The following is a 142,817-nucleotide window of genomic DNA, read 5'->3' as shown; positions in this document are numbered from 1 at the left end:
CTCTGTCTCCCTCTCTCTCTGCCCCTTCCCCACTCTCTGTCTCTCAAAAATAAAGAATCTTAAAAACAAAAACCCCGAAAAACAAAAAAGCAAAAACCTGTTTTTAAAGGCACTTCCGGCGGTGTGGGTAATGCTGTTACTCGTACGTGTTCCCAACTGATGCAACGGTTAAGTTTCCAAAGGACAGACCTCTGGGCCTCAGCGGACAGCATGTGGCCTCCACAGCTGGCATAACTTTCTGGGCTGCATCCGGGCTCTTCTTCCCCCCTGGAGCGCCTCTCCAGCTCATTCGGGGCCCCCACCTTATTTCATGTTCATTACAGAACAATTTCTGCTCCCTGTAGGTCAAAACCCTACAGGGAGACCCAGTTTAAAATTTTAGAGAACTCCCCCCCAGGCTAAATCAATCACAATGATTAAAATCCTATTTGAAAAGAATATTTAATAGCACAGAGAAAGGTGCATAATAGATTTTAAGGTGGAAAAAAACAGGTTCTGAAATGTTACACACATCTTTATTTCAATTTGTTTCAAACTTTTCAGTCTGGGGAACACACATCAGCTAGATGCCGGCAAAACCATGGTGACAAGGAATGTTGGCCCCGTCTCCAAGGGGAAGCAGTCAAACCTATCAAGAGCTGAGGGCAAAAAGTTTCATTACATGAAAACCACAAATGCTAGGGGCGCCGGAGCGGCTCAGTCGGTCAAGCGCCCGAGTTCAGCTCAGGTCATGATCTCATGGTTCATGGGTTTGAGCCCCGTGTCGGGCTCTGTGCTGACAGCTCGGATCCCGGAGCCTGCTTCGGATTCTGTCTCCCTCACTCTCTGCCCCTCCCCTCCCTGCTTGCTGTCTCTTTCTCTCTCTCTCAAAAATGAACACTAGAAAAAATTTTTTTTTAAAAAAAGAAAGAAAACCACAAATGCTATGTAATCAGAACCAGCAAACACAGAGCCGGGGGAAGCATGCCTCTCCCAGAGACTCTGGTGGTCAGAGCGCTAATCCACGGGGTCCCCTCCAGATAAAGTGCCCCTGCCGGTCTTGAACGTGCTCTTCCCAGTGGGTTCCGGTCTGTCTCCTTCTCCTTCAGCATGCTCCTGGGGAAAAAGAAGAGGCTGGCCCTCTCGCCGGTCCGCATGACAGGTGCTCTTCTCACAGCACTGGACCATCTAGGCATCAAAGCCCACCTTGTGCCTCTGGTCACAGCTGCCTGAACCCAAAGTGGAGCCGGAGGAAATGAAATTCTGTTGACACTACTGGGCGCTCGGAGGCCTCAGTACTGGGATCTGTGGATCTAGCTTCTAGATCCAGCTTGTGTTACCTTGAGCAAATCACCTTTACGGGAAAACAGCTGAAACTGCGGTCTCGGAGCTTCTAATGGTGATCCCCATAGGGCGATTCCTTGTCGATCCCGAGAGACAGCGCAATTGGCAAACCGTGGTGCGTGCCTTGTCGTTCCCCCCACCTCTGCTGGCAGGAGATGGCACCTTTCACCCAGGGGCCCAGTCCCGAGCCCTGGAGTCAGTATGGACCCAACATGGAACTCACTGGCAGGACTCTGAAGCTCTGCCTTCAACATGCATCCCAACTCGTTCCTCAAAAGAGGAACGTGCAAAGACGTCACAGAGCTCACTCTGGTTTAACCAGAGGAAGGATGCCCCAAGCTCTACCTGTTCAGGTAGTTTTTCTCCCCCAAAAGCAACTCCTGGTGGGGGGGGGGGCAGAGAGGGGGATCTTTTGAACCCAAAACCCCCCACAGAACAGTATCAAAAGCCCTGGATTAGGGGCGCCTGGGTGGCTCAGTCGGTTAAGCATCTGACTTTGGCTCAGGTCGTGATCTCACAGTTCGTGGGTCCGAGCCCCACGTCAGTCTCTGTGCTGACAGCTCGGAACCCGGAGCCTGCTTCTGATTCTGTGTCTCCCTCTCTCTCTGCCCCTCCCCTGCTCGAAAGTTCTCTCTCTCTCTCTCTCTCACACACACACAAATAAATAAATAAACATTAAAAAAAAAAAAAAAAAAGAGCCCTGGATTAGATGATTCCCAAAAGTCAAATACAGTGGGGGACGGGCTTAGAAGAAGCAAAAATACCTTCCCTGGGCCTGTGCCTCCCTCAGAGCTGCTACTTCTCTGAAAGCAGCCAGAGAGGTAGAAGGGAACACCTGATGTCACGTGACGTTCTCGTTCTGATAACTAGGGCCCTTGCAAGCGGTGGGGCTGCAGTGACAAATTCTCATTGAGTCCTGCTGTCTCAGGAGTGTAATGTCAAGCAATCCACTAATAGATGAGGAAATTGCATCAAGGAAGCCAGCTCATCCTTGGGGAAATGAGAACACAGGGCCTGACGTCAGCACGACACCAGACTCCTATGTTAGCAGAGGCTACGTCGTTACAGAAACGAGGCTGCTGTCGGCCTCATTACGGAAATGACACAGAAATCCACGGCAGATGTCCCTGTCAGCTGGTGGACTGCGAATCAATGACACCAACGCGTCAGGAGTCAAATTAGAAGGCTAGACAAGGTCATTGAACTTGAGCATTAAGCACGGTAATGGGATGTAATACAGTTTCTGGAACAAGTGTTCAATAAACGCTAGCTGCTGTTAGGGCAATGTGAAATTGATTATTACTAGTTTCCTGGGTGGATTCACTCATTCATTTGCACGCATTTGCTGGGCCCCTACTATGTGCTCGGCAATAAAGAGAGGAAAAGGGCTATGAATGATGACCCTGCCTTTTGTAAGCTAACAACAGAATACAAATGCTAATGGTGACAAAAAGTGCAGCTAACAGGGGCGCCTGGGTGGCTCAGTCGGTTAAGCGTCCAACTTCCGCTCAGGTCATGATCTCACCGTTCGTGGGTTCGGGCTCTATGCTGACAGCTCAGGACCTGGAACCTGCTTCTGATTCTGTGTCTCCCTCCCCTCAGTTCCTCCCCTGCTCACACTCTGTCTCTCTCTCTCAAAAATAAATAAAGATTAAAAAAAAATTTTTTTTTTTAAAGTGCAGCTAACATTTCATGAGCCCTTGCTCTCTGCCCCAGAGACTGCTGGACCCTTCAAGCACAATACCTTGGATCCTTGTTACTATCCTTGTTTCGAAGATGAGGAAACAGAGGCTCAGAGACTTATCTGAGGTCTCAAGGGGCTCAAGTCTCTTCTGACTTTCCAAGCCAATTCCCTCTAATAGCCACAAAACATGGCTCACCATTTAACCTAGTGGGTTCTCACTTAAGGAGGATAAATACAAGCCTGACCTCCTGGTGAGTTTCTGTAAACAAAAGAAGAAAACTATTACCAGATTCTCCTGCTTCAGCTGTGGGAGGAGGTCAGTCCTGGGTCCAAATCTGGGAATACGTAGCCGCAGACAGACTAGACTGGCAAGTTGAAGTGCATTTGGCGGCATCCCTGCCAACTGAGAACAGGAGGGGGACGGGGGGCAGGCGGTGGGAGGGGGGTTCTTCCCAGATTTTTGGTTAGATGGAGGGATGGACCCATCCTCATTTTACCCCCAAACTTCCTGGCATTTCTACCTATTAGAAATACAAAGTAGAAACAGAATCTACTTCTCAGAATCCCCACAGCATCTCATCTGTAACCCTCACAGCACTTGCCACTTTCTTCCTAGAGATTCCCTGACATAGAAGGGGCTAATTTTTACTGAATACACTACCAGGAAAGGCTAAACATATACAAATACATAATACTAGGCACCCTTTGTGGAAAGAGGCCCCGAAGCGGTTGAGGAAACTGTAGATGATCTGCCCAAGGTCACATAAAGAACCAGCAGCATACCAAACAACAAAAGCCAGCTGAATCCCTGCCCAGTGGTCTTTTGAGGACACGATACCGCCTCTCCTAACCACGACAAAGGCGGAAAAACTTTGAGAGGGAAAAGGAGAAATGCAGGCAAACAGATCCCTAATGCAGCCAGAGGCTAACGGTCTTTGTGGCAGAGGGACAAAATCAGTCCTCTCCCATTCCCGAGCAACCACGGGCAAACAGATGATAACAGTGATAACAAATATAATCATGGTAATAACGGGGAGCATTTATATAGCATTTACTATGTGCCTGGCACCGTCCTAGGGACTTTATAAATACTAACTCTTACAATCGCCGCAACTGTTACCACCTCCCTTTTTCAGTGAGGTTAAGGACAGCAAGGGTAAGTCGTCTGCCCAAGTTAGCGAGCATGTATTGCTAATAGGAATTAACATGTATTGAGCACTTGCCACGTGCCAGGAACGGAGCCCGGAAACGGGTACGAGTCCCATTATCTCGTTGAGCACTCAAAGCAACCCTAAGATAAATGCTATCATTATCCCCGCTTTCAGATGAAACCAGGGCGCTCGGGAGGGTAACTTCTCCCAGCCGGTTGAGCTCAGAGGCCCTGCTCTTAGTTCCATCGCCGCGTGCAGGGCCAGATGCTACAGGCCGGGCGCGAGGGGACCGCGCACTGGGCACAGGCCTGTTCGCTCCGGAGCAGGGAGCGTCACGCGGAATCCTCGGCCGGGGCGGCACGGGGGGGGGGGGGGGGGGGGGTCGGATCTGAGAGCGAGGAAGGCCGTCGTCGGCGTCTCAGAGCTCGGCGCCCAGCCCGGGGACGTCCGCGCCCAATCAATCCCTCCTGCACTGCGAGCCGCTGCTGCCCCCTGCTGCCCGCCCACCCGGAGCCCAGGCCCCCGCCCGCCTCGGCCCAACCGGGGAGCCCGGCCGGCGGCCCCCGCCCCCTCGCAGCACGACCACCGCACCCCTGCGGCCACGGTTCCGCCGCCTGAGTCCACTGCTTTTCCCTCCGCCCTTCCTTTCACGCAGCCCGCCCCTCCCCTTCCCGCCCCCCTCCCCAGGACAGCCCCCACCCCTCGGCTCACACCCTGGGTTGCTATGGTGACGCGGGGCCCCAGAGAGGCGCAGGAAGGGGCGGGGTCGCGAGGCCCCGGGCGCGCGCCCGGGTTAGGGCACGCCGGCGGGACGCCCCCGGTTGCCAGGGTGATGCGGGGTCGAGCGGCTGCGGGCGCGCTCCCGGCTCCAGGAAGCGCGCGGGAAAGGCGGCCGCGCGCGTTCTTCCTCGGCCCCCGGCTGGTCTGGCACATTCGGGCTCTGAATTCCACGCCGGATCGGGCCTCGTGTTCCCGCCGTCGGTGCGGGGGAGCCTCAGTTGCCGCGGTGATGTGGCCCGCGGGGGCCGTCTCCCTCTCCCCGCACCCCATCCTCCGGCTCTGGGCAGTAGACAACGACGAAGGAGTTACACCAAGGCCCTACCTAGCCTCTTACGACCGTCGTGGGGTAGTGGTGGGGGCGCTCGCTGTGGCCTTGGACCTGCTTCCTGGGGCTCCTTGTGATGCCACCCTCTTGGCTTCGCGTGGCTGTGGGAGGGTGCGCGAGGGTGGGCTGACCGCTGTCGCTGCAAGACCAGCTGACCTTTGTGAGGCCACCTGATTTTCCTAGCATGGATGTGCCATCATGTGTTTAACCGTTCTCCCACTGGAAAACACCAATTTTTTAGCCAGTCTTTTGTTCCTACACACAGCGCAACGGTCACCTGCTTGTCTATGCCTCTGCGTACATGTGCGGTGTTCTCTGTAGCATAAACTTCCAAAAGTCACATTGCTGTCAAAAGCCAAGTGCAAGTTTAATTTTCACGGATGTGGCCAAATTGCTCTCCAAAGACATTAGCAAATTTACATCCCCACCAAAACTGGAATGCAATCATTTCAATTAGGATTATATCAACAGTGATGAACTGTTGTGAAAGAATTTTTCCAGAGCCAATTCCATTAAGCCAATTTAATTTTTTAAAGTCTTTCTTTCTTTCTTTTTTTTTTTTCTCTTTTTTTAAAGTAATCTCTACACCCAAGCTGGGGCTAGAACTCTCAACAGCCCTCCCACCCCCTTCAAGAGTCACTGTGCTTTACTGACTGAGCCAGCCAGGTGCCCCACAAATTTAATTCTTTGATCCGTTTTTTTTTGTTTTTTTTTTTTTAATATACGATATAGTCAAACAGTATCTAATCCCATTTTTATTTCATGGAAATTATCTTCCTTAAATGACTGTTACATGGAAATGTCATAATAAATTTTGTGACTTAAAGGTTGGGCTCAAGGGGCGCCTGGGTGGCTCAGTCGGGTGAGCGTCTGATTTGGCGCAGGTCACGATCTCATGGTTTGTGAGTTGGAGCCCCATGTCAGGCTCTGTGCTGACAGCTCAAGGCCTGGAGCCTGCTTTGGATTCTGTGTCTCCCTCTCTCTCTGCTCCTCCCCTGCTCCCGTGCTATCTCTCTCTCAAAAATAAATAAAGGTTAAAAAAAAAAAAGTTTGGTTCAAGAGCAAATGGCCAAGAGAGAATTCTTGAGGCCGTTTTGTTGAAAAAAGGTAATTTTATTATAGCATGGGGACAGGACCGTGGGCAGAAAGCTGTACTGGGATTGTGAAGAGTGACTGATTATATACTTTTTAATTAGTGGGGGTTAGAGATAGCATAAGTCTCTAAGAAATTTGGAAGCAAGGCTTTCAGGACCTTGAGGGGCTAGCTGCTGTGAAGATAAGGTTACTCTTAGTCTTTAATAAAACATCAACACCGAGGCAGCCATGAGTTCCTTGAGGAAGGTCACGCTCTGTGAGTTTCAGGTGTCTATCTGTGGGCTGCAAGCTGTAAGGAGATTTAATTGTGGCTACATTTCTCTTGTCTTTGTTTTCCTCATCAATAGACATTTTACTTACTTAATAATCTGTATACCGAGTTTTACTTTCATTATATCAAGGTGAAGTATCTTATGTCAACATCACTTTACTGAAACGAAACAAAACAAAACAAAACAAAAAAACTCCTGAGATCGAGAAGCTGGTCTGACATTCCGACTTGGCCATATTACTCTCCTATTGGACATAAACAAATCACAGAATATCATTCTCAAACAAGCTTACTCTGATAGCGTGATAAAATGAGACAGAGCAAGGCTACTTTACAATTTTGATTAAGCACGGACAAAAACATGGTCACTGTCACAGGTACAAAATACCAAACGTTCCCCTCTCTTGGCTAGAGTGAGTGACTGCCACTTCTTCACCAATTAGAGTCTTCCTCCCAATCTAGAGCAAACCTTGCTTTCGTAGACTCCTTGATCACTCAACCAATGCTCCATTCCTACAGATTTCTAACCCTTTGACTGAAATGCCCCATAGCTCCCCCCACGGCGTGCAACTTGTTCAAGGATGGGTGTGTTCCCAGGTCTTTGGCCAGAGGGCACTGCCGCTAGCAAGTGCAAGTTTTCCTTGGTAAAATTTTGCAAGTCTAAAATTTCCCAATGGCAGTCCTTTATCAATGTTTGATAAAGCACACATTTTACGTGCGCCGTCTAGTCTATTTCAGTTTGACTATTTCAACCTGTTAAAAAAACAAAATGCAAGCGACTGAACTTTAAGATCGCTCTGGCTTTATTAAACGATCCAAGAATCGAGGAGCATCCCGTCTAACGAGTAGAGGAGTTTTTAAATGGAAGGTTTTTTTGTAAGGAAGGAGGGTGGGACCAGCAGTTATTAGCAAGAGAAAAGAAAGGATCATTTCAGGCAAGGTTACCAGCCCTTAGGGGGACAGGCGGGAGCAGGGCAGTGGGGAGGGGGCTGGAAGGGGAGGGGAGGAGGTGGGGGGGTGGAGGAGTCTGATTAGGTGGATTACCTTGTCCTCCTTTGAAGGATGAAGAGTCCCTACAACCGATTACCTCTTTGGTGCTGACCAGAAAATTCCAGATTGATTGGTGTAAAATTCCACTACTGGAAAGGTTGAAACTGCAATTAAGTCTTGGTTTGCTGTCCTGGGGGCAAGTGACTCCACCTTGGCCATGTGGCTTTCTTTTTAACAAACCAGATCTGAGTGTTTCATTTTTTTTTCAGTTTTCAGTGTTACCCTCAAGATAGGAATCTTCTGAGTTGTTTAAAACACACACACACACAATTTTAACAGGTGCATCTTAACTGTTATCAGTTTTATTTTGTATTATTTATTTTTACCAGGCAGAGTCATTATGAATTGGACAGAAGATTGATAATTTGGATCTATTTCCTGAGTCGAGAACCATCAGTAAAGGCAGTGGGATGGGACCCGGCTACAAAGCGAAACAAGCCAAGATGTGCTTCAACTGGCAGGTTTAGCCTCTGCCACCATATCCGTACAGGCGCAGGGAACACAGACCCTGCTGTGAAGGAGCTCGTGTCCTTGTTTTTTAAAGTTTATTTATTTGATTTGACAAATTGACGGCGCGAGTAGGGGAGGGGAGAGAGAGGGAGACAGAGAATCCCAAGCAGGCTCCGCACTGTGAGTACTGGCTCGAACCCACAAAACCGTGAAATCGTGACCTGAGCCAAAACCGAGAGAGTTGGATGCTTCATGGACTGTGCCCCTCGGACGCCCTGGGTAATTCGCATTCTAATCAGAAGAAGTAGGAACTGACTGGCCTCAATTTGTCCATTGGACTCTGGAGAAAGGCCTTCCAGACAGAGGGAACAGCCAAATACAAGATGTTTATTCAGTCAGCACGTGGTCCTGGAGTGCGCCTCTATGCCAGGAATTGCGCTTGGCATCGGGATACGGGGATGGATAAGTTCCACGAGGCCCCTGCCCTCACAGAGCAATCAGTCCGGTGGGAGGGATGCACGTTAAATAATCACGCGGATGATGACTGTGTGTCGTAACTGTTGCAAAGAAACCCCAGGATTCCTTGGGAGCTGGGATAATGGCAACCTCACCAATCAGGTCAAGGAAGTGGGGGTTGGTTCGTGGAAGGCTTCTTTGAGATAGTGACTTTAAAAAAAATTTTTTTTTAATGTTTATCTATATCTGAGAGGAAGAGAGAGACAGTGTGTGAGCAGAGAAAGGGGCAAAGAGAGAAGGAGACCGAATCCAAAGCAGGTTCCAGGCTCTGAGCTGTCAACACAGAGTCGGACGCGGGGCTCGAACTCATGAGCCCTGAGGTCATGACCTGAGCCGACCTCAGATGCTCAAGTGGCTGAGCCACCCAGGCTCCCCGAAATAGTGACTTTTAATGTGAGATGTGAAGGATGATTTGGAACGGTGTTCCTGGGAGAGGGAACCACCGACAGCCTCAAGTGAGAGCCGCTTGGCTCTTTTGAAAGCACGAAAACAGCCAGTGGGGTTGGAGTAAAGCGGACTGGGCAGGGGGTCGGGGAAGGAAGCCAGAAGACAGGTGTAGGTCCTGCAAGGCCTTGTCCAGCATATTAAGCCATTTGCATTTTAACTGAAAAGCAACCGCTGGAAAGAGTGTCAAGATGAATGGTATGATTCGATCTGATATATATTTTTACAGTGTCGGTGCGGAGAACGGATGGGGGCAGTTGGGAGGATAATAAATGCGTGAAACCAATGAGAAGGAGACCCCTACACTTGTCCGAGGGAGCAAGGATCGTTGCCTGGCAGTCCTTGGCACAAGGAAGTATTCAGTGGGGTGCTGGGATGGCAGGAGATTGGTTTGGATGGGGGACTGTGTGAGGGGAGGAAACGTCTAGCGAAAAGTACGGAAACACCCCTGTTCATGAAATGCGTTGTTTCCCTCACACTCGTGTGTTGAGGTCCTAGTGGCCGGTCCCTTAGAACGCAGCTGGATTTGGAGAGAGGTAATTAAGGTGAAACAAAGTCATCTGAGTGGGTCCTGAGGGACATGCGACCCGTGTCCTCGTGAGAAGAGGACCAGAGACAAGGCTGTGCGAGGGCGCGGCAGGAAGGCAGCTCTCTGCAAGCCAAAGAGACAGGGGAACCCGGACCTGTCTACACCGCTCTCCGGGCCATCCCCTGCTCCGGGACTTCGAGAAAACACATTTGTCGTGTGTATGTCACTTGGGGGCTGTGCTATTTGGTTATGGCGGCCCTAGCGGATCGCTATAAACCCAAATGTCCAAAATAACAGGGCCGTTGGGAAATAAATTGTGTCCGTGTGGTGAAGAAGAGTGTCATCCCAAGATCGGCCCGTGTAAATCCAAGACTGTGACTTCACGAGGAGTTTCACTTCATACCCTCTCTTCCGGCTGGAGGAATTTCATTGCGTTTCCAAGGACCCATAGTGAGATTTAAGAGCAGCCACTGGCTGTCATTGTGACAGTGGCCTCTTGAGTGCAGGTTGTGATTAAACTGGCTACTTTGGGCAGGGCCGCGGGGGCCTGGGGCAGGAGGGAGGGCTCGGGCCTGACCCCGCCCCCAGGCCACGGCAGCCGGCCAGGGGTCCTTGACAAGTGGCGGATGGGGCTCGTGGACAGCAGGAGATTCAGTCTCAGCAGAAAAATGCCAAAAAGCAAGCTGGACAGAAGAAGTCAAGAAGGACACGACTGACGGCAGAGGTGCCTGCCAAAGCCACCTTCATATACAGCAACGGCAACATAAATGAATGAATGAATGATTTGCTACTTTCTAGAAGTAACAGTTCCAAGCTTCACTTGCATTGTTTCTTTTGCCTTTCTTTGTCTCTATTATTGCTTCTTTTTTTCAGTTTATAAACTCTTGCAGTAATTGGGTGCCATCAGTTTACATAGTCCTTTTCTTTCCCACTTATGAAAATTCACCCTATGAATTTTTTTTTGAATTTTTTTTTTAACGTTTTATTTATTTTTGAGACAGAGAGAGACAGAGCATGAACGGGGGAGGGGCAGCGAGAGGGAGACACAGAATCCGAAACAGGCTCCAGGCTCTGAGCTGTCAGCACAGAACCCGACGCGGGGCTCAAACTCAGACTGTGAGATCATGACCTGAGCCGAAGTCAGACGCTTAACCGACTGAGCCACCCAGGTGCCCCCACCCTATGAATTTTTTAAGGAACGAAGTAACCTTGTAATTGGGGGGGGGAGGGGAGCTATTCTATACAAATATTTAAAAGAGTAAGGCAGGGAAAACATGAGGTAGAGCCCTGTATACTGACATGAAAAGACGTCCAAACCATATGGTTAAGTGGGGGGAAAAATATGTTGATTATGAACCGATTTTTGTTTTTTAATAAAACCATCTATTACTTAGGGGAAAAAAAATCTGGAAACATATGCAGCCAACTTTATTTAATTTTTTTAATGTTTATTTATTTTTGAGAGAGAGACAGAGCATGAACAGGGCAGGGCAGAGAGAGAGAGGGAGACACAGAATCCGAAGCAGGCTCCAGGCTCTGAGCTGTCAGCACAAAGCCCACCGTGGGGCCTGAACTCATGAACTGCAAGATCATGACCTGAAGTCAGATGCTCAACCAACTGAGCCACCCAGACACCCCTATGCAGCCACCTTTAAAATACCTTAGAGGCACCTGGGTGGCTCAGTCCATTAAGTGTCTGACGTTGTCTCAGGTCATGATTTCACCACGTGCTGTGCTGATGGCTCTGTGCTGATGGCTCAGAGCCTGGAGCTTGCTTTGGATTCTGTGTCTCCCTCTCTCTGCCCCTCCCCTGCTCATGCTCTGTCTCTCTCTGTCTCTCTCAAAAAAAAAAATAATAAACATTGAAAAAAAATACCCTACAAATTCTACTATTTAAGGATCTAAGTTCCGTCAAATTGATGGGCTTTTGGGGTGATGGTGGGGTTCAGAGCTGATGGCCAAGAAAGAATTCTTGAAGACGTCTTTGGTGCCAAAAGGTGATTTTATTAAAGCACGGGGACAGGACCCGTGGGCAGGAATAGCCTCACTGGGGTTGTGAAGAGTGACTGGTTATATACCATGGGGCAGGGGGAGGGCAACGTCAAGAGGAAGTTTCTGAAAGGGATTTTCCATCTGCTAAAGACTCACAGATTACCAGAGGCCTAGCTAAGGTTGTTTTTCCCCCAACAAAGCATTACCATTAAGACTGTAGGGAGGCCCTGGAGACAGTTTAACTCTGCCAGCCTCAAGTATTTGTCAATGGCTGCAGGTTCCAAGGAAATTTAATTTTTCCTGCCATTTCCTTCTTGCCTTTGTTCCCCCCATCACCATGGAGGGGTGATGTTGGGGCTCCAGGAAACTGAGTCTACAGGTTTCTGGAGATTAGGCTGTTGATAGGATTGCCTTTTTCTTGTAATTTACTAAGATAGTTGTCAACTAATTGAGACCCCTGTCCTGCATGACTGTGATCTCTATCAGTTAACCATTTGTTTTCTTTCCTTTCCTTTGTCCTTGGGCAGCCAGGGGTGCCTGAGGAATGTCACGCACATCCCGCCTGGGGTCGGGGCTAGCCGGAGCCTTGCCTTCAGCTTGCCTTAATGCTCCCTCATCAGAATGAGCCTTGTTGCTGATTTCCTGTAGCAGGGAAACTGCAACACATAATACGTGAAGACCAAGAAAGGAGTTACTGTCCCTGACATGTAACTGAGGGTTACGAGGGCCTGTCCCGTCAAACCACATATAAATACTAGTAAAGCTTACTAGTCTTATTGTGTCGTGTGTCTTATTGTGTGTGTGTGCGTGTGTGTCTTATTTTTATTTACTTATTTGTTTGTTTCAGGAACATTTTCTTTTTTTTTTAACTTTTCTTTTTTCTTTTTTTTAATTTACATCCAAATTAGTTAGCATCAAGTGCCACAATGATTTCAAGAGTAGATTTCTTAGTGCCCCTTCCCCATGTAGCCCATCCTCCCTCCCACACCCCCTCCCGTAACCCTCAGTTTGTTCTCTTTATGAGTCTCTTCTGTTTTGTCCCCCCTCCGGTTTTATATTGTTTTTGTTTCCCTTCCCTTATGATCATCTGTTTTGTCTCTTAAAATCCTCATATGAGTGAAGTCATATAATTTTTGTCTGTCTCTGACTGACTCGTTTCACTTAGCATAATACCCTCCAGTTCCATCAACGTAGTTGCAAATGGCAAGATTTCACTCTTTTTGATTGCTGAGTAATACTCCACTGTGTGTGTGTGTGTGTGTGTGTGTGTGTGTGTGTGTGTATACACCACATCTTCTTTATCCATTCTTCCATCGATGGACATTTGGGCTCTTTCCTTACTTTAGCTCTTGTTGATCATGCTGCTATCAACATGGGGGTGCATGTGTCCCTTCGAAACACCTGTATCCCGTGATAAACGCCTAATCGTGCAATTGGTGGGTTGTAGGGTAGTTCTATTTTTAGTTTTTTGAGGAACCTCCATACTGTTTTCCAGAGTGGCTGCACCAGCTTGCATTCCCAGTGTGTGTCTTATTTTTAAAATAAGCATATCCATAAATATGGGGCGCCTGGGTGGCTCAGTCAGTTAAGCATCAGACTTCAGCTCAGGTCATGATCTCGTGGTTTGTGGGTTCGAGCCCTGCGTTGGGCTCTGTGCTGACAGCTCAGAGCCTGGAGCCTGCTTTGGTTTCTGTGTCTCCCTCTCTGCTCCTCCCCTGCTTGCACTCTGTCTCTCTCTTTCAAAAATAAGCATTGAAAACATTTGTTTAATAAAATACAACAAGCATATTCGGGAACATAAATCCTAATATTCTCTGCTCCCACCCCGGGGGGATAATCTTATACACCCCGTGTACCCTACTTGGGACAATACCAGTCACTATACAGATAGAGCGTTCTGCAAATGCAGTGAGTGATGCTTCGTTAGAACAGTGTGTTTATGCGATTAGAATACAATCTTGTATATGAAACACCCACTGTGTATGATTCAGAGCACACAGCCGTTCAGAGAAAGGAGTCACCGACACTATCAGGTGTTTTCTTATTGGAGAAAGGAGATGATGGACTTTGATGATCTCTGAGAAGTTTTCCCACTGGTTTTCTGCAAGTCCCGGGTCTCTCCAAGTCATTGATTCCAGCATTTGAAATGGCTGTGCCGGGCTCAAGTGGTGTCCTTAAAGGAAATTGTGCCCAGAGGGACTGTTCAATAGGGTGCTGTGTGGCAATCTTCGAAGTAACGTTATTTAAAGTCATTTAGTGTGATTCGGTGTGGCTTTTGCCACGTTGAAGAGGGTTTGTTTTCTGAAACCTGGATTTAATAAAAGAATTTAATAACCACCACTTCCTAATACATTGAAACATTGGTTTACTGCTGGAGGTGGCTGGGTTATCTGTACAGCTGCCCACAGTGCTACTCTGAGAGCAGCACTAAAATGTCAGCAGGACACATGGGAAACTGGGGCCGGTGACTTGAGAACCTCACACAAGAGTCCTTCAGGGTTGGCCGACTGTTAAGCGGTCTTGCTCCCACTGATGAAGGTCGCCTGGGTTGGGGGAGAGGGAGGGCGTAAAGGGGCTTAGATCAAACTGAGAAGGGGACTTTCAAGTTAGGATAACCCAAAAGTGAAGAAGGGGCCAGCCATGCAGGGAACCCACAGAAGAGTGTTCCACGCAGAGGGACAGTAAATGAAAACGCCCCAGTCCCAAGTGTTCCAGAAAGAGAGGGGAGGCCACCGTGGCTGGAGCACAGAGCCTGGGAGGGAGGCGTCTGGCTGCGGGGGATGAAGAGAAGTGGACAGATCCGGAATGATACTTCTAGTTAGAACCAACAGGGTTTGCTGGACCGAAGATGGGAGAGAAATATGACTTCTGAGATTGTAGTTCATGCATCTGGGTGAACGGCGGATGGTTGGCCGTTTACTGAGATAGGCGGTGGAGCCGGGAAGGCAAGGTTGTGAGTAGAAGGTCAAGAGCTCTGTTTGGAACGTACGTGTGAGCTGTTAGACATCCAGGTGACAAGTGTCAAGCAAGCCGCTGAGTGTCCAAGTCCTCGGTGGAAAACTCCAGGAACAACCGGTTAAATAAACCGTTCTTTTAAATTAATGAACGCTTACTTATTATCCGTTCCACCCACGTAATGAAATACTATGCAGGCATGCCAAGAGCACTGTGATGAGAAGGCCCTACCGGAACGGATACAAATGAGCTGCAAGCCAGGAGACGAAAAAGCCGTGTGTGACTATTTGCAAAAGCACAAGGGGGCAGCGAGAGTAGGCGAGCCTTTGACTGTGTGATATCTCTTGTCAACAAGCACAAGGCACCGGCACCCAGATGACGTCCAGGCGGAGGATCAGGGCAGGTTGGGGATGGTGAGGAGGGAGACGGCTTACCTTTGGTACTTCTGAATCTTGAATCGCATGACCATACCACCTGTCCCACGATAAGTCAGTTGAACTACAATGTTTATGTGAATTAATTAACGGACTCTCTGATCTGACTTTCCATCTCACTTAACAGAAAATCTAGTTTCCTCACCCTGCCGAACAAAGCCTCCCAGTGGGACCCTGCCCCATGTCTGTGCTAGCTTTCCAGCACTTTCTCACCAAGGTCTAGCCACTCTGACCTCCTCTTGAACCTCAACAGGCCAAGCACAGTCGCCACTTTGGGCTTTTGATCCCTGCATCTTGACCTTCCTGATGATGGCCCTCCATGGCTCACTCCTTAAAGTCTCTGCCCGGAAGTCACTTCCTTAGAAATGTCTTCCCTTGGGGCGCCTGGGTGGCTCAGTCGGTTAAGCGTCCGACTTCGGCCCAGGTCATGATCTCACGGTTTGTTGGTTCGAGCCCCGCGTCGGGCTCTGTGCTGACAGCTCGGAGCCTGGAGCCTGTTTCAGACTCCGTGTCTCCCTCTCTCTCTGTCCCTCCCCCACTAGCACTCTGTCTCCCCCTGTCTCAAAAATAAATAAACATTAAAAAAAATTAAAAAAAAAAAAAAGAAATGTCTTCCCTGATCTCAAGTACATGTACTACCCCCCACCTCCCATGTTTTACTTCCCCCATAGCGATTACCGATCTAACATTATTTCGTTTGCTTGTTTACTGTTATGTCTCCCCCACCATGCTCACGTGCCGCCATAATCTCGACGCTTAGAAGGGTGCCTGGTGCACACTCTTCAACACATATTTGCCAATGACTGAATGATGTCATTCGGTTCTTGCTGCAGCCTCCCGGTGGCCCTGGCAGCCACGATATTTGTCATAGCTCTTGCTTTGTTTCTTTACAGTTCCGGAGGCAGCATCTAGACTAGTGTTCCAACGTCGGCTTCTCTTCTTCTCAGCTCCGTGACCGTGGGCAGGTCACAAATGTCACTGGGCTCTGTGGCGACTACATGAAATCCCACGTAAGAAGGGCGCTTCTGGCTTACTCAGTAGATGTTCACCGCAACCCGGGGGGCTGGCTGAATGGGAAAGGCCATTGTCCATTTGAGGGTGAGGAGATGTGCCCAGTCGGGGGCGGGGAGGGCAGTGACCTGCTCAAGGTCAAGTAACCTGCGTGGCAGAGACAGGTTTTTTTCCTCCTGATTGCCTGTGAATCCTGCAAGAAAGAGCGCCTGCCCTCCTCCCCTGGGAGCAGAGTCTATCCTTATAATCAAGCACCACAATAATTTCCCTCTTTACGGGGAATTGGCCGTTTGTCTTTTGGTTTTCTTCTCATAAATGCTTGCTATGCTTTGGCCTGGAAAACAGTACGTAGAGTTTCTAAACACCATCGTCAAATTAAATGCAGTGACACACTGGCTTAGGGAAGTCGTTCGTCTCGCTGTGTCTTAAAAGCGATGAAACAGCTGATCGGTTTTGCTTCTGCATGTTTATCTCTTATAAGTGATGGAAACACCCATGTCGAAAGCCGGAGAACTGAACCTGCCTCATAATGTAAGCGCCAGAACAGAAAGTCGTTTCCCAGACATCGTGGTCGCATTTTATTTTCTCAATTTAGACCGCAGACCGCAGGAACAAGGGCTGGATTTGTAATGACCCGGAGGAAGGTAGTGAATCTCTGAAATCTGACAACAGATGTCACCCGCACCGTGTTGCTCACAGAGACGTCCGTGCCACCTTGCGTTTCGGTGCTCAGACATCTTCTCAGATGTAATAAAATTATTTGTGATGGTGCAGATGCTTATTGTCAAAAACGTCTGCCTCCCCGTGCCACCGCATCCGACCTCCTTTATCCCCGCAGTGACTTTACGAAGTCATGAACACGCTCCCCGTTTGACAGGCAGGGAAACTGAGGCTCAGCGTGGCCCGGTATTGCTCACGGTCACGCCTGTCTGTCTCCAAAGCTGTGGTCTTTCCATGCCGTCCTTGGACAAAGTCCAGGGTCCCTATAACAGTCCCCAATGTGTGCCATCTCTGGAGGGTGTCCACCTTGCATCAGTCCTTCTGAGCCAATGAGAGCTGCTCAGATTAGGAATGTCAGACGGAAGCAGATCCATAGAGGCAGAGGGGGCTGAAATGTAGAATTTAAACGAGCAGAAGGAAGGCACGGAAGCTCCCAGAAGCAGAATCCCCAAAGGCGCCCCCCCCAGCTTACAGCGCCCTGATGCTAAGTCACTGACGTTTGAAAAGCCTTAACAAAACGTGTGTCCTATTTTCCTTTTCTGCCTCTTCTCTGTGAAGCAGCAATCAGCTTTGTCATTCATTCTTCAGGAAACCAGTCAGGGTGTGCAGGGCAACTGCAGCTGAGAACCTCAGATGTCTCTTTCTTGCGCAATCTAGGGAACAAAGAAGCTGTTTTGTGCCCTTTAATTCACAGCCGGCCTCAATTCAGTGCGAGAGAAGGTGTCACCACGCCACCAAAGCCTGCGGGAGGGTAGGGATGGAAGAGTGTGAGGCATGGAGGTCGTCGTCAGCCTTTTTGGGCAGAGGACACGGGGGACAGGGGACGAGGAGAGCGGCCTGCTGAGCAGAACCTCTGGCCGTGGCACCCAGTCACCTGGGGGTCAACACACGCCGCGGGGAAGGCTGATGCTCGCTCAAGTGCGAGAACCACTGAGCTAAACCATCTCAAGGGGACGGGTGGGGGTAAGGCTCCCGCAGCCCCCGGTTCAGGCTCCTCCCGGCCTCGAGGTGTCACGGGCATCCTCTGAGTCTGCCGGTTGACTTCTCCAGTTCATTCCACACACCGAAGGGGAGTGAGGGGGAGGAAAGCTAGATTCAGAAGGTGCTTTGGTTTGGAAAACGATGATTCTGGGGCCAGAGGCACTTCCACAAGGGAGACGTCCTAAAGTGTGACCCATCCGACGGCGTGGGCGAGTGGGCACGAGTGGCCGACACTCTTAAGCCGACTCATTGTCAGCCCCCCAAGTGCAGGCGTCCGTCCGGCGGGTCCTCTACCAGATTAAGGGCGGCCGCCAGCTTGCTTGTCCTCAGGGGTCGGAGTGTAACCCCCATTCCACATATCCTCTTTTCGTTTTCTCCCACCCGACCATGTTCGACATATTTATCTCTTTATTATATGTGAGGAGTAAAGGAGATGATTCATTTGCAGAAATACCAAATAAAAGCTGTGTTGTCTAGTTTAACAGCAGGTTTACAACCTATTGGAAATATATACGAACCCCTCCCCCGCCTTAGACGCTTCACTTCCTGGTTCTTCTTCCCCCCCCTCTCCATTTTGCGGGCTTCTTTTCTTTTTTCTTTTTCTTTTCTTTTTGGATATAATTTATTGTCAAATTGGTTTCCATACAACACCCAGTGCTCATCCCAACAGGTGCCCTCCTCCCTGCCCATCACCCACTTTCCCCTCTCCCCCACCCCCCATCTACCCTCAGTTCGTTCTCAGTATTTAAGAGTCTCTTATGGTTTGCCTCCCTCCCTCTCTGTAACTTTTTTTTCCCCCCTTCCCCTCCCCCATGGGCTTCTGTTAAGTTTCTCAAGATCCACATAGGAGTGAAAACATATGGTATCTGTCTTTCTCTGCCTGGTTTATTTCACTTGGCATGATACCCTCCAGTTCTGTCCACGTTGCTGCAAATGGCCAGATTTCATTCTTTCTCATTGTCAAGTAGTATTCTGTTGCATATACAAACCACAACTTCTTTATCCATTCGTCAGTTGATGGACATTTAGGTTCTTTCCATAATTTGGTTATCGTTGAAAGTGCTGCTATAAACATTGGGGTACAAGAGCCGCTAGGCATCAGCACTCGTGTATCTTTTGGGTAGATTCCTAGCAGTGTTATTGCTGGGTCATAGGGTAGATCTATTTTTAATTTTTTGGGGAACCTCCACACTGTTTTCCAGAGCGGCTGCACCTGTTTGCATTCCCACCAACAGTTCAAGAGGGTTCCCATTTCTCCACATCTTCACCAGCATCTATAGTCTCCTGATTTGTTCATTTTGGCCATTCTGACTGGCATGAGGTGATATCTCATTGAAGTTTTGATTCGTATTTCCCTGATGATGAGTGATGTTGAGCATCTTTTCATGTGTCTGCTGGCCATCTGGATGTCTTCTTTAGAGAAGTGTCTATTCATGTTTTCTTCGCGGGCTTATTTTCATGGGTTTTGCCATGAGCATGCACCAAAGAACAAAGGAGGGACTGAAAGTCTGCGTCATCTCAGGAAATGTACATTTGTTCCAATCAGACTACTTTTCGCCTTCCATGGCCATAGGCGACATCCGGGTAAGGGTGTAACCTCTGTAGCACTCAGCCAATGAGGAACCAGGGGAGGGACTTCACACTCGGAGATAAATTGTCTGCTGTAAGTGCCCCAAGTGTGCCTGTCCATCAGACACTCGCTCTTGCAAGAACTTTGATTAAAGCTTCATTTCATTGCGCCCCGAATCTCCACATCCCTCCTTTGACTGGGTCGGTGGGCTTATTTTTCACATCGTATGCCACACTTCCCACTAAAACCCCAGCTGCTAGAACAAGAACAAGCACAGGATAGGGTCTGGGACTTTATTGAATGAATGAATAAATGAATGAATGAGCGAGGTCCTCATGATATACTTGGCTGAAGTAAACGGCTGTGTTGGCCGGGTACAGACACGACTGTAGTTTTCTTACATGCAAGATGGGGGTAATTATAGTACCTGCCTCATAGGGTTGTGGTGAGGATTAAATCAGCTAATACGTGTAGAAAGTTCAGGACAGTGTCTAACGCACGGCATGCACTCAATAATGTTAGCTATTACTATCGTAAAATGTAATGTTGACTGGTATTGTTGCCCCCAAGGAACAGATGCAAAACTACAGTACCGAGAAGTGAAGCTACATGTCCAAGGTTGTTAGGCAAAGCGATAGCAAGCAATTCAAACCCCGTCTAATCTCTGCATTCTCAGACATGTCAGCCACCAAGATGGGTAGGTCAGTCCTCAGAGCAAAATTCCAAATTCTATTTTACAACAGATCTGGGAAGTTTGTGGGGACAGACCCAAGGGTGAATGGTCCCAGAGTAATTACGTGACCTTATTAATAGCCATTCATTCATGGCTAGTTTTCCGTATCCAGAGTAAGCACCACTCCTAATGCCAGAAAGCAGGAATATTGAAATGTTCAGAACACAGACCCTGACTCAAAGAGATCACATTCTAGTGAAAGAGACAGGCCAATAAACAGAAAAAAATAACATGAAGGTGTACTAGGTGTTGTGATCGGGTGCCTTTTACGCTAGATCTTATGTGATGTCACCTTCCTAGAGGGAGAAAGCTCTGCCAACCTTTGCTTGGGCTTCGATAAGTTTAGGACTAATCTGGATGCTATTGGCTATAGGTAACAGAAACATGCAAACAAGAAGTCAAAGGCGGGGAATCTCGGGTTTAGCACGGTTGGCTAAAGTGAAGATACAAGTTCGTCTTTGCAATAACTTCCAGGGACACTTGGGTGGCTGAGTCAGTTGAGCATCCAACTTTAGCTCAGGTCATGATCTCATGGTTCGTGAGTTCGAGTCCCACACTGGGTGAGCTCAAGCCCCATTTTGGGTGAGCCCCACTTCTCTCTCTCTCTCCCCCACCACTGCCCCTTGTGGGATTCTCTCTCTCTCTCTCTCTCTCTCTCTCTCTCCCTCCCTCTCTGAAAGAAAGAAAGAAAGAAAGAAAGAAAGAAAGAAAGAAAGAAACTTCCAGAATGGTGGCACGAGAAGCTCTGTAGACCATCTTCCCAGTGAAACAACCATAACCGGCAAAAAGTATTTTTTAGAAAGATACTTAAAATTGTCTTATCGACATACAGAAAATGAAGCAACACTTCATGGTACGTAAGAACAGCAAAAGTCAATGACATTTGAGCCATGGCTGGTCCCCTCTCCTGTCTCCCAGCTCAGCACAATGAAGCTCTGACCCAGGTGGGTGCGGATAAGAACACAGGACTCCTTCCTCCCCCAGATCCCTGCTTAGGGCTAGAATACTGCAGGCCACCTGGAGTTCTCATCCCACCTAGTTCCATGTGGCAAGATAGAATGGCTAAGATATCTGGGATGCCCTTCCTCTACCCAGCCCCCATGCAGAGGACAGAAGCTCCACCCCAGGAATGGTAGGTCGAGTATACTGGGACCCCGATTGCCCTTCTCCCTGTTCGATCTTAGGGCAGAGGTTCCATACCAGGAGAGGCAAGTCAAGGAGACCAAGGCTGTGACCCCACCCAGCACCCTACTTTGCAGTAGGGATATTATTGCCAGAGAAGTAGGCTGCTGGAAGAGTGGTGCAGAGGTTTATTTCAGGGGAAGAAGGGAGGCCTGAAACACAGAAAACATGGACGCTTTCCGCAAAAGAACGGACTTTATTGGGAACAGAATGAGGGGAAATTCAGGCCTAAGGGTGCTCTCAAAAACAGTGAAGACTTTGGTGCAAGCACTTACCAGGAGATTGGTACCTCCTTGAAAGCAACAAGCTAAGCCTTAGACCATCTAGTAGGTTAATAGAGAGAGTCAGGGAAAGAGACAGCTAGAATAGCCCTTCTGGGATCAGAACGAGCCTTAGAGACGATCCCTGCGAAGAAGTCCAAATGACATTGGAGCAGACTGTGTAGCAATTTATGCCCCAGAGCATTGTCAAAAACAATAACCAGTCGTCAATTAATGTAGGCTAACAGGCGGGTATGATACCAAAAGAGGAAGACAGTTAAACAGAGATAAGAAAAAAGACAGTCTAAGAGAGTCCTGCTAAATCCGTTGGCATTGAAGAGCGACCATGCTCATGCCCAAGGCTGCGGTTTCTAAGAAGCAACACCACAGGCTGAACCCTATAGGGGAAATAGATTTTCCCAAAATATTCCAGCAAAGCCACCAGCCAAATAAATAAGCAAACAACGAGTCCAGGGGAGGGTAAGGAATCTACGTAGAGTTGCTACAGTATATTATCTAAAACGTTCAGTTTTCCCAAAACATCACGATATACAACGAAGAAATGAAAAGCGTGGCCAATCAAGAACAGAAGCAGGCAACAGAAACCGCCTTTGAGAAGGCCCAGATACCAGACTGCAGACACCAATGCAGACGTAATAAATATATTCAAAGAACTAAAGGAAGCCATTCTTAAAGAAGTCAAGGAATGGGGCCAAGGCACATTGAGGGAGTGAGAAGTGACAGCTGAGAGCCTAACAGAGGAAAAGAAATTCCTAACAGGAGACACAACAATGGGAAGAGGCGGGGCCTCTGAGAGAATGGCCTTCAACTACCTTCAACAGCTACATACCTTCTCCAATTTATAGAGCACATTTCAACAGTTCTCTCTCTCTTTTTTTTTTAAGTCTAAATGTGTTCAACGTTGTCTCATAAGACAGGAAAACATAATATGTTTTAGATGGATTTTCTTCCATGATGAGTAAGACTTAGCTATCTGCCAAGTTCACACAGGCGACAGAGATTACATCTGATAGATCTCTGTGAATGAGTTGTAATGGTTGCACCCCCTCTGCCAATATCAGAGAAAGGCTTGTAGTACAAAAGAAAAATATGAATTTCATTAAACACATCCCTATTCTCGTTACTCTTACCATTTAGTAATGGAGGCAATCATCATTAAAAATACATCAATAAATCCATCAAGAGCATCTTGCAGCTTTGAGCTAAACATTTGCTCCCGTATCTCAAAATGTGGAGGGCATCTCATGTGGCTAAATATTTTGATGATCACGTTTTCTGGGAATTTCCTCATTTGGCTGTTGGGTTGGAAGCAAAATCATCCAAGAAAAACAAGTTCTATTTGAAAACAAGACAACTTTCTGTTGGCCACCTTTCCTTGTATGCAACAAACACTCGTAAGAGGAAAGTCCCCTTCTAATCAATGAAACAAGAGCAGAGACATACTTCACATTAAAAATTAAAAAATGGAGGGGCGCCTGGGTGGCTCCGTCGGTTGAGCGTCCGACTTCGGCTCAGGTCATGATCTCGTGGTCTGTGAGTTCGAGCCCCGCGTCGGGCTCTGTGCTGACAGCTCGGAGCCTGGAGCCTGCTTCGGGTTCTGTGTCTCCCTCTCTCTCTCTGCCCTACCCTGCTCATGCCCTGTCTCTCTCTCTCTGTCAAAAATAAATAAACATTAAAAAAATTTTTTTAATAAAAAATAAATAAAATAAATGAAATAAAAAATGGAGGGGTGCCTGGGTGGCTCAGTCGGTTAAGAATCAGACTTTGGCTTGCGTCACGATCTCACAGTTTGTGGGTTCGAGCCCCGTGTCGGGTTTTGTGCTGATGGCTCGGAGCCTGGAGCCTGCTTCAGATTCTGTATCTCCTCTCCCTCTGCCCTTCCCCTGCTCACGCTTGATCTCTCTCTCTCTCAAAAATAAATAAACATTAAAAAAACATTAAAAAATAATAATAAAAATAAAAAATCGAAAACCTGTTTTTTAAAGTGGTAATTTAATAACAGTTCTAAATAAATATGTTTGGTTCATTAAGAAATAAAGAAAGAGAGAAGGAAAGAAAGAAAGAAAGAAAGAAAGAAAGAAAGAAAGAAAGATGTCTCATCAGATAGAGCATATCAATAGGGAGATAGAAATTATAAAAAAAAAATCACATGGAAACTCTGGAGTTGAAAAGTACAATAAGGGAGATGAAAAAATTCACTAGCAGGATTTGATACATTTGTGACGGCACAAAAAAGAATCAGTGAATTTGAAAGTAGAGTAATAGAGATTATGCAACGAAGAACAGCAAAAAGAAGAAAAATGCACAGATCCTCAGAGACCAATCCTACCAATGTACATATAATGGGAGTCTCAGAACAGGAGGAGAGAAAGAGAAAGGGACAGAAAAGGCAAACAGAATATTTGAAGAAATGGTGGCCAACACCTCTCTGAATTTGTTGGAAACTATTTATCTAAAATACAAGAAGCTCGGGGCGCCTGGGTGGCTCAGTCGGTTAAGTGTCCGACTTCGCCTCAGGTGGCGATCTCGCGATCTCGCGATCTCGCGGTCCGTGGGTTCGAGCCCCGTGTCGGGCTCTGGGCTGATGGCCCAGAGCTTGGAGCCTGCTTCCGATTCTGTGTCTCCCTCTCTCTCTGCCCCTCCCCCGTTCATGCTGTGTCTCTCTCTGTCTCAAAAATAAATAAACGTTAAAAAAAAAATTAAAAAAAAATAACATACAAGAAGCTAAGTGATTTCCTAGTAAAATAAATTCATAAGGATTTACACTGTACACACTGTAATAAAATTGTTGAAGTATGAAAATGAAGACAGTGTTACAAGCAGCAGTGGAGAAGCTGTCATACAGATGGGATCCTCAATAATATTAACAGCTGATTTCTCATCAGCAACTAAGGCCGGTGGGATGACGTACCCAAAATGTTGGAAAACAAATCTGTATCAAGTAAAACCGTGCTTCCGTGAAGAAGTTAAGACATTCCCACATACACAGAAATGGAAAGAATTGTTGCTAACTGAATTTTCTTGAAGTTAAGACATTCCCACATCAACAGAAATGGAGAGAATTGTTGCTAACTGAATTTTCTTACGAGAAATATCAAAGGGAGTTCTCCAGGGTGCAATGAAATGACACCAAAAAGTAACTCAAGCCCACACAACGAAAACAAATTACCAGCACATGGTAAACATAAAAGACAGTGGATATTTTGTTTGTAACTTTTTTCTCCTGTATGATTTAAAAGATGATTGTATAAAGCAATAACTATAAAACTCTTTTGAGGACTTCCGATGTACAAAGATGTGTTTTGCATGATAACAATAGGACAAGCGAGGGAGAAAATAAAGTTATAAAGGAGCATGCATTTATTTACATGCTATTGAAAGTAAATTGGCATTAATTTGAAGTAGATTGTTATAATTTAAGATGTTAATTGAAATCCCCAGGAAAAATCTCTAAGAAAATAACTCAAAAATATAATAGGGGTGCCTGGGTGGCTCAGCTGGTTAAGCGTCCAACTCATGATCTTGGCTCAGGTCATGATCTCACAATTTGTGAGCTCAGGCCCTGCATCGGGCTGTGCACTGATAATATGGAACCTGCTTGGGATCCTGTCTCTCCTTCCCTCTGCTTATCCCCCACTGGTGCTCTCTCTGTCAAAATAAATACATTAATGTAAAAAAATACACACATACACACACACACACATATATGTATGTATGTGTGTGTATATATATATATATATAATAAAAGAAAGAAATTAAAATGTATGCTAGAAAACAGTTCTAACAAAAGAAGGCAGTGTGGAATAATAAAGGAACAAAAAGACATAAGAAATACAGAAAATAACACAATGGCAAAAGTAAAGCCTACTTTTTCGGCGACGGTATTGAATGTGTATGGATTGAACACACCAAATAAAAGGCAGAGATTGGAAGAATGGATGAATAAATATAATGCTGACTCCATGAAACAACTCTATGTTGACTATAAGAGACAAACTTTGGATACAAAGACACAAACAGTTTAAAGTGGAATGCTGGGAAAAGATCTCCCATGCAAACAGCAACCAAAAGGGAATCGAAATGGTCATTAAAATAAGAGACAAATAAGACTATAGATAAAACTTGTTATTAGGGGGAAAGGACATTTATGTGACAAAATGGTCATTCTTTGATGCACATATAACAATTATAAACACATATGCAGCTAATAAAATAGTCACCAAATACACAAAGCAAAACTGACACACTTGAAGGGAGAAGTAAACAATTCAACAATAATAGTCGGATACTTTAGTAGCTCACTTTCAATAGTGGATAGAACAACTCAATTGAAGAGCAATACATAAACCAACAATACCCAACAGGCATTTATAGAACACTGCACCCAACAAGAACAGAATGTACATTCTTCTCAGGTGCACATGAAACATTCTACATTTTACAGGACACGCCATGTATCAGGTCATTTCAATCTTTTTACATTTATTAAATCATACAGAGTATGCTGACAACAATAAAACAAAAGTAGAAATCAATGTCTGGGAATTACATAAATATGTGAAAATAGAACAGTATAGGAATCACAGGGGAAATTGAAAATACTCTGAATAAGGGGCACCTGGGTGGCCCAGTCGGTTGAGTGACCGACTGTTGACTTCAGCTCAGGTCATGGACTCACAGTTCGTGATTTTGAGCCCACTGTCAGTGCAGAGCCTGCTTGGGATTCTCTCTCTCCCAGCTCTCTCTGCCCCTCCCCTGCTCGCTCTTTCTCTCTCTCAAAATAAATAAACTTAAAAAAATTGTTTAAAAAGAATAAACTGAATCATGGATTTAGATTTATGATTTTACATTAAAAAGTGTAAGTGATTTTATGAAGTTTGCGAACGGATTTGAAACATGCAAGAAGCCCATATGCTAAGTGTTACTAAAGTATTTCAAAGTTTTTATTTCGTGGGCAGATGAAACACCTAAAAATAAAATCAACTGTATTAAATTTAATAATGCAGTTTAAAACGTTAAGTTAATTGCAAAGGCCCCCTGAAACTTGATTATTAAAGTTTGCTAGATCTAGAGATAGAATAAAGATGTAGAAGTTGGATTTAAAAGTTTAAGGAACTACATTTTTAATTTATAATTTTAATATATTTAATGTAAAATTTAAAACTTGAAGTAAATAAAAATGGTCTTTTCTGTGTATAAAAGTCATTTTCAGGGGACCCACACTAATACTTCAGGGATGGGCACATGACCCACCAGAGCCATTCAGAAAGTGTTTGCCAGGATTTCTGGAAAGGTGAAGCTGTTTATTCCTCCTTTCTACAAGGGCTCTCAAGGCATACCTTCTCTCTTCTCTTAGTCAATAACGGAGATGATATGAAATCTACAACAATGGGACCACTGTGTACACAAGAGAATCTGGGCCTATTTTAGGATGGGACAAATATGGAGCCAGAGGAAAAAACTAACCCCAGCATTGTCAGATAAAAAGAAATTAGGCCTTTGGTGACATAATTTGGGCTGCTGGATCAAACCTTACCTGAACCTACTGTTAGACTCTTTGGTTAGGTGATCCTGCAAATCTCCTTTTCTGTTTAGGACAGTCTCAGGTAGGGGCGCCTGGGTGGCTCAGTCGGTTGAGCGTCCAACTTCGGCTCAGGTCATGATCTCACACTCCGTGAGTTCGAGCCCCGCGTCAGGCTCTGTGCTGACAGTTCAGAGCCTGGAGCCTGCTTCGGATTCTGTGTCTCCCCCTCTCTCTGCCCCTCCCCTGCTCATGCTCTCTGTCTCTCTCTCTCTTTGTCTCAAAAATAAATAAAAACATTTAAAAAAAATTTTTAAAGACAATCTTAGGTAGATTTTCTGAAGGTATCCTGACAGGTAGAAGGAGTTAGTATAGTGGTAGTGTTGTGGATTGAGTCTGGATTTGGATTCAGATATATCTGGGTTTATATCCTGACTTAGCACTCACGGGTTATGAGGCCATGGACAATACTTCTCCTTTCTGGGACCCAGTCCTCTTCTGAAAAATGGCAGTAAACCCTCTACCCACATACCAAAGGTGCCCAGCATTGTTCCTCTCAAACACTGTGGGTGACTAATAAATATGCTCATTTAACGTCTTCTAGTTGCTGGAGACCAATCAGGAACAGACACCCTGCCTCATGCATGTCTGTTCCTTTCCCTCCTTTTCCTTTTCCTTTTATTTTTTTTAAATTAATTAATCCTTTTTAAGAGAGAGAGAGAAGAGAGAATGGGAAGGGACAGAGAGAGGGGAGAGAGAATCCTAAGCAGGCTCCGCATTCCCAGTGTGGAGCCGACGTGGGGCTCAAACCCACAAAAACCGCGAGATCGTGACCTGAGCCCAAACCAAGAGTCAGCCGCTCAACCGAGTGGACCCCCCCGGGCGTCCCTTTTTATTTTTACATGCTGATGCCACATGTGCCCCAACAGTAACTGAACAACCGAATGGAATCTTCCTCTCGTCCACTGGAATTGCAAAACCAGAGTTGTCTCACTCCCCAAGGCTCCGGCACATTCTGTTTCTCTATCAAGATTCCCGAGATCGCTTTGGTTTATGTCGTAGTTTTTTGTGTCCTTGGTTTGTTGTCCCCACTACACGCAGAGTATCTTACTGATACCCGGCATGAGGCTCAGTACACAGTACGTACTTAAGTGTTTGACGGATGAATCAATTAATTTAAATTCTAACAGGGACACCTGGGTGGCTCAGTTGGTTAAGCGTCTGACTCTTGATTTCAGCTCAGGTCATGGACTCACAGTTGGTGAGATTGAGCCCCACATTGGGCTCCGCACCGACAGCGTGGAGCCTGCTGGGAATTCTCTCTCTCCCTCTCTCTCTGCTCCTCCCCTACTCACATGAGCACAGGCGCGCCCGCTCTCTCTCTCGAAATAAATAAATAAACATTTTTGAAAAATTTAAATCCAAACAAAGCCCTCTAAACTCTCATTCTGTTTTCTCATACATAAAGTAGGGACGAGAGTCACCTCCTCCTGGCTGTTTTTTCCTGCCCATGAACGCCTGCCCCTGCTCCTGCAGACTAGAAGTGGACATCTTTTCTCGGCTCTCCTGTTGGATTGTCCATTTCTCCACTGGGATCTTGAAGCTGTTGATGATTAAGGGACTAAAAGCACAGCAAGCTAACAGCTGATGTGGCAGCATCCATCACTGGCTTCATTTTGCTGCCTTGGCTTTGCCTGTGGATGAGATTGAGATACACTATTAACTTTGATGCTTCACTGGAGGGCTGTTCTGTGCCTTCGATAATGAGATTTGGCAGTTCTTTGCTATTCTCTACTGGGGCTGGAGCTGAGCCTGTTTGGTTCCAGGCATCTGGTTAAATTGTCCTTTGAATTTGTCTTTGATTCTCATAGATGAGTAAAATCAAGTCATTTGGGGAACAGTTTCCTTCATCTACCTCTGCATCACTTAGAAATGTGTTTAGTGCAAGAAACAGAAAACTGGGCTCTGGTGGTTACAATCCAAGAGAGGTTTGTTTTTCTCATGTAACAAGATCAGAGGTAGTTGGCTGCTGATTTTGGTTCAGCAGCTCAACCACCTCAGGATATATACCTCCATGATTCTCTTGACATTTCCCTCATGGTTACAAGATGGCTGCCACCACGCCAATCATCATGTCTGTGTTCAGGGAAGAAGGAGAAGACAAAAGTTTTCAGAACCCTCAACCCCGTCGGCAACCCAGCAGACTTTTGCTTAGGTCTCTTTGGCCAGAACTGGGTCATGAAGCCACCCTTGGCTTGGAAAGTGGGAAATAGGACTGTAGAGATTGGCCTCGACCAATTGTGATCCATGCCATTGGTCTGGACCCAAAGTCTTCCCGGGCAATGTCTACCTCAGCCTTCTTCAGATGCTGCTGCTGTTGCGTTTGGGCGATGATGTTTGGAGTTGTAATCTCTTAGGTTTTTATTCAACTCTTGTGTTCGGCTGGGCCTCTCTGCCTCTTGGGGTCTACATAAGATTGGCTAGAACCCTTCGCCCCAAGCCCCGTCAAAAAGTCCTTTGGAGTATCTGTGGATTTCCAGGGTGGGGCAGGAGGGGTAGGAATATGGCTGACACTCTCAATGTCAGTTCTAGCCCTGGACTCCTATTTCCCCAAGGGTTGTCTCTGCTCCATTCTGGGTCCCTTCACATGTTCCCATACTGTTCTGTCCTATCCATTCTCACCTGAGCCCCTCCAAACAAAAGAAAACCGAACCACACAAAGTGAAAATGGCAGACTTTAGTGATGTGTGAGAGTCACCGGGAGGACCTGCCTTGTAAACCATCCTTCAGGCACCCTGCGTTGCCCACCCTGTTCTTAAAATCCATCTGGTCTCCCGGGGGGCTTCCTTCAGGCGCTTTGCCCCACACAGTGCAGGGCACCACATCTCTGTGGCTAATCCCCTTCCCGTCTCTGCTTTCTTTTCTCTCCTTCCCTTCTCCCTCCCTGGACGAAAGCACGATTCTCAGCAAAACGAACACCTCAGGCAGAGCCGTTCCAGCTTTTCCCCCCTTTGGTGCCCCGACCCTGCCAACACTGGAGCCCCCCTCCCCCCGCCCCGTCTTCTACCCTTTAGTGATTTATCAAGGTGTTTTTTTTCCAAATGATGAACGATCCCCACCCCAACTCCCCACCAGAGAAATGCCAAGGATTAACAGCATTTGACTTTGTCTCATGCCCAACCATAGTGTGGAGTGATAGAGGTCTTAATTAATTCCTGAATTTGAGCATCTGAGGGAGAAGGGGTGAGGCCATTCCAGGATGCATTGGCTCGAAGCTATTTTATTCTGACACCCTGAGACAGGAGGGACTCCTTATGGTTCACGTCACTCACTAGGCTCTCTCCACTGATATCTGGGGCAAAGGCAGCCCCTCATACGGGCTTATCATGCTTCCATTCTGTCTCGATGTTCTCTCCGTAGATACCTACTCAAGGAGAGATTGTAGAGGGTTTCATCTTTTTGCTTATGTGCAAGGAGCATGCATGAATCAACACGCTGATTTGTACATATATCTGTGTGCAAACGCACACACATGAAACTCGACTTCACACAAGGATTTCAGGCCCATCGTCTCCCTGGATTTTCCAGTGACACCAAAGTTCAGAGCTTCCGGGGAAGCATAGCGTTTCTAGACCCGGATATCGGATACACGGGAATTTTGCCAAAATACTGTGAAATTCACTGAGCAGTCTGGTTATGATTCGTGGTCGTACCTTAATTTTTATTTTTTAATTTTTTTAAGTTTATTTATTTATTTTGAGAGAGGGAGGGAGGGAGAGAGAGAGAGAGAGAGAGAGAATCCGAAGCAGGGACCACACTGTCAGTGTGGCCCGAACCCACCAACCCTGAGATCATGACCTGAGCAGAAATCAAGGGAGGGATGGATGCTTAACCCAACTAAGCCACCCAGGCGCCCCAATTTTTATTTTTTAAATTTTTAATTGAAGTATAGTTGACATACAACATCATTTTAGTTCCAGGCGCACAACATAGTGAGTTGACAATTCTGTCCCTTACACTGTGCTCACCACGTTAAGTGTAGTTACCGTGGGCCACCATACACAATTTTTGTGATGTTATTGACTGTATTCCCTATGCTGTACTTTTTCATCCCCTTAACTTCGTGTTTTTCAATCTATGTTATATTGCAACTTAAAAAAAATGTGTTTCAAATGCTTCCCCAAGATCTAATCCCCGCTACAGGGTCCATGGAAGGGTAGACACTGCTTGGCCTGATGGGAAGGCACTGCATTAAAGCTTCAGAAAGCTTCTAGACCAGTCCGCACCTTATCTTAACCTGCCTCAATGTCCAATGCCTTCTTTCTTTCTTTTTTTTTTTTTAATTTGAGAGAGAGAGAGAGAGAGAGAGAGAGAGAGAGTGTGCATATGCAAGTGGCAGAGTGGCAGAGGGGGAGAGAGAAAGAGAGAGAGAGAGAGAGAGAGAGAGAGAGAATCCCAAGCAGTCTCCATGCTCAGCAGGGAGACCAACACGGGGCTCGATCCCATGACCTTGGGATCTTGACCTGAGCTGAAATCAAGAGTCAGATGCTGCACCGAGAGCCACCTAGCTGCCCTCCAATGCCTTATTTCTGTAAGGAGAATGTTAATACTTTTCCTGCTAAATCCATACGATTGTTTTGAGGACAAATGAGATCGTGGATGTGGAAGAATGTTGAAAACAGACGTGTGAGTTTTCTGCTCTCCACTTGAGGTCTCATAATTCTCCTTTTGTGGGGGGCGGGGGCAGTGGGAGGGGGTGAGGCGTTAACTCAAAAGGGACTCAGTGATCCAATCCCTCCCAGGAGCAAACTTCAAAATCCTGTTTCTGATGAGGGCAGCAAGTGAAGGCGACATCGAGACAAAGCCAAGACAAATTATTGGCAGGGGTGGCCCGTCTTGACCCTCCGTGCATGCTCTCTGTGGAAGCTGACCGCTACCCTTGCCGACGTCGCGGGCCTTAGCCGCCTCCCTCTGCCATCTGTCAGGGCTGGGGCACCGCCACCGGGAGATGAGGCCAGGGTCTCTTCCTCTCTCTTCATTAGCAGCTCCTTCCAGAAGAAGCGGGCCAGCAACCTCTGCCCTGGGGCTGCAGGTTGGGGACTGCAGAAGATCAGCAGGGCCAGAAGACGAACTGTCAGGAGCCCAATTAGAAGTTTCTGGCGATCTGGGTCTTCAGTTCTCATGCCATCCGTGCCTCTGACGTTGTAAGATACGGTCCAAGTTCAAGACTGAAAGCAAAACACTGTGGCGTGGGATCAGGCCGGAGAGAGGGAGGCAGAGGGGCTGAGGGTGGGCTGAAGGCGGGGAGGGCTCAGCTCCGGATCCAGTGGATTCTGCAGAGCGCCCCCCCCAAAACACACACACACATCCAGCCCCACCTACTCTGCCCCACATACCGTGTCTCGCCTCAGACACCTGATGCAAATCGGTTGTGGTTGTTGCTGATCGTGCATGGGGGGCGCCAGGCCCCTCAAGGCTCTGTGGCCCTCTCCCTGGAGGAGGAGGCCAGATCCCCCCTTGGAGTTGAGTCCCCGGAGCCCGCAGTGGTAACTGCATTTCACTTCCCTGTATAACCCCCCTCCCTTTCCTGTCTGGATCCACTCAGATCTTACCCTCAGGGCCTGCTTCTGCCGGATCCAGCCTAAGACAGTGTGTCTTCCTTGCTGGAAGGTACATTCTACGAGAGCAAGGGTGTCTGTTTGGCTCGGGGATGCAGATCCCCGGCGCATTGGGGCCCCTGCAGAAACATTTGTTGAACAGAGTGTTGATGCACGGGATGACAACTCCCAGGTGTTGGTGGAGTGCCCGCTGCCAACTCTGTGCCGGGCATCTGGAACATTCCGAGAACAAGACAGGAGTTAAGTCCTGCCCCCTGCTGCTCACAGTCTAGGGGGAGGAGAAAAATAGACTGGATGGGCAGAGGCACGGAAGAGGCCCGGAGTGGAGACACTGGGGTGATGGACAGGAGCGGGCCTGGCTTCATGAATGTGTCACCTGTGCGGTCATACAGGGCCCACGCTTAGGAGGGGCCCAAACTTGGTTTCATGCTTTGCTGTTGCCATCTGGAAACTTTTTTTTTTTTTTTAAGTTTATATATATATTTTCAGAGAGACAGAGAGAGTGCACAAGTGGGGAAGGGGCAGAGAGAGAGAGGGAGAGAGAGAGAGAGAGGGAGAGACAGAGCATGAGTGGGGGAGGGGCAGAGAGCAAGGGACACAGAGTCTGAAGCAGGCTCCAGGCTCTGAGCCATCAGCACAGAGCCCAATGCGGGGCTCAAACTCATGAACTTCGAGATCATGACCTGAGCCGAAGTCAGACGCTTAACTGACTGAGCCACCCAGGCACCCCTGGAAACTCTTAATAAAGTTTCAGCACGGTCCCATGTTTCCATTTTGCACTGTGCCCATCCAGTACTTTCTGGTGTGAGATCCACACTGAGACCTGAGAGGCTGCATGGACGGAGGGGGAATAAGAAGTGCAGTGCTCCATGCAGGGCCCGTGGCACGTGTGAAGGCTCAGAGGTGGGAGAGATCCCAGAACATTCTGGAAACGGTAGTACTCTGGTCCCGCTGGAGTTTCGAGGGCAAAGGGGTACCGGAGAGGGTGGCGGGGGCCAGGCTGTAAAGGGCTGTGCGGGTGTCCAGAGGCCGTATCAGGTGTTGCTTGCAGAGCAGGGGTGGGGAGTGGGGGGTGGGGAGGGTGCAGGGGCAAAACTGGAGGCAGAGAGCCCGGTCAGCTGCTTCCAAGAGTCCCAGGCAGACAGACAGGGAGAAGCTGGCAGATCTGAATGGCATTTAGGAAGTGGAAGCTGGTACTCAGTGGCTGGATATGGAGAGCGAAATCATGCCAAGTCCATGTTTACCCAACACCTTCAAATTGAGAACTCTGGGGAGGGGCTCCCATAGAGGCCTGGGCATCGCGCCCCTCCTGATGCTGGCTTGTGATGCGTCCCAGCTCCAGCCGCGGAGACGAAACCCCTGCAGGAGGGGCTTGGTTCCAGCCTCTCTTCTCCCAGCTCAAACATGCGCTCCAAATGAGCTTTCTGCCCAGAACTTTAATATGTTAAAAATGACCGTGGAGTCTGTGTCTGCCTCCCAGCACCTGATACTGCAGGACCCACCCCCGGCCCCAACCGGGGTGTGAGAGAGGGAGAGAGAGGAGCGGATGGTACAAAGGGGACTGGCTTGACACCACCTGAGTCTTCAAGGTCAGATGGTACCGTTCTGGTGAATCTGGAGTGTCAAAGCCAGAAGAAAAGTTAGCTGTAACCTCACCCAACCTCCTTCCCATGTATGGATGGAGAAGACCCCACAGGGAGGAAAGGAAGTGCTCAAGGCATCCTGGGCTCTTGACTTCCATTCTGCTGCTAGTTCCATCCCCCCAGGCTGCCTCCCTGACCGTGACCCCTGGCCTCCCCTGCCCTAGAGGATTTGGGAGGCACACAGCTCCAGGTCACAGGATGCCTCAAGGTGCTTTGGGCTTCCTAGAATAAAAACATTGACTCAAAATGCTTTCAACAGTAGTTCTCAAAGTGTGGTTCCTCAGACCAGCCAGCATCTGCATCACCTGGGAACTTGTTAGAAATGTAAGTTCTTGGGGGCCCCTGGGTGGCTCAGTGGTTGGGCATCTGGCTCTTGATCTCAGGGGTCTTGAGCTCAAGCCCTGCATGGTGCTGGGCATGGAACCTACTAAGAAGGAAAGAAAGAAAGAAAGAAAGAAAGAAAGAAAGAAAGAAAGAAAGAAAGAAAGAAAGAAAGAAAGAAGGAAAGAAGAAAGAAAGAAAGAAAGAAGAAAGAAAAAAGAAGGAAGGAAAGAAAGAAAGAAAAAAGAAGGAAGGAAGGAAAGAAAGAAAGAAAGAAAGAAAGAAAGAGAAAGAAGGAAGGAAAGAAAGAAAGAGAGAGAGAAAGAAAGAAAAAGGAAGGAAGGAAGGAAAGAAGAAAGAAAAAAGAAGGAAAGAAAGAAAGAAGAAAGAGAGAAAGAAGGAAAGAAAGAAAGAAGAAATAAAGAGAAAAGAAGGAGGGAAAGAAAGAAAGAAGAAAGAAAAAAGAAGGAAGGAAGGAAAGAAAGAGAAAGGAAGAAAGAAAGAAAGAAAAAAGAAGGAAAGAAAGAAAGAAGGAAGAAAGAAGAAAGAAAAAAGAAGGAAAGAAAGAAAGAAAAAAGAAGGAAGGAAGGAAGGAAAGAAAGAAGAAAGAAAAAAGAAGGAAGGAAAGAAAGAGGAAAGAAAAAAGAAGGAAGGAAAGAGAAAGAAAGAAGGAAGGAAGGAAAGAAAGAAGAAAGAAAAAAGAAGGAAGGAAAGAAAGAGGAAAGAAAAAAGAAGGAAGGAAAGAGAAAGAAAGAAGGAAGGAAGGAAAGAAAGAGGAAAGAAAAAAGAAGGAAAGAAATAAAGAAGGAAAAAAGAAGGAAAGAAAGAAAGAAAGAAAGAAAGAAAGAAAGAAAGAAGGAGAGAGAGAGAGAGAGAGAGAGAGAAAGAAATATAAATTTTTGGCTTTGCTTACTGAATCAGAAACTCTGAGAGCGGGGTCCAGCCACCTGTGTTTTAGCAGGTGACGTTAATGCCCACTGCGGTTTGAGAAGCAGTGATGTTTCTCATCTCCCAAGAGGCCTCAGGGCTGCTGACGTCAGTGGCTTGACAGCTTTGTGAGGACCCTTGGACGCTGTCTGTCTTTCCAGGCCTTCATCCGTAGTGCACAGGGCTCTGTCTTCAGGCTCGGCTCTCCCCACGCACTGGGTGGCTGTCTCCATTGACAGCTTCACCGTCACATCAGGAGGCAGAGGAGGATGCCATGCGTCTCTCTTAATCCACGAGGAAATCGGATTACCCCCCCCCCCCTCCATTGCATGGGCCACAGGGGGCCGTGTGCCCTTCCCAAAGCAATCACTGGTGGCGGGGGGGGGGGGGGGGGGGGGGGGAGACAGTGATTATGATCGATGGGGAGTCATCTCCAGCTTCCGACGGGAAAGACAGCAGAGCGACAGAGAGCTCAGGTTTTCCAGCCCCTCCACCCTTCAAGCTTGGCCCTGCCATTCGCTCATTTTGTGACCTTGGTCAAGTTCCTTAACCTCTCTGTGCCTCCGTTTTCTCATCTGCAATACGGACGGAATACTAACACCTATTTTACAGGATTGTTTCGACTAAGTGGATTCATATGTGTACAGCACAATTTATTAAACAAATAACATACGCCCTGCTCTTTATCTTGATTTTTAAATTTCTTTTGCCTTTTTATAATTTCCCTGTAGAGCTTGGGGATCATCCAACAATAGTACAGAGAGCACGCTCTCATTCCCTGTCTATCATCTATCTATCTATTTTGGTTGTAGAATATTCCATCACGTGAGTGTACATAATTTGCTCAGCAGTTCGGTTATTTTAATTTCTTTGCTCGTACAAACAATGCTGCAATGGATAAACTTGTAGATACGCGGTTTCAAGTGTGCGTGAGTACAAATGTAGGATCATATTTTAGAAATAAAAGGAAGGTTGAGGATTTGTGCATCTATGATTTTTTTTTTTAATGTTTAAATATTTATTTATTTATTTTTGAGACAGAGACAAAACATGAGTGGAGAAGGGGGAGAGAGAGAGAGAGACAGACAGACAGACAGAATCTGAAGCAGGTTCCAGGCTCTGAGCTGTCAGCACAGAGGCAGACGCAGGGCTTGAACCCTCGACCGGTGAGATCATGACCTGAGCCGAAGTCGGATGCTTAACCGACTGAGCCGTCCAGGCGCCCCTGGGCATCTACGATTTTGACACATACTGCCACCCGGCCCTCCCTAGCCATGATACGGGGCCTGCTTCCCCACGGGCTCACCACCCAGAGAGTCACCATTGCTCAACCCCTCCCACCCTGTGTCAATCCACGTGCGTAGTCGCTCTCCTTGGCCCCGGAAGAAATAGACCCGGAGAGGCAACATGACTTTCCCTAAGGTCGCCCGTGAGCTGGGAGAGGAGCCCAAACCTGGTAAAGCCCTCCACTGTTTTCAGAGCACTTCCCCTCCGGTAGTAGATGACCCCTTGGGTGCCGGCTCCCACCAGGCTTCCACCCCCAGCAGCCAGCACCTGTCTCTTTCAGAGGAGCGCACCTGGCCCGCATTTATGGAGAGCAGGAAGTGCCTGGAAAAGCACTGGAAGCATCCTCCTGAGGGCAGTGGTCTTCCTCCCATCACCGATGAGCGCAGGGGTACAAATACCCCAGCATCACTGCTCTCCCAATGCGACAACTCTGAGACGCTCCCTATACTCTCTGCCGAGCACTGTTGCAGGATCGACCGGAAGTGAGACTTTAAGATGATGCCCCTGGTGTAGCTTCTGTCCCTCCCCTGCTCGATTTCCCACCGGCTCTCCTGGGGAGAAGGCTCTACAGCAAGGTATATTCTATTCTGTATCATTATAATACATGGGATTGCCGCGAAACCTTGGTTTCGTAATTTTGCGTAATTCGTTCCGGAAACATGCTTGTAATCCAAAGCACTTGTGTTATCAAAGAGGATTCCCCCATAAGAAATAACAGAACCTCAGATGATTCGTTCCACAACCCCAAAATATTCAGGTAGAAATGATTGTAATAGTGTAATATAATACAAAATAATAAAGGAAATACAAAACGAAAAGTAAATTAACCTGCATTTGACTTTTGAAACCTTTGCGGCTGGTGTGAGGGAGAAAAGAGAGAGGAGGGCTATTGGGTAGGACAACTTTCACGATCACTAATGGAATAACTGCTATTTATTGGCTCAATGGAGTCTTTTTCTTTTTGGGCAACTTTAACCAGGAACTTCTCCAATGACCTAGAATGAATCAAAGCATTCCTAGGCTTACTCTCTTGTGGAAAAGCAAAGGTGCTTTGAAGTGGCAAAAAATACATTAGTGCTAGTTGTGGGCACCTTCCGGTGTTTTGAAAATCATTGATTTCTGCCAAACACCGTGGCCTGAGACCAAGCCTGAGCAGGGGAGATGATCACCCACAATTCGGCGGAGAGAGAGAGAGGGAGGGAGGGAGAAAGAGGGAGAAGAATCGTTGGCTCAGTTGTGATCATGTGATACCCGGTATCCATACTGCTCGTTTGGCGAGACATCGCTCGTTTATCAAGTTAGAATCTTCTGGAAACGTTCGCTCGTCTTGTGAAAGTCTCGCAGCACAAGTCACTTGCCCTCCAAGGATCTGCCGTAAATGGAATTCTTTCCTTACTTTCACGGGAATCCTTGTCTCGGGGTCAACTTCTGCGACCCCGAACCTCGGGCACCTTCCGTGGTCTCCTTCATGCTTCCCTGTCATTGTACCCATTACACAGAAGAGAAAACAGGTTGGGGAAGTGAACAGAGCTGTCAAGCAGGGCCGGTGGGACTAGAACCCAGGACTCCTAGCTCCTCATCCGTGGTCCTTCAAAAGGACTGAAGGCCAGCCCTGCCTGAGAGTGAGATTTGTTCCTTCCTCTCTTCTTACCTCCTGAACACAGCGAATCTTCTCCACGCACCTGAGCCTTACAGGCGCCTCTCTCCATACGGCGTGTCTGGGTCTCTGGGCCTCTGCCTCCTCTGGTCTCCGAAGCGATTATGCTGTCTGACGCGAAAATCAGTTCCATATTTCATGTTGGTCACATCCTAAATGCTGAGTTTGACTATGACCGCAGCGAGCAGACCACAATATATTTATTTAACAGACCCTGAGTTAGGACCTCTCGCATACATTTGCATGCTATTTGCATCTATTTGATTAAACTAGAGAAAAAAAAATCAACAGATGCAGCCCTGAAGTCAGGCCAGCGGGAAAGGACGGGAAGAGCACCAAGCTTCATCCTGCCCCAGGATCTGCACTCAATCAGTGGCTGAGAAAACCCTCCCCTGTGTTCTTCCGCAGGGCTGCCCTGGGCCAGAGCTGAGGCTCCTACGTGAGTCTCGCTTTGCCCCAGGACTCACCATACCCAGGACTGGGGGGATGTCCTTCTGGGGCCAAATCCCCCCCTCCCACATGGACCAGACCATGCTTCATGAAGGCCACTCTCACCTCTGGTCACTGCTGGAATCCCAGAGGCTGTTATATGAATGAATGAATGAATGAATGAATGAATAAGTGAATGCACATGGTCTGGTTTATCTTTCTGAAGGACAGATCTGCTGCGATCCCTCTCTTGTTGAGAAACTCTCGGAGGCCCCTTATGAACTGCAGGATGAAGTCCAGAGCTTCCTCCCAGCATTCAAAGCTGGTTGCGTCTTATTCCAAACCTTCAAGAGAGTAGAGACACGTACCATAGAAAGCCTGTGATAATGATCCTGAAACTTGGCCTGGAGCGGTAATAGAGGTGAGTGAGCTCTCCCCGCACCCTTGGTTAGAACACCCTGAAGTCCAGGCCTGGGCAAATGCCAGGGTAGGGAGAGAAGGCTCAGAAATGACACAGAGACCCACCTGGCAGGGGACAAGCGGGCAGGAGGGCCCTGGTTGGTATCCGCAAGGATGTAGACTCAGGGTTAGGCTCAGGTCGGCAGCAAGACTCTGCCTGCACTCCCCCGATATGCCCAGGAGGGGGCGGCAGCGTCTCTGGTTACAGGCACCTGAGCATCTCCAAGTTTCTGGGGCAGGATGAGTCTGGGAGTGTCTGAATGCGTGAGCCAGGTGTGGATGGGCGTGTGTGTTTGTTAAGAGCGGGAGAGGGTCTGGGCGTGTGACTGAGTGCCCGGAGTGAGAATGTGTGTGTCTTATATAGTGCATTTATTCATTTGCCTCTCTCACTCCTTCACAAGTATCTGTGTCAACCCTGCGCCCAGCCCCACTCTAGATGCTGAGGACACAGCAGTGAGCCGGCCGGATATGGTCCCTGCTCCCATGAGAGGCTGGGTAGAGGGGAGACACATCAAAAAAGCAGGCAAATAACTAGAGTGACGTCAGAGGATGCGTTTGGACCAGGAAGTCAGAGGGCGCCCCTCCAAGGAGGTGGCGTTGGAGCTGAGACCAGAAGGACGAGGAGGAATCGGGTCGAGCAAAGCTGTGAGAGATGGTTCCCAGCAGAGGGAGCCAAGAGGGCCCAAGGGCTGGCTGGTACGAGTTTGAGTTTGAAGAGTTTGGATTGTAGTCTAACATAGAAAGTCCTCGGAGTTCAAATACAGGAGTGATATGATGTTTGGGTTACAGTTTTTAAAACTCTCTGGCCAGTGAGTGGAAGATGATTTGGAACTGAGCAGGGTAGACAGTAAAGAGGCTACTGCAATGGTCCAGGCAAGAGCTACAGCGGCTGGGCCCCTGGACCGCGGTGGAGATGACCAGAAGGACACAGACTCACGCACTTTGGACGGGGCGCTCGCTGACTGTGGGGCAAGAGGAGGAAGCAGGGGCACCCCTGGGATCTCAGCCTGGACCCCTGAGTGGGGGGCAGCTGTGGCAGGGGCAGCTTTGCATTTTATTTTATTTATTTTATTTTATTTTATTTTATTTTATTATTTTATTTTATTTTATTTATTTTATTTTATTTTATTTTATTTTATTTATTTTATTTTATTTATTTTATTTTATTTTATTTTATTTTATTTTATTTATTTTATTTTATTTTATTTATTTTATTTTATTTTATTTATTTTATTTATTTTATTTTATTTTATTTATTTTATTTTATTTTATTTATTTTATTTTATTTATTTTATTTTATTTTATTTTATTTTATTTTATTTTATTTATTTTATTTTATTTTTAAATATAATTTACTGTCACATTGGTTTCCATACAGCAGCTTTGCATTTTAAAGGCTTGCTTCTGGGGCGCCTGGGTGGCTCAGTCGGTTAAGTGTCTGACTCCGGCTCAGGTCATGATCTCACGGTTCGTGAGTTCGAGCCCCGCGTCGGGCTCTGTGCTGACAGCTCAGAGCCTGGAGCCTGCTTCAGATTCTGTATCTCCTCTCTCTCTGTCTCTCCACCGTGCTCTCTCTCTCTCTCTCTCTCAAAAATAAATACACATTTAAAAATTAAAAATAAGTAAATAAAGGCCTGTTTCTGCCTGGGGTCTCGCTCCCTGGCTCCTCTGACCAGCGCTGGCCTCCAGGAGCTGGTCCCTCCTCCAGGCCCTCCTCCCGCCTCTGCCTCTGCGAGAGGGACTTCCCGGGGCTGCAGGTTCGGGGCTGGAACATTCTGCTTGGATCCTGCTGGGGGTCATCAGCTCCAGGCAGCTCCCCCCTCCCAGTATTTCCGGCTCCTTCAGTCCTTCCTGGGCGGGGGGGGGGGGGGGGGGGGGGGACAACACGGGCCTTGGAGACAGACTCACAAGACTTGACTCTCGGAACCCCCAGCCCCGTGTCATGGGGAAGCCAGGGCCCCACGGCGGGCTGCTCGGCCCAAGTCACCGCTAACACCCCACGCGCGGGTGGAGAAGGCAGATTCCAGCCCCAGCCCCCAAGCTCCCCCAGCTAACACCGACAGGAGGGGGGACGCTGGTCTCCACCACGTCCTGGCCACCTCCCACACGCCTGCACGCAGTGAGCGTTGCTGTTTTAAGTCACCACGGTCGCACGGCAACAGAGAGCTGAAACGAGTAACCTTGTGTCCCGGCTCAGCCCACCTCTGCCACCAAAGCTGCGCTGAAACCCCGTCTTGGCCTCTGGCCCTTCTGCCCCTTCCCCTCCTCGGGCCACAGTCTAGGGGCTGTCTGCTGACCTGCTCCCGGGCAAGACACGTGGCCGGGCTGGGTCTAGCTTTCCTTGCCTGTACAGAAGGGATGACAGTCCCTTATTTGCCGAGGGTCTTGGCAGGATGAAAGGTAGTAAGGACTCTACAGTCATACCTGGGTGCTTCTAGGAGATGCTAGAAGGCTGGGGGCGGGGAGGACCACATGGAAATACCCCTGCAGGGGGCAAGCCTGGCTTCGGAGCCTCCGAGGACACGCTGCCGGCCTCGTCCTGCACCCCGGGGGCCGAGCTGGTCTGGGCTGGTGACGTGGGCCACAGCCAGAACCCCTTGCCACCCACGGTGTGTGAACGGTGCCTGTTGCCAGGCAACAAGCCTCAGTTCCGGCCCTGAGTCCCGAGGTCAGCCGCCCACCAGCTGGCCTGCTATTTCTGGGCCGTGGGGGCTGCCAGGGGCCTTCCAGATTTCTCTCCTCCATCGGGCCGGGAGGGAGGAGGGGGCAGGCTGTGCTTTGGGGACTCCATAAAGCCGTCATGCCCCTGGAGAGGCAGACCCTGGAGAGGCGGGAATGAGGACTCCCAGTCTGCCATCGGGTTTGGGGACCAGTGAAAGGAGGGGGCTGGGGGCTTGCCAAGGCACAGAGCGAGGCAGCAAGGGGGCCCAGGCCCTAGAAACCCAGGTCTACCCTCTACTTCCCATCCTTACTGCAGAGATGATACAGATGGGACAGAGAGGTCAGAGGACTGACCCAAGACCACACCGCAAACAAGGGGCAAAGTGAGAATTCCAGTCCCATGTTTTTCTTCCTAGGCATCCTTTCTGCTGCTTCTGTTTTGCAGGCGGGTCTCCTTGGAGCCTCAGGTGTCTGCACGGCAGCGTCTCCGGGGCCTCGGAGGGGAGGCCGCAGAGCAGCTGGGCTCACCAGTGGGACTCTGATACTCCCCCTGCCCCTTTCATCCATTTTATTTGGCTCTCGCGTGGAACAAAGGGAGCCTAAACCGTTTCGGAAAAATCCCTGACCCCTTCCAGCACCTCAATCACATCAGCAAGAAAGCCGAGGCCCAGAGAGGGGAAGAGGCTTACTCCGGGAGCCCAGCAAGGGCCCGGTTCCTGCCCCCCAGCCAGAAGGCCGGCCCGGGGGGCGGAGACTAGGTCCACCTTGCCGCTGTCTCTGTCCCCACACACAGCGCGGGGCGACAGCATCAGGAATGATGATGTTGGGTCCTCACAACATCCCCAAAGGGAGCATCTATCGGTTTTGGCCCAGTACCTGTCCCCCTCTCCTTAACAGTGCCCCGATCCCCTCTGGGGGATTACCTTTCCCACATCGCATGGAGTCTTAGTCATGTGACAGATCCCTCAGGATGACGTCTGCATTTCTCGTCTCCCGCTGCAGCACGCAGAATATAATGATGATGATGATAATAATAATAATAATAATGATATGAATTAACTTATCAAGGGCCTTCTGAATGCCAGGTGCTGTCCTCAGGGCTTGACATGCATCAGGTCATTGCATCTTTGCAGTTAATCCAGCTCGTTTCCGGAGGGCCAAAGCAAGCTCAAAGATTAACGTGCTCCTAGGGAGCAGACTGGGATTTGAGCGGAGGGAGGCTGGCTCCGGGGGCCTCATGCTTTATCTCTGCCCTGTGGCTGTCTTTTCCTTGGGCTTCTCACTGTGATGCTACAGCCCAGGCCTGACACGTGACCTCCTTCCGCCCTATGGGATTGTGACTCCGAGGATGGGGGGGGGGGATGCAGGGGTGGAGGGACGGTGGACCTGCTCATGCGGTACTCAGGGCCCTGACAAATCTTCTAGAAACCGTTCCGGTTCCTGCTCAGACCAAGCCTGGTTCTCCGGGCTTCCCCTCAATTCTGTGATCCTCAGTAATCTCCCAGTGAATTCTCCTTCTACCCCTGAACCAAAGGACCTACCAGATACGGGACCAACAGCTGATGTAGCAGTGAGCTGCTGCTGTGGAACAAAACAGCCCCTGAAAAATCAGTGGATGCAACAGCCGGCAATTATTTCTCACAATCCTATAGGTTATTGGGAAGTTCTTCCGGTCTGGACCAGCTCATCTGGGACTGGATGGTTCGCCTGGTCCCCTGCACCTGCCTGGCAGTTGACGGGCTGGTTGGTCTGGGGGCTCGAGGCTGGGACGGCTCATGTGTCTCGTGCGGCCTCCCATCCTCCAGCAGGGCTGGCTCAGGCTTGATCACGTGGTGGCCTTGGAGTTCTAAAGAGGAGCACGCGCTCTGCAAGCCTCTGCGTGTGTCACATTTGCTGTTGTTCCATTGGCCAAAGCAAGTGACAAGGCCATGCCCGGAGTCAGGCGAGGGAGGACTGCAAAAGGGCACGGACGGGAGGGCGGGGATATGTGTGTGGCCGTTTGCACCATCTACCAGCGGCGGGAATGCTGCTCAGAGGCGGGTGCTGTGACTGTGACGATCGCTTTTGCACAGACGAGACACTGAGGGCAGAGGGGACCGTGGCTATCCCGGGGGCACACCGTGGGGTAGCGGCAGAGGTGGGATTTTCCAGACCCTCTGGAATCCCTCACCTCAGCCTCCCTGGTGAAGGCAGGGGCCAGGTTTACCTCCCTGATGTGAAACAAGCTGATTTAATCATCCTTCTCGCAGTAAGGAAAAGCTACAGTGAAACATTTGTTGTGTAAAATTAGCGGGTCCCATTTCCCGTGTGGAGTGCTGACCTGGGATAATTGCCTTTTATGCACAGAAAAATAAGAAAGGAACCTGAAAGCGCTTTCCAGAGCCCAGAAAGGTCGCCTTCTTTAAAAAAATCAATTACCTATTCCCACTTCAGAGAAAACACTTCACACACACATTTTACATTCTAAGTAGAATTCAGCGCTCCCGGCTGAAATCTACCTGAAAATTCTTTTCAGGGACCGAGCGGCCAGACAGAGGACCCCAATTACCTTGGCTATCGACATTTCAGGTGGCAAAACGCAGTGGCCGTCTCCATAATGAACTGCTTTTTTCATCCAGAAGAAAACCCCAAAGTGTAAAAGAAGCCTTGGGTTGGGATCCTCCGCCCTCCGCCCGGTCTGTTATCGACCAGGGTTTTGTGTCCCCCTTCCCCCTCCCAGAAACACTCAACCGTCTCCTGTAACAGGCTCGGAAGAAACTGCCTTCTGCGTCTGCACAAGCTCTGACATCGCACAGACCTGCGTTTAAGCCTCGTCTGCTGCTTTCTAATTATGCGAAATTGGCTAATGCCTCCACTGCTCCGGACCTTGGTTTTTCTCATCTGTAAAATGGGCGCAGTCACAGCGCGTCACAGAGTCGGGCACAGCAGTGGGTGTCGTAAGGAGCCATTCCAGGAGGCGGCACTTTGTACAAGGGCAAGGGCAAGGGAGTGGATGCTCGTCAAGCACTTTCCATGTTCATCGAGTCTTAGCCCCTCCCCAGTCCCGGCTGGCCGACAGTGGAGGGTAGGGTTAGGCTCTGGAGTAGGACTGCCCGCTTCAGAGCCCGCTCACCAGCCAGCTGACTTGAGAGGCAAGCCGGCTCACTTATTTGTGCCTTGGTTTTGTCATCTGTATAACGGGGCCATCCAAAAGGTACCTCCTTCCAAGAGTAGATGCAAGGGAGGGGCAGGGTCCTCACCCACCCAGGGATGGGAAGAAGAGTGTGGGTGTGCGTGGGAGAGCAGGTAAGCTCTTTGGAGGTGCCCTTGAGTGGGTGGGTGGGGCTATGGGAACACCAGGGTGCAGGGCGAGGTGCTGGGCAGGTGGCTGTGGCATTGATACACAGAAGGCGCACGGAGGTTTCACTCGCCCTGTAATGAGATGGGGGGAGCTCTCTCAGAGCAAAGGGCCGTGAGTGGCTGGAGGGAGAGTGTGCAAGCCCTGGCCTGGGCCACAGCCTCCCAGGAGAGGAAACCTGTTCCAGGGGGTGGGGAACAGAGACTACTCTGCGCCACCTGCCCCGGGGTTCGTGTCCTCCCGTCTCATGGAGCCCCCGTTTCTCTATCTTTACAATGAGGTCAGCACACAGCTTTCAGGGCACTGTGGCCCTCTGAGACATTTCCGTAGGTAAGGGCATGCCCGGGAGCGGGGACGAGGTGCCAATAGATGTCATTAGTGCACCTTGTCATCATCTCGTCTCGTCCGCTGATCCCGGGGGCCCTGCTTTCAGGATCGCCCCCCGACTCTGACCACTTCTTGGATCTCCTGGGTCCCCCGGCTGCTTCCCTGCCCCCTCCCCGCTGGCCTCTCACCCAAATCTATTACCAGCATGGAAGCTGAGAGACCCTATGAAAATGGAAACCAGGTCCTGTCACCTGGCTCAGAGCCCTCCAGAGTCTCCCCGTACCACTGGGAGGAAAAGCCAAAGACCTTGCAATGACCGACAACACGCCCTGCGTGATCTATCGCGTCCCACCTCCTTCCCACACCCGCTTATTCTGCTGCAGCCCCCACCCCAGCTCCCGCCCCACCTGGACCCGCCACTCAGGGCCTTCGCACTTGCCGCACCCTTCCCCAGCCGTGGCCTGGCTCACCCCTTCCTTCAGGTAGGCCTTGCCCCCCCACCCCCCCCATCCCCTCTGCGGGGAAGCCTGCCCTGCCAGCCCCATGCTTTCTGTCCCGTTGCTTGATTTCTCTCCTCTTTCTTTTTTTTAACTTTTGAAAATCTTTATTTTTGAGAGACAGAGAGAGAGAGCACGAGCAGGGGAGGGGCAGAGGGAGGCCCAGAACCCGAAACAGGCTCCAGGCTCTGAGCTGTCAGCACAGAGGCCGACGTGGGACTTGAACTCACGTGAGATCACGACCTGAGCTGCAGTCGGACGCTTAACCGACTGAGCCCCCAGGCGCCCCTGATTTCTCGCCTTTAAAGCGCTTACCGCTCGCTGCATGCTTTCATTTGTTTGTCTCTGTTTCCTTGCTCTGGGCTGTTAAGTGCCGGGAAAGCAGACGCTGAGGGCATGGAGGGTTCTGGATCCCCAGCACCTGGCCTGGGCCCGGCCGACTGGCCCCTCTGTGACTGGGACCATACCAGTAGCTCTCACTTGCTGACCTCTGAGGGGGACCCACCGCTTCCTGTAACTCTGTGAGGTCCGTTACCCACACAGCTTCCTGGTAAAAGAGGACGCCGAGGCCCGCAGGGCCACCTGACCTGACCTGGGTCACTCTGTGGGGAAGAAGAGGCTGGGGCGCTGGGTTGCGCCCCTTGAGGCAGCTCAGGCCTGAGTCCCAATGCAGGAAACGTCGGCGGGCACTTGGGCTGGGTGCCAAGCGAGCACATGGAAGCCGGGGCGTGTGTGGGCAGGTGGACAGGTGAGCTGGGTCTCACAGGGTCATCAGTGTCCAGGTGGGGCACACCGGGACCCGAGCTCCTCCCGCGCCCCAGGCATCCGTGCAGGCTCCTTTCAGAGCCAGTGGGCAGGCTGAATGGGCGGTGGGTCCTGTCGGGGCGATTAGAGGGCACAAAGCTGAAGGGTTGGCAGCTTGGGACGTGGCCTGGGAAGCTTCTCTGGGCAGACACAGAATAAAGGCCCTGCCTGCCCCCGTCACCCCTGCCCAGTGCCAGATTATGTAATGTGTTGATGCTGCGAGTGGCATCCACCCAACCCTCTGAGAACTCTGCCCACACCCCAGGAAATGAGTCTCAAGAGACTGACCCAGATGGCTCCCGGCTCACCATCCCCCAGCCCGTCCAGCACATGCACACGCACGCACGCACCGCCGTCCGGAGGAGAGGGGAAACCTGGCCTCGGACGCGGTCGCTCGAGAAATCTGTACTGAGCACCTGTCGTGACAGCAGGCCTTCTCCAGGTGCGGGGAGTACAGGAGTGAACACGACAGACCAAAATGGCTCTCCTCGGGCAACGGGCACTCTAGTGGGGAGACGGCATGACAAACCCCCGGCAGGGTGAGGTGGTGACAGGTGCTCAGGAGAAATATAGAAAGAAAGCCAGCAAAAGGGACCAGAGGGGAGGGAGGGAGCTGAGTGGATATCGGCTAAGGGAGGGGGAGAATTTCAGGAGAACGAAGAGGTGCAAAGGCCCTGGGGCAGGGGTGTGTGGCTGGGATGTGTGTTCTCAAAACTGATGCAGAAGTGTGGGGGGACTGGCGCAGCATGAGGGAGGTGAGGAGAACACTTGGGGCAGGATGGGGACGGGAGCCGACCAAAAGCCTGTCAGGGCCTGTGTGCTGTAGAGAGGACTTTGGTTGTCACCTTCCATGAGACGGAAGCCATCTGGATGGGTTTTAGTGAATGGATCTTGGGGTAAACCTAGTCCCGGAAGCAGACGCAATGTCACTCATGTACAAACACAGCTGGTGGCCTGGTACCTCTTGAGGACATCGCAGCCTGCCCTTGTACTGCCCGCCCCCCTCCCCCCCCCCCTCACCCCCCCCCCCCCCCCCCCCCCGCCTCCCAACTCACCCATGCTTTATTCTGAGCTCCAGGGAGCTCTCACAGGGAAGAACCCAGCAGGAGGGGATAACCGTCCTGTCCCGCTATCATGGCCTGATAGGACCCGGCAGGGCTGGGGCTGCTATGAGGAGAAAGAGGCCTCCAGGAGGGTGGTAAGTCGGGAGAGGCCCAGGTATGGCCTGGTGCTCAAAGGTCTGAGCCCTAAGCTGTCTCTCCAGCTGGCAAGACCCTCTGGGCTACCTACCCTCACCGGTTCTCCTCCCGTTTTTTAAAAAAAGTTTATTTATTTTGAGAGAAAGATTTCGCACATGCACGAGCAGGGGAGGAGAAGGGAGAGAGGGAGAGAGAGAATCCCAAGCGGGCTCCGTGCTGTCGGCCGAGAGCCTGACTTGGGGCTTGATCTCACGAACCATGATCTCCTGACCTGAGCTGAAATCAAGAGTCAGACGCTTAACGCACTGAGGCACCCAGGAGCCCCTCTCCTCCCTTTTTTTAAAAAATGTTTATTCATTTTTGAGACCCAGAGAGAGACAGAGAGTGAGCGGGGAGGGACAGAGAGAGAGAGGGAGACACAGAATCCGAAGCAGGCTCCAGGCTCCGAGCAGTCAGCCCAGAGCCCGACGCGGAGCTCGAACCCATGAACCAGGAGATCATGGCCGGAGCCAAAGTCTGACTGAGCCCTCCCAGGCGCCCCCCTTTTATCCCTCCTATTTTAAACTGTAATGTTTTCATACCGACAGAAGAGTTTATTAAAAGGCTCGTACAACGAACACCCACACACCCTTGACCCCAGTTGTTTGCACGTGGCCCCATAGGCTCTCCCTCTCCTTCACCCTCCCTTTCTCTGTCTCTGCAGGGGTCAAAGAGAGAGGTACAGCTATCATAGCATTTCATCCCTAGATGCCTCGGCACGTACCCGTTTACCACCTAAAAATAAGGCCATTCTTCTATACAACGAAAACACCGAAGTAACCAAAACGTTGACCATTGTCCCAATACGATCGTCACACTCAGTATGCAGTCTGTCATCAGACAGCCCGTATCCGGAGTTCTCCAAATGGCTCGACGATGTCCTCTAGAACTGTTTTTCAATCTAGGATTCCATCCAGGAGCAGACCCTTCATTTGCTGGTTACATTCTTTTAGTGTCAGATCAAGAATGAATAGTGCCCACTGTACTGCCCACACCGCCTTTTTTTTTCTTTCGTGACACGGACATTTTTTAAGAGACAGCCCAGTTGTCTTGAATGACCCTCCATTTGGGCGTATCTGATCGTTTCCTCGTGATTAGGTTCGGGCGGAACATTTGGGGCAATAACACAGAGGTGAGGTCACAGCACGCCCCCCGCCCCCGCCCCCCAGGCCAGGGCGTTACATAAGGAGGCATCATGCCAGCTTGTCCTATCTTTAGTGTTGTTAAATGTGATCATTCGATTAAAGTGGTTCCAACAGATCTCTCCATTGTAAAGTTAATCTTTCCCTTTGTAAATAAGAATCCGTCTGTGTAATGAATTATGATGTCTGAGACTGTGTGAATGTCCTGTGCGAATTCCCCCACAAATTTTCACACAGTGATTTTTAGCAGCTACTGAGACCTTGCCTGAATCCATGAGGGCCTTGGGGGGGCTGCAATGTGGAGAATTTTCTAGTTCTATTAACCTTTCTATATTGTTCGGTAAAGGAAAGTCTTCCCCCACCTTCTTGTCGTATTACGATGCACTTAATAGATTCTTTTATCATCGTTACTATTCAATGGGTTTACAAATCTGCGATGATCCCTGTTCTTTTTGATGTCCTGAGTTTGGCCGGTGGAAGTCCCTTCAAGCTGACTCTTTATGTCCCCCAACAATTTTTTTTACGAACGACTTTATTGAGGCATAGCTGACATAGAATAGATTGCATGTATTTAAAGTGTACAATTAATCCGTTTTGACATATGTCTACACCCATGAAATCACGACCGTGTTCAAGGGAGCGAACACTCCAAATGCTTCCTCGTGCATTTCCATCTTCATCTGGTCACCTTCCCCTCCAGCCCTGCACCATCCCCAGGCCACCACTGATCTGCTTTCAGTCATGTCAATGAGCTTGCAGTTTCTAGAGCATTCTAGAAATGGAAGCACCCTTCTGTGCTCCTTCACGTTAGTTCCTTCCACTCAGAGTCATCGCCGGGCTCCTTCCCTGTTCCCGTGGGTCCCCAGACTTCATCCCTTGTGTGGCATCCATTCCGTCGGATGGATATATCGCAATGTGCTCACGTGTCGCTATGGCGATCGACATTCTAGCGGTTTCCAGCTGGCGACTCTTACAAATAAAGCTGCTATGAATATTCGTGTAAATCTTTGCAAAAACATATACTTCTCTTCCTCTTGCATAAACACCTAGGAGTGGGATGGCTTGATCATCTGGGAGGTGTGCATTTAATCTTGAAGAAACCATCAACGTGTTCCCAAGGTGGTCCTACCGTCTCGTATTCCTGCCAAGCAGTGTCTGAGCTCTGGTTCCTGCATATACCCCCCACCCCCCACCCCCCCACCTCCAGACTGTCGTGGTCAGCCTAAAGGAACAGAATTGCAGCCATTCTATTCGGTGTGCAGTGACATCTCACTGCGGAGTTAAGTGTCACGTTCGCATGTTGAAAACTTAAAATACTCCAATTTCCCTTAGCGACCAGGGATGTTGAGCACCTTTTCACACGCTATTCGCCCTATGTTTGCTCTCGCTTGTTACACGCCTACTCAAATCTTTGGCCAGTTTTGTGCTGGGTTGCTTTCTTGTTCTTCGGTTGTGAGAGTTCTTTAAATATCCCGGATGCGAGTCCTTGATGACATGTGGGTAAAGACTTTCTCCCAGTTTGTGTGCTGTCTTCACGTTCTACGAAGCGTCCCTGGAGCTGCGGGAGCGTCACGTTTGGATGTAGTGCTTCTTCTATGGATTGTGTTTTCGGTGGCAGATCTAAGAGATTCCTGCCCAACCACGGACCACAAAGATTTTCTCCTGCGTCGGTTAAGCGTCCGGCTCAGGGCATGATCTTGCTGTTGGTGAGTTCGAGCCCCGCATGGGGCTTTGCACCGACAGCACAGAGCTTGCTTGGGATTCCGTCTCCTTTTCTCTCTCTGCCCCTCGCCCGCTTGTTCTCTCTCTCTCTCAAAACAAATTTAAAAAAGGAAAAAAAAAGGCAGTACTTTCTCCACTGCATTGCCTTTGTAACTGTTGAAAATCAGTTGTCCGAATGTGTGTGAGTCTATTTTTTTTAAGTCTATTTATTTATTTTGAGAGAGAGAGAGAGAGAGCAGGGAGGGGGAGAGAAGGGGGCGGAGAGAGAATCCCAAGCAGGCTCCACACTGTCAGTGCAGAGGCTGACTCTGGGCTCGAACCTACAAACCATGAGATCATGACCTGAACTGAAATCAAGAGTCAGTCGCTTAACCCACAGAGCCACCCAGGCGCTCCTGTGTGGGTCTATTTTTGGACCCTGTTCTGTCTTGTGATCTATATGTCTGTATTTATGTCATACTGTTGTGATTACTATAACTTCATAATAATTCTTAAAAGCCGTCGGTGTTAGTCTTCTAAGCTTTTTTTTTCATATCTGTTTTTTTTTTTTTTCAGTTTATTTATCTAAGTAATCTCTGCACCCCGCATGGGGCTTAAACTCACAACCCTGAGATCAAGAGTCACATGTTCTTCTGACTGAGCCAGCCAGGTGCCCCCTTTCAGATCTGTTTTTGACCATTTTAGGTCCTTTCCATTTCCACATGAATTTTAAAATCAGCTTGTCAATGTTTACAGAGAAGCTTGCTGGCATGTTGGTTGGGATTACACTGAATCAATCCATAGATCGACCTGGGGAGAACTGCCATCTTAACATTGAGTTTTCTCATCCCCGAACAAAGTCCGGTGGACTCTCATTATTCACAGTAGTCACGGTCTAAAAAGTCTCCATGAATGCTGAATTAGTGGATCCCGAACCGTGGCTTCCTGGGGAAATACGACGTTAGCTCCCTGGAGCCTCCGGTCCCATTTTTGCCAATTGATCGATAAACAGCCTTGTTTTATGTGTGTTTCTGTCTCAAGGGAACTTAGGTAACATCTGTGGTTGATTTATGACCATCGAACTCACAGCCAACAGCGCTATTGCTCACGCCCGAGTGAAGTTTAACACGCACATTTTCTCAGTAAGGCACGTCACAGCCTTCTTGCACAAAGGACCCTCAGATAGCACTCGGTGGCCGTTTTCAAATCACGAACAAAAAGTACAAACGTGAAGAGCATACCCCTAAAGAGATTACGGAAAGGACCCTGGCTCACTTGCTTATGGTCTGGGAGCAGGGACGAGAAGGCAGAGAGCATTGCCTTGTCTGACCTCAGCTAGGAATGTGCATCGGGCTCCTCAAATGTTTTGCTGCCCTGCGCGTGTCTGGGAGTTCACTGCGACAGCACCGCCATTATTGATTTGGCGGGCACGAGTACGTCTTCGCGAGCGCGTGAATTCGCAAACGTGGAATCTGCAAATAAAGAGCACTGACTTATGTCCCTCCACTTATTTAGGCTTTCCTTCATTTCCCTTGACAGTGCTTTGTCGTTTTCACTGCCCAAGTCTTTCGTATCCTTTGTCAGATCGATCCCTAAGTAGTTCAGACTTTCTGATGATACCGTAAATGCTATTTTTTTTTTTTTTTTTTTTTTGGTTCCTGTTTCAATCCTCGATTATTCATCGCTGGCATGTACAAATACAGTTGACTGTTGTGTATTGATCTCGTGTCCCGGAACCCCGCCAAACTCGATCAGTTCTAGCGTTTTTTTTTTTTCATGGATTCCCTCGGATGTGCTCCAGAGATGGTGATGTCATGTGCTGATCGTGACACGGTTTTACCTCTTCCTCATCTCGTGCCTCGTCTTGAGTTGTAGTTCTTGTCTGCTGGCACTGGCCGGAAACTCCAGAAAAGGTGGAATGCTAAGAGGGGACGTCCCTTCTTATTCCTGATGTAAGAGGGAAAGGATCCCATCTTTCAACTTGAGGGGTGATGTTGGCTGTAGGTTTTTTTCACAAATGCCCGAGGGAGGATGGCGGGGTTTAGACCTTGTTGGAAAAGGCGTAGGGCCATCACCAGGTAGCGGGAACGTGCGATGCCTCACCAGGCTGGAGCCGGTCTGGGATTTCTGGGGGGAAGCCACAGGCCACGCTCCAGAGGGTATGTGTAGGGGGGAGCAGGCCTTCAGCCAACTGCCGAGGGCAGCGGGAGACTGGGCGCCGGCTGGGCGGGTGACCTCCAGACTCCCTGGGCCGCACATGGGCTTGGAGAGAGAGCACTGTTGTGTCTGTGAGACTCCCCAGGCCACAGGCGACTGTGTGTGGGTCACAGAGGGGCTTTGGTTACAGGAGGGCTGTAGAAAGGTTATCACCGGGCTGAGGCCGCAAGGGCACAGGCGGATCACCTTCTGGGTCTATGCCAGGTAAGAATCCACCGCAGGACCCCCAGCCCCACCTCCCAAGCTGTAATTGCAAGAGGCCTTTCTTTTCCTTCTACAACGACCCCCCGGAGTCCTCTGCTGAGATCTTAAAATCATGCTCACTTTGCAGGAGAAATACTTAAAGGAATTTTGTTGCTCACCGTAGAGTATTTATGGAAGGAGCCATCGGAACCGAGGGGCTATGAATTAACTGATACGGGTTGCTGGGCGGGGGTGCGCCTGGGTGGCTCAGTGAAGCGTCTGACTCTAGGTTTTGGCCCAGGCCACGATCTCATGGTTCGTGAGTTCGAGCCCCAGGGTTGGGCTCTTGTCCTGACAGTGCGGGGCCTGCCTGGGATTCTGTCCCCCTCCGTCTGTCTCTCTGCCCCTCCCCCACTTGCTCTCTTGCTCTCTTTCAAAATAAATGACAAGAAACTTAAAAAAAACAACAACAAAAACCAAACCTGATATGAGTGGGCAGAACTCATGATCTTCACCACTCTCCCAAGCTGGCTGGGGTGGGAGGGTCTCAAGAATAGGCAGGGGTAGGCGAGGGGTCACAGGAACTGTCCCGGGAGGCGAGCTTGGGGCCCTGAGAGCAGAGAACTGGCTGGACTTTGCAGGCATCCAGGGCTAATCACCTTTTGTTCCCTGATTACTGCTCATTCGATGACCCAGGAAAATAAAGGATGACTTTTCTGTGCTGGAATCGGTGGCCTCCTCTCCCAGGCCCTGTCCACAAGGCCCGGCTGGGCTGCCCGTCCAGAGTCATGGGACACAGGCGTCCACAGGCAGCGCCCCACCAACGGAGCCGGGGCCAGACCCCGGGTCTCCTAGGTCCGTGTCTGAGCCAGGGTGCCCACCGTACGCCCTCTGCGGGTCCTGCCCCGACGCCACACCTCTGCCCCGTTCCCTTCGGGACGGTCTGCTTGTGACACGGAGCTTGGCACACAGTAGGGGCTCAGGAAACATCCCTGTGGCAAAGGAATACGGACAGGCCTGGATGCATCTCATCTCTGAATCTCCAGGGAGCAGCCGAGAATGTGCTCGGTGAATGGTCAGTGCGGGCAGGAAGGAAGCGGAGAAGGTATGGACAGGCTTGCTGGGTCCATTGAAGAGATCAGAGGGATTTTTTGGGCAGGGTTCCAAGCCCTTTATTTGTATTCACTCCTTTAGCTCTCCGAATCACCCTGTGATGGTGTTTATCGTCTTCTCCATCTTAAAGGCGAAGACGACAAAGCCCAGAGAGGTTAAGGAAATTGTCCAGCAACACACAGGAAGTGGCAGACGTGGGACTCTAACCCAGGCCCTGGATTTCTGAGCCCGCTCTCCATCGCCGTTAAAAGAAACACTGGCTCTCCGCCCGTCTCCCCTGGGTCCCCAGCCCTAGAGGGTGGCGCTCCATACACACGCACTGAAGAAGTGACAGGCCGGCAGACAAGAACGCAAGGCTACAGCTTTCCGCATCGGGCAGTTGTGCTGGTGGCACCATGTGGCCATCAGCCCAGCTCTGCCTGAGCCTCCCTAGACGTCCACTGGCTAATTTGGTTATCTCTTTTCTTTTGAACCCAGGTCCGCAGAATGGTAATACTTGACCTTCCTTAGCATCAGCCTCCCTCAACCTCAGTAACAAGACAGCAGCCGCCTCTGTTTCCCAGCCTCCTTGGCACCGGAGGTGGCCATGCTAAGCTCCAGCCAGGGCGGTGTAAGCAGAAGGGGGGGTGTGGGACTTCAGGGAAGTTTCCACGGAAGGAGGGGGCAAGCTCTCTTCCTCCCTCCCTCCTTGACGTTGCCCGGGATGAGAACAGGACGCTCCCGCGGCCATCTTGGGCTGGGAAGTGACCTTGAGGGTGAGCCACTTGCTGAAGAGGTCAGGACAGGAAGGCAGGAGGAGAGGGGATCCTCCGTGACTTCCCCGCGTGACCAGCGTGACAGCGCTTGGATTGCCGCCTCACCCTTCCTTCACGGGAGAGAGAGACCCAGCTTCTCTCCTGCTCTCTCCTTCTCACCTGTTCAGGCAGCCACACCGAGTCCTCAAAGCCACGGTGTGGTTAGGACGCCCGCTTTTCATAGGAGGAAACTGAGTCCTGAAGAGGTAAAACAACTTGACCCCAGGCGGTCTCACCGGAGGGCCTGCGGGCGTATCCCCCAAACTGCAGGTGCCTCCCAGCGGAGTGCTAGATCTGTGCTGGGTCAACACTGGCCGCAGAGTGCCTGGGCTCCGGCCAGACGGGCACCAGGAGCGAGAGGGCTTTGGCAGTGGCCCGGTCTGCTGGCTGGGGCAACTGCTCTCTGTGTTCTCACCACATTCGAGCCGTCCGGGCCAGGGCCCTACAGCATTTTGGCAGGGGGCCCGGACCGTGGTTATTAAATTCCTCATACTCCGATCTGCCCTCAAGGAACCAGCAGACCAAGCAGAGGCAATTATTGGAGGCTTTTGCAGAGGGAAGTCACTCCAGCCCCATGGGAAACCGGATGGGGTGGCTAAAGTCCCCTGATGGGGAATTAGGATCTGAGAGCTGCAGAAATGGTCTTGTTTAGCTCTCCAGAACCCTGACGTCAGGAGACGTTAGTAGGTGTTCAATGTGGAGGCATCGGCGAAGCTTGAGAAGCTGGGCTCATACGGACCTTCTCAGGGCCTTTAGTGGGCACTGGGACACGGAGGGGGTATGAAACACACAACATTCCTTAACAATATCTGTACTCTGAGTGCTTTTTTTCTTTGGAGAAACACCTTAAAAAGGATGTTTTTTTGCCCCTCCAAAAAATATTATCAAGGGGCGCCTGGGTGGCTCAGCCGGTTAGGCGTCTGACTTCAGCTCAGGTCACCATCTCGCAGTTCTTGAGTTCGAGCCCACAGGGGGGGCTCTCTGCTGTCATCGCAGAGCCCGCTTCAGATCCTCTGTCTCCCTCTCTCTCGCTCTCTCCCTGCGCCTCCTTCAAGGCTCGTGCACGTTCTCTCAAAAGTAAAGAACAGTAAAAAATAGTATCGATAGACATCATTTATGGATAATTTATTTCACGTCAGGCACCACGCTATGGATGACATACGCATTATCTCATTAATTCTCAGAAACACCTATGAAGTGGGTACAGGTATCGCTGCCATCTTATAGGTAAGAACAGGCTCAGAGAGTAACACGCCAAGGTCACGAGCCTGTACGTGTTAAAGCAGTGATCCAGACCCTTCTGTCCGATTCCTAGCATCTACCGTACAATTCGGCCCCGGAGAGGAGAATTTGCCACACCCCACACAGCCGGCAGGAGACCTTGCTGGGTCTGGATCCGGGTTTCTTGATTGCTGTTCCAGTTGGGTTTTCGTACTTTGCTGCTTCAAGATTCACGAACATAGGTCAGACGGGGAGTGACGTCCGTGTCCCTAACAGGGCACTTCCCTCCCACACACCCAGAGCTGTGGCCAAGGGACCAGCTGGAGATGGAGCAGAAATTCTGGGCCCGGTTCTTGCCCCGTCACCGACACGCTGCATGCATAGCCTCTCTTTCACCTTTACGGATCTGACGCAGGGACACATCCCTGAACTGGCTCCATCGGTTATAGGCCATGCTGCCCACCGTCGGCCCCGCTCACAGACGCTCGCCCCCACCCTGTAGGCGCCCAAGCAGGTTCCTTCCCCTGGGGCTGTGTTCGTACCGATGCAATCTGATCTCATCCATCTACCTACTAAATATGTATTGAAGGCCTACCATGGGCCGTGTCAGACACTGTTTAAGGAGAGATTATTTACATATACACACACACTTGCATGGGTGGTGTATATATGCATGCTATACGAAAGCTTCCTCCTGGTGACAGGGCTACCCAGAAACAGAGAGCATGTTAAAGAGATGGTGACAGTGGTGAGATGTTTCTTTAAATAAGGAGGCCAGGGAAGGTCTCTCAGGTGTGTGAGCAGAGACCGATATGAAGCGAGGAGGTAATAATGTGCTGCAGGCAGAGGGGACAGCAGGTGCAAAGGCCCTGAGGTGGAAACGTCCCATATGTGTGTGTGTGTGTGTGTGTGTGTGTGTGTGTGCGTGTGCGTGCGCTTAAAGGACAGCAATCAAGCCCAGCCCGCCAGAGGGTAGAGCCTGGGGGTGGGAGGTGCTGGGCAGCAAGCAGGTCTGAGGAGTAAGGGGAGGAGGTGGAGAAGCGCCTTATATAGGCCAAGGAGAAGGTCTGGGCAATACTCCACGGGCAAGGGAGGACTACAGAGAGTTTTGCGCATTGGCCCGTTTTGATGCTTTAAAAGGAAATCTGTGATGTTGGGGGCTGGGTTGAGGGCTCCGTCTCAAATGCCATAGACCCTCCTTGGGCTCCTCTGGGTGGGACGTGGTGCAGGGACCTCCCAAGCCAGGGAGGTGCTGCAACCCTTCAAGCGGAAAGACCAGTGAAGGGCGAGGGTGCCGTGCCGCTGCGGTGGGTTTGTCCAGGCCTCGCAGGCTCAGGGCCCAGGCCGGGCAGGTCGGACGAGCGTGGCCTCCCGCCTTCAGTGGGTCTCCGTGGCCTGGCTCCACGGCCCCCGGAGCTCCCCTCTTTCCCGGTCCGGCTTCTCTGCGCCCTGCTTCCTCTGGCCCCGGAGCGCCTTGCCGGCAGGGCCCGTCAGGTTCAGGTCTGGAGGGGAAGGTCAGTGAGGCCCCGCGGGGGAGCCGGGGGGGACACACTTCTCTCTGCTCGTGTGGCCAGTGACGCAGACACACTGGGAGCCCCAGGAGCCTCTTCATTTGTGAGCCCTGCCCTAGTTAGCCCCGGTGCTGGGGACACAGGGCCAAGGAGGCGCCCTGAGGAGTGCCCACCATGTAGCTTGCTGGACAAAACTTTAGTCTTGCCAACTACCCTATGCAGGGGATAGTTACTCCTCTGCAGAAAGGTCATCTGCCACAAGGTCAAGGGAGCCAGTAAATAGAGTCAGCCTGCGTTCTTTGAACTCTGCTAGGCACCTCGTATTCGCTGGGTCGGGACCGAACTACCTATTTGCTCTTCTCCCCTTGTCTGCCATCAACAAATCGCACAAGGGCGTAGACGTCTTTACCACGCTAGGAGAAGCACAATAAAAAAAGGAGGGTTACGAGTGGGGGCCAGGGTATGGGGAGAGCAGAACCCTTGTGCGTCCTTGGCGGGAACGTAAGATAGCACAGCCTCTTTGGAAAACAGTTTGGCAGTTCCTCAACAATTGCACAGGCCCCACAGGCCCCACCAGTTCTGCGAGATACGCATGTGCCCAGGGGAGTTAAAACCTTGGGTCTGCACAAAGCCTTGTCCACGAACTTTCACGGCAGCAGTATTCTTAAGAGCCCCCGGGCGGAAGCAATCCGATGGCCGAGGACGAAGGGATACATTCTAGAACGCGACGTTTCCCCGACCATAGAACACGATTCCACAGTAAGCCGGGACGAAGCCCGGTCGCACGCTAGGACACGGACGGGCCCTGCAAACACTGGGAAGTGACAGGAGCCAGGCACAAAAGGCCACCGGGTGTCTGATTCCACTCACACGGAATGTCCAGAATAGGCAAATTCACCGACGAAAGGTAGATCAGCGGTTGCCCAGGGCTGGGGGTGCGCGTTTGGGACGGGGCATGAGAAGTGATTGCTAACGGGTGTGATGTCTTTCCTGAGGTGATAACAACGTTCCGGAATCGGCCGGTGCGAAAGTTGCGCGGCTCTGGATATATGAGAAGCCACAGGCTCGTGCACTTCAGAAGGGTGAATTATCTCGACCAAGTTATTAGAGAGAACTTGCGGGTCGTCCTTCTCCGAAGCTTGCAGGCTAAGCACGGAAGGATCCTTTGCAGGAAGCTCTGTCCCCCCCGCAGCCTCTCAGACACCAAAGCCTGGGCCTGGAATGCGGCATGCCCACTCTCAGATCAGGCAGGAAGCCTGACTTATCTGTTCCTCTAGCACACATTCCAGAAGACTGACTCAGCCCCCGGCACTTTTAGTATTCCTGGGTCAACAAGGTCCCTCCGTCCACGAACACCACCACCGGCCCGTACGGATTGATAAGCTTTCCGGAGGCCGCGTGGTACCTTATCAGTCGGCAGACTCCGGGAAAATCCCAAACCTGTCTCCCTGGGAAGAGGGAACTATAGAAGCATTTGCTGGGAGCCGAAGTGCCGGGCCCAGTGCGAGGTTCCTATTTAGTCTCGGGTGCCCTGGAGGTAGTGATCATCACCTCCATATTGCTTGCGGACCTCACTTGTGCGGCGAGACGGAATCACCCGCCCCTGCCCGCCAAGTGGCATTAGTTCCCTTCTTCCCCGGTGCGCCAGGCACTCAGCCAGCAGTCTGGATTATTCTGGGCCTCAGTGTCCTCGTCAGCAGAGGGGCACACACCCCGAATCTACCATGCAGGTCGGTGGTGGCGACCGAAGCACCTGCTTTTTTCTTTTTTTTTTAAATGTTTATTTACTTTTGAGAGAGTGCGAGTAGGGGGAGGGGCAGAGAGCGAGGGAGACACAGAATCGGAAGCGGGTTCCAGGTGCTGAGCTGTCAGCGCAGAGCCCGACGCGGGGCTTGAACTCGCGAACCTCGAGATCATGACCGGGGCGGAAGTCGGACGCTCAACCGACTGAGCCACCCAGGCGCCCCGAAGCACCTGGCTTTTATTTTTTTTATTTTTATTTTTTAACGTTTATTTATTTTTGAGACAGAGAGAGACAGAGCATGAACGGGGGAGGGTCAGAGAGAGAGGGAGACACAGAATCGGAAGCAGGCTCCAGGCCCTGAGCCATCAGCGCAGAGCCCGATGCGGGGCTCGAACTCACGGACTGTGAGATCGTGACCCGGGCTGAAGTCGGACGCTTAACCGACTGAGCCACCCAGGCGCCCCAGCACCTGGCTTTTAATTAACGCCAGTCCCGTGGAATTAACTGGCTGCTGTTGGCCAGGCAAAGGGAGAGCGGCTCTATGGCCAACCAGTGCGGCCTAGCTCGGAGAGAGCCCTCTGCTCTCTGGACGCGTGTGGTACCCCCTCAGCTCGCAGAGGTGTTCTGTGCTCCTCCGTCAGCACACTTCCCCCCCACCCCCCCCAGAGCTTCTCAAGGACAGTCCCCGGTCCCCTTTCCCCTGCAAGACCCTCCTTATCTCTACATTAAAAATCCTGAGGGCCGGAGTACCTGGGTGGCTCAGTCGGTTCAGCGTCCGACTTCGGCTCAGGAGTTCGAGCCCCACACCGGGCTCTGTGCTGACAGCTCAGAGCCTGAAGCCTGCTTCGGATTCTGTCTCCCCCTCTCTCTGCCCCTCCCCTGCTCACGCTCAGTCTCTCTCCCGCTCTCTCAAAAAAAAAAAAAAAAAAAAAAAAAACATTAAAAAAAAAAAGGAAATCCCGAGGACAGAACTTTGTAGAAGCAGTGTTGGGGGCTGGAAGGGCGTTTGAGTGCCTGGTAACACTGGCCGAGGCCCTGGAATCCCCTGGAACCCCTGTGGCGGGGTCTTCTTTCTTGTCTGGTGCTGTGCCCCGCCCCCCACACCCACCCCGACCCCGGGCCCGGGGAGCCACCGCACGGGCTGGCCTCTGCACGGGCTGGCCTCTCCCTCTCCCAAACAGGTGGCAACGAAACCACAAAGCACTCGTTTCCAAATCACGTATGGCTTCTTTGACCCCATCAAATAACTTTATTCACACAAACGTCCCTTAATTTACAAAGCCTCAGTCATTCATACACATTAGGGGGATCCACAGTGTTCAAGGAACTTAAATATAATGTATCATACCAACCCGAGTAAACCAAGTACAAAAAATAGTCATATAAAGTTGTTCACACGTAGGTCCTAGATTACCAGCTTCTGTGCAAAACAAGAAAATAAAGAAAAATAGATTTATCAACTAGTATTCGAAGCTAACTTTGTGCCTGGGCTACTTCGTGCCTCCCGCACCCCCAAATGAATGTGAAATCGCCCGCAAATGCTCCCCTGCTCTGCTGAAAGAGGTCCCTGGGGCACGAAGGATTTCTTTACAATGTTCCTGAACATTCCTTTCCTCTTGTGGCCTCTCGCGGAAAGTGGGGACCCCCTCCCCCCCGGGGCAACCAACGGCAGCTGGATTCACTTCTCCACGGGTGGCCGTGGAGGCAACCCTCATGTGGCAGCTGGATTCACTTCTCCACGGGTGGCCGTGGAGGCAACCCTCATGTCTCACCTCCTGCTTTCCCTTCTGAGGGCATCGCTCTAGACAGGAGTCGAGTCCCTGCCCACCAAGCCCGGCAGGCAGGAGCAGAGACCGGCCCAGCGTCCCAAAGGCCTGGCCTCAGCCCCAAGCTTGGCTGTGGTCAGGCTGCCGGTTCCTAGGTGACTCCAGCAGTGCTGTGTCTGTCTGGGGGCCACCGGACAGGCCATAGAAGGGGAGAGGGGTTGGGGGAAAGCAATCGCCCAGGAGCCCCCGGATGTGTTTCGGGGGGAAGGGGTGGGGGGCGCGAGCAGGATCGAAGGTGAGAGGCGCACTTCGGGGGCAGGGCCGGAAGCCCAGGCAGCAAGGGGCAAGCTGAGGGCAGAGAGTTGGGGGGTCCCCTCCTTACGGGGTAGAGGCCCAACTCCTGCGGTCCCAAGTTTCCACAAGAGACTCTGAGGCTGAAACCCAGACATCCGTCCTATTAAGATCCGTCTTCTAAAAAGGTGAACTGCGACAGCATAGAAAGAACGTTCCTACCACGCCAGCTCTACCCTTTCTTAGAAAGACTCAAGCAAAAAATAACCTAACACTGGTTTTCTAGGAGCCAGCTGATATGTCAAGGAGCAGAGAACCTTGGAGGAAGGGAATGGTCGAGGCGGGGAATGTCCAGGGGGCAAGAAGGCTGCGAGGAAGGTGGTGAGTGGGTAGTCTTAGCACCGCGGGGTCAGGGTGCGCGCCCGGCCGTCTCTGCCCTCATTTGCTCTGGGACCACCCCTGGCAGTGCCGTAAAGGAGGCCAGGCCCCGTAGGGAGGCAGATCTCCGCCAGCGTTGGGCACGTTTCTCCTCCAGCTGTAAACAGGGTATTTCTCAAGTAAACATTGAACACACTTCCTCGGGAGGGCAGCCGTCGGGGGCAAGCCACGTCCAGGTGGGAGGAAAGAATTCCCACCCTCCTGTCCTGATGCCTCTGGGAAGAGAAGAGGCTAAGGCCCGGTCCTCAGTCCCCGGTGCCCAGAAACGGGTCAGGCGGAGCCGGTCTTGAGCAAACAGATGGCAGCATCCTCCTGGCTAGAGGTAAGAGGGAGGGGACCTGCTGGGGGGGTGAGAGCCAGAGTCCAGTCGGTGGTTCTTTTGTCCTCAGCTAAAGGACACCCTATGCCGAACACCCTATGCCTGGCCGCAACCCTCGGGGTGGGATGGGGCGAGGGGGCAGGGGGACCCTTCCTTCGTGGCTCTCTGTGGGCAGGAATGAGAGTGTGACAGACGGGCACGACACGGACACGGACAGGGAGAGGGATGCCGCGGGCCTCAGGCGGAGCCAGCAGGTCTGGTCAAGGGAGGGCAGTGGGATAAGGCACTATGATCTGTCTTGCTGAGTCCTCGAGCCGAGGGGGGAACTGAGCCCAACACCCACAGGGCTCAGGCCCAGAAGCTCCGTCCTCCGGGCTAACCTTTTCACAGATCCAAGAAGAGAATGACTGCTATTTTAAGGTCTGGAAACTCCTAGAACTTGGACGGGCCTTCCGAAGGCGGTGGCATGGAGAATGAGGTGCCCCTGAGCTGCTGCGCAGGTGGAGAGGATGAAAAGGCAGGAAGCTGACGGGTGGGGGAGGGGGGAAGGTGGCCGAGGAAGAGGATGGGGCTCCTCGGGTCCAACCCTAAGCTGGTCCACTGGCCGCGGGCAGAGCCGGCGCTCTCTTCGGGGTGGAGAGGCAGGCACTTGGGGCTAAGGAGCGGGCCATCCTGAGCCAGGGAAGGAGGCCCCGCCACCAAGCAAGGATCAGCTGAGTTCTGCGAGGGAAGGGCACGCAGAAGCCGGCTATCCCTACCAGGCCACCTGCCTCGTCCAAGGGCACAGACACCCTGGGACCTATAGGGGCTACTCTGATGCCAAGAGAAGTAACAAAGGGGGACCGCGGCAGCTCCAAGACCTCGCCCAGATGGAGGGAAGGGACCTGGGGAGAGAGGGGGAAAAGTCGAGCAAAAGGTAAATACCTTGTTAGGCCTGAGCCTTCACCAGGGACTTGAGGGCAGGGGCCGCAGGCAGGGAGGGCTGGGGTCGAGTTCAGGGACTGTTATTCCCATCCGTTCACATACAGAGACAGCAGCTCCCCGAGGGGAAGTGGGGGCCAGGCGACAGGCAGAGAAGGGGAGTGTGCTGTAATTAGGGACACTGCGCTGCCCAACCCCGAGGCATCCGAGAGGAGACAGGAGGCAGGTGGGCACAACGGGTCTCACCAGGAAGGGAAGGGCCCGGCTCGCACCTGCAGCCCTGCTCCCAGCTGCCAACCACCTGCTGGGGGGCGGGTGGTGGGGAGCAGTAGGAAATGTGTTGCGGGGTTGCAGTCTGGGGGGTGGTGTCGTGTGGGTCTCTCCCAAACTCCCGGGGCCAAAGGACGGCTGCTTTGGGGTTGGGGGAGGGGGGGGAACCCCCACCTTGGTCACACACCAACCCGAATGCCCTCCAACTACCTCCCCTATCGATCCTATGCTGGTTTAGAGAGAACAGAAAACAAACGTGACACAATTCCTTTCCCCTTCCCCCAACACCCTTTCCTGCTTGGCCATTAGGGGGTGAAAAGCCTCTGAAGTGGCTCCAGCAGCTTCTGGGTGACAGGGACCACACGAGGCCAGTCCCCGTGCCCCTGCCAGGGTTCAGAAGCCCGAGAGGAGGGAGCTGCGAGAGCACTGCCAGAGAGCATGGACGGCCGGACAGACCACAGCCCGAGCAGACACTGGTGGTGAGGTCCACGGGGTGGCACTGGGGAAGCCTTAAGGTGGCAGGTCACAAACGGGTACCTGACAGCTGCAGGGGGTCTACCCCGTCCCCTTCTCTGCTCTCGGCAGGTCCCTTCTTTCCTCACCAGACACGCTTACGCTGAGTGGGGACCTAACAGTAAGTCCCTAGGGGTGAGGAAGATGGCACCTGACCCTGTCTCCAGCCGTGATACCACAGGCCCACACGCGGGGCACACCCTTCACGGGGAGAGGACAGTGGCAGGCAGTTCAGGACACCCTGTTCTTATGGCAATGGTCACAACGGGATCTCAGGGACTCAGGCAGTCTCTGTGACAACGGGGACGTTTGGCGGGCACATGTGGGAAGGGGACGATCCAGGAGGCAGGAGGTGACGGGCGCTGACCTCACAGGAGTGACAGCTGCCTGCGGAAGACCCGGCCGTGTCCCAGGTAGAGGTTTGGCACAATAGTTTTTTCCTGGGGCGGGGGGGGGGGGGTCTTCCTCAGGGAGGGAGACCCGATAACAGAAAGGTAGGCTTGTCGAGCTGGGCGGGGCTGACACTCAACCACTAGGAAGCTGGGGGAGGGAGGAGAGGGGGGGAGTCACCTCCATCCCCCCGCCTGCCCCCGCCGCCCGCGAACTCCCACCACTGCGTGTCCTGGCGTGGCCCAGAGTTTCCAGAAGCCGAAAGAGAACAAACCCGCAGTTTGGACTTTCTTGAGTTCTCCTGCCCAAACCCTGTCTTCCTCTTCCAGGTGGTTCTTCGCCTCTGATCATTTCTAAGGCCCGAGGGTGAGCGAGGAGCAGCACGGCAGTGCCCGCGTCTGGTGGGGGACACGGAAGGACAGCCAGCAGGCTGCCTCCTGTCTTCACGCCCCCGTGGTGGGACCGACCCCCTGCCCCGCTCTGGGGAAGTGAGGTGTTGGAAGCAGAACCGGGGGATGGGTAAAACCAAGAAGGCAGAGGGAAAATAAAGGAACAAAACAAAATAGCTCCCTAACCCCTTATAAAAATTAAAAATGAAATTTACACATATGCTTTGTCCGTGTCGTTTCTCCACAGCATTAGTTTCTTGCTCTTCTGAAGTCTTAATCGTTTAAATTAAAAAAAAAAAGAAAAAAAGAAAAAAAAAAAAAGGACAAAAAATGAAATAAGATTAAAAAAAAAAAAATGAAGCGAAACTAAAAGGAGGGGGGAAATCCCAAACAAAAGCTTCACATTGTCGGAGATCCAGCTGTTGGGAGATCGCCAACCGACCAAGCCGTCACCTGCATGTTCTGCCGTCCTCTGTGTGAGACGTGATGAGACTGTGGGTCCCGAGGATCAACCTGGAGGACAGAAGGCAGGGGATGAGTGGACACAAGGCTGGGGATTTAGGCTCCAGCATCCGACCACAGGACGGCAGGACCTGTCATGTGCTGGGGGCCGGGGAGGTTCCTACATTCTCCCCCTGCTAGGGAGTAAATCTAGTTATGCTATAACCACCCTGCTGTAGGGACACATTATTCTTTCTTTCTTTCTAATTTTTTTTTAAATGTTTATTTATTTTTGAGACCGAGAACGAGTGGGGGAGGGGCAGAGACGGGGAGACACAGAATCCGAAGCAGGCTCCAGGCTCTGAGCTGTCAGCACAGAACCCCCACGCAGGGCTCGAACTCGTCAACCGCGAGATCATGACCTGAGCCCGAGTCAGACGCTCAACCCGCTGAGCCACGCTGGCACCCCGAGACACATTATTCTTTCTCACAGAGGGAAACTGAGGCACAGGTTAAATTACATGAGTGACATCACGCACTGACCAAGGGGCAGGCCCTGGCCGGGAATCCAGGCTTGTGGGCTGCAGCTACAAATCCGATCACGAACTCCTTCCCTATGCTATTAGGAAGAGTTGCCACGGGACCCCAGCTGTCCGTCCCTGCAGGCCCTGGCCCACTGTCCTCCTCGTCCTGATTGTGCCTCGTGGCCATGCTCTCGAGTTGACTTACCCTATCTCACAGACAAGTGAGGTCCTGTATGAGGTCTGAGAACCTGTAGCCGAAGCTCTCAGGTCTCCGGAGGATACAGCATCCCATAGCCACGGACGAACAGGGGTGACTCAGGGCCGTGGTTTAAGAATGAGGTTCTGGAGCCAGAACCTGCAGTGGTGAACAGGTCCTGCCACTTGACCATGGGGTAGATTTACGTCCTCCGCCCTGTGGTCCCATCGCCTGTACCAAATCGCAGGCTATGATGAGGACCAAATGAACGAATACATGTGACGTTAGAAACAGTGCCTGGGGTGCCTGGGTGGCTCAGTCGGTTGAGCGTCCGACTTCGGCTCAGGTCATGATCTTGCGGTTTGTGGGTTCGGGCCCTGCGTCGGGCTCTGTGCTGACAGCTCAGAGCCCGGAGCCTGCTTCGGGTTCTGTCTCTCCCTCTCTCTCTGCGTTCCCCACCCCCCGCCCCACCATCTCTCTCTCCTTCAAAAATAAATAAACATTAAAAAAAAAAAAAAGAAAGAAAGAAACTGTGCCTGGCCCTATTATGATTAGCTGTTGTTTGGGAACGGCCTTGGTGCCAGGTCTCGGGAGCAAAACCAGCCACCAGCCTTTCAGGGACCTGTTTTCTTGGAGGCTGAGAACACAAGAGCCTACGGAGATTAGCCTTGGCCAGCCCCTGGCTCCAGCCTGGCTGTCCCCGTCTGAGCTAAGCAGAACCCCGTCCTAGGCAGGCCGGGCACCCAGGGCAGCAACGCTCCATCTGTGTGGCACACGGCCTCATCTCGGGGTTTTGGAGTGCCTGCTCTCACCCTGAACAACTGAATCACACAAGTCTTCCACGGCACACTTGAAATCCCTCCAAATCCGCCCCGCCCCCCCCAAGGGCCTCACTGTTGGATACGCTCTGTCCGGCCTGAAAGGTCTGCCCTCCCCGCCCAGGGCCCTGCCCACCATCTCTCGCTGCCCGTGCAGCCCGACCACACAGGCCTGTCGTCCTCAGGTCCCAGGGAGATGCCTGGCTAGTCCTCACGAGAGGCCGTGGGGTCCAGCAGTTTTAGACAATTTGCTTCCTGTCAGCCTGTTTCCTCCTGGGCGAAATGGGGGTGGGGGGGGTGCTTCTTTAAGGTCTGACTTGAATAAATGACTGTAAACTACCTTGCCCACGGTGGGAACTGACTTACTCCGCGAACCTGTTCTCCCCTCGTTGCTGGCCAGAAATCGCTAATGTGTGAGATCTGAGCAGGTTGTAGTCCTGTGACCACCAGAACTGCTCCTAGCTATGGGTGAGGGGAGCAGGGGAGTCCCTGCTGGAGAAGTGCACGGGCGCCTTCTGGAAAGCCATCTGGCCATGTGTTCTCAGAGCTTCAGATGGGTGTAAGACCTCTAGACCCCAAAATTCCACTTCTAGACCTAGTTTAACGGATCATCTTAAAACATGAAAAGGGCTTTACGAATAAAGATGTTCACTGGAGTGTTATTTAAATTTTGATGCAACAACCCACAAATCCAAAGATAAAAGATTGAAGCCAATGATCCATCTACTCAGTGATATAATTACAGAGGAAATAAGGCTGTGTGGCGTTTTGAACATACTTCCCAGGGTTAAGAAAGAAGCAGGTTACGAAGTTCCGTGGCAGACGGTACGGCCATCACTGTGCAACAACCAAAAACCTCCAAGTGGATGGAAATTGGCACGAAATACGTCGAAACGTGGTACTCGTCACGGGTGTGTTTTCTTCTACCCTCACTTAGGAGCGAGGACACATCGCGTTTTCATGCTTTACTTTGTGATGGGAAAAATCGCGCACTCTAACAGATACGAAAAGCGGGCAGCCCCCAAGGAAGGTTGGGGAGGAGCAGCCCAAGACGCCAGACCCAGGCTCTTTTCTGGGCTCTTCCACACACAGTGCACGGCGAGAAATTGCCACATCTGTCAGGTGCGGTTAGACCGTGCAATTCCTCCTCTAGTTCAAGGCGAGGGAGGGGGCTCCCGGGGTCTGTAGATGAGTCAAGTGGGGAGTGCATTATAAAGGCACTTTTCGGAAAAGTATTTGATCTGGAAGAAAACACTGGACTTCTCAGCCCCAACCTTTTCCTCTGCTGCCTCTGCTTCCCTGCAGTTAGGTTCCCTCAATCGACAGCAACAAATCCACTGGCGGGTCTGGTATCCCAGTTTCTGACTTGGAAAAATAAAATCATCGTTAGCACACCCTGGGATGATGTAGAAGCCACCTCAAACTCTGGCTTTATTCAGCCGTGCCCGCTGCCTCCCGGCCCCATGCTTTCAAGATGAAGCAGAGCAACCAGCAGCCAGGGGGCGGGAAGGCTTGGGGGGAATCTCACCATCCAGGACATCCTAAGTCTGTGTAAAATAGGACAAGAAAAGCCCGGAAAATTGTAGGCTCGTGTGTGATCTCCTAAGATACTCTTTGGGACCAGTGACGACCAGTTTCAACCCTGCCTTCCTCCCTCCCCTGGCAGGATGCAAGCTGAGGACAACCTGCTCGAAGGGATGCCCATCAGCAGAGAGGTGGCCCATGGCAGCAGCAAAGCAGTGGTGGAGGAGGCGGAGAGATTCAGAACCCGGGACTCCCTTGTACACACTGAACGAGCAGAACCAGAGTGTGCCCATGGAAGGTCAAACCAACAGCACAGCTCTCCGCAAGCGCTCCCGAGACACCAGCGTGTAATGACCGCTGTGATCACCGGGTCCCCTGCCAGGAAGCCAGGCGGACATTTCCCACCGGCTCCTCCCCTCTCCCCCTGCTTTGGCACTGGGTCTGGTCCTCCTGGTAGGAGGTCCCAGGACGGCCTAGAGGTCAGGGTCTGCTTCTTCCCCGGGGCAGCGGTGGGGGGGGGGGGGGGGGGAGGGCAGGGACAATGAAAGTAAGAGGGCTGTCTTCCAGGAAGAGGACCTTGGCTTTGGGTTTCTCTCCCATCTCCCATGACAGAAGGTCCTCCGACCCTCTTATGGAGCCAATGGCAGCGGCCACATCAGAACACAGGATCTGCGGTCACGAGTGGGAATGGCTCAGACCACCCAGTTCTGGGTTAAAGCAGCAGCGGACCCTCCCGGGCACCTGCTGGAACAACGAATGGGCCCCCGGGCTTCATCCTAGCAGACGTCAGACCCAGCTCCCTGACTGCCCCTTCCGTTCTCAGCTTCACCCAGGGGCTGCCTCATCCCTCCCAGTGAAAAGCTTACCTCTGACCACAGAGCCCTCTTGGGAGGAGGCTGGGGCACAACGAAGAGTCGTGTGTGATTAACCTACAGATAACGTCAGCAGCACACTGAGCCATTCGCCTCCCTGGCCATCTCATTCGGTGAGGGTGACTGCCCCATTTTAACAAGGGAACGGGCCCAGAGAGAGGCCACAGTTCACCCCCCCGCCACAGAGCTGCTGAGCAGCAGACGTGGCACCGAATCCAAACTTCCCCAGTGTCCCTGCCCGGTCTTTCCGCTCTGACGGTCCGCACTTGGTGCTCCCAGAGCTGCCTGGCCGGTGGCTTCCGACAGCCCGAGTCTGCGATGGTCCTGGGTCGGGGGGAGAGGGGCCGGTGATCCGGGAAGGCGTGTTGGCAAATCCCGCGCTTTCTTATTTCGGCTCTCGGATGAGGGCCCCTCAGCACATCCAACCTTATTTCTCTGTACTTATCGTAACAGCAATCACTCACGGGGCACTAACATGCACACGCTATGGGTTTTGTAGGGATCAAGGCGGTGTTCAGCTCTCTTACACTGCTACCCGGCGTGTCCCCTCGCGGAGCCCTCAGCCAACCACCCGGTGACGCAGGACCTATCGTCACCCGGTTCCAGGGAAGCTCAGAGAACAAGGACTGCACGGCGAGGGGGGCAGGAGGGGAAAGGGTTTGCGCCTAGGTCGGCCTCCGCCCCCACCCACCCCCCACCCCAGCACCTGCTCATACCATGTCACGGTCACGGGAAATCCCTTCCTGGAGCGACCGGAGCTTACGTGGAGCTTAAAACCCACGTAATCCCTTCATCTACGGACACGGTCACCCAGGAAAGGGTTCACGGACAGCCTGGCTCAGGTACCGCCGCACAGGCCTGGGGTCTAGAGCACATCACGGGATGCGGTGTTCCTCTGCCTGCAAAGCGGTTGTCTGGTCTGATCAAGGAGACCGGGGAGCAAAGTGCTCCCGTTAATGCCACCAGCAGTTTGGACAACGGAAGTGGGGGGGGGGAGCGTGGTGGCTGCGAGGATGACGGTGCAGGATGGATGTGCTCCCACGTCCCCCCTTCCCGCCCCCCAGGACGCAGACGCGGAACACCCGGGTGACGAGGGGCCTGTCCCGTACTCCAAAGGTGCGGCCTTCCTACTCTGTTGATGTCAAAAGGTCATGTTTTGATGGAACCAGTTGGGACTGGTTGGTGATCCCCCAACTCCTATACTCCGCCTCCTCCTTTCAAACTGCACAGGGTCCTTCAAAACGCGCAGGTCTGGGAGCCGCAGGATTTAAAAGCCTCCAGGAGCCACGCCTACGTTTTAACTCCGTGTCTTCACTCAAATGCTCTATCGGGGAAACAGCACAGGCTGAGGTGGGCGGTCCTGGGTTCAAATCCTGCCTCTGCCGCTTACCAGCCATTTTTAATCATCTGAGCCTCCTTTTTCCTTACTGGCCGATGGGGTTTACCCTTTCAGGGTCTGCCGTGAGGATTCAAGGGAACTGCCCGCCCCAGCACTCGCCACCGGGCGGGACACCGTGTTGTTAGCTGTGTTAATGGTCACTGCGGTTCTCAGACCCAACTGTACAGCTTATCCAGAGATGGGGCTTAATTCAGGAACTTTCTGCCCCATAAGTTCCATATGGAGATGTAACATGAAGGCAGCGGACGGAGTAGTGGAGGAGAGGGGGGCTCTCCAAGCACCTTCTCTGAAAGCGAGTCCCTGCCTCAAGGAGTGCCAGCGGGCAAAGGTACCCTTGGCACCCTTCAACCTGCTCAGGCCTCAAGATGGGAGTTTTAATGTTTATTTTTTGAGAGAGAGAGAGACAGACACACAGAGTGCGAGTGGGCGACGGGCAGAGAGAGAGAGGGAGACACAGAACCCGAAGCAGGCTCCGGGCTCTGAGTTGTCAGCACTGAGCCCAAAGTGGGGCTCGAACCCACAGACCGTGAGATTGGACACTTAACCGACTGAGCCACCCAGGCGCCCCTCCTCTCATCTGTTCAACAGAAAAGGAAACCATCTGGTTGGCAGGCCCATACACTAAACACAGCACAAACTCAAATTGCAGTGTTAAGAACTCAACTCTTACCCAAGTTCTCCCCGCAGTCCGGGGTGGTGGTGTCACCATGGAGTTAATGATGCCTCTGACACGCTACACACCATGCAAGGCCTCATCAGTAATGTTTCCTTTGCCCCCAGCGAGGGGCCACGTAGGAACCGTCTCCACTTTACAGATGGGCAAACCAAGGCTCAGGGATTCGTTTTCAACCTATCATATGCCGCGGAGGCACCAGAGGAAAGAGGACGGCAGGGTCACAGAGGGGCAGTCCCCTCCCAAGTAGGATCAGCTTCAAACCAAGTCATTCCTCACTTGTTTAATACACCAGAGCCGCTGGCTTTTCTCCTATTCAGCAATCGACATGCCCGCCCCACTTCAGCGGCCACGGCAACACCGCCTGTCCCCTCACTGGCAGAGGGACCGAGGCCAGGAGCCAAGCTTTCTGACGTACCATTTATCTAAGGCTTTGTTAGCAACCATGGGGCTCGGAGCGGGGCTGTTCCACTAGGGAAAACCTTGCCACGAGCGGCCCATGGCACAGCACACGGGCGGGGTCCTGGCATGCGTTATGGTCTCTGAGCCCCGACCCGGAGGCCCAACGGAGGTGCCAAGTTTAGAAGCAGGTGCCGAACGTGGGGAGAAGATAGATCGTTCGTGGAGCATACTGTTACAGAGTGGCAGAGGGCTGGTGCTGTGTCGAGGGTCTGGGCTTTGAGGGAGAAGATCTAAAATGGACACCCCACCTTTTCCCATTACTAGTCAGGGCCCCGGAGCCTCGGTTTTCTCAACTTACAACGTGGACGTGCCCGCCACGCAGGGTGTGCATCTGGTGGCGGCATGGGTACACGGGCATGGTGGGGGGTGCGGGAGGTCATGGATGTGCGGGGACGGCCGCGTGAGACCACACCCCAAACCAAAACCTCACGGCACCACCAGCTGAGGCAAAAATGCCTGGCAAGGCGACTTGGCTTCAAGTCAGCCCTCTCTCGAGGGGACAGCCTCCTTTCTGCTTGGGGCCTCAGCAAGTGCTGGTCTGGCTGCGTCTTCCCCTGGCCCTCGACCTGCCCCCTCGCTGTCCCGAGACCACACTCACCCTTCCAGGCCTCTTCCACATGCTTCCTCCCGGAGGCCCCAGTCCCTGCGCTCCGGCAAGCAGACCCCCACGAGCCAAGCCGTTGTGCTCCCCTCTTTCCACCGCTAACCCCAAGCTGCCTTAAAGGACAGGACCGTCCTGTGCTTCTCCTGAGCCTCTCGGGCTGCCAAGCCCAGAAGGAGTCCAATCCTGGCTGACGGACAGGAACCGGGAGTTCACACGAGGCAGTAAGAATTAATTTACAAACTTCACAGAATCATTCAGCGTGACAAGATCTTAATGTGAAAATATGGTTATGAAATCCCTGCCTGTAGTTGGGGTCCCATTGGAGGGGACTCTACGTCCCCCACCAAGCTGGGTCAAGAGAGATGCTCGCCCTCACCTTGGAAAACCGGGCCACTTGTCCAGGCTCCAGCAGGTGGCAAGGCAGGAGCTGGGATGCTGCCTGTGCAAGCGGGCCACACCATGCCGCCCCCACATACCTTCCGAGCTGGGTGGAGAGACCAGGCGCACGGGGATTTCCCCGACATGACATCGCCTACCCGTTACAGGACCGGGGGGCTCCCCGGCCGATTTCGGCCCTCTCCCCCATCCCCTCCCTTACTGCCCTTCTGTTCAGTCTAGAGAGGGAAGCCTGAAATCCAGGGGTGGCCACCTGGAAAATGCAACAGTGCTCAACGACGCGCCTTAGCTGGCCAGGGAGGGGGTGGCGGTGAGCCGGCCGGGGTCCTGTCGGGCAGGGCAGACACCCACACTCTACACTCAAAGCACACGGGTTGTTGCAACAGGTGGTGGCAGGGCGGAGAGGGGCAGGGCAGCCTCCCCCCTCCCGAGGAAGCAAACACCAGCTCTCCTGCAGCCAGTGGCCCACCTCTGTCTCAGAGGCCACCTGCCCTGTCTTCGGCATCCTCTTTACCCACTCATGCGTCTCCGGAGGAAGCAGCCCCAGGAATTCTGAAAGGCAAACCGTCACCCAGGCTGTAACGGGCACAAACCCAACTACAGGAATTTACTCTTGTGCTGCAATCCGCTAAGAGACACTAAGGTAAAATGCGGAAAAAATGATACAGGACCTCGCCTGGCCTTGGGAACCCGTTTCCGGTCATCTAGCTTTCCCTGCTCTTTGCCGAGGACCTCATTTCTTCCTGGGCCACCAGGGCGCTTGGGAGCAGGGCAGGGGTTCTAAATCTGGGGTCCTCGGAACTCCAAGGATGCACGGGGTCTGCAAATGCCCTGAAGCCACATGAAGTATCACAGTGCGTGTCAGTCCTGGGCCTTTTTCTGGAGGGACAGCTCCAACACTCAGATTCGGAGAAGGGCCCGCGATGCAAGGAATCTTGAGAGCCATGGGCACCTCTGCGGGCTCCCTATCTATCAGAGCAAAAACTCTAAGCAGAAAGCAATGCTGGAGGGCTTACTGGGGTTCCCCACCGCACAGGTGAGCATGACAAGCCAGGCTGGGGCTCAGGGCTGCAGGGCGCGCTGCTGGGGGGCAGGCTCCAGCTTTACTGTACCAGAGCCCTTCCTCCAGGTGGGCTGGGGAAGATCCCCTCCCTGCAGATGTTCAAGGCAAACCACAGACTCCTCTTTTTTTAATTTTCTTAATGTTTATTTATAATTGAGAGACAGACAGAGACAGAGCACGAGCATGGGAGGGGCAGAGAGAGGAGACACAGAATCCGAAGCCGGCTCCAGGCTCTGAGCTGTCAGCACAGAGCCCGACGCGGGGCTCGAACCCACCAACTGTGAGATCATGACCTGAGCCGAAAAGTCAGTCGCTTACCCGACTGAGCCACCCAGGAGCCCCAAACCTGAGACTCTTAGAGCGGACAAAGGCCGTGGGGAGGAGACAGGCTCTGTGCCGAGTCAGCTGAGCTCGATCGGTGGCCCACTTACCACAGTGAGGACACACACTGTCGCGGCAACAGCTGGCAGGGCCTGGTTTGCTGAGCGAAAGGGGAGCGGGCAGAGCTTGGAGCCAAGATGGCGAGCGGCTGCAAACAGATGGCAGCCTCATCCCCAGGGTGTCAGCCAGGTCGTCCAGGGCAGGGAGCGTTTCCGCATACGACGCAGCCAGCAGGTACCACGGAAGCTTGCAGACTCCGAGCCCGGGACGGATTACAGCAGTGTTCCTGTCGTCACCGCTGTGGACTTGCTGAATAGTGTTTCAAACCTTCCCATTCGTCCAAGTGCGTGGCCCCAAAGCATGCCAGATGCCCAAAAGGAAGTATTTTAATTTTTTAAAAATATTTTATTTATTTTTGAGACAGAGAGAGACAGAGCATGAGCAGGGGAGGGGCAGAGAGAGGGAGACACAGAATCCAAAGAAGGCTCCAGGCTCTTAGCTGTCAGCACAGAACCCGACGCGGGGCTCGGACTCACAAACCACGAGATCATGACCTGAGCCGAAGTCGGACGCTCAACCGACTGAGCCACCCAGGCGCCCCCCTCAAAAGGAAGTACTGGCAAGATCCAAGAGTCGGACATCTGGAAGGTTCTCTGGTGACCAGCAACCACAGGACCGTACCCCGCATCACCCCCACCTGGGTCCAATCTGAGGATGCAGACCCACTTAAAGCCAGTCTTCCTGGCCTTGGGAAGTCACCTCGGGAGACCTCAGGAGCCGGGGAACACCTGACCTGGTAGACAGGTACCAGCTGGCGCTCCAGATGAACTAAGGGGGAACTTTCTGTCTGCAGAAACAGCCCTGGTAATTGGCAGTAGGCTACAGGGACACCCTAACTAATTCCCCTCCTCAACTGATTAAGCGTGGGGATGAAATGATCGCTGCCAAGGGCCTCAATCGGTCCCCGAAGAGACTGAGGTGCAGCTGTGGCTGCTGTGATGAACAGACAAAGGGCTCCGGGGAGAATTCTCCTCGCTGGCCCCCTGCCAGGAGGAGATCTAAGGTGCGGGCACAGCTAAAGGGAAGAGGTGGTTCTTCCATATGGTGATGGGACAGTTGGTGGTTATAAAAGGCAAGACTCCGACGAGGTCATGCCCACAGTGGTCTGGGCAAAAGGAGACCATATGGATTTCTGGCTACAGCCACCAGGCGGAACGAGGCCCGGCGTGCCCAGGGGAACTCACTGGGGCCACTTGCTAAGGGGCCTGGCGCTCTCTCAGCGAAAAGAAGAGCCCTGCGGATCGCTAGCGGAAAGCCACGTGAAAACGAATGATTAGCCCATACGGATTTGGCAAAAACAAACAGGCGGATCGAAGGCCAATGCACCGAGCTGTCGGTTAACCGAGCTCTCCCCGTGTGCTACGACTTGCGTCGGGCCCTTCCTGCTTCTCGTGCATGGAGTCTTTGCAACAGCGGACGGTGAACGGCCGTGTCCAACGGGTACCACTGAGCAGACGGGAAGTGGGGATCCAGAGAAGTTAGGGGGCTTGACCAAAGTCACCCAGCTAGGAAGCGGGAGGGCTGCAATTCAAACCTAGATTTATCAGCATACCAGATCCCCAAGCAGGTGCCTTCCTGGCACGAGCGTGGAAGCACCGGGCTCCCGATGGCTTTCCCGGGTGTGGCCTCATCGCCCTTCATGGGCTCAGAAAAGGGCTGTGCCGTCGTCTCGCACCTTCTGGAGGCTGGCACGGTCGGGTGTGGCATCTCCTCCCTCCCCCTGTGCGGACTGGCTCATCTGCTGAGAGTAATGCAGCCTTGTATACAACCACTGCCACCCACCCCCACCTTTTCTCCAGGGCGAAGGTCACCCTCCTTAGGTTGACATTCAAGGCTCTCGGCAACTTCACGCTATTTCGCTCTCCCACTGCACCGCTGTGTGAACCAACCCAAAGACCCGCTCTTGACACAGATTCTCAATGTTCTCATGCGGTGTCCCTTGCTGAGAACACCCGTCGGCCCTCCTTTCTTCAATGGCTACCTTAAGTCACAGGTCCCACGTGTTGCCATTACCCACTTTCTCAACCAAAAGCCAGTGCTACCTCTGCTGAGCTCCCAGGAGCACTGAGCACCGGGCCGCTAGACTTGCTAACGTGACCTGTCTTCAGAAGCGGGTGGAAAAGAGCAGGGACACCTCTAGCCCTGGAGGTGGCATTTGCTAGCCACGTGGCCAGTGGGGCAAGTCACTTCCTGTCTCTGGAGTGGAAAGGACGCCATACCCAGGACGCACGTGAGGTTTTAACAAGATAATAAACATAGTGGGAGAGTACGAAGTCTGGCCAACGGCATGTGCTCAGTAAGCGAGTGAGTGTGAGAGAGAGAGAGAGAGAGAGAGAGAGAGAGAGAGAGAGCCCCCCACCGCCTGCCCTCACGCCTTACGATAATAATAAAGACTCCAGGCTGTACCAGGCCTGTTCCTATACAGAAACAAATACAGCAAAGGCAAGGCCACCAGCTAGCTGCGAAAGCTCTCAGGAAGCATGTGTAAAGGAGTAAAGAAATGGACGGTTCCAGGGAAGGAGATGTGAACAGGTGGGGCCAGCCTCTACCCTGTGTCCCACGTGTCTTCTACCCTGTGCCCCACATGTCTTGAAAACCAAGGCGTCTGGGGACAGCTGAAGGACTGACTTTGAAGCCCCTTTCCCCGTGGCAAGTTCAGGCCATGGGGCCACCCCGCAGCTCTTGGTTCTTGCACAGACATGCCCGAAGGCGACCGAGAGCAGAGGACTCCCCCGCACCTTCTCCCCCTGTACTCCTGTCCTTAACCCAAAATAGAAAGTAGTTCCCAGTTTACAAATTAAAGTAGCTCTCAAAATCAATTTTATAGCCAGCAATCATGGTCCTGATGTTATATAACCACACACACACACACACACACACACACACACACACACACACACACACCCACCCACAAAGAGCAAGATGCCAGCGCTAGAAAGCTGCTCTCTGGCAGAACCAGCAGCCTGCCCATGTGACAGGACGCTGCACAGGTTTTCAGCTCTGAAAAAGCAAAAGTAAATACAAAAAAACAACAAAACGCTATGTTCTTGGGACATAATTATAGCAGAGTGCATATGCAAATCAAGACAGAAGAGCCAGACACATCAGTCACCTAATGAGAAGCTGATTACAAAAGAACAGATCACAGGAAGGCACGGTGATCAAACGAGGGCTGCGAAGGCAGCCTCGGGTCTCAGGGGGGCTCTCGGGGCTCAAGAAGGTTTCCCGTGTTTAGCCCCAAATTTGGGATCCAATGGCACCCCCAAAAAGACCCAGAAAATCACATACAACTTACCAGATGCCTGTCTAGAGGAGAGAGGATGGGTTTATGGCCACACCTCCAAGATATATCTGTGTATTTTCCACCCCCCAGAGCCCCTCTCCTCCTGCAGGTTCACGGCCTCGTACATGGCTCTGACCCCCAGCCCAGAGATTCACGGAGCCACCCCTACCTTCGTCTCCCTCATTCGGTCCACCTGCAAGCCTCCGGCGATTTCCAAATGCACCTTGAATTCACTCTTCCCCATCCCATGCACCATCCACCCTAACCTGGAAACCCGACTTCCCAGTTGCCCACCCTGTCCCACCTGGGTCTGGACTTGCCCTCTCCAACCCTGGGCACAGAGCCACAGTGCTCCTGTAAACATGGAAACTGATGGTTACCGGTGCAGGGACTTAAAACCACCTCCAGAGCCTCACAGATCAGGCTCCTGTCTCCTTCACCTGCCCCTACCGATTCATTGCCCCCCTGCCTGGTAGACAGCTCATTCCTCAGGTCTCAGTTTCAATGTCACCTCCTCTACAAGACTTTCTCAGACCGCCTCGGGCAGGTCCCCTATCTTCTGCTATTTCCTCTACCCATACATGCTTGAAATCATAGCTCTAGTTTTCCTTTAGGACCTGACCTGTCTCTCAAACCATGGTCCAAGTACCTGGACGGTGGGGACCAGATCTGAGCTGTCCCCGATATACTGCAACACCTACAGGCTATCAAGGAATTTAACGGGGGGGGGGGGGGGAGGGGCGCCTGGGTGGCTCAGTTGGTTGAGCGTCCGACTCTTGACTTCGACTCAGGTCATGATCTCACGGTTCGTGAGATCGAGCCCCCACATTGAGCCCATGCGCTGACAGCACCGGGCCTGCTGGGGATTCTCGCTCTCTCTGCCCGCCCCCCCCCCCCCCACCTCTCTCTCCCTCTCAAAATAAGCAAACTTAAAAGAAATTAAAGAGCCCCTCTGGGGTGTGTGTTTTCTTTTTATTGGTGGGGGCAGGTGGGAAGCACATGAACGCACACACATTCTGAGACTGCTTCTAGCTGTTACCGGTGTGGCCAAGAATTAGTATGGAAAGACAACAGAACGCAACAGCTATGGAGTGGCTAACGCATGCCTAGCATTCCTAGGCTAGCTGTATATTAATTTTCCTTTTAATCTGCATGCAAACCCTATAGGGGACGTGCTAGCAGGCCATCTTATAAATGAGGGCTCCAAGGCTCAGAGAGGTGCCAGAGGTTTAGCCAGACTGAGGTCAGGGATTAGCTTCATCTCCATGGCCCAAGCTGGGCACAGAGCAGGGGCTCCATGCGCGCCTGGGGGACGAACAAGTGAAGGTTTGGAGTCAGGATTCAAAGCCACGTCTGAGACTCCACTTAGACGTCTAAGCCCTCCCTGCATATTGTTGCTCCCCCATTCCCTCGGTCCAGCTGCCTCTCAAATTCCCCCCCTTTCTGGAAGGGCGATCGCCCGTCCTACCACGGAGACCTCACAGGGCGCCGTATTCCCCTGGCGGTACTTGCTGGGGATCCTCCCAAGAGGCCCACTATATTATTATGGCTCAGCAGTCTAGTCTCCCAGGGCCACGGAAGCCCACGGAGAAGTTCAGTTATTTCCTTTCTCCTCCCAGGAGCAGGTGGCTGCAGGAACTCAATCTCATCCTAAGGACACTTGCACAGAGGGAGAAACCGACAAAGAATCGGGAGTCTTGAGTCCTGGAAACTCCTCCACCTTGGAGCCCACGAGTGCGCCAGGGCTGAGGGGGCGGGAGGGAGGGCCGCCAGCGGTCCTTCAGCTGCCCTGGTTTTCTGGATGAGGAAACCACGGCCCACAGAGAAGTGCCTTGCCTGAAGTCCCAATGCTAGGTAATTATGGAAGGCAGAGACAGGATCAGGATCTGGTGGGGTCCCTCCTCCTAGTGCTTAAGCCTAAATCTAAGCTTTTTGAGGGCAAAAGGTTAAGAGGCAAGGTGCAACAGACGGCAAGGTAGGCAGGCTGTGCCGTAGCCCTCTTTTGTGCGGCCCGCTCGCAGTCCTGAGTGGGCATCAACTTCACCCAGAGGGCTTGCCCAATACCGCTCCCTGGCTTCCAGCTCCATGGGACCGAAGTGGGGCCAGAGATCCGCATTCTAACAAGTTCCCAGGGGATCCCGCCAGCCTCGGGACCACACTCTGAGAAGACTGGTCACTAATGCCGTGTGTGCTGGGGCGTGGGAGCTCGTGAGGGGTGGCGGGGAGGAGTGTGGCAACAGCTTGTCAATATCTTCAAGTCCACGGGATAGAATCTCGATCTATCAAGTAGGAGACTTCTTACTTATGTCATTCGCAGTTCCTGCCACTGCTGCAATGGAAGCAACCTTTCGGACCCTGGTTAAAGCCTACCCAAGGCCACGTAATCAGGCTGCAGACCCTGAAGACTCACATCTGGGTCTGCCTACGGCACCACCAGCTTACGCCCAACTCCAGGACACTCTAAGAGTGGGCGGGACGCCAGAGTTCCAGAACAGCTGTCCTACCGCCACAGGGCTTCCAAAACACTGGGCTGGAGCGAGGTGCTCTGCCGAGGTTCCTCGTGCTACACCTGGTTGGTGCCCCTGCCCTGAGCATCTGAGGGGCAGGGGAGAGGGGTGGATGTCTGGATCCCATCAGCGGGGACATCTGGATTTCAGCTTAGGCAACTGGCCTAACCTCCCAAACAATTTTTTTTTTTCTAGAAGGTAAAAGCCACTCTGTTGTTTGTCCGGGGTGTGGTATACTCACCCTCATTTCTGTTGCCCCATGCGAACCAAGGGTTCCTTCCAAACATTCGTCAAACCGAGTATGCAATCTGGTTACTAACAACAAATGAGTCTTTACTTGTGACTTCCAGTTCTCCTTATGTCTGCGCGAGGCTGGGCTGGGCCGCGAAGGCCCACGTACTCTGCCAAGATCTGACTGCATCGTACTTCCAGCCCAGGCCTCAGATGTGCCCTAGACCAGAGCCTTCTGGAAGGACATGTCTGAGACATGTCTGAAAAAAGCAGAAAGGAAAAAACAGCAACAACAACAAAACCAAAAGGGTGCTGCCCATGAGATTTCGGGGTTTCCTTTTTCCAGAAGGATGGACGTAAATGCAGAACGAGTCCACTGGAACGAGTCCATCGCTCTGACTTTCCCGTTGGAGCAGCTGGCCGATGCCAAAATCCCACATCATATACCAAAGCTGACCTGCTCTCCATCACTGCTACAGTACCGACCAGGCCTTGGAATGACGAAGAGCCAAGGTTTACCACGCGGCAGGTTACCTGCCCAGGTGCCTTCCAGGCTCCTTTTTTGCAGCCTAGAAAAATAGAGGCATTTTCATCTTCCTCACTATGCCCTATGGTGTGCCTGGGTGGCTCTAATCCATTCCTCCCGAGTCCCTAGACATCATTTTCTTTTACAAAGAAACAAAACACAGAAATCTGACCTGTGTATGATGCAGGCTGAGTTATAGCTTTCCCCTGGCACCTCTAACTGAAAGTGAAATTCCTTTAAAGTTGGGAAATTCATTGCAGTATTTTATGGTATTGATTTATTTTAAACTTGGCTGGCAGTTTTAAGGCCTGCCATGCCTCTGAATCCCAGAAATGCTGGAGGAGGTCTCCATTTCCTTTGATTCGGTAAGACCACAGAGGACTCACTAGTGGAAATGAAAGGAAGGGCTGCGATACTGTATGTTGCTGCCCTAGTTTATCAAGACAGCACCCTGGGCGTTCTCCCCAGGTCCTGGGTCCACAGCACATCTCTGGTTGGGATTTCGCTACCAGAACCGTATCCTCTCTCCTCGCCAGCTGGGTCCTGTACCCAACAAAGCCTCGGTAAAGCTAAGGCGAGTTTCTGGCAAGCCCTGAGCTGTGACCTGCTCGCTTATCACCTGGTTTACAAGGTGCCTCTGAATTTGCCTTCGGGAACTAGCTCAAGGTACCACCTCCTCCGGGAAGCACCCCCTCCACTCTCTCCAGGCTTCCTATAGCTCTCCGGAGCCACAGTGACCACAACTAAGCACCCGTGTCTCATCCGCGCTGCCACACGGGTCAACCGCCAGGGGGCAACACTGGAGGCCATACGATCGACACCAAATGTGACGTGGCCCCATTGAGAGGCACCAAATGAGGACATCCTCTGCTTTAGTCAAGATTTAATAAATGCACTGGAAGTTTTGTCGGGGAGAAACCCAACAACCACTGCCATTTTGCTTTGGGTCCAGAGCCTCAACTGCCCAGGCTACTTCCACTTTTACTTGGGACGGGTTTCCACCAGGATACCTGGCAGATGGAACGGGCAACAGGTTGCTTCGGGTCATGTCGGAGCCCCTTCCGCACACTGGTGTCAGACGGTTCCGGCACTCCCTCAGCGCAAGCGCCCTCCTGGCGGCCATCAGCGGCAGTGGGCTTCGGGTCTCCCACGGTCCAACCTTTGGCTAATTCTCACTTCTGCCTGCTCATGTGGCCTCTGCCTACCGCTCCCCGACCCCTGGTTAGGTGGGTGCCTCCCGTCTCCCAGCCTCGCCTCCCCTGCCCACGTTGGAGGCCGCGGCGGTGTGACACAGGAGGCATCCACACACAGGTGAGGTCACCCGAAGGGGCGGGTGGCGTCCAAGATCGGCTGTCAGACTGAACGTTGCCCACGGGTGGCACCGTGCACGAATGCCTTAGGGGTCGCCGATGCGGTGCTGCTTGGAGAGGGACCCTGTCATCTGCCTGAAAACGTCAACCCATCGAAGGCCGCTTTTGAAGAGGCTGCAGGAAGCAGAATGGAGCAGTGAAACCTCCGGTCGGACACCCTGCTTTGAATCCTGGCTCTCAACACTTAGTAAAAGTGGTTCTCTGCTTCCTCAACTGCAGAAGGACGGCCGCCCGGGACAGGTACGCAGGTGCTATGGGCTGATTATATACAGCGTCCACTATAGAAAAGATGTGGAAAGTATTTAATTCAGAGGTGAGGACAAAGGACAAAACCTCTGCTCAACACCAGTCAGGGGCCCCTCAGAGCAGGTTTTGATAACCAGGGGCTATGATCGTTGGTAGGAGTGCCTGTGTCCTGGAGTGGGGGGCAGGAAATGGGACTTGGAAGGACCCCAACCATCAGGCAGGCCCGCTTACAGCTGGATGATTACAAAAGCGATTTTGCTGTGCGCTGCCCAAAGGGATGCCGTCTGGGCTCAGAGGAGCCAAGGATGCCAGGGAGGAGCAGAATGTGAGGAACAACAGCCCTGGGGCAGGCCTGTCCCCTCACTGAGGCTTTGATGTCCTGAGGAGCTTCAAGGGACAGATTATCCCTGGGGGCCACCAGCCCCATTACATAACCCACAGCTCAGCTTAGCTTCCTCCCGTTGATACAGCTGGAGCCGGAGCAGGGATGGCGACAGCAGGGGCAGAAGCCAGCCCCTCCCAGGGAACTGTCTGGTCTCACAAACACCAGCCTTTGTGACCCAGGGGAGCCTCCAGAAAACATGAGTGGACGGACCAGGCCCTGCGGCCTCCCTGTAAGCTGGTACCCAGGGCTGCCAGGTCGTCACAGTGAAGGCTGAGCTTTAATTTCCAGGGGAAAGGAGAAGCGAACCTTCTGGATCTTTGCTCCCGACCCCTGCACTCTTACGCAGCCCCACAGTCCCGTGGAGTGCGAGTGGGGAGATTTCCATTTTACAGACGGGGACTCAAGAGAGGCTCAAGACTACAGATCTCCTTGGATCAAAGGATTGATAAACACCCACTCAAATCTATTCCCCTTCCAGTGAGCTCTCAATTTTAATGTTTTTATTTATTTTTGAGACAGAGAGAGACAGAGCATGAGCAGGGGAGAGGCAGAGAGAGAGAGGGAGACACAGACTCTGAAGCAGGCTCCAGGTCCTGAGCTGTCAGCACAGAGCCTGACGCGGGGCTCGAACTCCCAGACCGTGAGATCATGACCTGAGCTGAAGTCGGACGCTTAACCGACTGAGCCACCCAGGCGCCCCTGAGCTCTCAATTTTAAATAAGACCCCCACTCTTTAAGGATCTAGGTCATCTACTTAGGGCAAGGATGGCGTCTCCCTCCTCCCATCCTCTCTTTGGAAGGGTCAAGGTTCCACCAGAGACTAAGTGGGATGAGCCTCTGGGGTGGGAGGAATCAAACGGACTCCAGTCCCCTCAGCAGCTAAGGCTTCACGGACAAAGTGTCCTTCTTATCCCTCTTTGGGCTACCTAGCTGTTCACCAGCACGCAGTGCTTTCCTGGAGAAGAAACTAGCTCCCAACTAGAAACCTACTAGGTGCTCCTGGAGTACCCATATTACTCGTCTCAGCCTTCACTTGGTGCTCAACCGTTTGCCGAACACAATTACAAAGACCCATGATTTCAGGGCGCCTAGGTGGCTCAGCTGGTTAAGCATCCGGCTTCGGCTCAGGTCACGATCTCGCTGTTTGTGAGTTTGAGCCCCGTGTCGGGCTCTGTGCTGACAGCTCAGAGCCTGGAGCCTGCTTCCGATTCTGTGTCTCCCTCTCTCTCTGCCCCTCCCCCACTTGCATTGTCTCTCTCTCTCAAAAATAAACATTAAAATAAAGAAAAATGCAAAGACCCATGATTTCCATAGATGATTCAATGAGGCAATACCCCATATCGGCTGACACCAGGGACTTAGACCTGGGTTTAAGTCTAGACTCAGCTCCAGACCAGCGGTGACCTTTGGGAAGTTACATGAAAAGAAATAAATGAAATAATGGTCAAAAACACTTGGCCCACGGACGGCCAGTGACTACCCCCATCCTGGACACCTTCGGAACTGTCGCCCTCCTTCAAAACCTACCCCCTTAACCTTAACCTCACATGCACAGGGTCTCCAGGTGGGGGTCCCATGGCCCGGAAGCTCAGTTTCATGTGTCTGCTTCCCACAGGGCCTGCAGTCCTGTGAGGGAAGGGCAGGGCAGGGCTTATGTGCTCCTGGATTCACAGCTGGGGCAGGAAGTCACTCTCAACTGAGAGGGGACCCAAATGCCTATTTGTCCCAGGTTCCCAATTTCCCCCTGACAACCTGTGTTTTAATTTACCCTCCAGGGATCCTGTTTTGGAAATTCAGCTGTTTAAAACGAACCACGTTAAGCATTTCTTTCCCATCTTTTAGTCTCCAGCATCACCGCTGATTAACTGGACACTCAGAATGGGACACAATTTGGGGAGGATTCTGCCAAAAGCAAACAAATGATCTGAATAGATTTCTACAGCTCCGATGAGAACGAACATGCTGTTGCCTGTTGGATGATCTGAAAAAGGTTGGGAATCTGCAGAAGACCGTGAGGGGCCCCGCCAGAGGTTGGGGGACCGTCCTCTCAAATCTCACAAAACAAGAAAAATCTGAAGCCCGGGTCAAGGGGTCAACTCAGGTCATCCAGCATGCGAGCCCAGAGCCACGTCTTTGGACCACAGGCCAAGGATAAATATATCCTTTATTACTTCAACAATAACTTAAGCCGGATTCTTTTTTCTCCGATGTTAGGCAGCTACCAAGATCACATATGGAACAAAGAGTATTTTCTATGACCCTTCAGGTCACAGCAACATCTGATTTCCTTCAGCAGGCCTGAGCCACCCGCTCCAAGTAAATGTCACTCAAGGGCCCTGGCTTCGTCCGGCCCTAGTAACCGAGGCTTGTATAGGAGACAGCAAACTTGGACACGAATGTGGATTCCCTCGTCTTACAGCACCCTCCCTGGTAACATGGGCGGTGGCACGCAGAACACCAGTCTGGCTTACCCACTTTGGGTAAGGTTTGTGGCCGGCTGGGAGGAAACATTAGGAATTATTAAACATCTTTAAAAAATGACAAATAAGGGAGCGATAAGACCCACCATTGAGTAATCTTTAAAAATAGAGAAGTTTTCTAGAACAAGCAATTGGACAGAGTTGCCTCTGAGCCCAGCTTTGTTTAAAAAAAAAAAAAAAAAAGCAATCTGGTAATCCTCTGAGGCAAGGCTACTAAAAACCATGGTCTTCGGACAGGAACAGAAGACAATACTTTCGCCTCGAGCCAAAGTGTGTATCTAAAATTTAGCATTGCACTTACATAGTTTACACAGGGCACTTGCACAACCTCTTGTGATTCCAGCCACCTCAACAAGAAATATCTATCTCATTTTACGGACAGTAAAACCTCAATAAGATAATTATGATCTACCCCATTTAATGGAGGATAAAATCCAGAGAGGTAAAATAACTTGCCCGAGGTCCCACAGCCAGGCAACCACGAAAACGGAACCACTTGGTCCCGGACGGTCCACCAGGCTCTTTTCAGAGGAGCCCTGTGTTGTCAACCCCAAGTGCATGCGTTCAGTGCTGCAGAGAGCTAAAGCCAGAGGGACCCTGACTTGGACATTACTCTGAAATCTACAACCCCAGATTACGGAGGCGGTTCTCCATCATGCCGGTACCGGGGACAAGAGTGTTGCCTACACGTGGTGGGAGTTTGAGCCACGACAACAGGTCTAATGGGAAAGCTGGCAAGGACTAAGGACACACGAGTTCCCTGTCTTCATTTGGGACCTTGAATAATTCCTTCTTTCTAGGTCTCCAGCTGCCCTCCACACAAAATTCCTCAGGGAGAGACATCTACACCCCCGGTTCTCCAAAGTGTGGTCTGGAGCGCGGGACTCCATGAAGCCAAACCTTTTCTTTTCATAGTAACACCGAGACACGTTTGCCTTTTTACTTTCCTCCTCTCTTGCATGTACCGTGGAGTTTTCTGGAGGTTATGTGAGGAGGGACGTGGCACCAGGTTAAACATCAGAAGCAGACAGGAGAACCCAGCTGACTGTTAAGGCAGATGGTAAAAAGACTTGCAAGAATAGATAGAAAGCACGGCCACTCTAGTAAATTTTTTTTTGAAAATATTTTTCATAAACTATGATGCTTACATTAAAGTGTAGCTGATTTTTATTCATTTGAAAAGAACATTTAAAACGCTTCTCACTTTTAATTGTTAATTCTGCCAGTATCCACAGATAGAACCCAAACCAGGACCTCTTTGGAGTCCTCAATTTCATGAGTGTAACCGAGCCTTTAAACCAAAAACTTGGAGAATCAATGGTCTCTTCTTTCACTGTCTCCAACTCCTCTCCTTTCATTTCCTCTCAAACCCACCCTCATCAGGGGTTCTCCCCATTATGTGCCACCAAAATTGCTGGTGAGCGCTAATGTCTTTCTTCCTGATCGCTGAAGCCCAAGGTCAATCCTCGGTCCGCCTCTCCCTCAACCCGCCTCTCCCTCAACCCACCGCCACAAGGACCACAGCTGATTACTTCCCCCTCCTGATGGCTCATCTTCATCCGGCTTCCAGGACACCAGACCCAGGTCTCCTCTCTCTCTGGCTCCTTTCCTTCTCCCCAACCTCACTGTGGGATGGCCCAGAGCTCGGTCCCTCTTGGAAATCACTATGCCCGCTGCGGTGCCTTGGCAATCTCTAAATTTGTTATCTCTAGACCAGATCTCACCCCTGAACCCCAGACTCCTCTAGCTACCTGTCCCACCTCTGTGCCTGGATTCCACTTAGGCATTCCAAACTTTCACACGACAGCAAAGCCTAACTTTCTCCAGCCAAACCTCTTCCTCTCGATGCCCCTCCCATCTCATTTGGTGGCAACTCCATCCTTCCAAAGGCTTCCAAGGCCAGAAACCTCTAAGTCATCCTGGATCCCTTTCTCTTGTACCATTTGCTCCAGCAGGAAATTGTTGGCTGACTCCAAAACTCATCCCCAATCCAATCTCCCCTCCCTGGCTCCATGGTTCCAAGAAGGACATACCCAGGACTTCCCATCTTACCCAGGCACAAAACCCCAAATCCTTACAACGGCCTCCAAGGCCTACCCTAGTTGACTCCCAGTCACCTTTCTTGCTTCTTTTCGTACATTCCCTTCCCTGTTCTGTCCAGCTTCTGAGCCTTTATACTGACTGCTCCCTGTCTGGGATGCTTCCTCCCCCCCCCCCCCCCCGAAATCCTCATGACTCACTCCCCCTCCACTCCTAACCTTTACTCAAATGTCACTGTCTCGAGAGACCCACCCCGATCTCTTCCACTGAAAAGTACACCTCTACCCTCCACCTCTCAGTAGTCTGATGTCCCTTGTCCTGCTCTAAGGCCCCCAGAGTACTGAGTATTTTCGAACATATTACTTATAAGTCCATCTCCCCAACAGAATATAAGCTCCACGACTGCCGAGAATATATGTCTAGTTTATCTACTGATGTATCTTTTGTGCCAAAGAGTCCTGGGCAAATAGTTTCCCAACAGTATGTTGAATATGTGGAATTAGCTTCTCCGTCTATAAAACTTAAGTGGGGAGCAGGGGGAGGCTGCACAATAGTTCATCCCAACTCAAGCCTCTGATCCCTGAACTGGCCAGATACAGCTCACAACTATTGTCCTCACTAGCAGTCAGAGCCTGGGGCACTTTGCAGGGCTACACGCCCCATCTTATCTTATGTCAAGGTCATCTATTTCTCCTACCTGAAGGAATCACCCCTATAGGAGCTAAAACTGTGCCCTGCAAAATAGCACAAATCCCAACCGTGGCTGTGCAAATGGAGCCCCGATCTCAATCAGTTGCGACAACCCCACGATTCTAACCCACATTCAGGTCTCTCTTCCAATGACAACCGTCATCTTACTCCAGGGCAAACTTGAATTCTAAGAGGTCTTTTATAAGCGGAAGGGAGGAGATGTGACGGCGTGAAATACGACGAAACCTGGTCTAGCCAACCCTTTCTGGGCTCTGACCCGGCACTGTCTCCTACTGAGCTTTAGGGAGCACTCTTTCTCGGTGGGCAGTGGGGACGAACTGGCCTGGCATCTGGAAAGTGCTCAGGGGTTTTGGAAAGGATTAACCTGGTGACTCAATCCAGAAGTTCACGGAGAACACTACAGATGTGACCAGGCTCAACTCGGCACTCACCGCCACCAACTAGCACTCTGAGGGTGATGAAGGGGAAGGAAGGGACTAAGAACCAAGCCGGGTGACCGACGGCTCTGTGCCCAATGTGACCCCTGGGATTAGCACCACCCCTCATCGCCTCATCTCAAGGATTCAGCGAATTTAAGAGGAGCTCGTTTCCAACCTGCCCTCGTAAGAAAAAGAAGGTAGGAGGGAGGGAGAAACACACCTGCAACTTAAATTAGGACGGTGGAGAAATGACTCAACCCCCTGCGGAGTCGCAAAGGTGAACCAAAATGCTACTGTGTCCCCCTGGCGTATCTGGCGGTCGACGTTCTTTTCCCTTCCCACAAAAGTAGGCTGGACGATGTGAGCTTAATTCACATCTGACCAAAGGAGCCCCTTGTGCTTCCACATCCGGCCAGCTGTCCTGCCAACCGCCTGCCCTGAAGACCCAGGCACCGTTCCATCCTCACGGCTACTCAATTTCAGGTTCACCGACATCCCTCATGGTGGGAATAAACTAATTGGTCCGTCTGGTCTCCCAGGCTCCAGTTCAACTCAACTCGCACGTGCCGGAAGTTCTTAATTGCTGCACTGCTCTGCTCCGCGGGTGGCTCCCAGATGCCTACTAAGTCAAGGTCAAATTCCAGGGTCCCTGGTGCCACCTGATTTCTGATTTCATTTCCCTCGCTCACACCTCAGCCTCTGGTCCAGGTGAACTCCCACTGCCACGGCTGGTACCCTGGGATTTGCCACCTCAGCTCCGTCTGCTCTCCTGGCAGGTCACAGTCTCTCTGGTTACCACCGGTCTGCTGTCTCCGCGACCCCAAACCAGGGGAGGTACTCAAAGGCGCTAGGCTGCCTGTCTTCAGGTCCTCTGCAGAGGCTAGTCCTTTTCCCTGCAATGCTCCCCTGACCCCCAATTCCCCAACTCCCCTAAAAGGCTCATTTCCCTTCCTATCAGTTCTCCTTTGTGGTAAAGCAACTATGGTAAGTACCGATCAATGTTTCTCTCCCCAGCTAAGCTGCAGAATTCATGGGGATGGGGCCATTTTCTGAATTTGCTGACCACTGCTACCCCAGGGCCCAGCACAGCACTCAAACGAAAGCCCAAATCAATCTCCTTAAATAAGCAAAGACTTCCACATAAGACTATTCACTCGCACGTCATTTACAGTTATCTAAAATGGAGAAAACCCATCAGATGCCTAAAGCAGGGGAAAGGTTACGTTATGGCACATGTAACGGAATGCCAATGTTGGAAAACTGTACTTTCAAAGGATCACATGGGGAAATGCTCAGATTAGTGCCGAAAGGGCAGGAAACAAAGCGGTGCCTAAATATAGCACGCTCTAAACCGTGCAGAATTGCACGTGTGACCAGGAGGGATACCATCAGGGGTAGCGTGTATTCTCTGAAAAAAACTGTCCGTACCTCTTTTGCACATTTATTGATCAATGGATGAGGAAAAGGGATTTCTAAAAACCTTGAGACTCCGCTCAAATGCAATGTCCACTCGGAAAACCTCGCTAGACTTTCAGCCTCTTTCTTCCTCCACCCCACAGATCTCCTCCTCGTGACCTGTGGGGGGGTGGGGGCAGTGGGGGGGGGTGTCTCTGATCACAAGCACTTTGTGGTTTTTAACCCTACAATCTGCCCCCCCCCCCCCCCCCCCCCCCAACGCCACAGGGCTCCCTCAAGGGCCCAGGATGAAGGATCCAGTCCAGGAAGTGTGCATGCAGAGCAAAAAGAGTACACTCACCTAGTTTAAAAACACTCAAGATGCTTTGCCCTGAATTTTAAGCAGCACATGTGACCTGGTCCATTCTGGTTTCAAGTTCAAAGGCATCAGGCCGGTCCTGTGGGTTAGCAGCTAACATATCTTTCAAGAGCTGCTTGATCCCCTCAGACATGGAAGTCCTGCGTTTCTGGGGGATGTGCAACTCCATCTTTGGGTTTTCTAGCAGCGCCTCGCCAACAGGGACGATTTCGGTCCCCTGTTTGATATAGGTCCCCAGGAGCTCCTTCTTGGTCTCAGAGTCAATAAAAGTGATTCTTTCTATCATTGCCCAGATGATAATGCCCAGGGCAAAGATGTCGGCCTTGGCTGTGTAGTGTCCCTCCCAGACTTCGGGGGCCATGTAGAAGTCTGAGCCGCAGGCTGAGGACAGCCAGTATTTATTCACATTCACATTTTTGTTGTCTTGATGGCCCTCTTTTCCTCGGGGGGCTAACCCAGCACAGACCTTGCTTAGTCCAAAGTCTGCCACCTTGAGGATGGGGGTGCCAGACCGCTCCGTGATGAGGATGTTGTCTGGCTTTAGGTCCCTGTGCACGATGTGGTTTTTGTGCAGGAAGGCAATGGCGCTCGTGAGCTGTAGCATGAAGCTTTTGTTGGTAGCTGGGTCCGGCCTCCGGGACAGGACGTACTGATTCAGGTCTCCACCTTCACAGAACTCCATGACAAACCAGAGATAGCAGGGCTCCTCAGCGTAACCCAGGATCCTTTCTCCTAAATCAAAGAAGACCGGAAAGAACTTGAGTGCCATAGACACATTCGCGTCACCGGTAAGGCGACAGGCACGCGGCTCGGTAAGGGAAGAGTGACACTGGTGACAACGCTCCGGTCCAAGAGGACCCGCCAAACTGGCACTGAGCCAACACCGCACAAGCAGGCCCATCTCTAAGCACGCAGGAGGAAATCAGGGTCAACAAGGTAGGAGCGGCACGGGCTGCAGGGGCGGGTGTTAGACACCTGGCTCTGGAATCACCCGGCGCCTGGGTACCAAGGGGCTTACTGCTGGCTGGTTGGATGAATAACCAGGAGGCAACTGCCCTCGGTCCACTTGTCCAAGTTTGCTTCCGCTGCTTCACCTGTAAACGGCCACATGTAATCACTCGCAGAATACCTATACCGGCACCTGCCATTCAATTCGGTATTTACCACCGCCCAGGAGGTGGGAGGAAATAGCCCCATCTTACAAGATGAAGCACCTGAGGCTCACAGAGACTTAAGAGTCCAGGGACTCAAATGCGTGATTAGGAAGCCACGGTATCTCATTACCGTGCCTCCAGACAGCGGCACGCCCCCACAGCTTGCGGGGCTGCGGGCCAGACAAGGGCAAGTGTGCACGGAGGCCATCAACGGTCTGCTCATCCACTCCAAGCGAAGGACCTTTCCCCCCACCCCGCTCTCCTATAACCGGTGAGTCTCTTGTCAATGCACTTAGAATGGCACCACGATTTCATTTCAGAGGCATACTCCAACCAGAGTTTCCTGCTCACCCACATCTGCCCAGCACAAGCTAGTTATAGAACAGGCCCCTGTCTCCATAAAGTTTAGCTTCAGGGAGATAACAGGTATCTAGAACGGCAAGCATCTTAAGCATCTGCATCGAGGTCAGCTTTTACGAACAGGGAAGGGTGGGTGGGAGTTGCCAGATCTGGGAGTCAGGAGGGAGGCGGAAGACTGGAGTTACACCTAAAGGACAGGCAGATCAGTGGGGATAAGCAAGAGAATTCTAGGCTGCGAGACGGGATGGATAATGGAACACAGGAACAAACGGACCAGAGGCGTAAACAGGAAGTCTGGAGGAACAGTGGGGTCCAAAGTAGACGTAGGGGTTAGAATCAAACTGTGTCGGCCGGAAACTCCGGCTCTGCCTTTCCAGAAGTCTTTCCTTTGGACCCAAAGAAACTCCAGGAAAGTTGGTGATTGGCATCTACCAACAAATCCCAATGTTCTTTATAAAGCAATAAATGGCACATGGGAGTCCTTTGGTGGAAGTTACTTGAGGACTGGAACTGCCCCCAGAGTCTAAAGAGGCAGACGGCTTATGTTGCTGATGAAAAGGCTGGGCCCACCGGGGGTGGGCATATGGGTCATTCATGATTGAGCCAATGCCCGAAGATAGTCCTCAGATCCCTACCAGTGTCCCCATTCCCCCGGAAAGCAAGAGTCACACCTCTTCATGCAGCCTCCACCAAGGCAGAGTCCTCCAGAAGCTGCCACTCTGGGAGCTCTAGGGTGAGGCAAGACCGATAGATGAACAAGGCAAAAGCTCTAGGTTTTTGACCACGATCTGTCAGACCACACTTCCCCTGTAATTATATAATTTGTTTAGATTACTCACAATCAAAGCAATACAGGTAGAACCAGTTTAGGGCAGATGGGTGTTGTTGTTGTTATTATTTTTTTTAATTAGCTTGTTCCCACCTCCTCATCCTCTTTCTAGGTCACTGGCTCTGGTGGGCTGAGGTTCTTTATCTGAAAACACTGCAAGATGATGCAGTGATCTGAAGCCCAAATCAATCCAGGCTCCAGAGTAAAGACTCATAAAAAGGAGGGCAAGAAAGGTTTACTGGTGGTACAGCCAGAAAGGAAGCGATTAAAAAGCCATCAAATTCCCTCGGCAAGGGCGACCATCAGAAAACAGTGAAACTTTTTCACTGAAAGTGGGGAAATAGAGGGTGGGGAATGGTGATTACTTTATATACAAAGTTGGTAACCACGGAAACTAAAGGCAAAAGAAAACAAGTCGGCAAAACAGACTACACTGTAGGTCCAGGTTGGAAGAACCCGGTGGGGGGGAGAAGGGTACGTAAGTGCCCTAAGCAGGGAATGGGGGGTAGGGGAGGGGGGTAGATGGGCCCCAGGACTGAAGAGCTAGCACTGGGGGAATGATCCAAGCCCAGAAGGTGCTACAGGGGGGCTGCTGGATGAGAGGTCAGGACGAAGCAGTCTCAGAATCAGACACAGACGGCATCAGCGAGCATGACAGAATGGAAAACTGGGGAAGGCGGCTACTTGTCCCAGACGCAAGAAGCCCTTTCCCTGCACAGGCACGGGGCCGTGGGCTCCTTTCGTAAGAAAACCACAGCATGTGTTTTCACGCAGGAATCCCCAGGTACCTACTCATAAACATAAGACAGGCATGTGAGAATTCCAGTCCTTTCCTCCGGGAAGACTGCCTACCTGAGCCCCTACCTACCTCACAGCAAGAGGGAGGAGGGAGGGCACAGGGCACTTGATGCATTTTTGTGGAGATGCAAGGCCGGGCAAAGAAATGGGAAGGGTTAGGAGGGGAGACTTAGAAGATGAGGAGTCTGGTTTAGACACCAGCTCTGCCCACTGGTTAACTAGGTGGTTCATTAGTTCAATGGAAAATAAGGAGGGCCAGAGATACCATGGAAAGATGGCTAGAACCGTGGGCAAAGGTTGGGAGAGATGGCCGAACCCCTCTGAGCCTCTGCCTCGTCTGCCAAACGAGAGGGACACCTACACCACATATTCCTGGGAGTTAAGTCTCAGGCAAAAAATACACTTCGCAGAGCCTAAGATACTTTGGGGAAAGGACATCCTAACCATCAGTAACATCCCTCCTGGGCCTCAGCCAAGTCCGAGGAAGCCACCGATTCCAACAACCCCGGTGCTGTAGGCCAGAGTGAAGCTCCCACATGTTAGGACCCTAGAATCAGAAAATGAAAAGTGGAAGATTCTGTCGTGTTGCTCAGGTTCTTACGAGCCAAACCCATGTTCTAGCCAGACCAGACGGTTTTGAGGTGCTCTCTCCCTATAAGACCTCCCCTCTTCCCAGGTCTCTGCAGGTGCATCTGAATGCGTACCTTTGGGTCCTGCCTGAATGCCAACCGACTGGATGCCTGCCTGATCCCCCAGTAACTTCCTTCTTCCCACCGGCCACCGCCCTAGCCTTGTAATTTACCAGCCCTAGCCTTGTAATTTACCAAGGTGACTGCACACCGGGAAGGAAAAAGGCTCAAACCTCCAGGGATTACCAAGCACGGATTCCCGGAGACACATTGCTGGGGTCCACCAGTCAGCAGGGGGCTCATGAAGGTCAGGTGATCCAAGGGAGCTTCGGCGCCCGTCCATCTCCCGGCGGGCCCAGCGGTCACCAAGGCACCCCATGCTTATCCCCAATTTCAAGATGTATAAGTGGAATACACATGCGCCGTCTAGCAGAAACCCCACGTGAAGCTTACAGCTCTTTGAATGGATAGAAACGAAAGTAAATTTTATAATTCCTTTGGTGCAGCCTGACAGTTCTGTAAGGTGAGGAGTTAAAAATTTAGCTTCCCCAAGGCGGGAGAAAAGACTGGTACCTGGAACTGTTCAGGATTTGGGAGAGGCCACTGGCCTCTGGGTCCCAGGCACCATTTAAACGTCAACGTGGGAGCGGTCTCATCTCTCCGACACTGTTTTATAAGGTGGGGAAACTAAGAGGAAGGTTAAGTAACTTGCCCAAGATCCCCGAAATGACTGGTTGGGTAAGATGTGAACCTCCATTGCCAACTCCTTCCACCACCCAAGGCTGTCGCCTGGGTCCCAAGAAATGCAGCTTGATTAAAGCGAGACAGGCCCACTTTCAGGATAGTTTGATTACCTTCCCCTCAAGGCCAACAGCCAGGAGACCACAACATAAACTCTACGTCAAAACGTATGCTAAGCCACAGCTCACGGGTGAGAAAATGGGAGGGGAAAAAAAAGTCAAGCAGGTGTCTACTATCTCATTACTCAGGGGAATAGGTACTGTTGGCCTCTCCCAACAAAAATGGGGCCTGCTTTGTTCAGAGACTTGAGGCCAGTAGGCTCAGCATAAGGATAAGTCAGCGGGAGCTTTGGGACAGCAGCAACCTTCCAGAAAGGGACACAAAATCCCCAGGGATTTAGAAGCCTCTACCCAAAGCTGCCTCCAGAAGTTGGATCTCCTTGCTCTAGTCCATTCCATTTAAACATTTCCTGGGCACACACTGCTGGTCAGACACCGGCCCTGAGATAACCAGTGGTCTCTGCCCTCGCAAGGGATTCTGGTCTTTCGATGCAGAATGACCAACCGCAGCTAAGAGAGCAAGGAATAGGCCACAGTTGTGCCCGAGGAAGCGGGAAGGGTGGTTAGGAGAGAAGAAAGGCAGGCTGCAATCACTCAAGAGCGACCCCTGAGCTGGGTCTCCAAGGATGCAGAATGAACACACCGCACAGGGCGGGTGTGAGCTTGCAGCGAGGGACCCAAGTAATCTGGGGGTCAACGCAGAAAACGGAGGAGGAGGTGGGCAGCAATGAGGCTGGGAAGGATGCCTGAGTTGGGTCAGAAGAACCGGTGTCTGGCCGACTGAAGGATTTGAACTTTGGCTCTAAGAAACAGGCAGTAAAGGGGGGGCGTCTGGGTGGCTCAGTCGGTCGGGCGACTGACTTTGGCTCAGGTCATGATCTCGCAGTCTGTGAGTTCGAGTCCCGCGTCGGGCTCTGTGCTGACAGCTCGGAGCCCAGAGCCTGCTTCGGATTCTGTGTCTCCCTTTCTCTCTGCCCCTCCCCTGCTCATGCTCTGTCTCAAAAATAAATAAAAACATTAAAAAAAAAAAAAAAAAAAAAAAAAAGAAACGGGCCATAAAAGTTGTTGGCATATTTTAGAAGGATATACTGCTTCCTGAATCTTAAGTCACTGATTTGGAGACATACCGTTTACGTTAAGACGTACAGGCTGCTGACAACCCTACCACACGCGACTGTTGAAGCTGGGTTCTGACCGCCAAGATGGCAGGGGAGGGGAGAGAAGGGCACAGAGGGGGAGAGGGGGAGAGGGGGAGGTCTCGGGAGGTTTAGAATCAACAGAACTTAGGAACATCACCCATCCTCCGTGATGGAAAGGAAGAACTGAGAGAGAGCTCTGGCCAACCCTCTTCTTACTCCGAACCCCTATCTACTTAGACCATAACTGTATCCCCATTTCCGGGTGAGGACACTAAGGCTCACGATTACATTACTTGCCTGTGGTCTCACAGCTAGTAAGAGGCAGGGCCCAGTCTCTACAGCCTGGATTCCTTTTTAAGTTTAGTTTTGAGGGAGAGAGAAAGACAGAGTACGCGTGGGGGAGGGGCAGAGAGAGAAAGAGAGAGAGAGAGGGAGAGACAGACAGACACAGAATCCGAAGCAGGCTCCGGGGCCCGAGCTGAATGGAACCCCTAGACGTTCTACACCCCCTGTGACGCAAGGTCCCTGTTAAGTTCAGGAACGTATGCCCCCAAGGAGTTTAACGTTCACCAAGTCCCCAGTGTTGATAGACCAACCACGCAATTTTCAGCGGAGCACTAATTAGGATTTTGACAAGTCTTCAAGATGCTCCATCCATGCGACATAAAAAAATCTCACTCTAGGAATTTATTCTAAGAATACCAAAAAGACAAAAAAAAAAAAAAAAAAAAATCCTACGGCCGACAGCAACAAGAAGGGCACAGCAAGCGCCCAAAGCACCAGAACTGGTATTTGATACAACAAAGTAAAAGTGAAGGACCGGATGGGGCGCCAGGGGTGGCCCAGCCGGTTGCGCGCGTCCCACTTCGGTTCAGGTCGTGATCTCGCAATCCGTGGGTTCGAGCCCCACTTTGGGCTCTGTGCTGACAGCTCAGAGCCTGGAGCCTGCTTCGGATTCTGTGTCACCCCCGCCCACCCCCCCATCTCTCAAAAAATGAATAAACGTTAAAAAAAAAAAAAAAGTGAAGGACTGGAAACAAGAGCCCAAGAAGGGTTAGTGGATGATTATGGTATTGCCGCTTGGCTGAATGCTTTCAAGGGTCGTGTTATACTTCTAATTCACTTAAATAAGTCAAAAGAGGAGGTCACATACCATGTCGGATGCCAAGTTTAATACAAAATTTTAAAAATAGAAAATTATAATTTTTTCTAAGAAAAAGGGTTAGGAAAAGAAAAAAAAATCGAGGAAGATGAACTCCCAGTCTCAATGACCTTGGGCTGTGTCAGGTTACTATAAGGAGGCTGGGTCCAGTATCAACACACAGGGTGTGTTCCAAGTACTCCACAAGATTAGTCAAATGTCATTGTGCTCTGGACAATCAACCCCTGATGGTGGCTGCCAAGACAAGACACAGCATCCTACAGAGGCCAAGAGGCCAAGAACCCAAGAAGCCGCAGGACTAACAGAAAAGGACAAGGGCTGTGGAGCCAGCCAGGCCCAGGGTCGACGCCCCCACTCTTCCACTTACATGGCTATGTGACCTCTGGGCGAGTGTTGTAAGACCCTATGGGTTGGTTTCATTTCCATCAACTGGGAGACCTCTACCTCCTGAGGCTATTGGAAGGCTTAACTGTGACACAGGAAGCATTCTGCATGGTACCCGGATGCCAGAACAGACAACTACTGGGCGTTAATTATGTTCCTGTGTCTGGACACCACTGGTGGCCCTCTGACAGTCATAAGGCAGCGTGTCAAGGATGCGGAGATTGGAAAGAGCATCTGGATGTAAATCTACAGCTGACCCTTCGCTGGTAGTACTGGACGAGTTACTTGACCTTCACAGATCCGGATTTTTCCACGTAGGAGACCCAGCTACAAACACACACACTTGCAAGGGGGAGGATTAAAGGAGACAAGGAGCATGAAAATACTGAGGCCGGCTCTTAGTTCTAGAACATTAGAGGGGTCTTGTTAGAATGCAGACTCCACCAGCCAGGCAGGGAGTGGGAAATAACCCTTGGCGGCCAACTCCTTCCTCTCTCCACCCGTGAGGGCCTTACCGCTTCCCCACGCCTCACCTCTTGCCAAGATTGCTTCTGTTTACCCTTTCACAGCTCCTCCTTCCCTCCCCTAAACACAGTCCACCTTCCTGGCCGCCACTCAGCTAGAGCACCTCTCACAGGCCATCCTGAGGTAACCTCTGCTGTGCTCTGTTTATCTCCTCCATTAGACTGGGCACTCATGGCGGAAGGAAACCAAGCCTCTGGCCTCCTCACGGTGCGCCTCACACACAGTAGGTGCTCAGTAATTGGGCGAAATGAAGCCAGATGAGAACTGTGAGAGGCTTACAACAACAGCAAGGAAAGTTCCAGTAGGAAGCATGCAGAATATGTACATTAAAGACAACTAGGTAAGGGTCCAGAATTCTGGAGTCACTAAGGACTCTACCAAAGGCCAAATCGGAGTTGAAAGTGAACGGATGTTTTATAGGGGGTTGAGCAATTCTTAGGAATTTCCACTATAAAAAGCCTACCCAGTGCAACTCAGTTAGCCAAAACTCTCGATTAAGCAAGGGCTGTTCCCGTCTCCCGAGGCCGATATCTACAATTCCCAGTGCACACCGAAGGCAGTCAGTAGTGAGGGAAGTCTGCGTGGTTGTCTCCGGACGTTCAAGAGCAGACCAGAAGGGAGGTAACAGGGTCCCCGGCAGCTGAGACACAGGGGCCCAGTAGAAATCAGCAGTGCCAAGTACTGATTAGTACATAATTAAAAACAAACAGTAGCCATTAGTTTCGGAGTAAAATGTGATCATGCCCATTTAACCACCAAGAAAAACAGAAGCGCACCCAGAACTTAAGCCACCTGTCCCAAGAGCGCGGCACAGCTGGTCAGGAGAATGGAGTCGAGCCCTAACGCCCGTGCTTGGTTATTTGCTTGGCTGTTTTTTTTACACTGTGCAAGTTCACAAACTTCAGTCTCCCCACTGGTAAAACAGGGGTAATTGCAGGACTCACTTCTACACTAGAGAATTCAGAGTTGCTTTCTAGGGGTCTGGCCTAAGGTTTTCCTAGGCACTCAACAGGCGGGGGCGGGGGCGGCTAAGACCCTGGTTTCCCATCCCACAGGAACTCTGGCCTCAACTTACTTATCTAGTCTACCTTCTCTGTTTCCCCCGTGTCTCCCCACTCCAGAGGGAACCTCTGCCATTTGCTAGGCTACCCATCACTCATGACTTTGAATTGCGGTCACTTGGGCCTGTGTCTTCTGCACGCCCCATGGAGGGAACTTTGCAAAGCCTCTCCCAATGCAGTGCCTGACTCACCGTCACCACTGGGCATAGATGCACAGCCAAGACTTCCCAAGGACCTGGATTCCCGCCCCTGGGAAGCCACCTAAAGATCTCTTGATATAGTAAACATGAAAGTTGGTGAAGCAGAACTTGTGTCTTACCAAGACGGGATAAGCCAGACCCCCAGCTTTTCCAAACTTATTTGGTTTAACAAGCCTTGGGTTCGTCCTGGAGATTATATATTATATATATAAATATATATATTTATAAATATAAATTTATTTATTTATAAATATAATTTATATTTATAAATATAAAATTTATTTATAAATAAAATTTATATTTATAAATATAAAATTTATTTATAAATATAAATTTATTTATTTATAAATATAAATTTATTTATTTACATATATAAATTTATATGTGTAAATATATATATTTATATATACATCACTTGTTGCTGTTTGTCAGAAGGATCAGCATGTGCTTTAGAGTGTGCCAGAATTTGAGTTTAGGTTGACAGTGAGTCTTAAGTCTTAGACTTGTCTGCCGTCTTCTAAGCGGCAGCCACCTTGAACTTAGTTTTAGGTGCATTTGGGACAGGGTCCTTTGGCAATGGAAACGGGATAAAAGCAAGCTGTTGATGTTTTAACTCCTGTTTTTTGTGAAAAGTACTAAAAAAGCTAAACAAAGACATCAACTCATCAGCCAAATAATTTACAGGATTGTTAATCTGGTTTAAAAAAGCCTAGGAGGCTGGTTTGAATGCTACCACTAACTCTGTAGGGGGGCAAATCCTCATTTCTAGGCTTGTTTCCGTCCACTGACTCTGAAACTTCTGTTCTCTACTTAACACAGAGACTTGTTTGGTCCATGTTCAGAGAGAAGGGAACGACATAAGACACAGAAGCTACCAAAAAAAGTTGGACAGAACCAAGAACTACATTAAGTTTCTCTTTTCGACATTGGATTTATAGGTCAAATGATTAAGACTATAGAGATGGCTACTGTGTATTCACGAGACAGCAAGATACTGAAGAGGGAAAAAACCCAAACTATTCTCTATTTGGCCCAACTGTGAAATAAATCCCCTTTCTTTACCTATCTACACGGTCCTACGCATCCTTCTTTCAAGCCTACCTTCTCTGCCAACTCCTGGCTAACTCTAGATTATCATTCCTGTTAATCCTGTGCAACACTCTGTAGAAAGCCCTCGTTAACCAACTTACCTTTTCCTCAGGTGACCCTGATTAGCACTTAAAGTCTCCTACAGGTCCTCAAACTTTCCCAATTTAGGTTGCTTTGGGGGCAAAGACTGTCCTTCCCCCACCCCCCTAATCCCCAGAAATGCTACTATGGGGACTAAGTAAAATTATGTAGATTTGGTTCAATTGAGGCTTTAAAATCAGATTAACACTTTTTTGGCCTATTTCAAAATTAGTCTAAATTGCAGGAGACTGGGCAAAAGGTGACCGCAGAAGAGTTTGTTTAATGACAGGGTTGAACCAGATTATCTGTAAGATTCCTTCCAGCTCGGACATTTCTGAGTGATAACAGCATACTGCAGCGCCCCAGGGCAGTTTAAGACTGCAAATTTTGGAAGCTGAAGGCAAGGAAAGCTTAACCTAGAGTAAAGTGGGCCTTTTTGTTCTTTACTTTAATACTAATAGCAGAAAACAATGCCTATTTACAGCTTGCTAAATTTACATTTGACATGTAAATATCAATGTTAGTTTCAACAGCTAGGTTGTCTACATTTCCTTTATTGCTCTGAGCCCAGAGGGTTACCCGACCCACAGTAGAGGCTCCCACACTTTATAGAAGACTCCCTACAACTGAAAGGGACAATTAAAGTGTGTGCCCTAAAGCAAAATTAATTTCCTTTCTCTAGACCGGTTTTAATTCACACAAAGAGGTAGAAAATACCAGTTTTTCCCTCCACCTGGTGTTGTGGACAACGCAGACAACAGGATGGGTTCCATGGTCAGACAAGTTTTTCAGAAACTTGAACAAGAACACAGTGAATCTCGGAGCGCCTGGGTGGCTCAGTCGGTTAAGCCTCCGACTTCGGCTCAGGTCACGATCTCGAGGTCTGTGAGTTCGAGCCCCGCGTCGGGCTCTGTGCTGACAGCTCAGAGCCTGGAGCCTGTTTCAGATTCTGTGTCTCCCTCTCTCTGTGACCCTCCCCCATTCATGCTCTGTCTCTCTCTGTCTCAAAAATAAATAAAAAAAAAAAAGTTAAAAAAAAAATTAAAAAAAAAAAAAAAAGAACACAGTGAATCTCAAAAGGGATGATGACAGAGAATTCAAAGTGTGGACTGAACTTGCTGAGGCTGCTGGTTCCTCCTGACCTGAGCACTTAGGGACATTCCCAGAGTGCACCGCAAGCTTCAGGACATAGGCACACGTATCTTACGGATAGAGGAATGCTCCCCACAGGTTTTAAACAACTTGTTGTAGGTCTCATGTAGTCAGTTCAGACAAGCCAGGACTGAAAGTGAGCCTAACGCCAAAGCCTATGGTATTAACCACCAGACTAGGCTGCGGCCGTTTACCATGGAGTTTCGACAAATCCGACACGCGAGAGAATTCGAACCGTATCTGTAGGCAAGGAGAGGAAGTCAAGACTCCACACCCAGGTGGAAACTTCGAGATTGGCGTCGCCGAACTGAGGGTAGAAGGGGACCACTGGCAAAGTGTGAAATCCCACATCCCAAGGCAGTCCTGTATTATGGAAATCCAGACTATCCAGGGGAGAAGACAGCCTCAGAACGGAAGTGAAAAGGGAGCAGAACACAGGTAAGCTCAAATCTCCTGGAAAGTCCGTTCAAAACAAATGTCTTTACCCTGGGGAGACAGGGTGGGCTTTTTAAGGTGGGAGGCAGGGCTGGGCATAAAAAGTAAAAACCTGTTTTGAAAAATAGGACCCCAGGTGATCCGGATCGTGTCCCTCAACCCACTGTCAAACAACTGAAACGGAACAGAGTTCTCTTGGGATGGGCTGTAGGAGATTAAAATCAGGCAAAAGCTTCAAAGAAAATGCCCTCTCCAGCCCCACCCCAAATCCTACCCATTCTTAAAGGTCACTTCCACCTTCTTCTCTGGGGAAGTGAGGGCATCATTACCCATTTCAAAGAATCTAGGCCTTGAATCAAGACACATCTGGGTTCACTGTCACTTAAGCTCTGAAAAACTGTAAAGAAACCTAACTTTCCTGTACAAGCTGATTAACCTCATCAACTTCTATTTGTTCACCTCTAATCCTTAGTTTCTTCATTTATAGAAAGAGGAAAGGGTTTTACCTTTAAAATAACCCAAAGTCTAGGACCTAGCTAGGACTCAGATTGGTGACCTCTCCCTTGAGAAGGTCTCCTAAGACCTTTCTAGCCCAGCTGCCCTCTCCTCTCTGAAGAGATCCTTGGCTACTTGTAGTCTGAACAAAACTGAACACTCAGCATGAACTCACTCCCTAACAGCAGCTAAAACCCAAAATTTTGGATTAGCCCTCCCATGACTGCAAAGTTCCCTTGCCTCCCGGGGGCCCCATCTTCACTATGAAGAAAAATACCCCACACAGCCAGTCTTAGGGAGTTAAGAAAAAGATTAAGTATGTAAAACAGAGAAAAGGAGGAAAAAGGTGTTATAAGTTAGGTGACAGCTCTAGGCCCTCCTGGGGGGTTATTATTCTGCAGGCCCCAGAGGATTTAGCCAGGGAAACCCACCAGTGTGTTTGACTGTCCTGGGATGGGCTGTGGGGTCCCCAAGGAAAATGGAACACTAGAAAGTTAAGATTTTGGGGGTGGAGCTGGAGGGTGTCAGGACATTTGGAACCAGACAGGGAGGAGGTGTGGGTGGGTCCAGTAAAGTTCTTTTTGTTTGCTTTGGGAGGGAAAGAGAAGAGGCCCTAGAGAGGGGGCTGTGAAGTTCTTGCACCAACTCTGAACCCAATCCCCTTCTGGCCCTGTGGAACTTCCAAGTGCTAGAAGTTTAATAACAGTTCGCCTTTACTGAGCACTAAGATAATAGTTAGCACTTAAGGGGCCCTTTTTACGAAAATACCAGCTAACGTGTGCACCAGGGGCTGATCCTGGGTCCTGAGAGGAGAAGAGGGCCCAAATGCCTGGGCCCTGGGAAGGAGGGTGTGTCTGGGCCCAGGGTGACAGGACCAGGACCAGGGCCTACGGTCCTAGGGGTCAGCCGGGGCCGAGCCATCCAGGGGAGCGGGTTCAGGCCCCATGGGGGCGGGACAGCCGGCGGCGCTCCTACCTTTGAGCGAGGTCTCCACCAGGCGCAGGTAAAGCTGCGAGCTCTTGTTGCCGTGGCTCATGCGCTGGGCTAGCCCGTTGCGCTGCAGGACGCACTCCTCAAACTGCACGACGTTCTGGTGGCGCCGTTTGAGGCTGGTCAGGGCCCAGAATTCGGCCAGCGCCAGCTCCACGTTCTCGGGGGCGTCGCAGCGGATCTTCTTGACCGCCACCCGGGCCCCGCTGCGCCCGGCCACTGCCTCGTAAACCACGCCGTAGCTGCCGCGCCCGATCTCTGCCAACAGGCTGTACCGCGGCCGCGCCGACCCGCCGCCGCCCTCTGGCCGCCGCCGCGCCAGGTAGGCCTCACCCGGGGCCTCCGCTGCCACCGGATCCATGGCCTGGGCCGCTGCCGGCCTCAGCTTCGCGCTGGGCGCCCGCGGCACAGGGCTTCGCCTTTTCCGCTCGGGGCTTTGTGTACCTCTGCGGGCGCCGTCCTCCTCCCCCGTTTCCATGGCTGCGGGCGGCGGGGGGAGCAGCAACGGCGCTGCCCGGGTCCCCCCTGCCTCATCCCTCCGTCCGGCCCCGGGACGTGGAGGAGCGGGACCTTGGATTGTGACCTACGGACGAAAGGATTGGTTAACCAACTAGGCCGAAGCAGGGAGGCTAGGAGCGCAGGCCGCAGGGCGTCCCACCTCCTCCTTCTCCTCCTCCGGCCGCCACGGCCCCTTTAAGACGGAAGCGGCCGCTGATGACTGAACAGGGGAGGGGAGGGGAAAGCGGGAAAGACGAAACCAATAGACTGTGGCTCAGAGGGGGAACCGGAAAGAAAAGCAAAACATCCCCGTCTTCTCAGCTAAACTGTCGCCTAAAAACAGAAAAAACAAGGACCAGCAGTCTTTACAATTTAAGAAAATTGCCTTAAGAAGCAATTCTGACTGTGGAAATCTTCTTCCCTGCCTGGTCTCCTCTGGGATACCCCTCCCCGCATCCCGCTTTAGGTTCTCCCGGGTGTAAACAGTCCATTGAATTAAGCCAGAGCTGAGCCCGGCGGACCGACCCAAGTCCCCGAAGGCGGCGGGTTGGGTTAAGAATTCCGCGTCCCTGAGCCCGCCAAACTGGGCCCGATTGCCCTCCCCAAGCGCCCGAGGTGATGGGGATGGCTCCAGCCTCGGCGCCTGCTGTGACTCCGCAGACTGCGCCCTTACCTGGCCGGCGCCCCTCCACTTCCGGGCGGCCCGTTTCCCCCCTGGCGTCCCGGGCTGGGGATGGTCCGCTCCCGGCCAGGGCTGCCTCCTGTACAGAGCGGCGCCAGAGGCGGCGGTCCGGGCCGGGTGTGCTCCGAATTCTGCTGCCGCGCGGGGGGTGGCAGCGGCGCTGGCGGGGGAGAACCGAGTGTCCGGGCTCCCGCGGCTCTCCACGTGTTCGCGCCAGCTGAGCCCTTTACATAACCTGTTTATATAAGCCGCACCTCCCGCCCGTACTCGGGCCAGCGGGGGCTCTTGGTGGCCCATCCCCCGGGAGGCCGGTCGAGTACCGCGCCGCCTGGGTCTTGCCAAGGTCGACAGAGCAGCCGCAGCCAGGCGCACCGGGCACGCCGCGCCGGGGCCCAATCACAGGCGAGAACACCCAGCCGACAAAAAATAGGCGCCAAATTCCGCGATCCGCTGCGTCCTCCTGGCCTCCGCGGCAGACTGCGCGCCGCAGCCCCCTCCCTCCTCGCCCTCGCTTGGTGAAGTGGGGCTGCGCGCAGTAGGCGCCTAATAAATACTGATTGGTTGATTGGATTGGTCGGTTTGATTGATTCATAGGTAGTGCCTGGGAACCGCCCGGCCTGGGTTGGAATCCACACCCTGCCCCCCATAGCCCCTTGACTCTGGGTGAATCATCCGCCCATTCCGTGCCTCAGTTTTCTGTTCTGCAAAATGGGTGATTGGACCTTACCTTGCCAGTGTTGATAGCGCCAAATGAAATATATATAATTTAAATGCATATATTAAGAGTAGCAAAATATATATAAGGTGGCTAATAGGATGCAAGGCGGAAAGTGCTAGTTTGTTCACTGCTTTGTACTCCAGTGCCTAGTAGGTGCTCGTTATTTTTAAGCTGAACCTGTACTAATTGGAACTCCTGTAATGTGCTAGGCACTGTTGTAAGTCGCTGCGGAAAGAGCAGTGAACAAGTCAATCTCTACCTTAGTTGAGGTTCTAGGCCCCTGGAGGAGACAAACGATATGGGTGACCTTGTGCAAGTTAATTAACTTTCTTGTGTCTTTAGTTCTCATCTGTAAGATGGGAGGAACCGTAGTTGGAGGAATCACTGTAGTTATACAGTTAAAACAACAGGACAGGGCCTTACACGCAGTAAATGTTAGATATTATTAACTAAACAATGGAATAATTTTTGACATTGGTAAGTATGATGGGGAATGTGAAAGAGTGCCTTGGGTTTGGGAATAGGCCACTTCTGATAATGTGGGCATCCATCGAAAAGACTAATTGTGTGTGTGGGGGGGGGGGGATTTCAAATTTACATGTAAATTGCAAGAATAGTAAAGAATTCTCATATACTTTTAACCAGAATAACAAATTGTTATATTTTGCTACATTTGCATTACCATATTCTCTCCTGTGTATGTGTGTATAATATGCACATACACTTTTTTTCCCCACAAATCATTTTAGAGTGGGTTTCAGACATTATGCCTCTTTCTCCCACATACTTCTGTGTATATTTCCTAGAAACATGGACATTCTCTTGCATAATCTCTGTATAATTATCAAAATCGGGAATTTCAACAATGGTATGATTCTTTTAACACCCCTTTAATATTTAAATTTTGCCAATTGGCCCAATAATGTAGCCATTCCCCCGGATCCAGTTCAGGATCACAGGTTTCCTTTAGTTGTCCCCTCTTTTTAGTTTCCTTTAATCTGGAGAAGCAGTCAATTACTCAGCCTTTCTTTGTCTTTCATGACTTTGACATTTTTGAAGAGTACTGTGGGGTTATTTTGTAGATGTCCTTAATTTGTATTTGTCTGATATGTTCTCATGATTAGATTCAGATTATGCATTTTTGGCAGGAATGCCACTGAAAGAAAGTTGTGTCCTGAGTGTATCACATCAGAAGGCACAGGACATTGGTTTGTCCCAATATTAGTGATATTAGTATCAACTAATATCAAAGTTCAACGTATGAATTTAGGGGGCAGACCTGAAGTCAGCCATGCTAAAAACTAGTGGTAAGGCATTTAAGGAAGAAGGAAAAAGTATAGAAGCCAAAAGACAGGAAGGAACAAGCTTGATGTTCAACTTTAGCTGGTTGGTGAGTGTGTAAAGTGGTACAACCACTTTGGGGGGAAAAAAAAGTTCGGCAATTTCTTATGAAGTTGAATACAGATCTACCCGATGGCCCAGCAACTTCATGCCTAGGCATTTACCCAAGATACACGAGAATTTATGTTCACAAATGCACTTTCATAAAAATGTTTATAGTGGCTTTTGCCATAAGAGTCCCAAACTAGAAAACACTCTAATGTTCATCAGTAAGTGAATGGATAACTAGACTGTGGTCTTCCTATACCATGAGATGCTGCTGGGGGTGGGGGTGGGGCGATGGGGAGGCCTGAAGTATTGATATAAGAACATGCATGAATTAGAGTAATTATGCTGAATGAAAGATGCCAGGCACAAAAGAATACATACTGCATGATTCTGTATACGGTTCTTGAAAATGCAAACTAATATACAGTGACAGCAGATTAGTAGTTGGGGTGGGGAGGGAGGTACACGAGGAAACTTTTGGGGGTGATGGATATGTTTATTATCTTGAAATTATCTTGTGGTAGAGGCACCTGGGTGGCTCAGTTGGTTAAGTTTTCCACTTCAGCTCGGGTCATGATCTCGCTGTCTGTGAGTTCGAGCCCCGCGTCAGGCTCTGGGCTGACAGCTCAGAGTCTGGAGCCTGCTTCAGATTCTGTGTCTCCCTCTCTCTCTCTCTCCCTGGCTCAACGCTCTGTCTCACTCTCAAAAAAGAAATAAACATTAGGGGCACCTGGGCGGCTCAGTCTGTTGGGCGTCCGACTTCGGCTCAGGTCATGATCTCACGGTTTGTGAGTTCGAGCCCCACGTCGGGCTCTGTATTGTCAGTTCAGAGCCTGTAGCCTACTTCGGATTCTGTGTGTCCCTCTCTCTCTGCCCCTCACCCACTCACGCTCTGTCTCTATCAAAAAATGAATAAATGGGGGCGCCTGGGTAGCTCAGTCGGTTAAGCATCCAACCTCAGCTCAGGTCATGATCTCGCGGTTTGTGAGTTTGAGCCCCCCCGTCGGGCTCTGTGCTGACAGCTCAGAGCCTGGAGCCTGCTTCAGATTCTGTGTCTCCCTGTCTCTCAGCCCCTCCCCTGCTCATGCTCTATTTCTGTCTCTCAATAATAAATAAACGTTAAAAAAAAAAGTTAAGAAAATTTTAAAAAATGAATAAACGTTTTAAAAAATAAATAAACATTTAAAAAAAAAGTTATCTTGTGGTAGTTTCAGGGGAGGGATATGTTAACATCACTTCAAATTGTACACTTTGAATAAGTGCGGTTTTTTGTGCATCAGTTTTACAGCTTAACCTCATTAAAGCTGTAAAAAAAAATGAATTAAAAAGAGCACACTAGATGATCCCATTAATATACAGGCAAGCAGCACTGATCCATGGCAGCAGAAAACCTATCGGTGGTTATCCTTGGGGTGGGAGTGGGACTGCTGAAGGGCGCAAGGGAATTTTCTGGGTGATGGACTTTTATGGGATGTAAATTATATGGCAATGAAGTTGGTTTAAAATGTGAATACACAAACCCAAATCCCACCAGGCCATGAACACCGGTGTCCTTACTTAGCACTTCTCAGGACGGAAGGCTATGTAGTGCTGAGGCAGGGCTGGCCCTGTTCGTGCTGTTCCTGGCCCCAGAAGCTGAACAAGGCCAATGGAGTCTTTCTTCCAGCTAGTTTCCCAACTGAGCCTTTTTATTTTTGTTTGTTTGTTTATTTGAATGTTTTATTTATTTTTGAGAGCGAAAGAGAGAGAGTGCAAGCAGGGGAGGGACAGAGAAAGAGGGAGACAACCCAAGGCAGGCTCCAGGCTCCGAGCTGTCAGCACAGAGCCCGATGCGGGGCTCGAACCCATGAACCAGGAGATCATGGCCTAAGCCGAAGTCAGAGGCTCAACCGGCTGAGCTACCCAGGTGCCCCAAGCAGGTGCTATATTCGAATGGCGGCTTGGGAAACCCTCTCTAAGGAGGTGCCCGTTGAGCAGAGACCTGATAGAATCCACCAAATGCATATCTATTGGAAGAGCATTTGTGTCCGAGGGAAACAGCAGGTGCAAAGGAGGCCAGCGTGGCTGGAACGCAGGGAACGGGGCAGGAGAAGCCGGAAATGGAGAGAGAGAGATGTGGTAGGTGGGTCGTGAGGCAGGGATGCATGGGCCCTATGAGGACTTGGGATTTATTGAGTCTTTGTGACATACGGAACCTCAAGGAAAGAGAGGGAGCGGGAGGGGAGAGGTGGGGCTCTCACAGATGGTTACTCTGAGTACTGCCCAGGGGGAGGAGGCAGAGTGGTGATGCTCCCGCCCATCCTGCAGTATTTCAGGGGGAGGAGAACACCCCAGGGGCCACCCTAGGGGTGACTCCCTGGGACAGTGGTGAGCTCTAGCCCTGGAGGGGAGAGTTGGGTGGAGTGGAGGGGTGTGGAAGGAATGGTGGGGAAGGGGGAGAGCTGGCTCTGGTGGGCTAGGAGGGAAGGGGGAAGCGGAGGGAGGGTAGGGCCAGGCAGCAGAGGCAGAGAACGGTATGAAATGGTGGCTGTCATAGGGGGAGGGGAGGATGGGAGGCGTTAAAAAGAGGAGAGGCTCCTACAGGGGTGCCGGAGGGGGCTTCACTTTGGAGGTGCTGACAGACAGAGGCTTGAGGTGTGTGCTCAGAGGAGGGCTGGTTCTGAGCAGGAGACCCTGGAAGACTGGGGGAGGCTTTGCAGCTGGCTTGCACTCCCCTCCCATAATGGAACTGGTTCTACTGGGCTCCAGGAGGGGTGTCTACAAGAAAAGCTAGAGCCTGTGGCACCTACCTGCCTCAGTGGGTTAAGCCTCCAACCCTTGATTTAGGCTCAGGTCATGATCTCACAGTTCGTGAGTTCAAGCCCCACATGGGGTTCTGTGCTGACAAAAGCATGGAGCCTGTTTGGGATTCTCTCTCTCTCTCTCTCTCTCTCTCTCTCTCTCTCTCTCTCTGCCCCTCCCTGCTTGCACTCCATCTCAAAAGGAAAAAAGCAATGCTGAAGCCGGTTATGCTGCCCAGCTATGTGGGAGGGACGCTTTGGCCCCATTTTATGGATGGGAAGATTGGGCCCTGGAAGCTGTTCCATCACAAACGGGTGCAGTAGTTGGGATCCGAACCCCAGTGGCTTTGGGTTTGGGTATCCAAACTCGTAACCATTGTCCTGGTGCTCTCGAGCGTGAGTGCGCGTCGTCATCCCTTGGAGGTGGAGGGCTGGTCAAAAAACCAGATTGCTGGGGCCCAGCCCCAGAGTTGTGGCTCATCAGTAAGTCTTTGGGTAGGGCTTGGTAATTTGCATCTCTAGCTAGGTCCCAGGTGATGCTGTTCCTGTTGCTGGTCCAGGGACCACACGTGAAGAACCACATTACATTACGCTGCCCCTAGACTGAGCACAAAGTTGAGACAATTATAAAGGATTGGAGTTCTGGCAAAGAAGTTGGAGATAGATTGGAGCTATTATAGAGAAAACTAAGCAAATAAGACACACAGTGATTATTAAAGCCAAGAAAACAAAAGCGATTCATAAGAAAAACGTTGTAATTATCATAAGCATCAACACTTAGCTGGAGATAATATTACATTGTCATTATAATGTGAAAACAGCACATTGATTTAACCAAAAATTATGATGTAATTATTTGGGGAAAATTGGAGAGGGTGTGTGTGTGTGTGTGTGTGTGTGTGTAGAGAAAGAGAGAGTGAGAGAGAGCGAGAGAGAGGAAAACGAAATTCTTTTTCTCCGTAGCCGCAGATCAATACAAAAAGCCTAAAATGAAAAGATCTTGGAAGTGACCCCATAATCAGGTTTGAAGAGATAACTACAGAATGAGTTATTGCTTCATGGCTGTGACTGGGGGTAGCACGGGAAGTTCTTCTTATAAGCCTTGTAGTAGGGTCCAGTCTGCAGTAGTAACTAACTCTTCAACATTATGTATATTTACTACTTGGATTAAAATGAAATTAAAAATAAACATGGGCATGGGATTTAGCTACCACTGAAGCAGCCTGTCAGCTTGGTGGCGCTGTTCAGCTTCTGGCTCTGACATCCACCTGTTGTCCTGGTATTACCTAAAAGCATCAGAAGACCTACAAGTAAGTTAGGTACTCAAATCACACCCTGGGGACGCTGCACTGGAGACATCGCACCTCCAGTAAGACTCGACAAAGAGGGCCTCTGGTCTCTCCAAAGAGGGTCCGAGTCACGGAAAATAAAGATGGAAGCAGTTAGAGGCACCTGTTTCCCAAACTTAATGGATTGTTGTAATTTCGAATGGTCTTCCTATTGGCCGCAGAAGAGGCTCAGAAATTCCAACCTTTTCTCTTCTCCCATCTGAGAATAGCGTAAACATTCTTTGTCAGGCTATGTGTCCGCAGAACACTGGTTGCTAGATTCTTAGGAGTTGTTTATGATTTTTGGAAAGATGAGGGAATATAACGCAGAAGTAACAGGGCGAAGTCCCTGATTCTGGTTAACTACTGGGACGGTCCAAATAAATGGTTGGGGGAACCCGGTTAAAACATCCACAGGCACAAGGCAACAAAGTACACTCGTTGATCAAAGTGTAAAGGATACAGCCTTTGGGGGAGGCAATTTGATAACTCATTGTTTATTAATATAGTTAAAAATTCATACACTTGGATCCAGCGATCCCATTTCTAGAACTTATCCTATAGAAATACCCAAGGATAAAGCAATATATAGACAACGAGGATTTTTATTGTGGTTGTTTGTAATGGTAAAATATTAGAAATACTCAGGTGGCAGAGACAGGAGATTACTTATATACACATTTGAATATAATGTAGGCATCAGAAAGAAGGAATTGGCTCCCGTATGTACTGCCACAGAACGAGTGTTTGCAACATATTGTTACATTAAAAAAAGCAAATGCAAACTAGGATCTATAGTGTGACTTCAAATTTTGTTTAAATATATGTACGTACATAATCGCTAACCTTCACCGAGTTGTTTCTCTGTATTTGTTGCTATCCTAAGTGCTCTATTTAGACTTATAGCCTATAAGCCCATAGGGTAGGTTTCATTATCTTCATTTTCCATAGAACATGAGGCACGGGGAGGTTATGTGACTTTCTCAAGACCATGCCACTAAAAAGGTGGAGCTTGATTTTTAAAAAAAATTTTTTTTAATGTTTATTTATTTTTTGAGAGAGAGAGAGAGAGTGAGCAGAGGAGGGGCAGAGAGAGAGAGGGAGACACAGACTCCGAAGCAGTCTCCAGTCTCCGAGCTGTCAGCATAGAGCCCGATGCTGGGCTTGAACTCACAAGCTGTGAGATCATGACCTGAGCTGTAGTCAGACGCTTAACTGACTGAACCACCCAGGTGCCCCAAGGTAAAGCCTGATTTTAAACCCCAGCATATCTGATTCCAAAGCTCGTGGTCTTAAACCAGTACATGATATAGCCTTGGTACTTACATGTTAGATTATGCATACATAAAGGAAACATTTTGATAAAGAATACTCTAGATGCCGAGAAGCATTCTCTCCAGGTGGTCCTTCTACTCTCAACATTTTTGTATGATTTGAACTTTTAATGTATGCCTTTTTGGGATTAATTTTTAAGTACTTTTTTATAGATGTGAAAAAAAACAATACAATTCAGTGAAAAATAATGTGCAGTAACGTAGACTGCACCTCATTCTCACTTGCTCAATGAATACTGATTAAGCACCTACTGTTTGTCATTTGGGGACTGAGATGAATAAAATTCAGTTCCTGTTGTGAAGAACTCACTGTAGGGATGTAAAGAAATATCCAGTCTAGGCTTTTTTTTTTTTTTTTTTTCTTCTTTAATGGAGGTGTAACTGACACATAACATATTAGTTTCAGGGGTAAAACATAAGGATTCACTATTTGCATGTATTATGAAATGATCACCTCAGTAAGTCTAGTTAGTATCTATCACCACGCATGGTTACACAATTATTTTTCTTGTCATGAGAACTTCTTAAAATTGTTTTTTTAACATTTATTTATTTTTGAGACAGAGAGACAGAGCATGAACAGGGGAGGGTCAGAGAAAGAGGGAGACACAGAATCTGAAACAGGATCCAGGCTCTGAGCTGTCGGCACGGAGCCCAACGTGGGGCTCGAACCCACGGACCGCGAGATCATGACCTGAGCCGAAGTCGGCCACTTAACCGACTGAGCCACCCAGGCACCCCGATGAGAACTTTTTTTAAATAACTGTTTTAAGTTTACTTGTTTATTTTGAGAGAGAGAGAGAGAGAGAGAGAGAGAGAGAGAGAGAGAGAGAGAGAGATGCAGTGGGGAAAGAGAGAATCCCAAGCAGTCTCTGCACTGTCAGTGAGGAGGAGGAACCCCACTCAGGGCTGGAACTCACGAACCACGAGATCAAATCAAGAGTTGATCGCTCAGCTGAAATCAAGAGTGGGTCACTTAACCAACTGAGCCACTCAGGCGCCCCTGTGATGAGAACTTTGAAGATCTCCTTTCTTACCGACTTTCAAATATGCAACAGACTATCATTAACTATAGTCACCATCCTGTATATTACATCCCCATGTTATTTTCTAACTTCAGATTGTACCTTCGACCCCCTTTACCCGTTTCCCCCACCCCCTGCTTCTGAAAGTGACCACTAATTTGTCCTCTGTATCTGAGAGCTTGGGTTGTTGGAATATTTTTTGGTTTTGTTTTTGTTTTGTTTTGTTTCTTTTCGTAGGGTCTGCATATAAGTGAGATTATACAGTATTTGTCTTAGTCTGGCCTCTTTCACTTCCCATAACGCCCTCAAAGTCCATCCCCGTTGTCACAAATGGCAAGATCTCCTTCCTTTTTACGACTGAGTGATATTCCTATACATGTATCACATTTTCTTTATCAGTTTATCCACTGACGGACGCTTAGGTTGTTTCTATCTTGTGGCTGTTGTAAATAATGGTGCCATGAACTTAGGGGTGCACGGATCTTTTCCGGTTAGTGTTTCCATTTTCTTCAGATCAACACACAGAAATGGAATTGCTGGATCCTATGGTAGGTCTATATTGAATTTTTTGAGGAATCTTTGTCCTGTTTTCCAGAGTGGTTCCACCAATTCCGGTCTACAGCTCTGCCTGTGTGTGAGTTGGGAATCCTGATGAGCAAGACGGGTTCCCTGTTGATGATGAAATCTCGCTGCATTGTGAAGAAAGCTGCCATGTTCATCAATAGAGTTCTCCGTTGCTGAATGTCATGGTAATAACTAACAATGAAGAAACACTTACCAGGTACTGGTTCAAACACTTCTTACATATACCGATCTGTTGAAGTTCTAACCACGGGAGATACTCTTATGATCTCTAGTTTACGGATGAGGCACAGAGAGGTTAGGCAACTTGCCCAAGATCACACAGCTAGGAAGTAGCTTGGGGAATTTCAGTCCAGGTGAGTGCTTTGAGGAGCACCGCCAAAGATCCCAGCTGGTGGTGGAACATTCAGAATAAAAATAGTATTAACCGTAATAGTTCTTGTTACAGATCACACAGGGCTATGTTGAGTTTTAAGTGCTTGCACATTCTTATCTCAGTATTTGGTAGTTGTAAATATAAGGCGACCCTCCCATTTTTCACAACGAGAAGATTGCAAAAAAGAAACCATTTGGGGGGTCAACTTGAATATACAAATTCCTTTTTTTAAAGTTTATTTATTTATTTTGAGAGAGAGCGAGTGTGCACGTGGGCATGGGTGGGGGAGGGGCAGAAAGGGAGGGAGAGAGACAATTCCAAGCAGGCTCTGTGCTGTCAGCACAGAGCCTAACACGGGGCTTGATCCCACGAACTGTGAGCTCATGACCTGAGCTGAAATCAGGAGCCGGACGCTAAATAACCCCACTGAACCACCCAGGTGCTCCTTGAATACATAAATTCTTAAGGCCGTAGATGAAATAATCAAATGTCCATGTGCAATATTTAATTTATTATTTTAGGTATGCACGTACTTTCAAGTTTATTAATATATTATTTAAATAATATTTAAATATATATTAAGAAATAATATGTTAATTGAGATGTACTGGGTTTTTTTCCACTCTCACATTTTACACAATGATTTTTTAAAAAAAAAATTTTTTTTAAACGTTTATTTATTTTTGAGACAGAGAAAGACAGACAGAGCATGAACAGGGGAGGGGCAGAGAGAGAGGGAGACACAGAATCTGAAACGGGCTCCAGGCTCTGAGCTGTCAGAACAGAGCCTGACGTGGGGCTTGAACTCACGGATCGTGAGATCATGACCTGAGCCGAAGTCAGACACTTAACCAACTGAGCCACCCAGGCGCCCCCAAAATGATTTTTTTTAATATAATTTACTCTCAAGTTGGCTAACATACAGTGTATACAGTGTGCTCTTGATTTTGGGGCTAGTTCCCCCCAAAGTGAATCATTCATCACTTACAGGCAACACCCAGTGCTCATCCCAATAAGTGCCCTCCTCAATGCCCATCACCCATTTTCCCCTCTCCCCTATGCCCCCATCAACCCTCAGTTTGTTCTCTGTATTTAAGAGTATATTATGGCTTGCCTCCCTCTCTCTCCGTTTGTAATTATTTTTTCCCCTTCCCTTCCCCCATGGTCTTCTGTTAGGTTTCTCAAGTTCCACATATGAGTGAAAACATATGATATCTATCTTTCTCTGCCCGGTTTCTTTCACTTAGCATAGACCCTCCAGTTCCATCCACATTGCTGTAAATGGCCAGATTTCATTCTTTCTCATTGCCAACTAGTATTCTGTTGTATATATAAACCACAACTTCTTTATCCATTCGTTAGTTGATGGACATTTAGGCTCTTTCCATAATTTGGTTATTGTTGAAAGCGCTGCTATAAACACTCGGGTACATGTGCCCCTATGCATCAGCACTCCTGTATCCCTTGGGTAAATTCCTAGCAGTGCTACTGCTGGATCATAGGGTAGATCTATTTTTAATTTTTTGAGGAACCTCCATACTGTTTTCCAGAGCGGCTGCACCAGTTTGCATTCCCACCAACAGTGCAGGAGGGTTCCCATTTCTCCACATCCTCCCCAGCATCTGTTGTTTCCTGAGTTGTTAACTTTAGCCGTTCTGACAAGTGTGAGGTGGTATCTCAGTGTGTTTTGATTTGTATTTCCCTGATGAGGGGTGACGTTGAGCATCTTTTCATGTGTCTGCTGGCCACCTGGATGTCTTCTTTGGAGAAGTGTCTATTCATGTCTTTTGGCCATTTCTTCACTGGATTATTTGTTTTTCGGGTGTTGAGTTTGATAAATTCTTTATTGATTTTGGATACTAACCCTTTATCTGATATGTCATTTGCAAATATCTTCTCCCATTCTGTCGGTTGCCTTTTAGTTTTGTTGATTGTTTCCTTTGCAGTGTAGAAGCTTTTTATCTTGATGAGGTCCCAATAGTTCATTTTTGCTTTTAATTCCCTTGCCTTTGGAGACGTGTTGAGCAAGAAATTGCTGGGGCTGAGGTCAAAGAGGTTGTTTCCTGTTTTCTCCTCTTGGGTTTTGATGGTTTCCTGTCTCACATTTAGGTCTCCCATCCATTTTGAGGTTATTTTTGTGTATGGTATAAGAAAGTGGTCTAGTTTCATTCTACATGTTGCTGTCCAGTTCTCCCAGCACCATTTGCTAAAGAGGCTTTTTTCCATTGGATCCTCTTTCCTGCTTTGTCAAAGATTAGTTGGCCATACATTTGTGGGTCCAATTCTGGGGTCTCTATTCTATTCCATCAGTCTATGTGTCTGTTTTTGTGCCAGTGCCACACCCCGCCTTGGTGATTACAGCTACAAAATGATTTTATTCCATCTTTTTCTGTGCGTCTTATATTTCAGGATCTTTATTATTGCTGGGGATGGTTTCTGAATCGCCTGGATTGCTTCCTGGATCGCATAAATTTCCCTCCTATTTAAATTGTGTGTGATGCAGCACTTTTTTGAGCCTTTATTGATTCTCTTGCCGAAAGATTTTAATCTCAAAGTCCTGACTCACTTAATCTTAGGACACTATTGTTTTTCTGTTTGTTCTATTGGTTTCTGTTTGCAATCACAGCATCTTAACATTTAATTTATTGCTTTCAAAGTCATTTTATAAGGCTTGCTTCATTATAGGGGGTATGAGGCCAACCGCAGTATAATGTATCAAAAATTGTTTTTAATTTTTTTTAATGTTTATTCATTTTTGAGAGAGCGTGAGTGAGGGGAGGGGCAGAGAGAGAAGGAGACACAGAATCCAAAGCAGGCTCTAGGCTCTGAGCTGTCAGCACAGAGCACGATCCTGGGCTTGAACCCACAGACCGTGAGATCGTGACCTGAGCCAAAGTCACTTAACAGACTGAGGCACCCATGCGCCCCTGTTTGCTTTTTTTTTTTTTTTTAAAAAACTTCTTTCATCAGGTGACTTCTATAAATGGGTCTTCCTGGAAGAATACTTTGTTGTTTAAAAGCAAGTAATTGAGAGTCTAGGGAACATGGAACATTCTATGAGCCTTCATAAGATCCTAAATATAAGACAGCTCTCACTTTATGCTGTGGGGTGATTTTTTAGGGAGGAACACCCTGCCTCATCTCTAAGTATACACCACGTGTTAACCTCATCTATTAAATGTGGTGAACGTGTCTGCTCAAATCTGTGATGCCACTGTCCTCACGTAGCCCATGTGCAAACTGGGAGTCAGAAGGTAAGGTGACTTACTCAAGGTGCCTAGCAGACGACAAAGCCGGGACACCACGCAAATCCAAGTCTGTCTGGTCCTCTCGCCACCACCTCTGCCATTAAAGCCCTGGGAAAGTTTCTACGCCAACTTCCTAATGTAGATTGCTGGCCCTGGTAAGTCTGTGGGGCTGTGTTGACAGAATGCTAACACTGATTAATTTATTATTCTTTTATTGCCTTCTGCTGGTATGGCTGTGGCAGTATTTCATAAAGAGAATGGCAGAGCAATTTGCAACTATAAAACCCAGATGCTTAATTTTAATTTCGGGGTGTCTGTTTCAAATCCGTTGCAGAACAAGCCAGGCTATTTACACTACAAATAAATGCTCCAGCATCTATGTCTAAAGATCCCCGGAAGCTGCCCTTAGGTCCTGAAGTGGTGTATTTTACTTACATTTGTTTTGCTCTTGAAAAGCAGCCCTTTCAGGTGTGAAGCGGGAAGCCACGGGTGCCTTCCTTGGCAAGATCCCCGACAGACGTGTGCTGGAACTGGTTCCGCCAGGCCCATTAGAGCTGATCATGTGCGTGTCTTCCCAGCTCTGCTCGGTGGTGTCCCATTGGCAGCTTGAAATTAGCCACGGTGGGAGAAGTTACCTCATGGGAACTGGCAAACCCTACCGATCAAGGCTCCTTCCGCCGCCTCCCCACCCCCATCCTTCCCCCAAATGAGTGAACGTCCTTGTGCCTTGGAAATAGTAAGAGTACTTCCCTTCTAGGTTATTCAGTTCGATAAAGTATGTAAAGCATATGGCATTGTTTGTATGTTTATTTATTTAAATAAATAATGCATACCGAGGGTTGAAAAAAAAAAACAGACAAAAAAATGTTGCAGTGAAAAGTAAGTTTCTTTCTCACCCTGGACCTCCGTTCCAATTCCTGTCTTGAACAGGCAAGCTGTTTCTCCAAATCCTTCCAGAGATAGGTAAGCATATATATATATATATATATATATATATATATATATATATATATATATGTATATGTGTGTGTGTATATAGATGTGCTCTTTTCTTCTTTACACATTTATATTTTTTTTAAAAAAATTTTTTTTTTCAATGTTTTTTATTTATTTTTGGGACAGAGAGAGACAGAGCATGAAAGGGGGAGGGGCAGAGAGAGAGGGAGACACAGAATCGGAAACAGGCTCCAGGCTCTGAGCCATCAGCCCAGAGCCCGACGCGGGGCTCGAACTCACGGACTGCGAGATCGTGACCTGGCTGAAGTCGGAGGCTTAACCGACTGCGCCACCCAGGCGCCCCTACACATTTATATTTTTTAAATGCAGGATATCATGGCAGTATTTTGCCTCTTCCTGTATCTGTGTGTGTGTATCTCCCTTTCTCATATATATATATATATATATATATATATATTACATATAGCCTCTTCCTGTATCTGTGTGTGTGTACATGTGTGTACATGTGTGTGTGTGTATCTCCCTTTCTCTCATATATATATATATTACATATAGCCTCTTCCTGTATCTGTGTGTGTGTGTGTGTGCGTGTGTGTATCTCCCTTTCTCTCATATATATATATGTATATGTGTGTGTGTATATAGATGTGCTCTTTTCTTCTTTACACGTGTATATTTTTTAAATGCAGGATGTCATGGCAGTATTTTGCCTCTTCCTATATCTGTGTGTGTGTGTGTGTATGTGTGCGTGTATCTCCCTTTCTCTCATATATATATATATATATATGTATATATATATATTACATATAGCCTCTTCCTGTATCTGTGTGTGTGTGTGTGCGTGTGTGCATGTATCTCCCTTTCTCTCTATGTATATATACATATATATATATATATATATATGTATATATACATTACATATAGCCTCTTCCTGTATCTGTGTGTGTGTGTGCGTGTGTGTATCTCCCTTTCTCTCATATATATATATATATATGTGTGTGTGTGTGTGTGTGTGTGTGTGTGTGTATATATATTACATATAGCCTCTTCCTGTATCTGTGTGTGTGTGTGTGTGTGCGCGTATCTCCCTTTCTCTCATATACATATATATGTATATATATATTACATATAGCCTCTTCCTTTATCTGTATGTATGAGTGCGTGTATCTCCCTTTCTCTCATATATATATATATATATTACATATAACCTCTTCCTGTATCTGTGTGTGTGTGTGTGTGCGTGTATCTCCCTTTCTCTCATATGTGTGTATATATATATATATATGAAATATACATATATATTGAGAGATACACACACATACCTATATATATTTATCCATGATCATCATCATCACCATCATCAATCTCTGACAGGTAAACTGGCTTGTATAGACCTAACTTATTATTTTGAAGGGCTGTCCATTATTCCATTTGTGAATGCACCATGGTTTATTTAACCAGCCCTCTCTGGATGACATCTAGGTTGTTTCCCGCCTCTGGCCAGTACAAACAATGGGTGTTGAACAACCTGTCTTTTGCACATAAACGTGAGCATATCTATGGGCTTATTTGCTGGAAATGTAGCTCTCGGATCAAAGGGCATGGACATCTTACATTCTGGTTTGATTGTCAAGTTGCCTTCGGGGGGCATGCCATTTTACTCTCCAAGCTACGGTGCCATGGGTCTGTGAGTCCCCACAGCCTCAGGACATTGGCCAACTTTTTGATCTGTGCCACCTGACAGTCATCGGCACCCCAGATAGGTAAATGCTCCTCATGAGTATTATTGGTGAAGAAACCCAGGGCCAGGGAGGAAAGGCACTTGCCTACCCTCACCCCTATCCAGGCTCCTGCACTCAATGCCAAGAGCGGGTCGGTCCGGGTTGGTACCGATGCAATCAGCCCTGCCAGGAAGTAGGGAGTGACCCGTGAGCACTGGCGTTCTGTGAACTCTGCTTTGTAGGCTCTTTATCATCCCGGTTTTTCTTGAGTGAAATTTCTCAGGAACACACAGGAACAAGAGGGTGAGAAGTCCTAGTGCTCTGGGGAGGCTCCAGTACAGCTCGTTCTCTATCCCTGGACAGAAACAGCCTTCTGAAAAACAGATCTTGTCGTCTCGTTCTTCTCTTTAAAACTTTCTGCGACCCCACATTTCTCAGTTCCTGTAGCACCGGGGGAAGTGATTAGCAATGTGCATTTGTGCCCCCCCCCCCCCCCCCGGCAGATTTGCTGAATCAGACACTCTGGGGTAGGGGGGCGGCTCAGGATTTGGGCTTCAACAGGCAGTCTGGTGATGCTGATGGGTGTGCTCAAGTTTGGGCCTCACCGACTTCCAGAATGAAGTGGCCCTTCTTCACTGGAGGCCCCCAACCCATCTCTCGTTTTTCCTTCCTGCAACTTCGAAACACACCTAGCTACTGGCTCCTCGAACCTCCCTGCACTTTCTCCCCTCTATGCCTGGGGCAGAGACCTCCAGTTGTCCCCTGGTCTCTATAGAGCAATGGGAGGTGGCGTTTTGCAATCGCATTTCCCAGCCTCCCTTGCAACTGTGCTCTGGCCCATCGGGAGGTGAGCAGAGGTGAAGCGGGAGTTGAGCGACTTCCTACGCGTGCCCTTGTTAGGAAAGAACTTGTCTTCCCTTCCGCTTCCCCTTGGAAATCCACTGGCTGGAGTTCCTGGCCCCCTGATACTGTGGGGGTCACCATCGGGGGCCCTGGACCATCTAAGCCCCGACTGTGACAAAAGAAAGAAAGAAACTTCCATTTTATTTAGCCCACTGTTCCTTGAGGTCTGTGTCAACACAACTTCCCTAACACACCACCTTTAGGTGTGCTGACCCTTCCTCTGCCTGGCAACAGCCCTCTCCTTCCTTTTAAGGCAAAAGCAAATGTATCTCCTGTCCCTGATCCTAGGAGAGAGGATTTCTGTCTCCGCTTCAGAGCCCTGTTGCCTCCTCACATGGAGCCAAGCTATCTCCCCACCAGAGCAGGACTTCCTGCTGGGGGCGGGGCATGAGCCTGGTCATGGTGGAAGAGCCCACAGGCCTGGCTCAGTGTCTGACACAGAGTGGATTCTAACGAGCCTTTCTCAGTGGCGACTCGAAGTCCGCTTCTGCGTCTTTCTAGGCTCCCTGCTCTATGCTCTGGCGAACTCTTGGGATGAGAAATGAGAACCAACTTGTAACCTGGAGCGGTGGTTAGAATGGGTGGCTGTGGACCAAGTGGACAGACTGGTCACCAGTGGGTGCTCCGGGGATGACCTAGGGACTGAGGGGTAGGAGGATAATAGAGCGGGAGAAGAGAATTCGTTATGTCTCGGCACAACCCACAAAGCCCCCATCTCCCCAGGTTTTACTCTGGGTGGTGTGGCAAGGCTTCAAGGTCAAGACTTGTGAGAAGTTGTGACACAGCGAGACCTTTCTCCAAAGGCCACTCAGTCCTTGCAAACCCATGTTTCATGCCCCAGGAGCCTCCTGGTTTCTCAGAACAATGTTTGTTCTTTGGGACCGAGCTCTGCCAGAACAGTCTGACCTTTATTCTGACTCAGAACTGAAAAGTCTAAAGCACATATTGTCAAGCAGATTGGTGATCTCGCTCGTTCTCTCTTGCTCTCTCTCTCTCTCTCTCTCTCTCCAAGGGCTGACAAGCTGTTAATATTCCAGTGGTTCATCAAATATTTATTGGGTATCATCTTTTTGCCAGGCATGGTATAAGGTGCTTGGAATACAAAGATGACAGAGATAGTCTCCCTGTCCTCACTCACTAAGCACCGGTGTGGATGTGGCAAAGAATGATCGCGATAATACAAGAATTTCCAAAGTGTGGCCCCAGGATACCTGGGGGGCCCCTGAGACCCTTTAAGGGGGTCCATGAGGCCCAAACTATTTTCACCATAACACTAAGATGCTCTATGTCCTTTTCACTCTCAATTTTTCATGTGGGTAAGATGGACTTTTCCAAGGGCTGCATGAAGTGTGTTATCACAACATATTTTAATGCAGAAGCAGACAGGAGAATCAGTTGTCTGTGAAGCAGACATTAAAGAGAATTTGTAAATTTGCAAAACAAGGTCACTCTTCTCGCTATGTTTCGAAAACTATGCTTGTGTTTCATGAAAAGTGGTTTGTCTACATTAACACGAGATGGGCTTATTACTGTTTTGAAGATAAGTTAGGGGCGCCTGGGTGGCTCAGTCTGTTAAGCGTCTGACTTTGGCTCAGGTCATGATCTCATGGTTCGTGGGTTTGAGCCCCGCGTCGGGCTCTGTGCTGATCGCCCAGAGCCTGGAGCCCGCTTCTGATTCTGCGTCTCCCTCACTGTCTGCCCCTCCCCCACTCGTACTGTTTCTCTCTCGAAAATAAATAAACATTAAAAAATTAAAAAAAAACAACAACAAGAAAAATCTCCATTTTAGTGTCTAATATAGTAAATGCCAGTTAACATGGCTCACGTCAACAAAATCCCTTTGCGGACCATATATGTTTTTAAACTTTCACTTTGAGACCATGGGAGGTTCACGTGGGGTTGTGAGAAAGTACAGAGAGAGCCTGGGTGCTCTTCACCCAGTTTCTCCCAATGGTTAACATCCTGTGTAAGATCGGCAGTGATACAATCCAGCTTCCTGATCCGGATTGCATCAGTTTTACGACTGTGTGCGCTTAAATCGACGTCGCTTTATCCCATGCAGAGATTTGTGTGGCCCAAACCACAGTCAAGATGTAGAACAATTCCGTCACAGGCGTCTCCCCTACTACCTACTTGGACCCACAGTCCCCTCCTTCCCCCTCCCCTCCCTGACCCCTGTCTCCCTCTCTGTAATCTTGTTATTTCAAGGATGTTCTGTAAGTGGAATATATATTGTGTAACCTTTTGAGATTGGCATTTTCGCTCAGCATAAGTCCCTTGAGATCCAGCTGAGGGGTTGTGAATATCAACGGTGCCCCCTTGTACTATGGCGAGTGCTCGATGCCATGGATACATGATGGTTTTGCCTCGTTCCCCTTCTGGAAGGACATTTGGATCGTTTCTGACTTCTGGCTGTTGCAGATAAAGTTGCCATGAACATTCATGTACAGGTTTTCGAGTGAACAGAAGCTTTTACTTCTCTGGGGTAAATGCCCCCCAATACAATTGCTGGGTAGTATAGTAAGCACGTTTCGTTTTGTACGAAGTCACCATACTTTTTTTTTTTTTTTTTTTTGCTGAGTGGCTGTACCGTTTGACATTCCTACCAGCAATTTATGAGGGATCTAGTTTCTCCCCATCTCCACCAGCATTTGGTGTTATCACTGTGCTTTATCTTGGCCACTGTGATAGTTGTGTAGTGATAATCTCATTGCGATCTGAATTGGCATTTCCTGATGGCTAATGATGTTGAAAATATTCTTATGTGCTTACTTGCCATCTGTATATCCTTTTCAGTGCAGTGTCTGTTCATGTTTGCTGCCCATTTTCTAATCAGATTGTCTGTGCTCACTCTTGGGTGCAGAGAGTTCTTTATGTATGTGGTTTGCACATATTTTCTCCCCGTGCTTTTGTCCTCTTTATAGGGCCTTTCACGGAGCAGAAGGTTTTCATTTTGCATGGTCCGATGTATTATTATTATCATTTTGATGACTCATGCTTTTTCTAAGAACTTTTCACCCAGCCCTAGGTCACAAAGATTTTTGTAAGTTTTTTTTTCTGAAAAGGTGTGTTTTTTTCCCTAAAAGTGTTACATTTTACATCTAATCCTTTTTTGATGAAAAATTTTTGTACAAACTGTGGGGGTTAGTTCGAGATTCATTTGCCTCTGAATCAATAAATTCTAAGGGATCCTGGGACCAAAGATTTCAGAACTTCGATAATAAGGCATATGAGGTACTCAAGATAGGTATGTGCGAAATGCTACAGGAAGGTTAACTTTGAGCAAGGCAGTTAGTCTTTTTTTTCTTTTTTTTTTTCTTTTAGTGATTATGTTTATTTTTGAGAGAGAGAGAGAGGGGGAATGAAAGTGTGAGCAGGAGGGAGGTGGTACAGAGAGAGAGGCAGGTAGAGAGAGAGGAGAGTACCAAAGCTGGGTCCACACTAACAGCAGAGAGCCGGATGCCAGGCTCGTACTCATGAACCACGACATCATGTCCTGAGCCGAAGTTGGATGCTTAGCCCACTGAGCCACCCAGGTGCCCCAGCGAGGCAGTTCTTAAAGACTTCCCAGAGGAGGTGAAATTTGGTTCTGCTTTGGAGGGTGAATAGGATTTTACCAAGCAGAGGAGAAACCTTGTTTTCATTTCTGTCTTCCATAGCCAGCAATATTCTCGGTGTTGAGGAAAACAGAGAGAAGGGCCAATGGAGTCAGGCAGACCTTGGTTGAAATCCTTCTTAGCTAAGTTACTTACTTTTCCTAAGCCTCAGTTTTCTTACCTGTAAAATGGGGTGAATAATCCCTTCTTTTCAAGGAAACTGTAAGGATTAAATAAGTATGGAAACTGGATGGGGCGCCTGGGTGGCTCAGTCGGTTGAGCGTCCGACTTCGGCTCAGGTCACGATCTCGCGGTCCGTGAGTTCGAGCCCCGCGTCGGGCTCTGGGCTGATGGCTCAGTGCCTGGAGCCTGCTTCCGATTCTGTGTCTCCCTCTCTCTCTGCCCCTCTCCCGTTCTTGCTCTGTCTCTCTCTGTCTCAAAAATAAATGAAAGAAACTTAAAAAAAAAAAGTATGGAAACTGGAAAGCACGGTATGTGACACATGGGAGGCACTCAGTGACTTACTTTCTCTTCCTAGTTCATGATTTCCTTTACATTTTATCCGTGTTATGAAGTTAGACCCTTCCTTTGATGTTCAGCCTATACTTGATTTCTCTTTTATTCTTTAATTCCCTTTTTACTTATTATTATTGTTAGTTTTTGAGAGGGAGCGTGAGCACAAGTGGGGGAAGACGCAGAGAGAGAGGGAGAGAGAATCTTAAACAGACTCCATGCCTGACACAGAGCCCCACACGGGACTGGAACCCCCGAGCCGTGAGATCATGACCTGAGCCGAAATCAAGAGTCAGGCACTTAACCGACTGAGCCACCCAGGCGCCCCAGCCTGTACTTGCTTTCATTCTTTCCCGCACGCCCCCCTTTGCTGAAGTGAGTGGTTCTCAAACTTTATGTGTCAGCTGTCACAAAGCTGATAGGCAATGTTTAGTCATGGAGGGCCTCAAAACACACATTGCAGAACTTCTGAGTCAGTAGTTCTGGGGTAGGACCTGGGAATGTGCACTTCTGGCAAGCTTCCAGGTAACGCCAGGGCTGCTGGCCTGGGGACCACACTTTGAGGACCACTGCCGTGGGTATCCCCAGTAACTGTCTCCATCGATTGTGTAGAAGGAATCAAAATATCCACGTGCAGCAGGTAAATAGGGTTTCAAGGAGATGGCTTGTTGTGTTTGGTTTTCAGAATCCATAGAAAACTCAGCGGGGAGACTTGGGGTTTGAAGGTGGCTCAGTTTTGTTTTGCTTTTCGTGGCAGTGAAAACCACATGACAGTGCGTGCACCGTCTGTTTACCATTTGCGAGTGTGCAGGTCAGTAGCGTTAAGTATATTCAAGGGTGGCCGGGTTTTCTTTCTCTCTTGTTCTCCGCTCATCAGCTCCACTTCAGACGATAAGAAGAATAAGCAAACACCCTCTACGTCTTTGATGAGATCAGGAGACACCTCTAAGCGTGAAACACAATAGGAAGACAGTAACCGGGCTGGCGGATGGCAAAAGATTTGGCAGAGTGGAGGAGGGTCAACCATCCTGTTGAAGGAGGAACACATGTAAAGGAACAGCCGATTCACCCCGGAATCCTGGAAGGCTCTAGAATTGCCAGAGAACCAAGTACTGCAGGAAGTGGAGGGAAATCGGGTTGCCAAAAACGAAGAGGACGGACTGAAATTCTTTGTCGTGGGGCACTTGGAACCCATGTCGTCAGGTGCTTCTCTCCTCGGAGGATACCAGGGGTTTAGTCTCTGGAGGACTTTAACCAGAGAGGTTCCAGATTTTGGGACCACAGTCCCAGCATATGGGAAGAGAGGGGGGTGCTGAATTTAGACACAGGGGTTGCCTAAAAAAGGGCTTCAGAATATTTGCGTTGAGGCTCATTAAGCAACACCCCCTGCAGCTCCCTTGCCCCAAGCAGTGGCTTGGAGCTTCCTTTTGTGAAGAAACCCAACTGCCCCAAAGAAAAGACCTGCAATCATGACATTTGGGCCTCCTCGCCAAGTCTGGCTGGGCACTCGTTTGCCCTACAGCGAAACACATCAGTTGTCAAACCGCCTCCAAGCTCGGGAAGCTTTGAGTTGGCTTTTCCTTGCCTCCCTTTGAAATAAAGATTATTAGTCACTAAGTGTCCGCTGGCCGAGAGAGAGGAAAGAAAACAATGTTGCAGAGGCAGGGGGTTGCTGCAGTTGCCACGCTGGCCTTCTCTGGGGGCTGTTTGGGTAACGGCTACAGACCAGGGTTGACCTAAGGAACGGATCCTGAACCTGGGATCCCTGCTGCCGCTGGGTGCCAGTTTCTGCGTCCGTGTATATTTGAGCTCACAACGGGGCTAGAACGCATCAGGTTCTCCGGCGGCGGGGGAGTCTGAGGTGCGAGAAGAGATGAGCCACTTACCGACTGGATTTCTAAGCTCTCACCCTGGGCTTGTTTCCTAAGTGTATTTATTTTGCCTTCTCACACCTCCAGGCTCTGCATACACAGACACTTTGGGGAGCATCTGTTCCTTGTCAATAGGGTTAATTCCCGCCCCTCCTTCCAGACTCATCTGAAATACCGGGTTTCCAGGAAGTCTTCCCTGACCCCCAACCTCCTGTCTGGGTTGGGTGACCCCCTTGGTGCTTCCCTGGGCCTCTGTACGCCTTCCTCACCTCCTTTAGAGGAATACATCTGCTGCCTCTGGATGCAGAAGCCCAGGCTGGCTGGAGAACCGAGTAATAACATCCCAGCAGCACCCATCTGCCCAGTCTCAGGATAAAGTGCTTGTTAATTGGGCAGAGAGCTGGGCTGGGCAGGTGCTTGGGAGTAGATCAGCTCAGGCCTTTGAATTACACTTCAAAGCTCAGCAGAAGGCAGAGTGAGCTGACTAGAAAAAGAAAAAAGGGAAGACAGGGCAATCCCTAAAACTCTTTTTGCCTCTGTCCTTAGGTTACCTGCTAGGGCTGGGTTTACTGAGGCTCTTCTGAATACTGTGAACTTGAACCTGAACTTGGTAAAGGGCAGGTGAGGTCAGGGCAACACCTGACCCCTCTGGTTCAACACCAGATACTAATATCTACCAGGAGAAGAGTGTGAAGTGTCTGAGTTGGTCCAGCCCTAATCCACATGATGTGTTGAATAGAATTATTATCTGGGGGCCACCCCGCATCTGAACCCCTATGCTATAGTTGTTCACATAACCCCTCGTGTTATGTGTCTTGAAGGGAGGCAGACTTCCTTTCTGTTACAGGGTTTTTAAACTGTAACCTTTCTCTTTCTGTTCTTTGTTAGAATGTCTACGTCTCTGCTTATATTGCCCATCTGTTCTTGCATGATGTTTACTTTTTCCATGAGCGCCTTTAGTATATTAATCATGTTTTATTTTACTTATTTTTTAATCATAGTTATGTTAAATTCCCAGTCTGATCACTTCAACATCCTGCTATCTGAGTCTGGTTCTCATGTTTTCTCTGTCTCTTTGAACTGTGTTTTTGCCTTTTAGTATGCCTTGTGATTTGTTTGTTTGTTTGCTTTGAAAGCCCTACTGGATAAAAGAAACCCTGGTAAATAGACCTTTAGTGATGTGGTGATAAAACGTAGGGAGGGCCAGCATGCTATTGTCCCGTGATGAGGTCTCAGTCTTGTAAATGAGTCTGTATCTCTGGGCTGTGGACTTGACAAACATTTCTCAGTTTTTCCCTCCCAGAGAGGGGACACGATGGCTAGACAGTTGCTGGAGCTGGATATTTCCTTCCCCTGGGTCAGTTAGGCTCTGATAAAACCCAGTAGGTAAAGCTCTGGAAGAAATGGTTTCTCCTGAGGGCAGGCATTGGGAGGAAGAACAGAGTGCTTTGGTGTATTTCCTACTTGCCCTGGCAGAGGCTTGATGGGATTTTCCTTCCATAGTCACTGAAATTCCAATATTCACCCTGAGAACCTGGTCAAGCTGCTGGAGGAAAAACTTGTAAAAAGTCTCGGGGCTCCCCGTGACTGGGTGCCCCTGGAGGTTTTATCTCTCAGTCTTATTCACACCCGCTGCAAGTTGTCGATTATCGCTCAGGTTTTCCTACCCTGGCACTGGTTCCCGTAGAAGTTTCTGCTTCGGCAAGTTGTGATTCTCTGGATCTGCCTGTCTGTGCAATTTGGGGGGAGGAGTGTGCCCTGGGACCTCATGTCTCTTACAGATTTAAGAAGAATTGTTGATTTTTCGGTTTGTTTAGCTTTGTCCTTGCTGTCGGGACAGAATAACGACTTCCAAGTGTCTTGGGTGCTGGACTGGAAACGGGAAGTCGGGATTTTTTTTTTTTTTTTACATTTTTTTTCCATTGTAGTAAAATATACATAACATAAAATTTATCGTTTTAACCATCCTGTAGTGTCCAAGTCAGAGGCATTAGGTACATGCACATTGTACCATGCACCATCACCAACCATCACCAACCATCCCGTCTCCAGAACTTTCTTATCATCCCAACTGAAACCCATTAAACAGTAACGCCCTGTAGTGTAAGTGCTAACTTTTATGCTGTGGTTGATGTTATCATTATTATCATGCAGTGAAGGGCTGCAATTGTGTGGGTAGGTCGGGCATCATTCTCCAGAACATGTTTCGGGTGGGGCATCGTGATTTGCTTGATTTTTTTATTTTGAGAGAGAGAGCGAGTGACGGAGCGGCAGAGAGAGAGGGAGAGAGGGAAGGGGAGAGAGAGGGAGAGACCGAGAATCCCAAGCAGGCTCCGCACTGTCAGCTCAGACCCGGGTGCAGGGCGTGAACCCATGAACTGTGAGATCATGACCTGAGCCGAAGTCGGATGCTTAACTGACTGAGCCACCCGGGCGCCCCTCGATTGGCTTTTAAGAAGCCGGCTGATGGGCTCAGTGTGCCTGGTTTAGGAAGGAAGCGTCACCAGCGGAGAACAACTGGGGACAGAGTGTGCTGTGGCTGCTCCTTCCAGTCAGAGCGAAGCAAGCCCTGGAAGTCAGTCCTAAATGAAAACACTCATCAGGGTAAACGTCCTGGCTCCACACTGACTTCCTCTCACCGGTTTTGTTTCACTGTTTCATCTGCCCGGGAGCGGAGCCTTGAAACTCCCAGAGAGATGAATGGGGGAGATTCCACATGCTCATCTCATTTCCAAATGTAATTGGTACCTGAATGACGAAGCTCTCCGCTTCCAAAGGCTGTGTTAACAAAGCCACCCGTTCTCCTCTCCGGCGAGGTGGGCCAGTGATGCATGTTCATTGTTCCAGCGACGGAGTTGGTGCAACCTTTCTTGGAGGGTGATTTGGCGGCGTGTATCAAAAATTTTTAATGTGCAGCACCTTCGGCCCAGCAATTTCATTTCAAGGATTTAATTGATCTCCAGGAGGTAATTGGACAAGTGGGTAAGGAGGTTTGTACAAAGACGCTTTCATGCAGCTTTGTTTACAGTTGTGAAAAATGGGAAACATTCTAAATGTGCGACAAGAGAGGACAGTTCCCGTCAATTATGGCACCCACAATGGCATGTTTACTGTGGGACTGTTGCCAAAGATGGGGTCAGCTGTAAGGACGAGCCTCCACAGTATTCAGGCGTGTCCTGTGGAATGTTCTCCCACTAGAATGACTGTGATTGATAGCATGGATGTGTCTGTCGGTAACAATGCTTTTGGGGGGCAAATATTTATGTAGGAGAACATTTATATTTGAATTTTTTTCATGTTTATTTATTATTGAGAGACAGAGAGAGACAGAGCGTGAGCAGGGGAGGGACAGAGGGAGAGGGAGACACAGAATCCGAAGCAGGCTCCAGGCTCCTAGCTGTCGGCACGGAGCCCGACGCGGGTCTCGAACTCACAAACCGCGAGATCATGACCTGAGCCTAAGTTGGACGCCTAACCGACTGAGCCACTCAGGCGCCCCAGGAAAACATTTATATTTAGATCCTCAAATTCATTAGGACATTTGAAACAAAATTATTTGGGAGAAAAAAGTTTCATATGTAATATTCCAAATAAAACAGATAGATGAGACACTCACGTACAAGTGTTGAAAACTCAACCAAGCGACCCAGACTGTCCAGCTCCTAACAGGATGGTTTAAAAAAACATCTATATGTATATGTATATATATGCATATGTGTATATGTATATCCAGAAAACACATACATGCATGCATACATTTTACTGAGTTTTTACCTCAGTAAAATTTCAGGAAATTGGTTGAGGGTTTTGAATTAATGTGTGTTTAATTTTTCCTATTTAATATAATGGGATTAGGTTCCCTTTCAGTATTTTTATTAAGGCCATCTGTGTTTTAGGACTTGGTTAGTGAAATGAAGTGGGATATGCCAGGGCTGGGTAGTGGACCCTGCTGCCTGATGGCCAATTCCAACCTCCATGGGTTCCCTGGTCCCCCGTTCCCGTTCTACCTGTTCTGCCCCCAGGGCTTGGGATCTGCTGACCTGCTGATCCTTGCAGGGGCTCCTGACCCTGATTGACCACATCTGGCACAGCCCCTGGACCCCTCGCTGCTGAAGCTGAGCTCAGCCAACCCCCCTTCAAGCATCTCCCCACTTTGCCCCCCCCCCAGCTACTCCCAAACCTGGGGAGAGTAGCTACTTTTCAGGTTCCAGGCTGGAGCCTCTCAACTGCCTCGCCAGCTTCCAGTCCTCGCCTCTGGCAGTGGATCTTCCTCAGCAACCAGAATGGGGGCCTGGGAGCAAACCAGCAACAAATGCACAACTGTAATAAAACTCAAAACCAAAAGCCAACTAAGTTGAAAAGCAGGTTATAAAGAACGGTTACGCTCGTCAGGAAGAAGCTTTTGGCTGTATGTGACTCAAAAAGTGCTGAAAAACTTGAAGGATGTCTTATTATCTCACTCAAGAAGTTCAGATTTGGCAACACGTTTCCACTTTGCCACCTCCAGACCATTGGCTCGTCCTCTGAGTCTACTCCCCGTCCTGGTCCCCGGGTGACTACCGTCGTGCCAGGAATGGCAGTGTATAGAGGCAGAGAAGACCTTAGGATGCCTTTCTCTGAGACTAAGGAAACTTTCCCAGAACATCCATCAGTTTCCCCTGATTGGACCTGGCGAGAACTGGGCCATGTGCCTCATTCTTCAGCCAATCAACGCCCACGGGGGAATGGGCATGTCACCAAAAGTTGAGACCAGCAGATCTCAACCCGAAGTGACTATTAGCAATCCCTGCGAGGTCTGGGTGCCCGAGTCCACAGCAAACCCAGTCTGCGGGTATCTCTCTGGGGGTGGGACCAAGGCTTCACACGTATCTTTTAATCCCCTAAGTATTTATGGTGGGCGGCAGGGATCAGAACCATTCTTTCGCGCTAATAATTCATCTCCTGGGACCAGGGAAGGGACTATTTTCCCTGAAGCACTTGGCCACTGGACACCTGAAGAATAATCACGCCTGTTGCAGAGAAAATGATGGAAAGCGTTTGTTGCGTTGATGGACGATAGTGTTTGACAAATACGGTGGGCTCCCGTTTCTTTAGGTTCAAAAAATCATATAAATTTGTAAAATGACATATACGTGAAAAAAAAAAATGTCTGGAAGAGCATGGACCAAACTTGTACTAGCGATTATCACGGTGTGGGGTCGGGGAGAATTAATTACAGCTGGTTTTCACTTACTCGTTGAACTTTTACAACGAACTAATCACTTACACAGACTACCAATGAGGATATATACGTCTTGGGGGGAAACGATTAAAAGAAGACGAAACAAGAAGTTGTAAGGGCTGAAATGCTGCTTTATCCCTGTGAGGTAACTTCTGTGGGGCGAGGAAGTTCCCTGTTCAAGAATCGATTGCTATGAGCTTAGAATTTGTCACTAACCCACTGAGGGTTCCTCTTTTTCCCTGTGACCGGGAGGAAGGTAAACTCTGATCAGGACAGTCTCCTTGCCAGTGATTGGGTGAAGCCAGGGCATGTGATCCAATAGTGACCAATAAGATGTGAGGAGGCACCTGCTGAGGGCATGGTGTGTGTTTCTGGGAAATGTTTCTTTACTTTCCAAAGAGACCAAAAAAAAAAAAAAAAGAGGGTCTCCTCTTCCCTCAGCCATATTCTTGACTCTGTGTGATGCCTTGACATTGGAGCCACAATCTTGTGATTGATCATATGGGGACAAAGTCCACGCCCAGAGGATGGCAGAGTGAAAACCCTTGGTAGGGCGTTTTTAAACTGGAAGTGTAATTCCCATACAATACAGTGCATAAGCCTTAAGCGTACGGCTTGGCAAATTTTTATGTACGTATACAAGTAACCACCGCTGGATCAAGATGCAGAACATTTCCAGCACTCCGGAGGGTTCTGTCATGCTCCTTGCTGGGCAATATCCAACACCCACTGTTCTGATTCCTAGCTCCATAAATTATTCAATTATTTTAACTGAAGTTCATATAAATGGATTCACACAGTACATACTATTTTGTGTTTGGCTTCTTTTGCCCAGCATGTTTTCTTTGACATCCATTTATGTTTTTATGTACATCCGTAGTTTATCTTTAGAAAAAAAATCACTGTCTAGTGTTCCAATGGTACCATAGTTTTGTTTATCCATTTTCTGCGGATGGACATTTTAGCTATTTCTAGTTTTTGGCTATTAATGGGGGAAAAAGGTGCGGTAAACATTCTATGTGCCCATCTTTGGTGGATGGGTGTCCCCATTTCTCTTGTATGTATACCTAGGAGTGAAACCGCTAAGTGATAAGATAAATAACACTTTATTTAGTTAGTAGATACTGACAGTTTCCAAAGAGGTTTAACCAACCTATACTCCCACCAGAGGTGTGTGAGATTCTCAGTTGTTCTAGAAGCTCCTCAACACTTGATGTTGCCAGTGGGGGGAGTAGTGGTACCTTATAGTTTTAGTTTGAATTTCTTTGATGAGCTTTTCAAGTGCCTTTGGTCATTTCCCCTTCTAAGAGGTGCCTGTTCAAGTCTCTTTCCCTTCCTAAAAGTGAGTTGTTTTGTCTTTTACTTATTGACTTGTAGGTGTTCATTTATGTTTTGGGTGGAAGTTCTTTGTCAGATACGTGAAATGCAAATCTCTTCTCCCGGTCTGTAGACTGCCTCTTCCCTTCCTTTATAATGTCTTTTGATGAATGTACATTCTTACATTTAATGAAGTCCAAATCAGGATAGTGGTTTTTTGTGTGTGCATATGCTCAGTTTCAGAGATATTTGTTTACCCTTAGTTCATGAAAGTATTTTTTTTTAATTTTTTTAACGTTTATTTATTTTTGAGACAGAGAGAGACCGAGCATGAATGGGGGAGGGTCAGAGAGAGGGAGACACAGAATCTGAAACAGGCTCCAGGCTCTGAGCTGTCAGCACAGAGCCCGACGCGGGGCTCGAACTCATGGACTGTGAGATCATGACCTGAGCCGAAGTCGGCCGCTTAACCAACTGAGCCACCCAGGCGCCCCGAAAGTATTTTTTAATAGTTTCTATTTTTAATATTTTCCGTGAGAAGCCTGATTCTTTCTGACTTTTACATTTAGGTCTGTGATCCACATCACATTCCTTGTTATGTATATGGTGTGAGGTAAAGATTCATTTTTCCCCCCATACAGATTATTTTCCATATGGATGTCCGATTTCAATCAAATCAAATGAACATACATGTTTGGTTCCATTTTTGGACTCTCAATTCTGTTCCACTGGTCTATTTGTTTATCCTTGTGCCAATACCACACCGACTTAATTACTATGGCTTGATGTTTTTTAAAACTAATTTATCATTTTTTAATGTTTATTTTTGGTGGAGATACCGTGCGCACGCGTGTGTGCGAGCAGGGGGGGGGGTGGGGCAGAGAGAGAGGGAGACGGAAGATTCAAAGCAGGCTCTGCACTGACAACAAAGAGCCCAACGTGGGGCTCAAACTCACGAGCTGCGGGATCATGACCTGAGCCAAAGCTGGACGCTTAACCGACTGAACCATCCAGGCGCCCCTACTATAACTTGATGTTAAGTATTGATATCTGGTAGTGTATGTTTTTCTTCAAGATAGTCTAAGCTGCTCCTTTTTGTTTTCATATAAATTGTAGAATTAGCTTGATGATTTCCGCACATAAACTTCGTGGGAATTTGATTATGATTGTATTAACTCTATAAATCAATTTAAGCAGGATTGACTTAACAATATTCAGTCTTCCAATCCATGGTTTAGTTCTCTATTGAGATCTTGTGGATGACTTTGTTGAACATCTGATTTTATTTAATCAACCCCGAGTTACCTTGCCTTAGTCTTCTTGTTGTTATATAACAAGATTATATAAATGTATTATACAAATATTTTCCTTGCTGCTTAAGTAATTTTTTTTTCCCCTGGCTATTTGCAGCCCCAAACATCTCAACTAATATAACTAATATAAACTTGTCCTGTAGTGTGATGGATTAAGCAGAAGGCTTGAGTCAGTGCTATTCCCTGTGTGGCCACAAGTAAGTCACCTAACCTCTGGTGGCCAGTCTCCTTATCCATGGAAGCCTCGCGAGGCTGGAAAGTTCTTCTCTGTTTCACAAACTGGCCAACACGGACTCATCTTTCTTTGTTTCAGTTTAAGTATCATTTTCTTTAGGAAGACTTCTCTGATTCTTCCATTTAAAACCGAGATATTTTGGGGGCACCTGGGTGGCTCAGTCAGTTAAGCATCCGACTTCGGCTCATGTCATGACCTCGCGGTGGACAAGTTCGAGCCCCGCGTCGGGCTCTGTGCTGACAGCTTGGAGCCTGGAGCCTGCTTTGGATTCTGTGTCTCCCTCTCTCTCCGCCCCTTCCCCCCTCAAAAAAAAAAAAAAAAAAAAAAACCATTAAAAAAATTTTAAACCTAGAGATTTTGGGGGCACCAGGGTGGCTCAGAACTCACTCAGTTCGTGAGTTCAAGCCCCACTTTGGGCTCTGTGCTGACAGCTCAGAGCCTGGAGTCTGCCTGGGATTCTGTGTCTCCCTCTCTCTGTGCCTCTCACCTGCTCATGCTCTCTCTCTCTCTCTCTCTCTCTCTCTCTCTCTCAAAAATAAATAAACATTGAAAAAAAATTTTTTAAACCTAGATATTCTTTTCCTATATACACCTTTCAAAGCAGTCGGGACACTGTAATGTCATTGTTTGCGTGTATATCTCCATCAGTGCCTTACTGAATCAGTCAGAGGCTTGGTAGGGAACAGAGGGCGCACTTAAAGGGCTTAACTGAGGAGAGATGAATAAAGAGATGATTATAGAGGACTGGAGGGATTAAGGAAACCCATAAGGGATGATGAAGCGGCCCAGGGATTAGCCACAGAGGCAAGCCATTATCTCTGAAGAATGGAGACAAAAGAAAGGTTGCTGGAACCCAGTGGGATCTGTAGCTATGGAAGAGGAGCTGCCCAACAGATATTCTGGGCTATAAGGGAACAAAGCCATCATGAGAACCATGGGTAGATGGGGAGGGGAGAGTAAATACCCCCTCCCTTCTCCCCTCACCCTCTGACTTCAGCTCCCATTGGCCCTTCCATTGGATCAACCAACCAGAACAGAGGGCAAAGGAATCCAGGTGATACAGTGTGTAGAGGGCACCCTCTTGGGGCACAAAGCAGAGAAACAAAAGGCAGAAAACGGATACGGGAGAAGAAACAGGTAATGTTCCATATGCTCACCTTCAGCGTAAACCTCTTGAGATTGGACACCAGTCTTTGAAAAATATGTTGTCATAGTGTTTTACACACCTGTCATGAAAATCCAAACATCATAGGAAATTTTTTAAAGTGCCCTATTAGCTCCGAAATAACCATAGCCAACAACTTGTGACATAATATCTCAGGTCTCACCCCCATGCACATTGAATATGTGGGTCTGCGGAAGACTGTGTTTCCAAAAATGACCACATCAATATTTCTGGTCCCATATGCTCTTGCAGACCCTGCCACTCCCTATCGCTAGGTGAATCTATTTCCCTTCCCCTAGAATCTGGAGAGGGCTCTGTGATTACCTTGACAGAGAGAATATGGCAGAAGTAATGCTACGTGACTTCCAAGGCTAGGTTATAAAAGGCAATATGGCTTTACCTGGAGATCTCTGCTTCCTGGGATGCTCACTCTGGGAACCCAGCCATCACATTATGCAGAAAAGCCGTGGTCACATGAAGAGGCCTCATGCAAATGTCGTGGCTCATTGCCCAGCTGAGGTCCCGGCTGATAGTCAGCATTAATTGCCAGATAAGTGAAAGAATGCGCTTCCAGATGATTCCAGCTTCCAGCCGACACTGCATGAAGCAGAGGGACGCATCTCTCCCAAGCCCTGCCCAAACTGAAGAATCGTAAGCAAGATAAAAGAAGTTTTTAAGCCACTGGGAGTTTGAGTAACTTGTTAGGCAGTCATACTAGGTAGAACAGAGGTCACGTTAGGGGGTTAAACTCTCAGGCTCTGGAGTCAGGCTTCGTGAGTTCTTTCCTGCCACTTTTTCCCTGCGTAGTATCGGGCAGGTTGTTCAAATTCTAATTCTCACTTTCTTCATCTGTAAAATGGGAACAATGATATTAACCAGCTCAAAGAGGAAGGTGTATAAAACAATCAGTTTTATTAAGGTGTTTTAAGGTGGGTCATATAAGGCAGGTGACTGGTTAAAAGACTGGGCAAAATTTATGACCTCAGAGATTTGGACGGGTGGGCCCAGGGAGGCAAGGGACTTGGAGGAGTCCAGATGAGCAACTTTTGTTTCGATAAGTAAAGCGTTTTGTTGGTTCTGTCTTATCTTCCGAGAACAGGTACTTCCTAGAGCAAGCAGCTAAATTATGACTTGGTCGCAGTAGTATTTAATGCAGGGACAGAAAATTGTCTTGCTTTCAGTTCTCATTATTAGATTTTTTTTTTTTTCGTGGAAAAGGGCTCATAGCCTACCCCACCTATTATGTTAAAACTTGCCTTTTCTTTGAACGACGTTTCTTGGATATCTTTCCTTATCGGTACATATCAGTTCATTTTATTCTTTGTAACAGCTGCTTGATATTCACTAGGATGGCTGCTGCATGATCCGTTTGCCTTTTCATGTATCAGCAGACCCCTGGTGTGTATATATAGTGGGGTGAGGGGCCCAGACCCTTAGCATCGTGCCTGGCGCAGAGTAGATAGTCGGAAAGGGTTTGTGATTGAAAGGAGCGTGTGCATGAAATCTGTACAAGTCAGGTATGGGTGGATGGTGGGGCTCCCCTGTTACTGCCATCCTGGTTTGTCGCCTGTGTTAGGAATCATCTCAGGGTATGCACAGCACGGGAGAGAGACCCAGAGGTCCCCTCGGTGCCCCCAGGGAGGAGTGGGGAAGAAGCATGAAAAATAGTGAGCCTGAAGAGGGGCCAGGTGGCAGGCTGAGACTCTGAGCCGCTCAGGTGCCCAGGAGAGAGGTGGAGACATTGAATCCATGCCAGTGGGAACAGATCATGAGTTTCAGCTCATGCCATCAGGACGCCACTGACCAGGCAGGGCGAGAGGCCCCTCATGGAGCCAGCAGGGCCCCAAAGGACAGGATAAGAGCCACTTCTTCCTGTCGCCATGAGGACAATTCTCCTACATCTAGATATCATCAAAGAGGAAACATTTGAAGACCAAAAGAGCATCGCTGTAGGGGTTTTCAATTTGTAACTCGACACAACATTGAAGAAGAGGCTGATGTAAAATGAAGTCCTAGGTTTTTCAACAAGGGGCGGTACCACACCGGTCAGGGGCATTTGGAAGTAGGTGGGGTGTTTCCTCCCACTTGTTGATGATGAAAATTTTCTTTTTTTCAAAAAAATTATTTATTCTGAGAGAGAGGGAAAGAGAAAGAGAGCACGCCCGTGAGAGAGCAGGGGAGGGGCAGAGAGAGAGGGAGAGAGGAAATCCCAAGCAGACTCTGTGTTGTCAGTGCAGAGTCCTGCTCGGGGCTCGAACTCACAAACCAGTGTGGTCATGACCTGAGCCGAAACCACGAGTCCGAGGCTTCACTGACCGAGCCACCCGGGTGCCCCTTGATTATGAAAATTTCCAAGCAGGAAAGTAAGAGTAATTCAACAAACGCACATATATCCATCATCTAGATTTCTCGATTGTTGTGTTTTTCTCCCCACAATTGTTTTACCTACTTTTTGAAGTTGTTTAAAGTAAATTGCAAACATCCTGACATTTCACCCCAAACGCATTTCTGAAACATAAGAACGTTTTTCCCTGCATAACGCGAGGCGTTCTTAGTCGACAGGGGGCAGCTTTACTGGCACTTATGTGGGCGAGGGGCAGGGAGGCTAAGTGTCCTGTGATGCGTGGTTTACTTCAGCTCAAGGAAGCATTGTTGGCCCAAAGGTCTGATAGCATCATCCTGTGCAAAGCCTGCTCTACATAAAGACAAGTTTTGTGTGGGAGGATGTGTGTGTGTGTGTGGGGGGGGGGTACGTGGGAAGGGTGCTATCATCTATTTATTCATTTTATGTGTATGTCTTTATTACAAAAGTAACGCATAAACTGGTAAGATACGGGGAGGCCCACAAGAAAAGTTATAAAGGAGAAGCTGGAAACAAATCACCTATGGTCTCATCCTCCAGAGTCAACCACGGTTACCGTTTTGGTAAATTTCCTCTGCCTTCTATCTTTTCATAGGGTTGACATCACACTCTCTCTCTGTACTATCCTATATATCTATATCTGCATTTCATATCTATACGCCTTTTCTATCTTAGGAAGGCCTACTTTTAACTGGTTATTTAAAGTCTTCTGACTCCTGCCTACTCACCACAACCTAGTAGGGTGGGGAGCTGGACAGAAAGAAGAAATCTGTTTCTGAAGTGAAAAATATGCCATATTAAAAAAAAAAAGAGCCTGCTGGGTCCTCAGCTAATCCTCAGATTGACTTTGTGATGTACGGCATATCATACCCATTTTCTGGATGAGATACTTAAGGCTGAGGGAGCTTAAGAAGCTACCCAAAGGCTCTGCAGCCTGTGCGCCTCACCATTCTGACTTACGGCCCTGAAGGCAACCATGGGTTCCCTGACCGGCTCCGGGGAGGGGGAAGCAGGGACCCTGGGGATGAACAGCGGGTGCTTGACCCAGGGATCTTGGGAGATGCGGGACTCTCTCGCCCTGAATCTGGAACAACAGATCGGACTTACCCAGTCTGGAGGGGTTCCCTCTGTCCCCCTTTGATCATCCACTTCTCGGTTGGGGTGTGGTGTGGGGAAGAAGAGCTTACCACGTACGTCTGTGTTTGTGGACCCGAGGCCAGTCCCTGGAATGAAAACACAAACTCTCTGTAGTAGATGAAAGATGGCTGCAAATTCTTCGACATTCTTTCCATTCAAGAGGAGGAGTCTATCTTCCTCCCCTTGAGATGGGGCAGGCTCAGGGAGTGCTTGACTAATAGAACACAGGAGAAGTGAAGTTGTGCCCATTTTCAGGCCAACACCTTTAGAGGCTGGAAGCTCCCCATTCCGTCTCTTGGAACACTTGCTCTTAGAACCCAGCTGCCATGCTGTGAGGAAGCCCAAGCAGCCCTATGGAGAAGCGCCCATAGAGATAATATAGACCATTGGTCTATAGCCCCGTGGAACCCTTAGCCATCAGCTAGCACCAACTGGGTGCCCGCAGGAGTGAGCCATCTTGGAGGTGAATCCGCCAGCCCCCCACTGACCCTCCCCAGCTGAGGCTGTGTGGAGCAGAGATGAGCCAACCTTGCTGAGCCCTGCCCAAATTGCAGAATTGTGAGCAAAGTAACTGATCGTTGTCATTTTAAGCCATGACGTTTTGGAATGGTTTTTTAAATGCAGTGTTAGATAACCAGAATTCCACCACTTTCCAGGCTGATCTTCTAAGGCAAAGGCTACGTGAGACCTTACACCCATACTGTCTGCTTTCGTCCTCACGCTTCTCTCTAAGGTAAGAAAAACAACAGCTAACGTTTATTGAGTGCTTACTATCTGCCTAGTGCAGCTCAAAATCCTTTTCCTATGCCAATTCATTTAATTGTCCCAGTGACCCTGTTCCATAGGTGCTCTTATCCTCACTTAACGGATGTGGAAACAGGTGCCAAGAAACCACGCAAGTAGTGGTAGAGCCGGGGGCTCAGTTGTCTGACCTGAAAACCAGTGATGCTAACCACTGTAGCGTTCTGCCTCTCAGGCAGACGGCTGATGAGAAAGCCGAGTCCAGAGGGGCAAAGTGACTTCCCCAAGGTTGCACAGCTAATGAGTGCCTTTGGAACGCATCCGCTAGGCTCCTCCATTGGAGCTGCCATAGTCCTCACAGTGTTGACTGCCCTCTGGGGCCCGTCTCTGTGTGAGCAGGGCTGGCTCTGACCTCTGATGGTGTTCCCCTAGCTTGATCTGCTTCCTTACCCTCCGATGTGACACCGAGTGGCCATTGGCTGTTCCCACATGTTCAGTTCCATCCTCAAAGCACTGGATTTTTCCAATGAAGAAAGTGCCGTAGAAGAACGTACCTCAGGCTAGGAAGGACTTTCCAAAAACACTTAAAAAAAAAAAAAGTTTATTTATTTTTGACAGAGAGAGAGAGAGAGAGAGAGAGAGAGAGGCAGAGCATGAGTGGGGGAGGGGCAGAGAGAGGGGGAGACACAGAATCTGAAGCAGGCTCCAGGCTCTGAGCCATCAGCACAGAGCCCGACGCGGGGCTCAAGCTCACGGACCGTGAGATCATGACCTGAGCCGAAGTCGGACGCCTAACTGACAGCCACCCAGGCGCCCCTCTGAAAACACTTTCTGACATTCCAAGGATAGTTTGTGCTTTGACCACAGCCTGGCTCCGGGAGATCTCTCTGCCCTTCCTGCCCACTCTACACTTTCCTGTACCTTCTGGTCCCTCCGATTTGCAAATGAAGGATGGAGGTGTCCAGGGCAGGATGTCAAGGGTAGGGAATGGCGAACATGAGCTTTGCAGTCACATAGACTTGTGACCTAGGGCGATTATTTAACCTCTACTTACTCAATAAAGTGGGATTATGAACAGCCTCTTCTTCACAGGGTTGTTGTGAAAATCAAATGGGGTGATGTATGTGTTTTCCAGAGCCCCTCCCAGGATGAGACTTATTGCCTGTAACTCCCCAGTTGCCTGTAGGTCCCACAGTTGTAAGAGAATGTCCAGAGGCTTCTGCAGAAGCCTCTGTGGTCATCTGCCGACTAGCGTCTGCCCACTAGCCTGACATGTGTCTGCCCACTCGTACAGAGAGACAACATGTGCCTTCTGCCTCATTTCTGCCTCCCAGATGTAGGCAGAACTTCCAGGCATGTCTCCCAGAATGTACTAGGAGGATCGGTCCGCCACAGGAGCTTCTACGACCAGGAGGATGAAGGTTCGGGAAGTCTCTGTTTCGGTTCCTGGCTCCAAGGCCACGTTGCCTCCGCCGAGATGCGTAGATCAGAAAACTGCCACCACTCTGGGTTCCAGGGCCACAGTGCCTCTGCCTTGATTGAAGACAACAAAACGGATGTCCCATGACCTTCCTCTCAACAACCCGAAGTGAAGCCCCGGTCACTGGACCCCTGCTGTCACTGCCGCAAGAAAAAAACCCGAATGCTCCAAGAATGTGCTGGGTAGTGCTGGGAGTGGAAATCCAAATTCCACCTCAATCCTAGCTTCCAAACAGCGCATCCAGTTTTGGAAGACAGGTTAGTCAAGGACCCAGGCTGTAGATGTGGGTTTGCCAGCCTCTGGTATGTGATAAAGTATGCACAAAGCGGGGCCTGGGGTTCGACGAGCCAACCCACGATGTCAGAAACACACGGCAGATATATGGGAACCACTCTTCCTGCTCACTGCATTGGTTTGCACTTATCTCCGATCCCTTTTCGGCACCTTACTTTGCCGGTACCCTAGGCACACGCTCGGCCTCCTCCGCTAGGCTCCAAACCCAATGAGGAGAGGGTTAGCAGCTACAGCTTG

At 49.9% G+C, this 142,817-nt stretch overlaps 1 protein-coding gene and 1 long non-coding RNA gene across 5 annotated transcripts; one reads left to right on the top strand and one right to left on the bottom strand.

Moving 5' to 3' along the window:
- Positions 1-61,552: 61,552 nt before the first annotated feature.
- Positions 61,553-105,395, bottom strand: STK35 (serine/threonine kinase 35). 3 transcript variants are annotated; one of them, XM_019462740.2, is made up of 4 exons: positions 104,966-105,394; positions 103,780-104,377; positions 90,494-91,243; positions 61,553-65,639 (listed from the first exon to the last, which is right to left on the bottom strand). In XM_019462740.2, exons 1-3 carry the CDS (start codon positions 105,269-105,271, stop codon positions 90,531-90,533), a joined length of 1,617 nt encoding a protein of 538 aa, XP_019318285.1. In that variant the 5' UTR covers positions 105,272-105,394; the 3' UTR covers positions 61,553-65,639; positions 90,494-90,530. The 3 variants fall into 3 exon arrangements, with proteins under 3 accessions (XP_019318285.1, XP_019318287.1, XP_019318286.1); XM_019462742.2 differs by lacking the exon at positions 104,966-105,394 and adding an exon at positions 104,453-104,498; XM_019462741.2 differs by lacking the exon at positions 61,553-65,639 and adding an exon at positions 90,166-90,312 and having other exon boundaries at positions 104,966-105,395.
- On the top strand, positions 104,003-118,543 carry LOC109274806 (uncharacterized). Of its 2 annotated transcripts, none has more exons than XR_002083835.2 (3): positions 104,003-104,116; positions 114,144-114,329; positions 118,214-118,543. It is a non-coding gene; the product is annotated as an uncharacterized LOC109274806 (long non-coding RNA). The 2 variants fall into 2 exon arrangements; XR_002083834.2 differs by having other exon boundaries at positions 118,211-118,543.
- Positions 118,544-142,817: the final 24,274 nt, after the last annotated feature.

Source organism: Panthera pardus, unplaced genomic scaffold (genome assembly GCF_024362965.1).
Source record: "Panthera pardus isolate Hobbes unplaced genomic scaffold, ASM2436296v1 HiC_scaffold_25, whole genome shotgun sequence".
NCBI lineage: Eukaryota > Metazoa > Chordata > Mammalia > Carnivora > Felidae > Panthera > Panthera pardus.
The sequence above is the reverse complement of the archived record's forward strand: the minus strand, read 5'-3'. Positions and strand labels throughout refer to the sequence as shown.

Excerpts from the sequence above, each read along its gene's own strand:
- STK35 (XM_019462741.2), bottom strand. The coding sequence starts at position 105,271 with ATGGGCCACCAAGAGCCCCCGCTGGCCCGAGTACGGGCGGGAGGTGCG. Across the intron at positions 104,378-104,965 it reads AGTGGAGGGGCGCCGGCCAG|GTCACAATCCAAGGTCCCGC; the intron begins GTAAGGGCGCAG and ends TTTCGTCCGTAG. Across the intron at positions 91,244-103,779 it reads GGTGGAGACCTCGCTCAAAG|GAGAAAGGATCCTGGGTTAC; the intron begins GTAGGAGCGCCG and ends TCTTTGATTTAG.